At 48.6% G+C, this 121,896-nt stretch overlaps 7 protein-coding genes across 14 annotated transcripts; 2 read left to right on the top strand and 5 right to left on the bottom strand.

Annotated features, from left to right (window-relative positions):
- Positions 1–699: 699 nt before the first annotated feature.
- Positions 700–20,838, bottom strand: LOC117008627. Its single transcript, XM_033082604.1, has 9 exons — positions 20,425–20,838; positions 15,980–16,101; positions 11,075–11,179; positions 9,840–9,994; positions 8,067–8,168; positions 5,820–7,536; positions 5,400–5,534; positions 4,505–4,685; positions 700–2,991 (listed from the first exon to the last, which is right to left on the bottom strand). Exons 4-9 carry the CDS (start codon positions 9,971–9,973, stop codon positions 2,741–2,743), a joined length of 2,520 nt encoding a protein of 839 aa, XP_032938495.1. The 5' UTR covers positions 9,974–9,994; positions 11,075–11,179; positions 15,980–16,101; positions 20,425–20,838; the 3' UTR covers positions 700–2,740.
- A 6,577-nt stretch (positions 20,839–27,415) lies between these two features.
- IBA57 (iron-sulfur cluster assembly factor IBA57) lies at positions 27,416–31,094 on the bottom strand. The gene is made up of 3 exons (XM_033081903.1): positions 30,829–31,094; positions 29,735–30,078; positions 27,416–27,931 (listed from the first exon to the last, which is right to left on the bottom strand). The coding sequence occupies exons 1-3, from the start codon at positions 31,077–31,079 to the stop codon at positions 27,540–27,542; spliced, it is 987 nt and encodes a 328-aa protein (XP_032937794.1). The 5' UTR covers positions 31,080–31,094; the 3' UTR covers positions 27,416–27,539.
- Positions 31,095–38,912: 7,818 nt separating this feature from the next.
- Positions 38,913–73,299, bottom strand: GJC2 (gap junction protein gamma 2). Of its 3 annotated transcripts, XM_033068556.2 has the most exons (4): positions 73,190–73,299; positions 71,270–71,353; positions 68,909–69,014; positions 38,913–40,738 (listed from the first exon to the last, which is right to left on the bottom strand). In XM_033068556.2, exon 4 carries the CDS (start codon positions 40,716–40,718, stop codon positions 39,477–39,479), a length of 1,242 nt encoding a protein of 413 aa, XP_032924447.1. In that variant the 5' UTR covers positions 40,719–40,738; positions 68,909–69,014; positions 71,270–71,353; positions 73,190–73,299; the 3' UTR covers positions 38,913–39,476. The 3 variants fall into 3 exon arrangements, with proteins under 3 accessions (XP_032924447.1, XP_032924463.1, XP_032924455.1); XM_033068572.2 differs by lacking the exons at positions 68,909–69,014; positions 71,270–71,353; positions 73,190–73,299 and adding an exon at positions 67,048–67,111; XM_033068564.2 differs by lacking the exons at positions 68,909–69,014; positions 71,270–71,353; positions 73,190–73,299 and adding an exon at positions 44,219–44,303.
- Positions 73,300–74,620: 1,321 nt separating this feature from the next.
- On the bottom strand, positions 74,621–84,864 carry GUK1 (guanylate kinase 1). 2 transcript variants are annotated; one of them, XM_033079521.2, is made up of 8 exons: positions 84,772–84,864; positions 78,917–79,030; positions 78,160–78,201; positions 77,337–77,433; positions 76,408–76,546; positions 75,567–75,651; positions 75,195–75,280; positions 74,621–74,794 (listed from the first exon to the last, which is right to left on the bottom strand). In XM_033079521.2, exons 1-8 carry the CDS (start codon positions 84,812–84,814, stop codon positions 74,759–74,761), a joined length of 642 nt encoding a protein of 213 aa, XP_032935412.1. In that variant the 5' UTR covers positions 84,815–84,864; the 3' UTR covers positions 74,621–74,758. The 2 variants fall into 2 exon arrangements, with proteins under 2 accessions (XP_032935412.1, XP_032935420.1); XM_033079529.2 differs by lacking the exon at positions 84,772–84,864 and adding an exon at positions 81,951–82,375.
- Positions 84,865–84,887: 23 nt separating this feature from the next.
- MRPL55 (mitochondrial ribosomal protein L55) lies at positions 84,888–86,841 on the top strand. 3 transcript variants are annotated; one of them, XM_033079498.1, is made up of 4 exons: positions 84,888–84,917; positions 85,478–85,548; positions 85,657–85,840; positions 86,647–86,841. In XM_033079498.1, the coding sequence occupies exons 2-4, from the start codon at positions 85,526–85,528 to the stop codon at positions 86,788–86,790; spliced, it is 351 nt and encodes a 116-aa protein (XP_032935389.1). In that variant the 5' UTR covers positions 84,888–84,917; positions 85,478–85,525; the 3' UTR covers positions 86,791–86,841. The 3 variants fall into 3 exon arrangements, with proteins under 3 accessions (XP_032935389.1, XP_032935398.1, XP_032935379.1); XM_033079507.1 differs by lacking the exon at positions 84,888–84,917 and adding an exon at positions 84,924–84,968; XM_033079488.2 differs by lacking the exon at positions 84,888–84,917 and having other exon boundaries at positions 85,229–85,548.
- A 74-nt stretch (positions 86,842–86,915) lies between these two features.
- On the top strand, positions 86,916–92,443 carry C1H1orf35 (chromosome 1 C1orf35 homolog). Of its 3 annotated transcripts, none has more exons than XM_033083188.1 (9): positions 86,916–86,963; positions 87,878–88,008; positions 88,102–88,255; positions 88,337–88,382; positions 88,463–88,545; positions 88,638–88,710; positions 89,030–89,109; positions 89,364–89,522; positions 90,574–92,443. In XM_033083188.1, exons 2-9 carry the CDS (start codon positions 87,915–87,917, stop codon positions 90,818–90,820), a joined length of 936 nt encoding a protein of 311 aa, XP_032939079.1. In that variant the 5' UTR covers positions 86,916–86,963; positions 87,878–87,914; the 3' UTR covers positions 90,821–92,443. The 3 variants fall into 3 exon arrangements, with proteins under 3 accessions (XP_032939079.1, XP_032939070.1, XP_032939087.1); XM_033083179.1 differs by lacking the exon at positions 86,916–86,963 and adding an exon at positions 86,983–87,212; XM_033083196.1 differs by lacking the exon at positions 86,916–86,963 and adding an exon at positions 86,983–87,212 and having other exon boundaries at positions 87,815–88,008.
- Positions 92,444–92,670: 227 nt separating this feature from the next.
- On the bottom strand, positions 92,671–105,525 carry ARF1 (ADP ribosylation factor 1). The gene is made up of 5 exons (XM_033061801.2): positions 105,436–105,525; positions 96,494–96,673; positions 95,811–95,921; positions 95,185–95,309; positions 92,671–94,270 (listed from the first exon to the last, which is right to left on the bottom strand). Exons 2-5 carry the CDS (start codon positions 96,639–96,641, stop codon positions 94,109–94,111), a joined length of 546 nt encoding a protein of 181 aa, XP_032917692.1. The 5' UTR covers positions 96,642–96,673; positions 105,436–105,525; the 3' UTR covers positions 92,671–94,108.
- Positions 105,526–121,896: the final 16,371 nt, after the last annotated feature.

Raw genomic sequence — 121,896 nt, 5'->3', positions numbered from 1 at the left:
CAAGAAGTTTGTACCTTGCAGAATTTGTACCTTGTTGCCAGATTAAACACGAGGCAGCAAACAAAAAATTATGTTCTGAATGACAGAGCTGCTGGAATTCCAGGTGGCATTAAAAAAAAAAAATAAAAAAGTGGTTTTTTCCCTTCAAATGCAAAATTATCTGCCATAAAACAACAGAAGGGGAGCATTCTGAAATTAAGAACTGAAGACAAAACTCATTCTAGGTCTGATGCTGTCCATAACCAACCCAATTCAAAGAAAGGTGCGCTAAAAATAAAATTATTTTTGTTTGAAGACCTGGAGTTTTTGTGAAGAAAGCATTCCAGAGACACAGAGCTCCTTCAAGAGCCCAAACCTGCAGGATGCTGGCTGTGCAATTAGCACAATTAACAGCATGTGCTGATTGCAGTCACCTGCAGCCACGTGTAACCCTTGGAAAATGCATTTTTCAAACTGAAATTGGAGCCAGAAGTGAGCACACAGCTTTTTAACACTCTGAAAATGAGACTGTTCAAGGCACGTTAACTAGGAGCTAATTAAACTCGTTAATTAACACATCAGCAGTACAATAACCAATTATGCCCTAAACATTCACCACTGCAAAACAAACCTGGTTCTATAAACAGAAAAAAAAAAAAAACCAAAAACCAAAACAAACAAAAAAAAAACCACAAAAAACAAAAAAAAACCCAAAAAACCAAAATCCAGACCCTCAAATTCTGATTTCCTGTCAGCACAGCAATGGTAAATTAATTTTAATTTGGGTAATTAAACCCCCAAATCACCCATGAACTGAAATACTGCAAACTCCACTTTTTAAGATGTGGAGCACAAGCAGTTTGACAAATGCAGGTTGAACCTTCTTAAATTAGTTTGTGCAAATAAATTGAATGTACACACAGAGAAAACACTCACACTAAAATAATTCTGGTTCCTGTTTTTTAGGCTAAGGCTAAAAATAATCTTTTCAGTGGAATTCACTTTCTTTAGGGTAAAAAGTGTAATTTTGCTATACTAAAATCTGATTTCTATCTATTTTTGCTGTTAAAGTTGACTCAGTGCATTACAACGAGGTCTGGGTAAATTTTAACTACAATTTCCACTCAATAGAGTTAAGGATGGCACTACTGAGACAAAATCTGCTCTAGAAACATCCACGAATCCAGAAGTACACAGCTGAGTTTGGAACAGTTGTGCAAGTACAAATATATATGGGAACAGTTCTATAATTACCCACAAAAATGTCAAATTCCACACTGAACACCACATGACATAAAAATCTTCATTTCTGTCCTTCAATTTTTGTTTGCATCCCCAACTTAATTCACTTTTAACCCAAGAACTGCTCTCCAAAGCTGTTCATTAATACCCTGAACACTCAAAAATCTTAATTATTAGTACATGTAGCTGTTCATTAATATCCTGATACTCAAGAACTTTAATTATTAATACATTTTAGGAGATTGTGTAACAGTAAGACAGTTGTTAAAGCATTAAAATATTTCTAAATGCCCTAAGGTCACACCTTGAATTAATTATTCTTTACTAGTTTTCACCCTGAACAACCACACTGATTGTCTAAGCCACACAACGGAGACTAATTAACAGCAATTAAATATATTCAACCTTCCACACCAAAAAAACAAAAAAATAATCAGTGGAACAGCTTTGGTAACCTAGTACATAGTTTGCTTTGTGTAAATATTTTTGCAAACATCCTTTTCCCAAAAAATGCCTATACACCACGTGTATATTTATATAATAATATACAGAGTTCCTGAGTAAATCATTAAATCAGATTATTGGGAAGATTTGGCAAAATATTAAACTTTGTATTACTAAAATAGATTTTTAAATAAACATTCAATGAAGACATTAAAATAAATATGGAATGTGCCTGAAAAAAATTATAGTACCATGAACATATATTAATAACAAATAGATTTTTTTAATTAAGTGCATTCTATGTTATATTGTTACTGCTTTTAAACCCACTGAGGAATCAATAAATCTCATTTCTAATCCTGAGCAAGTTTTCCATCACCTGCTAATGCTCACTTCCATGCAGCTCACACTGCAAAGCTGCAAAATCCACTTTTTTAGCGGAGGAACCAAACAATTCTATGGAAAAGCTCAGTTCACACCAGTTTTGCTGGAAGCTGAAGTGGCAGCACAACTGCTGAAGGCTCTCACACAACCAGCACTGAGCACTGATTATTCCTGTCAAACACAGAGAAAACCTGTCACAAAAACACCACTAGCAGCTGCTGGCACGGTGATGGGGTGCAAAACACCCAGTGATCACTTTGGCTCTGAAAACAACTGTGCAAAAAATAAAAATAAAACAAACCCTGAACCGTTACTGAGTACATTGAAATATGGTAAATTGTCTCATTAACCAAAAAAAAAAAGGAGAATTAAATTCTCCCACACTCTGTTTGCTCAGGCTGGACTCAGAGCTGTGGGTAAGCACAGGAGGAAATGCTCAGCTCTTGTTCAGCTCCTCTGAACACGGAAATTCAGCAGCAATATTAAAACTGCGCTGCCACCACCGCCAGCTGTGCTGTCCACACCACAACCACAGCACCACAATTCCATCACCAACCAGGCACCTTAATTAACCCTTTTTGCACGCTGGCATCCTCTGGAATCCATCTCACAGTGCTGGGCAGGACTTGAGCCCTTCCCTCCCCATCCTCAGCTCTCCTTTCCTTATCCGCGATTATCCCAAAATCCGCGATTATTCCAAAATCCGCGTCGCTTCCTCAGCTTTTCCACTTCCTCTGCTCTCGTGCTCCACACTGCTTTTTTCCTGGGTGCTCCTGCTTGAAGAACCAAGCTCCTGCAGTGGGCCTTGAAGGAGTTGGTGATTTTGGGGCACAGCTGGAGGGGGTTTTGGCAGCGTCAGCTGCAGCGCGCACCAGAGCGCGGTGCGAGCCCTGCGCGTGGCACCAGCCAGGGTTCCCAGGGCAGCTGCCAGGGCCAGCACATCTGCAACAGGAAAAACACATCACTGCACGAGCCTGGAAACCTTATTCCATTATTATTTTTCAAATTGCATAAATTTGTTTAACTCACAGCCTCGAGCAAACCGTGCTCAAGGAGCAGCTGGGCTGCACCGGTAACGACAGCTACAACATCTGACGTGAATTGTCTGTGCAAAAAGGGTCCAAAATGCTGCCCAAAAAGGGTCCTGCATGCTGCCCAAAAATGGGTCCAAACCACTGCAGGAAACTGGGCAAACTGGTCTGCTGAGGCTGCAGGCAGTATTTTGATTTTGCAAGAAGGAAACACTGATTTTTGGGTAGGTGAGTAAAAGAGTGAAGATCTGACCAAACCAGAGGTGAAATCTTGGGGATTTGTTTGCAACTGAGAATCCTGCAAGGTCAGGGATTGCAGACCTGCACATTTCCAGCCAAAGCTGCTGATATTGCAACCCTTCAGACACAGATTGCTGATGAAATCTGGGATAAGTGGCCCAAGTTGCTCCTGCTCTTCTCAGTCAAGAAGGGAGGGGATCTCACCAAAACCTGAGAGTCAACAGGAGGGAGCAGGGCCTGATGCCACAACTCACTGTGACACGTGACAGAGCTGTTATTTACAGTATGAGCAGTATTTAATGCTGTATTGCATTAAATCTAATCATAACCATCCACTTAACCACTGTGACCTACAAGAACCTTCCTCCTACCACTCCTGACTCACACCTGGAGTTAAAAATCACATAAAAGTTTTAGGAGTAATTTTAAAAGTCAGTTTACATATAGGACTATTGCTCTAAGGACATGATATTTTATGTTCATTTTGTATTTTAATTTTTGACCCCTGAATTGCAAAACAAAACATTTTGATTCCCTCAAAGGAAGAGCTATTCCACAGCCAAAGGAACCTCACTGCCCACTTCACTTCAGCAGTAAGGAGTGAATTCCTCTTTGTTTCTGAGACACAAGAATTTGCAGAAGAAAAAAATAATATGATCTTTAACCCAAATCCAAAAATTGCCACATTTACTGATTCCACAGGTTATTTTGGCTTTAATTCAACACAATTTGGGAAATGTGGAATGTCATTCTGGTGGGTTTGTGATTTAGGTAAGATAGACAGACAACTGATTTGCACAACACCGGCAATTTTTTAAATTATTATTTTATAAGCTGAAGAGAAAAGAAAGTTTAGCCATACCAGGAAATTCTGCTTGCTTAAAAATGAGCACATTTTTGCTTTCAGGACAACCACTTATGGTTATATAAAATTATCACTGATGAGTTTTTACAGTTATCTTCTAGATAAGAGGAAAAAATGTCAGTTTTAAAACTAGTAACAGGAAAACAAAAAACCCAATAGAACTCAAAGTAATTTAAAGTCTTTAAAAGCAGCAAGAGTGTATTTGCAAGCTTTCTGTTGCTGAAGTGGCGAGAATAGCAAATTTACATTTTTAAGTGGAACATGTTCACAATTAAATCCCTGGGAAAGCTTTGGGGGCTGCAGGGGTGGGCAGCATTACCTTTCTCGTTGGTGTAACGTGGCACCCCGTGACTCTGGGGGTTTGCAGCATTCCCAATCTCCTCCTTCCGACGTGCCTGGGTCGCCTGGATGGCTTCCAGGTGGAGCTGCAAGCTCCTGGAGATGTTCCTGTGCACGGGAGCACCACCAAGCCTCTCCATCCCTGCCACCAGCGCCAGCACCTGGCAGCAAACACCAAAACCTCTGATGAACAAACAAGTGCAGGAAGAGGTGCAGGATTGCAGGGACAGAGACTCTGTAGATGGTGGGCTGGATGCTTGGGACAGATGGAGAGATCTCTAAAGCCAGGTCTGGAACTTTGGGTTTATTGCAAAGGGCGTGGGTGGAAAGGCCCTGCCTGGAGCTGCAGCCACAGGGCAGTGAGGAAGTAAAAAGTAATAGAGCAAGGGGTGAGAGGGTGGTAAGAGAAAAGGTAAGATTAAGAGTAAGAGCAAGAACTAAGAGAGCTAAAAGTAAGAGCTAAGACAGCGAGGTTCCCGTTACAACACAATAAATCTTCTGTGCTGAATATTCTAATTTCAATCTAATGCAAGATACAAATCCTACAGCATTTACACACAGCCTGTAAGAATCATTGCATTCCCATACCGTGTTACACTTTAAACCCTAAAAACAACTCTTTGGACCTCTTCTGCCAAGCTAGCAGGGTCTTCTCTGACCCTTGGATTGTCTGCAAGCAGAGGGAATTGTACAATCCAGAGGGGATCACTTTTAGCTTTTATTACTTTTATTCCATTGTTTTCTAGTTATTCAGTAGCTAAGGTTTGGTATCTCAAAGATGGCTTTCATTGCAATCTCGCTTATATTTCCACATTCTCAGCATCTTTTTCCAGGCAATCATACTGATGAGGTTTCCCTGGTTGCTCTCTCCCTACCCTGGCTCGCAGCCGGCGCTGCTCCGCGATCAGGCGATCCACGCGCGACGGGCTGGGAGGGAGCCGGGGCACGGCGCTGGGGCTGCAGCTGCACACCTGCTGCCCTGGGAACTGCCTGCAGAGCTCAGCCTCAGCCTGCAAGGGAAAGATCTGTCAGTGGGGCTGCTTGGGATGAGAGCAAGGTCATCAATCGGGTGGTGGTGGTGCATGGGATTTTCAGGTGGGTTAGGAGTGAGCGCATGGACAGAAAAATGTTCCCAAGTATCACAAAATTCCCAAATGGGCTGGGTTGGAAAAAAAAAAAAAAAAACAAAACCAAAAAAAAACCAACCCCAACAAGCCAAAGAAGAAACACCACAAAACTTTCTCTCTCCCAACCACTCAAGTGTTTTCGGGGAATCACCCCCAGCTGTATTTTACCTCCTTCCTCTCCTTCTCCAGGGCTCTCCCCTGCTCGTAGCACTCCTCCAGGCGCACGTGCAGCTCGCTCCTGGCAGCTCTGCATTTGTGGAATGGGGCTGGGAAGGCAAAGCAGGGGCCAGGGATTTCCCCAGGGAACAGGTCACTGATGAAGGGACTCGAAGGGTTGAAGTCATCACAGTGCAAAAATTCAGCAAGGTCCGGGAATGGAAACGGTGGCGGAGGGAAATTCAAATTATTCACTGATGGAAACAGCTGGTGATTAAATGGAGGGAAGGTGGGATTTGGTTTCAAATCAGCCATGAATGGGAAGGGAGGAAGCAGAGAAGGATTGATGAAGTCTGACAAGGTCCCACCGTTCTGCTCATGCTTTTTGGGAAACGCGCTGACGGGCGGGCGCTTCGGGGCTGCGCACCCCAAATGAGGCATCCAACTCCTTCCACCTCTTCTGTCATCCTTACTGCCACCCTCCTGGCTCTGCCTTTTTGGGAACCTGTGGTATTTCCCAGCAGGGTTTCCACCTGCAGCTCTCTGCTGGACAGCCCAGTGGGGCGGAGAACGAGCGGGGAATTTGCGGCGCCGTGCGTCCCTGCTCATCTCCTGGCACCTTCCAGCAGCTCTCACCTGCCTGTGGCTCTCTGAGACAAAATGAGGAAACCCCAAAGGACTGGAAACTCCATGAGAGGTGTGCAACCTCCCATCCTTCCTGGCAGGGAGGAGCTGGGAGGAGGAGGAGGGCAGTGGGGAAGGCTGGTGGGTGGGAGAGCCCCCAGACATTGTGGAAACCCCAGATGAGGACTGGGGGCTCGCTGCCATTTGTTTCCCATATGGGATTTCAGCTGCCAGGCTCTTCCCATCCAGCCAGGCACAGCCCTGGTATGAGGAATAATTCCCATTTTGCACAGCATTTTTCACAGATAAATCATATCCAGCTACTTGAGGAGAGCTTTCCTTAGGGCCCATATTCACTTTACACTCATTATTGTTATTATTATTATTAAAAGCATCCCCCAGAGCAAAGCCACGATGGCCATTTTGCACATGGCATTCCTGGGGTTTTCTGCCTGCTCCTCCAGAAAAAAAATTTTCCTTAGGGGGTTGATTGAAAAAATGAAGTGATGGATGTGCAGATGACTCCAGTTTGTGAGCAGCTGTGAAGTTCTCATATCTTTTACAACACAGGTGGCTGTCCTGGGGTATTTTATCCCAAGAGATATCACCAGGTTGGCTGGAAAGATCAGGAGAATACTTAGTTTGTCCTTGAGCATAATTTTTCAGAGCTCTTCCTCTTGCTCTTTCACTTTTCCAGAGCTCCTTCTGCACTCTGGGGTTTTCTTTCACCCTGTTCCGAGGAGTAAAAGGGTTAAAACCAGAGCCACACTTTTCACTTAACCTCCCATGGTCGTAAGTGCACAAATTCTGGTTCCAGCTCCCATTTGGGAAGGAAAACCCTCCCTGGGGAGCCGTGGTGCTGCTCTGCAGAGAGGAATTTTCAGGGTGAGCGTTGCTTGGAGCATTGCTGGGACAGAGCCAGGACTCGAGCAGCTGAAGGTCTCCCAAACCTCTGTGCAGCATCTCCACATCAGGAGGCTCCTGCAGGGGGTCCTGGTGGCAGCTGGTGCCCAGAAAATTGGGGAAATCTTTGTTCTGCACACAGGGCTGAGCTGGGAGCTCCCCAGGTGCCCACACAGGGGGAAACAACCTCGACAGAGAATTCCTGCAGCGGAGTTAAACAAAGCTCCCGTCAGCACTGAAAACATTTCTTGCATCAAAATAATTCCCACACTGTGGTTATCCCCCAGTGCTGCATTATTGACCAACCATGCACAGCTCTCCTCAAAAACAGGAGGAAAATCCCCAGTGCAGCTGAGCAAATGCTCTGTGAAATCTCATCACCCACACTGTTTATTCTGCACCTTCAGGAACACAGAGTTTATTTGGATTTATTGAATATCTCAGATTCCAGTGTCTTCACTCAGCTCCCTACTGGTTAGAAGTAATTTTCTTTATTTTCCCCTCAAATGCTGTAAAGCTGAGGGAATAATTGAAAAAAAAATTGCATTTTTAACAGTTCAATTTGTTGTTTTATGGTTTTTTTTACTGACAAATGAAGTAAAGATACTTCCTCGTTTTAAGGGGATTTTTTCATGACTCACTCTGAAATAATTAAAAATGTGTATCATGCCTGTGTGACAATGGGTACTAAAACCAGCACACAAATGATAAGAACTCCCAGAACAAACTCACCAATCTGTAGCTGGTTCTGGCTTGTTTGGCTCCTCTAAAATGCTCGACACCAACCCAAACACATCAGGGCCATTGCCAGAGTAAGAAAGATTTATTGGTGGCCTGAAAAAAAAATTAAAAAGTCAAAGTTTAAAGTATTTTTCTCCTACAAAACAGGCAAAAAGAAGAGGATCAAACTTTTTTTTTTTGCAGCATTTTCTAGTTGTTCTGAATTTGATGTATCCTCAGCATCCCTCTACAGAAATCTCTTCCTGCATTTGTGAATTCTATACCCCAAGTGAAGTAGAATTATTTTCCTTTTTGTTTCACCAAAGACTTTCCAAGCAGCAAAAATTTTCCTCTCTTTCCAAAAAACAAAAGGTGCTTCATATGGACATCCCTTCAAACCTTAAGCAAGATCAATATTCTCAAAGTCTGGAGCATTCTAATTTATCCACTGCCAATTAATTCAAAGCCTATTATGTTAATCTCAAAAAATAATTTATGTGCATATACTTAATTTGAACCACTTTTTAATCCCTTTTAGACAGGTGAAAATTACAGTAAATATTTCTGGTGATTTTTTAAACAAAGCCAACTTTTACTTCAGGTGCAAGATTAAATTTGTACAGAGCTGTTTGCAATGACTCCTGACTCCTCCTCACAAGTTCATTAAGCTATTAAAGAGCTCCTTTATCCTCATTGTTTTGCTCCAATAAATTTAAATTCCCTCCCCACCTTGTTCTGGTTCCTTTCAGTGTCCCTGAGGATCTCTGAGTTTTCCCTGGTGCCACAGAATTGCTTTGCTGATTAACAGAGACCATAAAATGTGGGACAAACTCTTACAAAAATCACTTTTTCAGTCTCTTGCCACTGTGAAAATTGCACCTTGCTGGTTTTTAAAGCCTCAGCACAGTTTCACTTCTACCTCAGTCCCTGATTGACTCCTTGACTGCTCCTTTTCCCCTCTAAGGGATCTGGATTGAATTTAGGATGCACAGAAGTGCAAAGATTCTTGAAAAGGTTTTGTGAATGCAGAACTGATATTTGATAATCAGATCTTTCTGTGTCCTGGTCAAATAGCAAAGTTTTGGTTTTTTCTTATTTTTTTTTAAGGAGATTTCAAGGAATTCTGAATTTCTGCAGGCTCAGAATGAGTGTAGACATGGATTAACTCTAATTCCGTAATTTTTTTTGTTTTTAAAGCTACGTTGCAATAATCTAAAGGCTGCTTTAAGAAAATGCTGGATATTTTAATTAGCAAATTGCCACTCCCTGCTTCAAATTAACTCTTACAGCTGAAACCCAAGCTGTGTGATCTTTTATTCAAAAATAAACATTGCTCTGACACTTCCCATAAAATCAGAAAAAAAGTTGGTTTTTTTTGCAATCCCTCTATCTTCCTTAACTGTTACCTTTGAGCCAGTGGAATCCAATTTCTCCCCACTTAAGATTTTGTCTTTATGAAGCAAATGATAAAAAAAAAATGCAGTGAGGTATTAGAAATGCTCATTAAAAGAGCATTTTCTCATTGATTTGTTGTCACCCAATTCCCTCCAAAAAAGGCAATAAATATTCTGTCACATCTCTTGGCTTGAAGATACAAAAAAGAAACTCCCCCTCCAAACCCTTTTTCACAACCTCAGTAACAATCATTACAGAGCAAAGAAAATCTGAATTTCCAGAGATGCCAGAAGCTCTCCTCCCCCAAAAAAATCCAGAATCCCCTTTTGTTCTTCAACACAAGAATTCCAGTGACCAGAAGCCCTGAGGCCACAGCAGGAATGCTGATACCTTTTTTTTGGGCACTCCTGGAAGGCAGTTTGGGATCCAAACTCCTCAGCACATCCTGGCCAGTCACAGGGCTCTGGAGCCGAGGGGGGACTGGGGACTGCTCCCAGTAATGGGGAGAAAAACTGAGTGTCCATGGTTTGCTTCCTGCTATTTACCTGCATGGAACAGAGAAAAGAAATAATATGAGGTGTTCATCTAGTGAGCAGTAAAGGCAGCAAAGCGTTGCTTTTATTTCCTGAACTACAGTAATTTCACAATTATAAGCCGCAGCATTTTGATGAAAATTTTGGTCCGAACCCAAAGTGCAGCTTATAATCAGGTGTGGCTTATATATGGACAAAGAATGAAAAGTTGCTGTTTTAGTTTGGAGGACAGGTGTCTGCTGAGAAAGGCAGGAGCTTCTCTTTGAAATGGAGAATGTAAACCCCCTCCCTCCAAATTATTATCATTTTGAAATCAAGGGGCTCTCAGGCAAAGATATGGGAATTAGGAATAACAGTTCTTTACTAGGGAAATTAAAATAGAAATACAGCACTACAAAGAAACAAACCCCAAACCCTGACACAGTCAGAGTACAGCCTGACACCCGTCAGGCAGGGTGTTGGCAGCAGTCCCATTCCATGGTGGCTGCATCCTCCTGCAGTGACAGATGTGGCTCAGTTGGAGCAGTGCTCCTGTACAAGGTGCAGTTTCCCTCCGGAGCTCCAGTGGTGATGTGGAGAAATCCGGTTTTCCTCTGGAGTCCAGTGGAGAAAGGGGCTCCCTTAGTGTCCCAACACCTCTGTTTTTATCTTGGTAAGAAACGTTGGGCTCTTCCCCCTGGCTGGAGCAACTCCCAATGGGATGCAGTAATTTTATCAGTGCCACAGTGGGACTCAATGGCCATGAGCAGAAAATGACTGGCTGGAGGAAGGATGGGCTGTGAAAAGATAAAGAACAATGCCCTGCCTGGTTTCAATGGATGGCCCATTAGCAGAATATCTCCCACGGAGATCAGGATCACTGCCCCACCCTCAACAGATGGTGACAGAACAGATACCTTTGATCACACTCTGTACGTGCGGCTTATAATTGTGAAATTACTGTAAATGAATTTTTCATTCATTTCATTTTCACAGCAATGTGTAATGTAGCCATGACAAAAGGATAAAGTCTAAATCATGTTCCCTCCCTCACCTTAAATTAACCCAAATCTGTCTTCCAAAAATAAAACTGCAAACACAGAACTGACTTACTGCACAGCAGGAGGAACTCTCCACAGGTGTCTCATTTTAGGTGTTGGCTCGTTCACAGCTCAGAGCCTCCTGCTCTGAGACCTGTCCCAGGCAAACATATCCCCTCTGGAAAACAAGAGCCATCATCCCTGTTACAGCCAAAAAACCAAAATATTCCAGTGCAGAGCCCATGGGAACAAGGGAGGAACAGCTGGGGCAAAATGTGGATAAGAAAAGTAACCCAAGCACTGCTGCAGAAAGGAACATCAATTATTGATTCATTATTTATATTATTTATTTTTTATTTATGCCAAGAAAGACTGGAGCAGATATTGGAGGCCTCCTCCAACCTGGATTTCAGTGAATTTAATTTATCTTCCTTATTATTAACCCTTGGCCTAGTGAAAGCTGTCACAGACTCAGATCTCCCTTCCTGGGTATTTTCTGAAAGGTGGGACAGAAATATTCTCTGAAGGAGGACAGAACAACCCTGCAGTGAATGTTTCTAAATTTAAAAGAAATAAGTTTACACTGAGACTTTATCACTTGCTATAAACTGATTTGGCACATCCAAACCAAGCCCTATTAAATAATAGAATTAGAGGTACTAGGACCTCATGGAGGCCACACAAATATCCTGTAAAATTCCATAGTCAGTATCTATGCCATTAAATCAGGCACAAGAAGAGCTCACACAGGTCCATCCTGACCCTGGTGCTCCAAATGACTCCTGAACAAACCCAGGCATCCCTCAGCATCCCTTAGCCAGGCCAGAATTCCACAAGAATTCAGCAGCAATGCCCTGCTCCTCTTTGGGCAGACACAGGAATTCTGCTCCTTGGCCTGAGTGTAAAATACTTGTGCACAGATTAAAAATAGGATCTGTAACAAATGGATTGATGTTTTATTTTCAGAGCCATTAATCACTGCTGATGGGAGCTGTGCTGGACAATGTGTCTGAAGCCCAGGAGAAAAGGGACTTCATGTACCCTAGATAAGGCTCAGTGCTTCCAAAACACTGGAGCCTGTCCTTCCACCCAGCCAAACACAAATTCTCCTCTGGGGTTTACACAGCAACCACTAACAAGTTGCAGAAAAAAAAAAAAAAGATGGAATCAATCAGAATCTCAAAGCTCAAAATCAATTAATTAAATGCTGCCTTTTCTTTTTTTTTTTTTTAAATAAAGAGAGAGAAAAAAACCAAATTATAACTCCTACAATAACAATAGAGCCTGTCCTTCCACCCAGCCAAACACAAATTCTCCTCTAGGGTTTACACAGCAACCACTAACAAGTTGCAGGAAGGAAAAAACAAAAAGGGATGGAATCACTCAGAATCTCAACATTCAAAATCAATTAATTAAATGCTACCCTTTAAAAAAAATTGAGAAAAAAAATCAAATTATAACTTTTACAATAACACTGGAGCCTGTCCTTCCACCCAGCCAAACACAAATTCTCTTCTGGGTTTACACAGTAACCACTAACAAGTTGCAGGAAGGAAAAAACAAAAAGGGATGGAATCACTCAGAATCTCAAAGCTCAAAATCAATTAATTAAATGCTGCCTTTTCTTTTTTTTTTTTAAAAAAAGAGAGAGAAAAAACACCAAATTATAACTCCTACAATAACACTGGAGCCTGTCCTTCCACCCAGTCAAACACAAATTCTCCTCTGGGTTTACACAGCAACCACTAACAAGTTGCAGAAAAAAAAAAAAAAAAAGGATGGAATCAATCAGAATCTCAAAGTTCAAAATCAATTAATTAAATGCTGCCTTTAAAAAAAAAAAAAAATCAAATTGTAACTCCTACAGTCTTCATTAGGGCTTTTACTTACCTGCAAATCCTGGGAAAGCCACTGGTGTTAATAAATTACCTTCAAAAACAACAATAAAAAACTGCATCTAAAGCCCAGATTACTTCTGCACTATTTTTTTTCCTTCAAACAGTGAAGGAGCAGGCAAAAATAAGTATTTCCCAAAACCATTCACTATTTCCAAAGCCTCAAGCAGTTCTTTGCACTCAGATTCTCTTCCAAAGCTGCTTTTGAGGAGAAACCCATGAGCACAACTTCACCAGTAAAATGTTAATACTTCATGTATAAATATATATTAAATTAAAAAGCATCAAAGCTATTAGACACTGATATTGCTGTGACATGAAAGAAGAAGAGATTTAGCTCAGGCATGAAGAGAAATTCTTCCCTGGCACAGATTCCCAGAGAAGTGTCCAAGGCAAGGCTGGAACAACCTGGATAGTGGAAGGTGTCCCTGCCCATGGCAGGGGGTAGAAAAGATGATTTTTAAGGTCCCTTCCAACCCAAAACATTCTGTGATTTTGTGATCTGTAAGATCAGTGAAAGATGAGAGACATTTTCCACTCAGTGACCTGCACCTTGTGCAAATCCCTTCCCTGCCAGGATTCCCCAGTCCTGGGCCAGGTTATTCCTCATTACTGCAAGTGTTTTAATCCCAGATTTTTATTCCTAGCACTGGGACACAGCAGGATACTCACAGGTTATCCCTCATTACTGCAAGTGTTTTAATCCCAGTGTTGTTTAATTCCCAGTTGTTTATTCCCAGCACTGGGATACAACAGGACACTCTCACCTTATTCCTCATTATTGCAAGTGTTTTAATCCCAGTGCTGTTTTATTCCCAGTGTTGTCTTAGTCCCAGCACTGGGATACAGCAGGACACTCCCAGGTTATTCCTCATTACTAGAAATGTTTTAATCCCAGATTTTTATTCCCAGCACTGGGATACAGCAGGACACTCCCACCCTATTCCTCATTATTGCAAGTATTTTAATCCCAGTTTTTTATTCCCAGTTATTTATTCCCAGCACTGGGACCCAGCAGGACACTCCCAGGTTATTCCTCATTACTAGAAGTGTTTTAATCCCAGATTTTTGTTCCTAGCACTGGAATGCAGCAGGACACTCCCACCCTATTCCTCATTACTGGAAGTGTTTTATTCCCATTTATTTATTCCCAGCTCTGGGACACAGCAGGACACTCCCAGGTTATTCCTCATTACTGGAAGTGTTTTACTCTCAGTGCTGTTTTATTCCCAGTTGTTTATTCCCAGCATTGGGATACAACAGGACACTCCCACCTTATTCCTCATTATTGCAAGTGTTTTTTAATCCCAGATTTTTATTCCCAGCACTGGGACACAGCAGGACACTCCCACCCTATTCCTCATTACTGCAAGTGTTTTAATCCCAGTTTTTTTGTTCCCAGCACTAGGACACAACAGGACACTCCCAGGTTATTCCTCATCACTGCAAGTGTTTTGTTCCCAGTGCTGTCCAATAAAGCACTGGAAGCAGTTCAAGACTTGGGGTTGTTATTCCAGGAGCTGCTGGCAGAGCACTCCAGGCAGCCTGGAGGGAGTTTCAGGAATTTTCATGGAGAATCCTAAATTATGCCAGGGTTGTGAACATCTGGGGGACTGAAACAGAATAATTTGGGTTGGGAAAGGACCTGCAACATCCAGCCTGGCCTTGGACACTGCCAGGGATCCAGGGGCAGCCTCAGCTGCTCTGGGAATCTGTGCCAGGGCATCCCCATCCTTTAGGAAGGATTTCTTCATTTTAAGAGCTGAGAAGAGCTTCTGGCTCATATCAGATTAAAAATTCTCTGAAAAGATCTTTTATAAACTGAAAAAATAACAATCACAGCTAAATATTGTTTCACTGCACAATCAGAACAAACTGCTTTCACTGACACAAAATCTCACCTGGCAGAGCTGTTGATTTTCAAAAAAAAATTAAAATTCACTAAAAGCCTTTTTGCAGCCAGTTATCCTGAAGCTGCAGGGTGTCCCTGCTCCAGAGCACTGCAAGAACATCCCTGATAACAACAGCAAACAGCAGCACTGCAGCATTATCACACCCACACCGAGGGGATCCCACTCTGCCTTCCCAGCAGGACAAACATTTCCTGTTTATTTCTTGGGGTTTGTTTCTTGGCAGGATAAAGCAAACACAAAAAAAGCGTTATTTTGGGGTTTTTAAAAGATTTTTAGTAACTCCCAGCTATGGATTTCTTAATCTGGAGCACACTGGGACTGCCTGACTCACTGCCAGGGATTCTCTGAAGCCAGTAGGTGAAAAATAAAATTAAAAAAAACCCAGAAATCTTTAAATTGCTTTTTTGGGTTTTCCAGGAAATGAAGCAGTAGAAGTAAACAGGCAACAAGGAGATGTAAAAAAACAAATTCAGGGTAGAAAAATCAGTCAGTTATTCAGACTTCTTAATATCAGGGATAAAACCAAAAATAGCAGGTTACTGAAGACTTCCCTCTAAATCCTGAACTCACATCATCAAAAAGATTTGTTGCAGCAGCAAAAGGAAAAGTTCCTTTTCAGCAGCCAAAGAAACAAAAAACTCTTTTTTTCCCTGAGGAAAAGGTCCCAAGCCTGCCAGACCCCTCTTGGTTGGGTCAGAAGCACTTTTAAAAAAACACTTTTTAAGGTGGGTTGTGTGTGGGAATAAATAAAGTAATAATAAATAAATTTTTTAAATTAATAAATTATGAGGTGTTTGTTCAATATATGGATTCTGTTGCCCAATTACAATTAAGAATATTCAGGCTCATGGGCCATTTTTTTATTTTGCTTTAGCACAAGCATCTAAATATTCATTTCACACTAACAAAGATTTTTTTGGGGTTTTTTTTGGGGTCCATGGTAACTTCCAGCAGTTCTTCAGGACTTTGGGGTGAGTCTCAGACAAGAAGAGCATGGGAGGATCTGCTGGATTTCCCTGACCCAAACAGGGAAAGCTGTTCCACCTGGGATGCAAAATTCTCTCCAGGGGCTGAGGATTTTATGTAACATGGTTCTTCACTATAAAACAAACTCCTCACACAAGTTTTTATTTCTTCTTTTTCCCTGCAGAAATTCAGTTTTGGACTCACCTGTGGCTGGCAATGCCCAGGGTGACACTGGGACCGTGTCCTTGTTGTCAGCACCCAGCTTCTCTCCCCTGGGGTGTGCAGCATTGCAAATCAGCAATCAGACTCCTAAGCACCAACTTCTCCTGTTTCAAAGCAATTTAAAAAATAAAAAAAAAGCGGTTACCAGATCTGCCAAAGCTGTATTTATAAATAAAACTCATTTCTAGCTCCCCCCACTCACACCCCCAGGGCTCCTCCAGTCCAGCCATCCCCATCCCAAGGCAAGGTGGGGAAATCCATCAGCCAGGGAAGGGAACAGAGCTGGGAAGGGGCTGGAGAATCCCTGAGGGGGCTGGGAAGGGGCTGGAGAATTCCTGAGGGAGCTGGGAAGGGGCTGGAGAAGGAGAAAAGAGTGATCAGGGGGATCTCCTGGCTCTGCACAACTCCCCACCAGGAGGGGACAGCTAGGGGGAATTTGGGATCTGCTCCAGGGACAGGAGGAGAGGGAACAGCTCAGGCAGGGCAGGGGAGGCTCAGGGTGGAAATTATGGAAAATTTCCCCCCTGAAAGGGTGCAGGATGGCAGGGGAGTGGTGAATCCATCACCACTGGAGGAATCACCAGTGCTCAAAAGGTGTCTGAATGTGGCACTTGGGGACAGGATGAGCTCAGTGATCTGAGAGGTCTTTCCCAACCTGAACAATTCCATGTTCCCAAGAGCTCTCCAGGCAGGATGTTCTGATTCCAAAATCCCTCCCTGTGCTCTCTGCACACCCACTCTGACCTGTCACCCCTGCCAGGACACAGCAGGACATCACTGAGAGAATAAATGCCCTGCACAAACCTCAGGCTCCATCTTCACTGCCACAAAGCTCCGAGTCAAGTTCAGACCTTCATGAAAAAAATCTGAACTTTTTATGAGTAAGCTAAACTAATCATAATGATTAAGATAAATTAGGATATGTTATGGTTAAGATAAATTAGGATATTTAATGATCAAGATAAGATTAATTCTGCAGCAGTCACATTATGGTAAACTCTGAAAACCTGACAAGCAGCTGCTCCTGTCCTAAAGGAGATGTCAGGCCATACCCAAATCCCACTGTGGCTCATCTCCCCCAGCCTGCAGCAATAAGGATTTGGCTGATCTGATGTCCCACCTGGATTTCTGTTACCAGAAATGGGATCCTACCACAGCAACCTTTATCAGCTGTTTTTCTGTCAGTACACATTCACACACATTCTTGACGTGGCTGATCATTACCTCTGTGACAAAATCTATTTGCACTTCAGAAGAGGATTTCACAGAGCACTCCTGGATATCCTGAAGCCCAAACACCAATCCAATGATGTCTCTAAACACCTGAAATCATGGGAAACTCCCAAATTATTGCAGGTGCTGTGTTTGGGCTTCACAACCCACACAGGAATCCAAGGGAAGCTTAAAATTTACTCAGTGCTCCAAACAGGTCTGAGTGCTGTCCCTGTGCTCCAGGCTCCTCCAGAAAAATGGATTTTGTGTGCTCACTTTGGTTCCCTTTAGGGGTTGCTACAAACAGATGTTTCTTGCACCTCTGGTAAATAAAAAGGGGATTTAGGACATTACTTCAATATTTCAGGGAGATCTTCTCCTACATTCCAAGTTCCAGAACCAGCTGTCAAGTTTGGAGCTCACATTTCTCAGTAACAAATCTTATTTTGGATTTATTTTATATTTAGGCCTGTCTGCTTCACAAAGCCACATGGCAGAAAGTTTTGGAGGATGAGAGATTCCAACCTGTTCCTCAATTCCATCCTTGAAACAAGGCAGTGATTTTTGTCAGGTATCTCTTCCTGAGCCAAAAATCCCCACCCAAACACACAGAGCATTCTGCAACATTTATATTAAAGCTTCTAATTCAAAACCTCTCCACTGACTGAAATTATTGCTTTATTAAAAACAATTTATTAGAAACAAAGCCCTGTTCTGCCATTCATTTAAACCATCTCAAAAAGTTACTAATACTGTTTTTAATGATAAATTTTATAGCTCTACACACTCCTAACTGTTGTCCAAAGCCACAAATACTCTGAACATTCCAGTCCCACTATTCCTGAGTATTTTGTGTGCAAAAATGACTGAAACTCTTACTCTGAAGTTTCATATTTTATATTTTTTTTGGTGCCAGCTCCATGAAAACATAAGGGAATGTAATTCACCTTCACTTACAATTCCTGTCACGTGTCACACTCCATTATCTCCTGGTAGTCCCAGGAAACACAAGGGAAAATCAAACAAACAGATAACGAGTTTTTACTGGACTTCCACTCACTTTAAAGTCAAATAATCCAAAGGCACCCCAAGGGCCTGATTTGTAGATAATGCCCTGCTGTAAAGCAGGATTATTGCCATTAACATAAATCTTTTTGTTCAAGAATATAAAATTCCAGTTGCAGTTACATAATATTTCTCCCAATTCATTCTGACCTATCCAGTGCAGTTTAAATTCCACTAAAACTCTGTCCAAATAGATCTTAAAACACACAAAAATGCTGAAATCACCCATTGCTGAATGGGAAGACCCACACTTATTGAAGTCACAAAAACATGTGGACAAGTAGAGATTTTTTAATCAGCTGCAAAAGGATCAGGACACACTAAATATTAGATAAAATTTGTGCCTTAATTTCATTAGACTCCTCAAATTAGATATAAAGCCACTTTTCCCACTTGACTTCCTGCTTGTTTTGTGAAATTTAAATGCTAATTAAGTGTCCTTAGAATTACAGATTTTAACAAAACTCTTTCACAACAACCTTTCAAACACCTAAACTGTCTCTAAAGAGAAACAGATGAGTTTTTAATATTTTAATTACCTGGTTGTCAAGCTACTACACTTCTCAGGAGATGACAGCAAGCATTCCCAAGTTTCCTGCTCACTTTGAGAAAGACTGTTAAAGTCTCCTGCTGGGACACTCCGGTGCTCAGCACCACGAGACACTTGTTTGGAGAGAGATGGGATTTGTCAGGCACTTACATCAAAGAACCACTGAGAAATCACTGATCACTGAGGAAAGTAACTCACCACACTTTACTTCAAACTACAACAACCTCAGCAAACATTATAGTGCAGAAATCGCTGTCCTGGGGGTTTTCCAGCTGTTCAAACCACCAGCATTCCCTCCAGATACCCCAAGTTATCCTTGGGGCAGCCTGAGCATCCCCATGGACATCCCTGAGTTATCCTTGGGGCAGCCTGAGCATCTCTGAGTTATCCTTGGGGCAGCCTGAGCAACCCTCCTGACACCCCAGATTATCCTTTGAGCATCCTGAGCATCCCTCCTGACACCCCTGATTTATGCTTGGGACAGCCTGAGCATCCCTTTGGGCACCCCAAATGATCCTTGGGACACCCTGGAGTTACCCTTGGGGCATCCTGAGCATCCCTCCTGACATCCCTGAGTTATCCTTTGAGCATCTTGAGTTATCCCTGGGACACCCCCAAGTTATCTTTGGGACATTCCCCCAGTCACCCCTGAATTATCCCTCCAGGCACCCCTGAGTTATCCTTGGGCATCCTGAGCATCCCTTCAGACACTTCCAAATTATCCTTTGGGCATCCTGAGCATCCCTCTGGGCACCCCGAGTTATCCTTGGGACATTTCCACAGGCATCCCCGAGTTATTCCTCTGGGCACCCTGAACTATCCTTTGGCATCCCCAGCATCCCTCTGAACACCCCCCAGCTATCCTTTGGGCATCCTGAACACCCCTTCAGACACTTCCAAATTATCCTTTGGGCACCCTGAACATCCCTTCAGACACTTCCAAACTATCCTTTGGGCACCCTGAACATCCCTTCAGACACTTCCAAATTATCCTTTGGGCACCCTGAGCATCCCTCTGGGCACCCCGAATCATCCTTGGGACGCCTCCCCGAGTTATCCTTGGGACATTCCCCAGGAATCCCCAAGTTATCCCTCTCGACACCCCTGAGTTATCCTTGGAGCATCCCGAGCATCCCTCTGAACACCCCTGAGTTATCCATGGGGTAGCCTGAGCATCCCCCAGGGCACCCCCGAGTTATCCTTGGGGCATCCTGAGCATCCCTTCAGACACTTCCAAATTATCCTTGGGGCATCCCGAGAATCCCTCCGGGCACCCCCGAGTTATCCTTTGAGCATCCCGAGCATCCCTCAGGGCACCCCCGAGTTATCCCTCCAGACATCCCCGAGTTATCCCTGGGGCATCCCGAGCATCCCTTCAGACTTTCAAATTATCCTTTGGGCATCCCGAGCATTCCCCAGGACACCCCCGAGTTATCCATCTGGACACCTCCGAGTTGTCCTTTGGGCATCCCCGAGTTATCCATGCGGACACCCCGAGCATCCCTCCGGACGCCCCAAATCATCCTCCGGGCGCCCCGAGTACCATTCCTGGAGGCGCACAGACCTCACCCCGCATCCCGAGCATCTTCCCCAGACCCACCTGCAGAGCCGAGCGTTCCCTCCAGCCATTCCCGCAGCTTTCCCAGCCCCGCAGAGCCGGGAGGGGAAGGAGCGGCCGGAGCCGAGCGCGGGATCCCCGCTCAGCCTCGGTTACCACACGCACTGTGTTGCCAGGCTGTGGAAAAGCGTCTCTGCTCCCCCTGGAGCGGCGGGACGGAGGAAAAAGCAGCGGGAAAGCGGCGGGATGGGGGAGCGGCCGCGCCGGGCGGAGTCCCCAGCTGGCCGCTGTCCTGTCCCCGAGCTGTCACCTCCCCGAGCTGTCACCTCCCGGCTGTGCTGGCCGCACGCCCCTCCGGAGCTCGGGGGTGTCCCTTTGGCAGGGATGGGGCGCACAGGGGACAGAGCCCGGCTCACGTTTGGCCGCTGCCGCTGCCCAGCCAGTCCCGGCCATGGGGCGCTGATGTCACCGCACGGCCAGGATGCGCGGGGACGCTGGGAATTGCAGTTCGGCCTTCGGGATCGCTTGTCCTGCCCTGGTCCTGCCTTTGGGATCGATTGTCCTGCCTTTGGGATCGCTTCTGCTGCCCTGGTCCTGCCTTTGGGATCGCTGCTCCTGCCCTGGTCCTGCCTTTGGGATCGCTTCTGATCCCAGGCGTTGGGATCGCTGGTCCTGCATTTCCCAGGGTTTGGGATCCCTTCTCCTCTCTCCGTTCCCAGGGTTTGGGATCCCTTCTCCTCTCTCCGTTCCCAGGGTTTGGGATCCCTTCTTCTCCCTCGGTTCCCAAGGTTTGGGATCCCTTCTCCTCCCTCTGTTCCTAGGGTTTGGGATCCCTTCTGCTGCCCTGGTCCTGGCTTTAGGATCTCTTGTCATCCCTGATCCTGGTTTTGGGATCCTTTCTCCTCCTGCAGTTCCCAAGGTTTTGGATCCCTTCTCCTCCCGTAATTCCCAGGGTTTGGGATCCCTTCTCCTCCCTCTGCTCCAGGGTTCGGGATCCCTTCTCCTCCCGCAGTTCCCAGGGTTTGGGATCCCTTCTCCTCCTGTAGTTCCCAGGGTTTGGGATCCCTTCTCCTCCCTCTGCTCCAGGGTTTGGGATCCCTTCTCCTCCCGCAGTTCCCAGGGTTTGGGATCCCTTCTCTTCCCTCTGTTCCCAGAGTTTGGGATCCCTTCTCTTCCCGCAATTCCCAGGGTTTGGGATCCCTTCTCCTCCCGCAGTTCCCAGGGTTTGGGATCCCTTCTCCTCCTGCTCCAGGGTTTGGGATCCCTTCTCCTCCCTCTGTTCCCAGGGTTTGGGATCCCTTCTCCTCTCTCTGCTCCAGGGTTTGGGATCCCTTCTCCTCCCTCTGTTCCCAGGGTTTGGGATCCCTTCTCCCCTCTCTGTTCCCAGGGTTTGGGATCCCTTCTGCTGCCCTGGTCCTGGCTTTAGGATCTCTTGTCATCCCTGATCCTGGTTTTGGGATCCCTTCTCCTCCTGCAGTTCCCAAGGTTTGGGATCCCTTCTCCTCCCGTAATTCCCAGAGTTTGGGATCCCGTCTCCTCCCTCTGCTCCAGGGTTTGGGATCCCTTCTCCTCCCGTTCCAGGATTTGAGATTCCCTTCCCGGAGTTTTTCTGGGCAGTGCCCCAAGGCTCAGCTGGGCTGGGCATTTATTCAGGAATTGCTGCCCAGGTGGGAGAGCAGAGCCCGGGAGATTGGGAAATTCTCCTCCCAATTAGCAGAAGTGATTTTCCACTAATTATACTCAGGTGATCATAATTTCACTATTCTATATTTGTATAGAAATGTTTGTATATATATTAAAAAGTGTATATATATAATGCTCTGTATATATATTTGTATGCATGTGAAAGTACATATAAAAGTATATAAGTGTAAATATGTATGTATAAAAAGATGTGTGTATATGTATAAATTTATATTTAAAGTATATATAGGTGTAAAAGTATATATATATAATTATATAACTGCAAAAGTAGATTTATCAAAGTATATGTGTATAAATATGTATGGATATTTAAACTATTTACATTTTTGTATATATAAAGTAAAATTATAGATAAGTATGGATATATTTTTATGTGTGTGTGAAAGTACATATATAAAGGTATGTAAGTATAAATAGATATATAATAAAAGTTTATATACATAAATAAATATTTAAAGTATATATATGTGTAAAAGTACATATATAAAATTATATAACTGTAAAAGTAGATTTATCAAAGTGTGTGTATATATATTTAAACTATATAAATGCATATATATTTATATGCATGTGAGAAATCACATATATAAAAGAATAGAGGTATAAATACATATGTATAAAAGTATGTCTGTATATATGTATATATTTAAAATATACATATGTGTGTACAAGTACATATATAGAATTATATAACTGTAAAAGTATATACATCAAAGTATGCGTGTATATATATGTATGTATATTTAAACTATATGTGTGAGTGTGTATATACATATAAAAACAATATCACTATAAAAGTATTTATATAAAGTATAGAAATTAAAGCATATCTGTATAAGTGGATATATTAATTTTTATATAGTATATTTATATTTTTATATAAGTATATATGTATTACTATTTGTATTAGTATATATTTGTGTATATATACACTATATTTATATATGTACATATATATATTAAATAATATAAAATAAAAGTCTATCTATATTAGTCTATATATTCGTGTATCTATACTACACTCACACAGTAATAAACTATATATTTTAATATTTCCAAACAATTTAAACTGTAATCAGGAAGCACAACCCAGTAAGGAAGTTTTGTTTAATATACATATAAATATACAATAAATCGTGTTTCACACCTCTTGTATCCCTGGGGCTTTGGCATCTCAGATAATTCACTGGAATTATAAATCTTGATCATCCCACCACATCACTCTATTTTTAGTCCTACCAAAAAAAAAAAAAAATAAAAAGAGCAAATGTAATTTCAGCAAATAAATGTATCCAGAGACAATGGAGATGGCAAAAGGATCCATCCTCATCTTTCTGAAGAAAATGACACAAAACCCAGTTAAAATGCAATTTAGTTGGGTTGCTGGGAAGTGGAGTCCATCATCACTCAGGAATTATCTTATTTTATCTTGAGACTGGAAAAAAGAGGAAGTGCTGAATTCCCACTAAATCTAAAAAGAAAAAACACCAAAAAAAATCAAAAAAATTACCAAAGCTACCTTCAACACACATTTATTTATATTAAACTCCAAAATATGAATAAAACAGAATGTGAGTGGCACACAGCACACAACCTTCCCCAAATATTAAATTTATTCCCTGCAGCTTTTCTGACACAGCAATAAGTAGGAAATGAGGTCAGCTCTTCCTAAAATCCCAACCTTTGTTATATTTATATTTATATTATATATATTTTTATATTTATATATATTTATATACATATTTATATTATCTATTATATGTATAATATATAAAATGAAACAATAAACTTTTATATTCATTTCCACTTTTTTTTTTCTCCTCTCAAAACCTGGAAAGATCAAAAATCTCAAGCAGGGTTGAAGGAAAACAGGGAAAGCCCAAACATTTCCAGAGTTGGTTTGTGGCAGCAGAGCACTGGAGCACAAACTCTGATTTTAGTGGTAGGGGGAGACAGAAGAATTCAACATTAATTTGGCCTGGATGGACAGAGGGAAAGAGAGGAAATCCAGACACAAACCCACAAAAATAGGAATTGTTTCTGCTGGCTCAAGAAATGTAGGTTACAGGAAAATATTAAAAAAAAAAAAAATACCACACAGGGAAAGGGTTGAAAAAAAATGGTTTAAAGCCAAAATGTTGCATTGTTCCTTGTTTCTATCCAGCAGAAATTGCGCTCCCAAAAGTATTAAATAATTAGAAGTAGTAGGAGCTGCACCCTGCCCTCAAAATAAGATTTAAAATGCCCCAATGCCCAGGCAGAGAGTGGTTTCAGCAGGAATTGTTGGGAAAAGGGGATAAAAGCTGCCATATATATATATTATATATATATCATATATATATTCATATAATACATATTTCTATTTGTATTTATATTTATATAAAATAGAGTAGACTGAAATATAAGCAGTCATTTTTCGGGACTCCTCACCACAGCAAGACTTTTTTTTTTTTGGCATTTTACTGTGAGAGGGAAGGTAAAAAATTAAACAATAAAGGCAGGCACTGCTCCTAGAAAACTTAGAAAAAATAAAATAAAAAGCAGGAAAAAAAAGAGGGAAAATTCTTTTTCCCAAAGCAACCACTTCAATTCCCCTCTGCAATCTCTGCCAGTGACTCCTGTTTTATCCCATTGGGATTTCAGGTTATTCCAGGTGTTTACTCCACTCTTTTCCCTTGGAAAGCATCACTGAGGTAGAGGAAGGGGGAACACAGAGGAAGGGGGATCAGGAAGGAGATCAAATGATTGGATTGAGGCTGGAATCTGAGCAGGGCACCTGAGAGCCCCCCTTGGGGATCCTGCTGGGGCTCAGGAAAAATTTCCTCCCTGGAAAGGTCAAGCCCTGCCAAGGGAAATGGTGGAGTCGCTGTCTGGGGTTACAACACAGGATGTGATAAAAGGTATCTGTTCTATCACCATCTGTTGAGGGTGGGGCAGTGATCCTGATCTCCCTGGGAGATATTCTGCTAATGGGCCATCCATTGAAACCAGGCAGGGCATTGTTCTTTATCTTTTCACAACCCATCCTTCCTCCAGCCAGTCATTTTCTGCTCATGGCCATTGAGTCCCACTGTGGGACTGATAAAATTACTGCATCCCTGACTTTGTCAGAGTTTGGAGTTTGTTCTTTGTAGTGCTGTATTTCTATTTTAATTTCCCTAGTAAAGAACTGTTATTCCTAATTCCCATCTCTTTGCCTGAGAGCCCCTTGATTTCAAAATTATCATAATTTAGAAGGAGGGGGGTTACATTCTCCCTTTCAAAGAGAAGCTCCTGCCTTTCTCAGCAGACACCTGTCCTGCAAATTAGGACAGTCACCATCCCTGGAAGTGCCCAAAAATGGGTGGATGTGGCAATTGGGGACATGCATGAGTGGTGAATTTGGAAGTGCTGTTAATGAGTGGAGTTGATGGTCCAAGATCCTAAATCCAGCCTTAATAATTCCATGACCTTAATTTTCCAGCCTTAATAATTCCATGGCTCTCAGAGACAAAATCCCTGCACAATCAACTCTTGCACCCTCCAGCCCCAAATTCACCTGGCTAAAATCATTAATGGTGGAGCAGGCTGTGAGGGGGATTAAAAAAATTAAGGATAACATGGATTTGAGCTGCTCCCCTCCATTTCTACCTGATATTTTTTTCCAGAAGCCATCAAACACCTCTCCATCCCAGCAGCACCTTCTCCTGTCTAACCCTGTGCCACCTGCAGCTGCTGGCAGCAACAAAAGCTTTTCAAACACTGTGAAAACAAAAGAAATGTGTGTCCAAGGCAGAAAGGCATCAGGGCTTCCCCAAACAGAGGAGTTTATTTAGTGTTTGTTCAGGCTCTGCTCACTCCAGGACAATAAAACCATTCTGAGCAGCCTTTGCACAACGGGTGGCAGAGAGGAAAAGCTGCTTCAGGCCGAGCTGGGCAGCACAGCCTCGCCTTTGTGGCCTCTGGGGGATCCAGTTCCATTTATTTTCCCAGCAGAAAGACTCTGTTACCAATCCCACACCTGACCAACACTATGGTTTTGTCAGCAAGCAACCTGAAAATTCGTTTATTCTTCACACCAAGCCAAAAAATGCATTTTCTCTTTCAGATGAGTCACATTTAAGTGAGAGACAACAATTAACGAGGCATTCCACAGAATCATTTTACAGCAACCATAGAGCTTTAATCAATATAAGCATTTTTTTTACTGGCAAATTCCTTTCACAGTAACACTGAAACAGAGGCAGAATGTGATTTTGGACGGGTTTTGTTACAAATATTCATGCAAAGCCTTTTTTGTTTTGGTTTGGTTTTTTTTGGGCAAAATGGGAATCTCACCTGGGCAGTTCTCTCATTGTGTAATGGATTTGTTGCAATACAAAAATAAAAAGGGTTCCTATAAACCACTGCAGGTCAGGAGGCACACAACTGGTTGGCTTTGGAAGAAGAGAGGAACATGTTGCAGCAAGAAAAAACTGGGGAAGCAGAGGAATGTTGGCAACCAGAAAAAAATGAAGCAAAGAAATGCCAAGGCTGCTTTGAAAACCTTCAGGGTGGTGGATGGAGAAAACCTCAGCAGCAGAGACAGGGTGTGAGGGGTACAGAGCCAGAACATGGTGAAAATCCTCCCTCAGGAAGGCCAGGCTAAGCTGGGATGAGTTAAAATCAAAGTCTGACATGTGAAGCACAAGGTGTTTCTCTTCCTGAACACAACTCCAGAGCTGGGAAGAAATGCCAGCCCCATCAGCAAGTTTAAGAAGCTCAATGCAAAGAACAATTTGCAGCAAAAAAATTTCAGCCTGAGAACACATCTTAATAAGAGCAGCATGATCTCCACTCAAAAAAATAATAAAAGAATAAAATTATAATACTACAGAATGATTATTCTGAACTGAAAATAAAATCAGTGTATGGAACAGGGAAACTCCTGATACACACACAGAGAATAGTCTGAGGGAGTGAGTGTCAGCATAGAGATCCATCCAGAGCACAACCCCACAACACAGGGCACCCCTAAATACACAGGGACTGACCCAAGTACACAGGGCATCCCTAAATACATAGAGAGTGATCCAAGTACACAGAGCATCCCTAAATACATAGGGACTGACCCAAGTACTCAGGGCACCCCTAAACACATAGGGACTGACCCAAGTACTCAGGGCACCCCTAAATACACAGGGACTGACCCCACAACACAGGGCACCCCCTAAATACATAGGGACTGATCCAAATACTCAGAGCACCCCTAAATACATAGGGACTGACCCAAGCACTCAAGGCACCCCTAAAATAGTGGGGAAAGGTGCAATTCCCTGGATGCCCTCCATGGCACTCAGTGGAAGATCCCACCCAGCTTTGGGTTCTCGCTGTTCAGTCCCACGTGAGGAATCCTGCCAGACCCCAAACCAACAGCAGCATTCCCAAATCCCCACACAACCCAGCCTCTCCTCAGGGCAAACACTGCTCCCTCATCATTTAGCAGCAGTTTTGGGCCACCACTGGGGCGTGCTGGCTCGGAGCCTCACCGTGTCCCCCGCCAGGCGCATGCAGAGCGGCTCCTTGGCGTGAGCCAGCCTCAGCAGGGCTATGCCGAGCTCTCCTTGGCCAGCACGGAATTTGCCAGCCCTTTTCCCTGCCTCGGTGAGGATCTCGGTGCCCTCGGGGATGCCGGAGCTGGGGAGGGGCTCGGGGAAGGTGACGGGCAGCAGGCGCTTGCGGATCACGCCCATGTGGTGGGTCCTGGCTGTCAGCTCCTGGCCGATGTAGCAGCCCTTGGTGAAGCTGATGCCGTTCATGAAGGCCAGGTTGGATTCCAGAGGGAGGGCAGCTCCAGGGGGCAGATCTTTCACCCCTTCGGGAATGCCTGTGTGAAAAACACGTTTCACTGTCCTGGTAAGATTTAAAAGGTTTAATAAAAAGACAATAGGATACACACATAAAGCAAGCTGCCAGGAGCAGCTTCAGGAATGTCCCTTTAAATTCACTTCACAATACATCAACCTGCTGCATATTCACAGTCCTTCTTGCATAGTAAAATATTTCTGGGAACTGTTTAGCATGGCCACTCTTTGGGTTTGCCTTTTTAGAGCATGTGTGTTTCGTGGCTTATGGTTTTAATTTTCTTTTTATCACCTTTTACTTTGGGTGATGGTCCTGGCCTTTTGCAGCTGCAGGGCCCCATCACACGTTCATGGGCTGTTATCTCAACTAGGCAGGTAGTTTCAACAGACTATCTCTAAAAAACTTGTGTCTAACTTTTGCTATTAGAAGAAAAGAACCTATATTCATACAGAAAAGCTATTTTAACATTATACATATAGCATTTATCCCAATAGCTGCAAAAAGCCAATAATATGTCAAGCACTTATAACACCCAGGGGTGAGAACAAAGGCAGGTAAATGTTCCTCCAGGTCAGACTTGTGCTCTGACTCACCCTTGGTTTGATTTTCCAACCCAAACATGTAAGAGCCAAATCAAGGGATGTGGGGCTCCAGGTGGCTCTTTAAAATGCTGTTTATTGTATCCAGATGATGCAGCAATTCATGGGTGACAAGAGCCCAGCCCACAGCAGTCACCATTAGCTGTAGGCTCGTCTAGTTCAGGTTCCAATGCATTATTTACTTTTCATTGCAGAGCATCTTAATATGTCTACATATCATCTACATGACAACCAATCAATACTTTTACCTATAGCCTATTATAGCTATTAACACTGCCATATATTCATGTTACTATTTTCCAGTCACAAAAAGGCACCATGTTACAGTTTAGGCTAGGAGTTGTCTCTCACTTTAAGCTACAAGTTGTCTCTATCAGTTTAAGCTACAAGTTGTCTCTCAGTTTTCTCGCAGTGGAAAATTTTGAGATCTTTCTTTCTACTTGCAACATGGCATTTTTGTTTGCCTGTGAAAATCTTTTTGCTTGGTAGAAACGTATTTTGTTTGAGGTGGATTTATCCTTTGCTCTGAGTCATAAAAACCCCTTCCAACTCATTTTACTCTTTGGTTTCTTAGTTATCCAGCAAGACTGGCTCAGCAATTCTTCTATATCAAAACTTGCTTTCATTTCTATCCCTTCCTCAGATTCTACATTCAAAGATCTTTCTGTTACACACACATATCTGTGAGACCTTCCTGTCAAATTTCCATCTCCCAACACAAACAGATCCCAGTTTCAGCACAGCACCACCACCTTTCCCTCATTTAATGCTCTATCAGCATGGGCACACTGCAATCAAAGGCACTGGGGTTCCCAGGACTCAGATCCTTGTCCAGTTAATTTGGCAAACCCAGCCACAACATTTTTAGGAAACCAAGTCTGGGTGTTTCCTTTTCCTTTCTCAGCAACAAGCCAAGCACCTGGGCTTGAGTAATCAAAATTACTCAAACCACAGAAGCTTCTCTCTAAGAAAATGAATAATCCTGGCTTCCTTTTGGCATTCCTGACCAATTCCCCTAATCTGAGTAATAGAAAATTATACCCAAATATTGCCACCAGATAGAATTATAACCACCACTTTAATACTAAAAGTAGCAATTAATACATGCATTAATTAACAAATTAAATGCATCAAAGCATAAGAATGAAGGGTTTATAACTTATTCCTGCCTTACATCAGCATGGGGACTCCCAAAACCCACAGTGCAAAACAGGGCTTGGCTTTACCTTGTTTATACCTGTGCCTGTGGTAATCCTGAACGTCTCCAACTTGGCTCCCAGGGATGATCTCTGACAGATTTGCTCCTTTCTTTGCAATCAGTCTCCAGCCCATGACTTCTGCCCTGGGGTCAGGAGTTAAGAGCAGAGCCTGGTCTGCAGATTTTGGGAGGGAGTTGGCATCCCCAGGCTGCTCCCCAGGGATGACAGCCCACAAGGAGAGGTCAGGGCAGGGGGTGATGGAGACTTTCCTGCGGATCTTGTAGAGTTTCAGGTGTTTCTGGATGGACTCCAGCACGCTGCTGTCACACTCCAGCAGGATGTCAGGCTCCTCTGCTGTGCTCCCCTGCAGCCTAAAGACAGTCACACCCCCAAGCTCAGGAAAACAAACACCCACAGGGTTTTCATTTGGATGCTGGTGCAAGTCCAGAAATCTGGGGAGTTTCTGTGGCACACAGTGAAATACCTGAACTGTCTCAGCCACCTGCTGAACTCTTTCCTAGCAAACACTGCCCTCACTTCTCCTCGGCAGAAACATGTGTGGCCATGTGGAATTATCAATCCTTACCTACAGTGAATGGAATTTCAGCTGTGCCTTCCACTGTCACAGAATCCCAGAATGGATTTGGGTTGGATGGGACCTTAAAGCTCTTTTTATTCCACCCCTGCCATGTGCAGGGACACATTCCACTATTCCAGGTTGATCCAAGCTCCATCAAACCCTGGCTTTGGATGCTTCCAGGGATCCAGGGACACCCTGTGCCAGGACCTCAGCACCTCAGCACCCTCACAGGGAAGAATTTCTTCCCAATATCCCACCTGGGACATTAAGCTCTGAGCTCTCCCTGGAGCTTTCCCTTGTCCAGGTGAGCACCCCCAGCTCTCCCAAAGCAGAGCAGCAGAGCCCACACGTGGGGACATTGCGGCCATCACACTTCTCTGCTGCGCTGACCCACAGAGCTTTTTGGGAAGCGCTTTTTTGGCACATTAATGTAGAAATTTAAGCCGGAAATGTCGCACAGTGGTGACAGAAGCCCCCCCCGCCATCCCACAATGATCTCTCCCAGCTCCCCCCCCCCCTCGGCCGCGCCGCTTGGTCTCACCTGTACAGGATGACGTCATACAGGCAGCGGCCCTGCACGTTCAGCGCGTGCGCGTAGAGCGCGGGGGGGGCGTCGCCCGCCGCCACCAGCTGCGTGACGTCATTGGTGAGCAGCCCCTGCAGGAACACGGCGGCCTCGGCGCCCCGCACGCCCAGCAGCGCCCGGTTCAGCGGGAAACAGGCGGCGGCCGCGCCCCGCCGGCCCCGGCACCAGCGGCGCAGCCCGGGCGCCGTTATTGCCCTCACCAACATGGCGGCGCCGTCAGAAACTCCCCCCGCCGCCGCCGCCCTCCGCCGCCGCCGCCATCTTGTGTGTGTCCGTCGGGAGGGCGACACCTGCTGGCGGGGCCGGGGCGGTGCGGCACCGCCCCCTTCCGGCAGGCCACGCCCTGTGCCGTGACCACGCCCCTTCATGCAGGCCACGCCCCTTCCCCTCACGGCAGTGCCGCGGGTGCGGAGCGGGGCCGGGAGCTCCCAAAGGAGGAATTTGGGAACCACCCCCGGGCTTTCCTTCCTCGGGAACCCCTCTCCGGCCTTCCCCGGGTTCCTCGGCCGTGGAGCGAGCGAGGAGAACAGCCCACAGCGCTCCCACGTCCCGCCGTTTGGTTGTGTGCCCAGCCCAGTCCTCCCCGTCCCGGCTGTACCTCATTTAATTAGAGAATCAGGCTGGAAGGGACCTCCGAGGTCCTAAACTACGTGCCACGTCCACTCATTCCTTAATCACCTCCAACCCTGCCCCTGCCGGGCCCAAAATCCACAAGATGTGCAAACAGAGGGGTCAGAGCCATTCTCCCCCTCCAGGTACACATGTCAGGGTGGAAAAGACGCTCCAAAGGTTCCTGATTTCCACTGTTTTTGTTTCCACAGGACTCACCAGCTGCCCTCCGTCCTCTTTGAACACCCTTGGAGAAGCCCAGCAGCGCTGGATCGGCATAAATTAAAATATTTGGCAGTGGGAATTTCTGCTAAGCACTGCATGGGAATAAAACCATGGAATGGCTTTAAAGGTCATTCAGTTCTGTACCCTGCAGGGACGTGTTCAATCCACCAGGCTGCTCAGAGCCTGAGCCCGAACTGATGTTGAACATTTCAGGGATGGGGAATCCCTGTGTTAACCTCTCCCCAGTTAAAATCCTGAAGGGGCTGGAGCTCTGTTCGGTGACTCTGGGCTCTGAAATGCCTGGCTGGCCCCAGGGCTGGCTGTGCCTCGTTCTGCAGTAATTCATCAAGGACCAGCTGAGAGCCACCCCTGTCATCTGTGATTCCCCTTCCCCAGTGGTTTGAGGCAGTCCCTGGCCCTGAATGACCCCTCTCAAACCTCCAGGACAGGCAGCACCAGCACAAACCCACCGACCCTAAACCCCGGAGCGAAGGGAGACTGGTTTTGCAGGAGCTGTGAGTTGATCCAGCTGGCCCTGGGCAGGGCTGGGCTCTCCCCTTGTGTCCTGTCACTGATAGCCTTATCACACATCCCCGTGTCCCAGCAGTGCTGGGAGATTTGGGGTGTTCACCCTGGAATTCTGCAGGTGGAGAAATAAAAATGTGGGCAGAGGTGACTCGAGGTGACCTTGGCACGTGTCAAAAATGGGGCTGGGGAGCCTGCCTGGCTCTGAGGCAGCTGGAGGAGCAGAGAGGTGATGCCCAGGGTGGTTCTTTTATCTGCCTGGAAGTGAGAATGTGCCAGAGCAGGAGCTGGGTTTGCTCTTTTAAGGAGAAGAGGGAAAGGCACAGCTGGAACTCCAGAGTCCAACAGGCACTACAGATCCACATCTGGATCCAACTTTGTGGGGTTTTTGCTTGTTCCACATCCCTCCTTCACCCACAGTCCCACAAGCAGCCCTTTGCCATCCCCCTGCATTCCCAATCACCACAGGTGTTGTACCAAACCCCACAGAGATGTTTGAAAGGGCAGCAAGGGAAATAAAAGTGAAAATGGAAAACAATCAGGCAGTCAGTTTGAGCCTTTATTTGTTTTACCACTTCCTACCACTTCTATTCCCTTCCCTCTGGGTTTGCTTTTTTTTCCCTTAAGTTTTGAAGCCAGTAAAATCATATTGCAACCTTTCAGGGTCAGAAACTATTACTAATTTCTGGTGGAAAGTGTGGAATTCTGGTGGAAGGTCTCCCTGCCTGTGGCAGAGGGTTGGAACAAGGTGATGTTTAAGGTCTCTTCCAACCCAGACTATTCTGGCATTCAGATATTCCCCCCCATGGATCATTCCCCAGCAGCTTTGTAATTTCTAGGGGTGGTTTTGGAAGCAGAGCTGGTGGCACAAGGTGACAAGACACAAATTGCCTCCTCCATGGAACACCTCTCATCCAAGGAGACGTGTCAGGGTGGCTCAGGATCCCTTCCCACAGCTCAGGAAATGGTGACAAAGGACAGAGATTCCCTGGGTGGTTGCACAAGCTGCCAGCAGCCTCCTGCTCCATCAGCTCCACTCTCTGCTCTCCCACTGCCCAAAACCCTGGGCAGCCCAAGGCTCATCCTTGGCATTTATTTGTCCATAACTCATCCTCACCAGGGATAAGCTCTGCAGCCAGCCCTGCAGGTTAATGCTGGCATAAACTCATTTTCTCCAGCTTTTTCTTGGGGTTTTAAGCACAAATCCTCATCCACAAACTCACATGAGCTGCAGTTATTCCTCCCAAACCCTGTGCATTAAATTTGCCCTGAGCTCAGCCACAGGCAGCTGGGACATGGGGCTGTGGTAAACCATAGCAGCACTTCTGGAACAATATCCCACAATCTTGGAGAGGAAAACACAGATTGTGGCAGGCCTGGGCAATGCAAAATCAGTGATGACAGAGGGAAATTGCAAGTACAACAGGCAGGATGCAGGAATAGAGCAGGGTGGGAGCTGAGCTTGGAGGGAGTGAATTTGTGCATCAAAAAGGCTGTTCTGAAAGGAAGATGGGTGTCAGTCTTCTCTCCCAGGGAACAAGTGACAAAGAAAATGGCCTGAAGTTGCACTGGATGAGGTCTAGATTGCATATTAGGGAAAATTTCTTCACTGGTGACGGGATCACCATCCCTGGAAATGTTTTAAAAACTTGTGGATGTGGCACCTGGGGTGCTTGTGGTGCTGGGTTGATGGTTGGACTCGATGAACTTAGAGGGTTTTTCCCACCTTGAGGGCTCTGGGATTCCTGCTGGCTGAGGGGAAGGGACAGGGAAATTGGGATAAAAAGAAGGCTGCATCCTCCAAAAATTGGAGACACCCCATGGGAATGCCCCATGGCCTCTCCCTTTATTTGAATAAAGCAAAATTACTCCTCTATCTCCTTTTTGCACATAAACCTCTGGTGTTGGTGGATTAATTTTCCTGACACTGACAATTTGGCTTTCCAAAGAAATGGGAAGGGTTGCAATTACTCTGCCTGTTCCCAAAATACTGCAGGATGGGGGCTGCTTTTGCCATTCTTCCTTCTGTGTGTTGAGATCCACACCAGGCTGTCCAAGCCCATCCAACCTGGCCTTGGCTCTTCCCTGACTCTTGGTGGGACTTACTCTTACCAAAGAAGTTCTCAACTTAGCTCAACTTCCAGAGAAACAGAGAAAAATGCATGTTTGAGTCCAGATTTTTTTTCCTGAGGAGGTGTGGAGAGGGGTTGTGTGTGAAATCACAGGAGGAGCGGAGAGGCTCTCTCACAAAGTGCTTTCCCACAGCCTGAATCATCAGTTTCTCCCAGATTCCCCGAAGTTTTGTTGCTTTTGAAAGCCCAGGCTTCCCTCAGCAGTTTGAGCTGTGTGCCTGAGGGATCTGCAGTGATTCATCAGGGAGACAACGAGTCCCAAACAACGCCAAGGTCAAACGCTCCTTAAGGCAAAACTATTTTGTGATGATTTGTAGCCATATCAGGGAAAACAGAGCTCCTCCGTGGCTAAAACAGGCAAATCACAGATGGGGAAGGATTTCTTCTCATCATCAGAGCCCTTCTCAAGCAAGCACCACACGCTTTTACTGTAACAAAATGTAAGTTTTATTCCATGTTATTAGTAATGGATGTGGAATAGCCACAGTAGAGTTGGACTGATGTCCCTTTCCCTTTTGACCAGTGTTTAATTCTCTAACTACAGCCCAGATGTAACATTTACACTGAAAAATACTTACAGATTCAACCTCATACTCCAAAAACTTCTAGTACAAGTACAGTTAGTACATTTAAAAAAAAAAACAAAACAAAAAAAAAAGAAAAACCCACAAAAAACCCCAATCCCAGACACTTTGTAACAGCACAGACTGGTTATGGCCGTGAGTTAAGTTCAAGTATTTCCCAGTGGAATGCAATGCAAGCAAGAAGGTAATCTGGCTTTTGTGGGACATTCCTGGCCCTGAATGGTAAGAAGAGAAATATAAGTGTGGGCACTTCATCTGACCAAGTTTAGCAAGAGAGTCAATGTTTATAATTAGTTCAGCCACAAAGCTAAACCTGTCTTGTGTGTGGACAAAACTGCTACCTGGAGAAAAGACAAAAAGAAAAGCAAAGCATTAATTATTGGCATTTCTTCTGTGGCTGGTGCTCCGCTCTCCAAAGGAATTTCCTCGAGCTGCTGGTTGAGTTAGGGACAATTGTGGTGGGGATTTTGAGAATATTTTGTTGCTCTAACCTTTTCCTGCTCCAGCTGAGAGGATAAAAGAAGGGATTGTTGCTCCTGCCCCAAAGGAGTCATTCCTGCAGAGTCATCGTTGCATTTGGTCACCTTTGTGCAGTGACTCAGGGGAGAAACCCGACATCCTAAAGGGTTTGTAGGTCACAGAGTGGAGGAGGAAGGGGGGAAGTGAGCAGATCAGTCTATATAACAATAAAAATAATAATGATAATAATAGTGTTTTCTGTTCCTAGGGCTGTCTGACCCGTGCTGGCTCCTGTGTGTGGCCCAGATGGATCTGGGAGAACTGGGATCCCTCCTCCCCAGGCTCAGAGGATCACCAGTATCCTCACAGGCAGCTTCCATCCCTCCTCCTGACACCAGAATATTCCTGCTGAGAACACACCCCTGTGCTTGAATCCCTGTCAAAACACTTGGAAAACATGGGAGAGCAGGATCAGCTCCCATTGGGAAGGGATGCTGTGCAGGGAAGTGCTCCAGGCCTGAGGGAGGAGCAGGGCTGGGAGTGGTTACCCCATGTCCCTGCCTGACCAGGGGGTTATTGATCCCCCAAGAGTCTGCCCTGGGTCATCAATACTGCAGTTATTGACTCTGCCTGAGGAAAACAGCCTGTGCATATGAGATGGGAAGAGGATCCAAACCCTCTGCAGCACCCACAGGTCACTCAGAGCCCCCTTGGCTCGCTGTGTGACAATGAAAAGGGGCTTTGAAGGAGGGCAGGGAGATTCTGACTGCACAGCCACACCTCTGGAGAGGGGAGCAGTGCCCAGGCCTGCAGGAGATGAGGTTTGGGGAGGACCAGGGTGCAGGGAGAGGAGAAGGGAGGGAAGGTGGCACAAGTACCAGCACTGCCACACTGCTGGGAAGACACGAGGTGGCTGGTGTTGGTCTAAAGACAGTGAAAAACCACACTAGAAAAGCAGCCCTTGGAGAAAGGTTGAGACTGAAGTGTTCAGCTTAAAGCAGGTTTGAGGGTGAAAACAGTCTCCAAACAGCCAAAACATGCAGAGGTTAAAGGCATGAGACTTCTCCATGGGGTTGCAGACACCCTTCAGGGAGTCATTTGATGGTGGAAAGTTGGCAATAGGATCTGTGGTCCTTTCCCACCCTCCTGCTCTGAACCTGGAACCTCCTCCCATGGGCACTGCTGGGGCAGCAGGTGCAGCCTTGCTGTATAGACTGGCTTTAATGAGTTCAGCAGGTCTGGGTGGTTTTGGTTTAAAATCTGCCCCTCAATTTACCCACAAGGTGTTTGCCAAGATTTTTCCTGGAGCAGTTGCAAGGGAGTCACATTCCTGTCCCTGCTGTGGTGACTCCTGGGGGGATCTGCAGGTCAGCAGGAGCTGGGGGGCAGATCTGAGTCACCAGAAAGTGCTCAGGCCATGAGTGGTGCTGAGGGAGGTGTTGCTGCTAGGGGCAGGAGAAATCCAGAATCCCAAATCCTGCTCTGGGCGGTGCCTTCCAGCATCCTGTGGGAAACACAAGTTTATCTGGGGCTGGGGTGGTGTTGCTCATGGAAAAGGAATCAGAAGAAGCCAGGCAGCATCCAGCCATGGTTACCCTCAGAGTTTCCATCCTTCCCTAGGGATCATGACTTTAAATACACAGTTTCCCATGGGACACAGGGCTGGGAACAAAAGAGAAGTCCCACTGATGTAAAGGACAGCTGCAGTGACCAGGGAATAAATTTCCACCCAGGATCACCTCTCTCTTCTCCCCAGCAGCCTGGGCTGTGGCCCTGCTGGCATTTTTGCAGGTGACAGCAGCCCCTGTGAGCACCCAGCCTCTCCTGCTCTGCCCAGCACACCCCCAGAGCAGAGAGCACCTTCCCAACGTGGGACAAGGACAAACAGAGAAGTTGGATATGGTTGGATATGGTGTGACCTTTCTGAGCCTTTCCTACAAAACTCCCAGCAGAAGGGGATGGATGGATGATGGATGGATGGATGGATGATGGATGGATGGATGATGGATGGATGATGGATGGATGGATGGGTGGATGATGGATGGATGGATGGGTGGATGATGGATGGATGGATGGATGGATGGATGGATGATGGATGGGTGGATGATGGATGGGTGGATGATGGATGGATGGATGGATGATGGATGGATGGATGGATGTCACTGCTGTTTTCTGCTGTGCTGATCCTCCTCCTGGATCCTGTCACCCATTTGTGAGGGGAAAATCCCAAGCTGCAAGAGCAAAGAGCATTCCAGGCATTTTACCAATGCCTGCAGCAGGACCAGGAACCAGCCAGGAAGCGTTCCCCAGACAGCTACACAAAGCTGAATATTTGCTGCTGGATACCTTGTAGGATATTTCTCTGCTTCCCTTTTAATTCTGCTTTTTGTTTTTTTTCAGGGCTGTTCTCTAACACATCACACAGCTCAGCCCAAGTTCCCAGGAGATGAAGAGCGTATCCAAAATCTCTGTTCCCAAGAATGGCCAAAGGGCTGGACACGGGGAACAGGCATCCTCAGGGCCTTTAGGGACTGATCTCAAGGACATGAGAGTGATGTCCAGTGAGAAGCCATGAATATCCCATGGATAAGAAATCTGGCACAGGGACAGTGCAGTGGTCAGGGAGAATTTACTTTTTTTGCAACAGGTTTGATCTTGAAGGCTCTGCCTACCTGGGTTCCCTGTGGTGGGGATGAAACCACGCTCTGGCAAAGAGCTGTAGGAGCCTTGGAGCTCAGCAGCACCCAAAGTACTGTAAGTGCATGAAAACCACCCCTAAAGTCAAGCCCAGCTGAAAAAAAAAATCCTCATAAACTCAGGAAAAACTTCCTGCTCTTGTCCTGGTGCTGTCCCCATTGAAGCCAGATCTTCTGCAAATCCTCCTAGCAAGTTGGGAACCCTCCCAGTTCCCCAGGATGAGACCAGCCCCAGCCCTGGAGCAGCTGGGTTTTCTCAGGGGAGGTGGAAGGCTGTGGAAGGAGCAGAGGGTTGATATTACATTTACACCTACCTCTCTATGTCTACGTTCACACCCATGTTCATACGTGTCTGTATCTACACATGGACACACACACACACACCAGAGACACACTATGCATAGATCTGCCACCTGCCACTATTTATAAGGGTTGGATTAATCAGAAAAACAAATTTGCCAACAGTGCTTTTCCTCGATCAATCAGAAAAACAAATTTCCCGATGCCGATCGTCTAAAATTCAGCAAGTAAAGGAGCCTGAACCCTTTACACTTTTGTTTTCCTGGTTGCATAAAGGCACTTTCAGATGATGTGAAGCAGCAGTTTGTTAAAAACTCTGTAACTGCAACAATTCCCATCACATCTGTAGCAAGTGCTACACAGGCACCAGTAGGATGCAATGTCACTGCTCGCTCCTGCTCCGGAGGGTTTGGAGCAGATTTGCTTTTTGCTTCGACGCAGAGGAAGAGAAGATGAAACTTTCAGCCCTGAGCTGGTTTTAGGTCTCCCTGTGCGAGGCAGCCGCTGTGTTCCTGCCCCAGACCTGCCGTGGGTGCCAGCTCTGGCTCACAGCATCCAAGGCTTTCCTTGGCATCTGCCAGCCCAGGCAGATCAGCTATGAGCCTGCCACGAAGGTCCCTGCAATATGTCAGTGGTTTTCTTACCAAAGGACGGGAAATTAATTTGATTAAGGGTATTTAGTAATTAAACACTGCCTGGCCTGCAGCACTGGAGCCTTGCCATGCTGATCCCTGTCAGCCTCACTTCCCTGCTGAGCCACCAGCAGCTCCTCTTCCCACCACAGCACATTGTCCAGTCTCTGCTGGGGGCTCCGGGGCTGACCAGGGGCTGGGAGGTGTTGGGGTTTGCTGTTACTGGAGACTCCCAGCTGGAGAACACGTTGGAAACAGGGAAGAAATGTCTTTTGTTAACACACTGGAAGACAGCACTGAATCAGTCCGAAACTCCTCTCACTCTCTTGACTCCCCCACAAAAACCGTGCCCTGCGAAACAAACGCGAGATAACGCCGAAAACCAGAAACAACCCGAAATAAAAACCCCGCTCACGCCGCCCTCTCTCCTTCCCGGCAGAGTTATATCCACACAGACGTCTTCCCATCTTTGCTGCTGGAGCTGCCTTTCTCCAGCGAGGCCTTGGGTTTAGCACCTTGTTTCTCCTGGGCGGTGTTGGCCCTGTTCTGCTCCACCACGGTGCCCGCCGAGGCGGGGCTGCTGGTCCGAGAGGGCTGCGTGTTGGCCTGGGTGCTGCTGTAGCTCTGGAAGGCAATGTCCAGCTGCTCCTGGGCCACCCGCAGGTGCTTGTGCAGCGTGGACAGATCCGCCGGCAGGTTCTCGTCCGGGCTGGTGCACTGCTGCTCCTGAGCCACGTTGGCCAAGTTCTGCTCGTGGGCCATCAGGCTGTTGGGGATCTTGGTGGATTTCTCGGATTTGACGACCAGGTTGTACTCGGGAGGGCAGGAGATGTTCTTGGGGTAGGCGTAGTTGTAGGGGGGCTGCCGGAAGCTGTTGATCTTGCGGTTGCGGATGGCGTCGCGGATGGTCCCGAATCCCAGGTGGAACATCTCGCACATGTTGAGCAGCAGGCACAGGCAGCTCACCACGTACATCACCAGCAGGAAGATGGTCTTCTCCGTGGGCCGCGACACGAAGCAATCCACGGTGTGGGGACAAGGGACCCTGTTGCACACGTAATACGCTTCCACCTCGAACCCGTAGAGCAAATACTGCCCTATCAAAAAGCACACCTCGAAGGAAGCCCGGGTGAGCAGCTGGAAGACGTAGATTTTCATCAGTCCCTCCTGCTGGATGCGCCTCCTCCCGTCATGCTTCTGCTGCTCCTTGGGCTTGGCCTTGGCCTTGTCGTGCTCGGCCGCGTCGTCCGAGATCATGGGCTCCTCCTCGTCGGCCTCCATGGCGTCCTCCATGTTGCGCACGGCCTGCCAGTTCAGGGCGAACTGCTTCTTCTTCTTGAAGCCCTTGAACTTCTTCTCCTCCTCGGCCGAGCGGGCGATCCTGTGGATGGCGTAGCCCAGGTACATGACGGAGGGCGTGGAGATCATGATGATCTGGAAGACCCAGAAGCGGACGTGCGAGAGCGGCGCGAAGGCGTCGTAGCAGACGTTGTCGCAGCCCGGCTGCTTGGTGTTGCAGGTGAACTTGCTCTGCTCATCGGAGTAGATGGACTCGCCCCCCACCGCCGTCAGGACGATGCGGAACACGATGAGCACGGTGAGCCAGACCTTCCCCACGAAGGTGGAGTGATTGTGAATCTCTTCTAGCAGGCGGGTGAGGAAGCTCCAGCTCATGTTGGTCATAAGGGCTGCTCAGTTATAACCTGCAGGGAGAGGGGGGAATGAAAACCAGGGCTGTGAGGTCACGTCTTGTGCCAGCAGGAGCAGCAGAGCAGTGAGTGTCCCTCGTGCTGGGCATGGGTGAGGCCACATCTCCAATCCTGGGGTCACTTTTGGGATCCTTGTGACAAGAAAGACTGGAGAGTGTCCAGGGAAGGGAACAGGGCTGGGGATGGGACTGGAGAATTCCTGGGAAAGGGGCTCAGCCTGGAGAAAAGGAGGCTCAGAAGGCTCTTGTGCACATCTCCCAGGAGGGGACACCAGGGGGAGTTTGGGATCTGCTCCAGGAACACGGACAGAAGCAGAGAGAACAGCCTCAATTACCACCAGAGAAAGTTTAGACTGGATATTAGGAAAAATTTCTCCCCTTAAAGGGTGCTAAGGGCTGGAGCAGTGGAGTGCCCTGCTGAAACATCTTTCATTAGCAAACCCAGAAAAATGCAAAGAATCAGTGAAAGAATGGGAATATTTATGTTTACAGGCTGGTGTCCCTTTTAAGTTCCTCTTGAAACAAAGCAAAACAAAACAAAACTTTAATCAAATACAGACTGTTTCAAAAATAAACCTTGAGAAGCTTTCAAGAGAAAACCATGCATTTATTAGACCTGGACAGCTGGGGAGGAAGAGCTCATAAAAAACATTTTGTGTTTAGCTTAACTTGCAGTGGAGCCTCAGCCCGAGTTCCTTGGGTGACCTCAGGCAGCACTGAAGGCAGGAGGCAATTTCACTGCTTGACTGGCACAGATATTGAGAGATGAGAGCAGAAGGGAAAGCACCTGCACCCTAAGAACAGTGGAGAGGAGAAGAGAGGAGAAAAGAGAGGAGAAAAGAGAGGAGAAAAGAGAGGAGAAAAGAGAGGAGAAAAGAGAGGAGAAAAGAGAGGAGAAAAGAGAGGAGAAAAGAGAGGAGAAAAGAGAGGAGAAAAGAGAGGAGAAAAGAGAGGAGAAAAGAGAGGAGAAAAGAGAGGAGAAAAGAGAGGAGAAAAGAGAGGAGAAAAGAGAGGAGAAAAGAGAGGAGAAAAGAGAGGAGAAAAGAGGAGAGAAAAGAGGAGAGAAAAGAGAAGAGAGAAGAGAAGAGAGAAGAATCCATGCTGGGGGCAAAAATCCAGGGAGTAAAAGCATCATAAAATCCCAGAATCCTATAATTTTGGGGGATGTAAGGGACCTTAAAAATCATCTTGTTCCATAGGAAGGGACACTTTCCACTAGAGCAGGTTGCTCCAAGCCCCATCCAGCCTGCCTGGATGATGCTGAGAGCCACGAGCCTGGCCCTGGCAGCACTGCAGACACAAAACTGCTGCAGGATTTCCATGGTGAGAGCAGGAAGGGAAACGTGTCCCGCTCTGTTCTCCACATCCCCCTGTTCTGGAATGCGATTCTGCTCCCACTGCTTCCCAGCACAGGAACCAAGCAGAGCTGGTTTGCTCAGCGCTGGTTTGCTCAGCGCTGCCCCTGTCGAGGGCTCTCGAGAGCAGGCAGATGGAATTTTCTAACCCTGCTATTTCCAGATCAAACAAATCCCCTGTGAACACAAGCCCCCAAGCCTTCACACGCCGGGCTGAGCCTGTGGGAGCGCTCTGCAGATGGTGCTGGGCTTGTGCTGGGGAAACTGAGGCAGGGAGGGCACAAACAGCTGGGTCAGGAGCCAGGAGAGGTGGGGAAATTCTCCTCTCTCCCCCTGTCCTGCCCCAAAAGTGGTGCCTTGATCAGTGCAACTGTGCAGGTGGGACAATTCAGCCACTGCAGGACATGGAAAGTGATGCCCACTGAGATGTTCTTTATTTATTGAGGAAATTTGGTTTATTCAAGGGTGAGATGGGGAAGTTCCCTCTTTGAGTACTGCATTTGTGTTTTTTTTCTTCCTTACAGCGGGTACACCCTAAGGGGTCTTTAACTCTTCCTCTGTTGTGTTCACATTCAGATCAGGGCAAACTGGGGTGTGAAATGATTTGCAGAATTCACCCAGGCACTCAGCCAAGCTCCAGCTGACAGGGGCTGGGAAGGGAAGACCCTGCTGGGTGTGGGGCATGGTGCATCTGTCTGTGGAGCATCCGGGTGTGCAGCCCCACCTCACTGGCCCCATGCAGGTGTCCAGCCCCCATCTACACCCCAAATTAGCTGCAAGCCCCAAATTGTTCTTAAAAATGCACTTTGAATGTCCTGTAGAGCAGTTCATCCAAAATTCAGTGCTGCCCTGGAGGGTTTCTGGGATAATTCACCATTTTGCAAATGTTACCCATGGACACAATGCACCTCCCAGGAGCCCTTTGTGGGGGTCTGACCAAGGTTGTGACAGCTTTTGGAGTCAATATTCAAGTTTTGAACTGGTATTTGTCAGGGTTGTGAGCAAAGCACCCCCTGTCTCATTGTAGAGGGGAGATCCCAATTAACTGCTCCCAAATCTCCTGAGCCAAGGGAAAGGAAAGAAACTGTAAAATAACAAGGGATGGGTTGTTGATTTGAGAAAATCATCCCTGGCTACCACCCTGAGCTGTGGGTGCTGCCCCTGCAGCTCAGCCCTCTGTGCACATCTGGATCTGCAGGAACATCTGCAGGAAGCAGCAACGAGCTGTTCCTGCACCCCAGGACCCCTCTGTGTGGGGTCACACCTTGGGATTGTCCCTCCTGGAACTGTGAGAGCAGGAGTTGAAGGAAACGAGCTAAAAATGAGCTAAAACTCCCTCCCTACAAATCAGTTTGGTTCAGCTTCCAGTGGGGTTTGGGACTCCCTGGCAACAAAGATTAAACTGTGGGATTTCAATGCTTTTAATTGCCTGGGTGGGGGTTTAGTGCACCATGATGGTTTGGAATCAATTCTAAATAAAACAGGCTTCCAAGGAAAGGCTTGAATAGATTGGCACTAGGAAAAGGCTGTGTCTCCTCTCCCCACAATCCCAACCATTAAAGCACAGAACATGGATTTTTGCTTCTCCCCACCTGCTACAGACCCAGCTCCTCTGTGCAGTGTGAAAGTTAAAAAAACCCCCAAACATCTGGGTGGATCCACAGATGGATTAGATGAGGTGGTTCATGCAGCTCAATTATCCCTGAGAAAGGATTCCCCATCCCTGTGGCTGTGACATCCATCCATTCATCCATCCACCATCACAATCCACCTCCAGAGGTGACACACAGAGTAGGAATCACACACAGGCTGCAAGCTTCACTCTGAAACAGCTACAAAGGAGGGGCTGCACTGCTCAAACCAACTCCCAAAGTATCCAAAACTGTGTCACCAGCACAGGAATGAGCTCCCAAAACCCACTGAGCCTTCCACAGCTGGGGGAACTGGGAAAACTTTAAAAACTGAGTCTAAAATATGCCAAAGAATAATAATAATAATTTATATATATATATATATATATGAATCAGTGCTAGCTGGATGCCCTTCCATTCTGCACTCTTCTCGCTCCGCTGCCTGAATTGCAGGGAAAATTAAAAAAAAAAAAAAAAAAATCTACTTACAGAGACATGATGCTTCTCGCGGTGGTTTTCCCTCCTCCACCGACATCCCCGTGCCTCCGATCCCCCCTCCTCGCCCTGGATAAAGCCCCGCAGGCTCGCTCCAGCCGTGCTCCAGCGCTTGGGATGTATTTAAGGCGCTGCCAGACCCCGCCTTTGCTGCCTGTGCCCACCCTCCTGCCCCTCGCCAAGCCTCGGGACAAGCTGGGAAGGTGCTCTACAGACACACCAGGCGAGAGAAAAGCACGGGATTTAAATCCAAACAAGCCGCCGGGGCTGGTTTTAGGAGCGCTGCCTGGAATTTGGGATTTTGTGTCGGTCGGGAGTGAATTAATAGCATCAATGGCACTGGGAACAGATTTGTGAGAGCATGACTAACAGGGAACATGTGGAAAACACATTCTGGCAGAAATTCCTTGCCTGTTGGGGGTGAAAAAATATTTAAAAAAAATAAAATTAAAAGAAGGGAAAGCTCACTGGTGGGAAAAAAGTGCTGCTTTGCTGTACTGCCAGGAGAAGCTGTCCCTGAAGGAGGTGGTTCCCCTTTCTCCAAGCTGGTGGAAGGATTTTGAGCACCCACAGAAGCTTTCTGCCCTCCTTGCAGCTGCAGGAAGGAGCAGCAAGGATGGGGATGCACAGGAAGAAAAGCTCCTGAGAACCCTGCAGGTGCAAGGATCGCCTGCTCCATCCCTGAGGAGCTGAGATGGAAAGGGAGAATCAGGACAGAAAATCCACCCAAGGGCATGGAAGGGATCAGATCTCTGAGGGTAGAAAGATCTGGGGGTGAGGGGGTGTTGGAAACCATGTGGTTTATCAGAAACTTTTATCCCTGGTGCTGACAAAGCAGGAATTCAAATCTCTGCTTTCCCAAAAAGCCTGGAGGGACCTGGAAAGGCAATTCCTGCTCCTTGGGACTTGCTGCCTGGATGTTCTTGCAAGGAGCAGAATCTGCACTGCGTTTTATTGCAGTGACATTCCTCGAGGTTTTCTGTTACTAATTACTCACTCTGTAACTAATTACTCACTCAGCATTACTGATGAGTTAATTCCCCGTTTGGAATTAGTCACCTAAGAAAGGAAAAGCCCTCTCAGCTGAGCAGGGATGAGCACACCTTTGTGGGAACATGCCACACCAGGAAAAACAGGGTTTGGGAGGCATTTTTGGGGAACAAACCTCCAAAAAAGTGAAATTACCACAACCCTGGCTTCATGTCTCACCTTCAGCACGTGGCAGCTTTCTCCCCCAAAGGACACAGGGAGGTTCCAGGGCTGGAAATCTCCAAAGCACTGGAGATCTGCCACTGTGAGATGGAGAACATGCAGCAGCTGAGGCCAAATTATCCCTGTCCCACCTGAAATCCACACCCTGTGACATCCCCCAGAGCTCAGGGATGGCCACCAGAGCTCAGGGATGGCCACCAAGAGTTCAGGGATGGCCACCAGGACTCAGGGATGGCCACCAAGAGCTCAGGGATGGCCACCAGAGCTCAGGGATGGCCACCAGAGCTCAGGGATGGCCACCAGGACTCAGGGATGGCCACCAAGAGCTCACGGATGGCCACCAGAGCTCAGGGATGGCCACCAAGAGCTCAGGGATTGCCACCAGAGCTCAGGGATGGCCACCAAGAGCTCAGGAATGGCCACCAAGAGCTCAGGAATGGCCACCAAGAGCTCAGGGATGGCCACCAGAGCTCAGGGATTGCCACCAGAGCTCAGGGATGGCCACCAGAGCTCAGGGATTGCCACCAGAGCTCAGGAATGACCACCAGAGCTCAGGGATGACCACCAGAACTCAGGGATGGGCACCAAGAGCTCAGGGATGGCCACCAGAGTTCAGGAATGGCCACCAAGAGCTCAGGGATTGCTACCAAGAGCTCAGGGATTGCCACCAAGAGCTCAGGGATGGCCACCAGAGCTCAGGGATTGCTACCAAGAGCTCAGGGATTGCCACCAAGAGTTCAGGAATGGCCACCAAGAGCTCAGGGATTGCTACCAAGAGCTCAGGGATGGCCACCAGAGTTCAGGAATGGCCACCAAGAGCTCAGGGATTGCTACCAAGAGCTCAGGGATTGCCACCAAGAACTCAGGGACGGCCACCACGAGCTCATTCCCACCAAGAACCTGTGGTGAAAGCCCCACCTGCTGCTGCTGGTGTGGGACAGAGCTGCAGGGAAGTGTTCCTGGCTATTTAAAAATAACCAGCTGAGAGCAGCTCCCAGGCTCTGCAGGAGTGCAGAGATAAAAGGCAGCTCAGCGTGGTCCCAGTCCCGTGGGGCAGGCAGATTTTCCAGGCTCTTTGCTTTCTAAGCATGAGGGTTATTTATACACACAGCACTCGAGTCTGGGTGAAGTTTTTTTGGGGCATCTGTGCTTCAGGCAGGCCAGGAAACATCTGCCATCACCAAAGCATCAGGGCTTCCATCACCAAACATCAGCCAGGGAAGGAGGAAGGAGCAGAGCCGTCAGTGAGTGTGCAGGAAAAACCCACCCCTGTCCTCAGTGCTATGAGAAATGGGAATAAAGGAGAGGAGACAGAGGGGAAAGGGTGTGATGGAGTTTTGTATAATTCTGCCTGCTGCTGGGAGTCACCTCTCCAAGCCACCTCTCCCCCAGGCACCATTTGTGTTTCAGAGCAGGGATCTATACATATTTATTTAAATGTTCTGTTGAAATAAATAAGTGCTGTCACCAATGATAATGAGACCTGGTGGAACATCTCCCCACTCTGAGCACAAACCTGCAAAGCTCTGTGCTGTCAGGTCATTTTCTTCTCTCATTTTCCTCTTTTGGATGTTCATTTATTCAGTTTTTAACTAAATGCAATGAAGGTATGCATCCTGGTGCAAATATTTTAAAACCAGGCCCACTGTGTTGAGACAAATGTGATCAAATTGGAATAAATTAAAAACACCAACATTTTACCTTATTGATTGTTTTGCATTTGGGCTTTTGAGATGATGGAATTTCCCTTCTGAGAAGGAAAAATGTCTGGACACCACAAGCAAGAGCAAAACAGTTTTAGTTCTTTTTCCTCTGGGATTAACTCACTAAACCTTTTTCCCTGAATTTTGGATGTGGGATGCAGGACTCATCCTCACCTTGGTAGCTGTGGGTGCCATCCACTTTGAAAGGGATTTGTGATGGAAATCGTGGCAAAGGCACTGCTAAAAAGGAATATTAGGATTTGGAAAATATTCTTTCCCCTTTTGCATAGCATAAAACCCCACAGAACTGTGTCATTATTTTTCTGTGCCAGTAATTTGGTGGCAGTTAGGGGGGAAAGGGAGTGACAGAGTCACAGGGGGAGCACACTGAGGTTTTATCCCTTCAGGATGGGCTGCAGGGATTGACACCCCCTCCTCAGTGTGTCCTCCTCTCCTCCACCCCTAATTCTGCTGTCAGAGCTGAGCACACAGCTGTGGGGGATCCATGGGTTTGGAAGAGGATTTGGGCTCCTTTTCAGCCAGTTTGGTTCAAGTGTGACATTTCTGGTGGCACATGGCTGGCAGGGTGAGGTGAGTGGAGCCCTGTGGGGAATCCCAGAATTGTTTATTTGGGTGGGAAGGGACCTTAAAGATCCTCCAGTTCCACCCATGGGTGGGGACACCTTCACTGGACCAGGTTCCTTTGTCCCACTGGGACATCTCCATTTCCATTTCCTGGTGGGAAAGAGTCACCAACTCCCATTTCTTCATTCTTGGAGCCTTCAGCAACCCCAGCTGTGTCCCCAAGGACCCAACAGTGTCACTGTGTCCCCATCTCCTGTGTGCTTTGGGACACCCAGCACCTCCCAGCAGGGCTGGAAGCACCAAACTGGGACAGAACTCGAGTTAATGGGTGTGGGGGTCACACCTGGGGACAGAAAGAGCCCAAAACAGAAATCAAACCAACAGTTCCAGGGGGGTGGAGCTCCAGGACCAGCGTGGCTGTCCCAGGGAGCTGCTCAGGATCTGGTGGGAGCAGGTGGGAATGGCCCCAGTGCTGCTGGACTCAGCTGTGATTTAACACCCTGATTTAACACCAAACCCATCCCAGCTGTGCTTCCCTCCTTCACACAGAGCTTTGGGTGCTCCCCAGGACTCACATCCTAAGAACTCAGCCAGAAACTTAACTCTCTTTCAAAAAAAAAAAAATTTACAAGCAGCAGAAAAAGCTGTGCCAGGCTCTGTTGCTAAAATCTGCTTCATCACAAACTTCTGTGTGGACTTTTCAGGGCAGTGGTGACAACAATCCCAATGCAAACGTGTCACTTGAAGGACAGAGAGACAAAATCTCTATTTTTTTCATCATCAGGTTGATTTTTATCCTGCATCCAGCTCTGCTTGTTGGATGAACCCAAGAAGGTTTTGATCTGGGGAAGAATTATGTAGTTGGTCTCTGGCTCTTTGCAAGGATGAAACAGAGAAAATCTGGTTTTACACATTTTTCCAAAGCCTGTGGGGATTTTGGCTGAATAATGCAGGAGTGTTTGAAAGCGAGGTGAGGGATGTTTTCCTTCATGCACTCTGAAAATGTAAACTCTGGCTCTGAGCTGCCATGACATTTGGACCACACTTACGCCTCAGTTAGCACAAAGATAGGTCAGGAAATGGAATTTCTGTGAAGTTTGCATTGCTTTGTGCCTGGAGCCTGTTAGCAGAATAAATAACATTTCTGCTGGAAAATGGGACAGTTTCCTTCAGATATCGCTGATGGCTGCAGAAAGGTAAAAGCACATCACTTTGAAAACGACCTAAAAACTTAAATAACAATAAGAATTCAATTCTGGAGAACAAAAGCCCAGAGGAAATGTTTAAACCCAGGCTGGAGAGCAGAAGCAATTTATTCCAGCCCTTCCCAGCTGAAAATTTCACTGCAGTGGACACATTCTTGAGAAAAACACACATTAATTTTTTTCTGGGGGGAGCCTTTCTGCTGAAGTGGTGGTGAGATGACACCAGGGCAAGAAGGGACTCAGGTGGAGGCTCAGCAAAACCCTTTCCAACATTTTTCATTTATTCCTGCTCCAAAGAAAACATCTGCCTCGATAGCCAGAGGTCAAATCGAGCCATTATTCCCTCCTCTATTTGCTTCCCTTTCCTGAAGTGGCTGGAGGAGCAGTGGGGATGAAAGGGCATCTCCAGCCCCGCCTGTCAGGGTCATCCTGGAGCTGGAGCTGCCCCTGCTCCTCCTGAAATCCCAAAGTGGCTCCCTGAGCTCTCATAACAGGAAACAATAAAATTTCCACTCGGTGTTGCCAGCCCTGTGAAGCCAAGCCAGGCTTGACTCGCTCTAGACCTCCCTGAACTTGTACAAAAAGAGTGAAAAAAAATAAAATAAAATAATAAAAAAATTGAAACAATTCAATGAGAAGCAGAGGAAATCCATCCCCAGGCTGTGCAAAAGTTCAATGCTCATCTCCTGCTGTCCATGTGGACATTGCAGTGCAGTGCCTTAGTGCAGGTGGGGTCAGGCTGTGTGGGAAAGGTTGGGGAATGCTGGAAAAAAAAAAAAAAAAAAGGGAAATGGACACATTTTTGGCTGCTCCAGAAAGGTGTGGGTTTGGTGGGTTTTTTTCCCTCACACCTGTGGATGGGCAGAGATGGGAGGGAGCTTGGAAGAGCCCCAGGAAAAGGGGTCAGGAGAGGTTGGGAGCCCATCCACAACTTCTGAGCTGCACTCAAGAGCTGCTGGGTGAGGCCCTGACTGGTGCCAAGAGGATGAAAGAAACATTTTCCCCTATTTTTCAGTTTCACAAAAACCACATTCCCACTGTCAGTGCGGGAGGAGGGAAGGGGATGGGAGCAGCAACACCTCAAGGACAGCTTGAGAATCAGACAGCACCTCCAAAGTGGAGGTGGAGCAGTTCTGTCCCTGGGACCCACACAAGAAAAGCACAAGAAGGACCTGGAGATGTTGGAGAGATCCAGAGGAAACCCCAGAGCTGCTGCAGGGCTGGAGCCAGGCTGGGAGAGCTGGGAATGTTCATCTGGAGAGCTCAGAGCTCCTGAAGGGATCCAGGAGAGCTGGAGAGGGACGGGGGACAAGGGATGGAGGGACAGGACACAGGGAATGGCTTTAGGCTGGAAAAGGATGGATTTAGGTTGGATATTGGGATGGAATTCCTGCCTGGGAGGGTGAGAAGAGACTGGAATAGAATTCCCAGGGTGTGGAACTGGATGAGCTTTAAGGTCCCTTCCAACACAAACCATTCCATGATTGAAGGCAGGACATGCTCAACACCTCCTCCAGCTTTCCCCACCAATCTCCTCCTGCACACACCTGCAGCACTCCCAGGTTTGGGCTGCTTTGGTGTGTGGAAAATGCTTTGCAATGTCACAGTCAGGCTGCTGACCCTGAGAGTTGGACTCTTTTTTTCTTTCCCCAGAAGTTCCAGTGGAAAAAGTGATGGTGGCATTTCTGTCATCACACACCTCATCTGTGTCAGACACTGCTCACACCCAGCCAGGACAGCCATGAGAAATGGCCCAGAGTTATTTAATGTTTTCATCTTCTCTCAGAAAACAAGAATAAACGGCCTCAGGTTGCACCAGGGGAGGTTTAGATTGGATATTAGGGGAAAATCCTTCACAGAGAGAATTGTTTTTACAATTTTACACTGGAACAGACTGCCCAGGGCAGTGGTGGAGTCACCATCACTGGAAGTGTTTAAAACTCTGGGGCTGGGTTTAGGGGTGATGATCTCAAACAATTCTATGATTCTAATTTTTTGCAAACACTAAAGTATCTGTAATTTGCCAACCAAAGCTGATATTCTAGAAACCTCTCAATTCTAGCAGGGCCCTGAGCTTGCAGTGAGCAAATTCTCCATAAATTTGTCCAGGATCAAAACCCACAGCCAAAAGCCCTGCCCAGCCTGGCCTTGGGCACTGCCAGGGATGCAGGGACAAACCTGTGCAGGGCTCACCACCCTCACAGGGAAGAATTTATTCCTGATATCCCATCTAAAGCTACTCTCCACCAATTTAAAGCCATTCCCCCTTGTCCTGTCCCTCCACCCCTCATCCAAAATCCCCCTCCAGCTCTCTTGGAGCCCCTTTAGCCACAAGAAAGGGCTCCAAGGTCAGCTTGAAGCCTTCTCCAGGCTGCACAATCCCAATTCTCTCAGCCTTTCCCACAGGAGATGTTCTCCATCCCTCCTCTGCTCTCTCAAACCCATCACCAGCACAAGGGTTCTGCTTGCAGGAGCTGGGGTGAAGCTCAGGCAGCAGGACTTGTGAGATAAGACAAAATTTTACCCAAACCATAATATGTGAAATAGCAAACCCTTCTGCAGATTCCAACACTCCTTGCTGGGATATCTGTTTTATCTATTTCCCAAACTTTTGGCTTTGGAGAAGCCTCTGTCTTGGCAGGTCAGACAGAGCCATGACAGTGAGGCTGCCCTGTGATCCAGGTTTTGTGTAAATGGGGACAAGGGCTGGGAACAGCTGGCAAACCCTTCTCTCCACCATATACACCCTGTGCCCTCCCCTAATAAATCACCAAAATGTCCTCCTGAGCCCAGCCCCCTGCACACCAGATTTTCTATAGGATAATTAAATCTTTATGGTAAAGAAATCTAACATCAACTTTAAAATCATATTGAAAAGAAGAATAAGTTTCCCAGAGAGGCTGTGCCCTCCCCATCCATCCCTGGAGCTGTTCCAGACCTGGATGGGGCTTGGAGCAACCTGGGATAGAGGAAGGTGTCCCTGGCAGGGGTTGGAATGAGATGATCTTTAAGGTGTCTTCCAACCCAAACCATTCTGGGATTCTATGAAGACAAGAAGGAAAATGCCAAAGCAATAGTCCAAGACTCTTAGATGGGACTTGGGGCCAATTTCCCCATTACTAATTAGACCTAAACACAGTTAAAAGGGAAGACAGAGACTCGAGCATGAAAAATAAGGCAGCAAATTGTTGGATGTGCTCTTGCCAGCTGTTCTTAGATAACAGACAAAACAGAAAATAAGGAAAAAAAGGAAACATTATTTCCACAAGTGCTTTCCTCCCCTTCTGGCCAGGTTCCCACTCTGCTCACTGAGACATTTCATTACACCCATATCACCAGCAAGCATTTAACAAGCCTTTAGGTAATTACTCACAGAGCTAATTGCGCAGCCAGGTTTGCATGCAGAGAGGAAGGGGATGAGAGAGAAATGGCCAGAGCAGAGCCCAGGGCTGGGTGAGCAGCACAGTACCTTCCCAGAGCTCCAGGATGGAGCATCAGCGAGGGCTGCAGCTCCTGAAGCAGTGAGGGTCTGGTGTGAGGGCGAGCAGGGGCTGGAGCAGGGACAGGAACCTTCCTGCTCGTGTTTATTGGCAGGGGTGGCCCCCGCCCGCTGACAGGGCAGGGCAGCGGCTCCTGCCTCGTCTGGGCTGCTCCAGCTCCCCGTGCCAGCAAGGGACAGCACTGTCTGTCCTTCCCCTGGGTTGTCTGTCCTTCCCCTGGGTTGTCTGTCCATCCCCATGGCTGTCTGTCCATCCCTAGGGCTGTCTGTCCATCCCCATATCTGTATATCCATGCCCAGAGCTGTCCGCCCATCCCCAGGGCTGTCTGTCCATCCCCATATCTGTCTGTCCATCCCCAGGGCTGTCTGTCTGTCCCCATATCTGTCTGTCCATCCCCAGGGCTGTCTGTCCATCCCCATGGCTGTCTGTCCATCCCCATATCTGTCCATCCATCCCCATATCTGTCTGTCCATCCCCATGGCTGTCTGTCCATCCCCATGGCTGTCTGTCCATCCCCAGAGCTATCTGTCCATCCCCTGGGCTGTCTGTCCATGCCCAGAGCTGTCTGTCCATCCCCATGGCTGTCTGTCCATCCCCATATTTGTCTGTCCATCCCCATATCTGTCTGTCCTTCCCCAGGGCTGTCTGTCCATCCCCATGGCTGTCTGTCCATCCCCAGGGCTGTCTGTCCATCCCCATATCTGTCTGTCCATCCCCATATCTGTCTGTCCATCCCCTGTGCTGTCTGTCCATCCCCAGAGCCATCTGTCCATCCCCAGAGCTGTCCATCCATCCCCAGGGCTCATGGGGCTAGAGGGGGGTGGATCAGGGTCCCTCTCTCCCCTCAGCAGTGGGACAGTGACATGGGGAAGGTGTCCCCAGGCTGGCACCCAGGTGGGAGTGGAGCCAGTGCCAGCCAGCCCTGGGCCACTCTGCTGCTCAAAGCAGAGCTGACCCTGAGATCTGCAGGGCTGTGGGATCCAGCAGGGCTCCAGCAGCGCCTCTGCACCCCCTCCAGCACACTGGGAACAAGCACACAGCTGCTGCTGGCCAAACCCTGCAGCAGCACCAAACCTACACTGACACCAAACCCTGCAGCAGCACCACAAAAATCTACACCACAGCACCAAACCTACACTGGCACCACTAAACCTGCATCAGCACCACCAACCCAACATTAGCAGCACAAAATTCCACCCTACACCAAACCCACACCACCAAATCTATAGCAACATTTCCAAACCCTACACCAACACCCCAAACTCTACACCAGCACCCACAAACCTACACCAGCACCCACAAACCTACATCACACCACCAAACCTATACCAGCACCACAAAAATCAACCCTACACCACCAAACCCACACCACCAACCCTACACCAGCACCAGGAAAAACCACTCAACACCCCCAAACCCTACACCACCCCACCAATCCACACCCCACCTTCACCAAACCCTAGAGCACTCCCCAAACTCACGCTGTGCCCAGGCTGGGGCTGTGATCCTGAGGTTTTCCTGATCCCATTTTGCTCCAGCCAAGGCAGATGTTCCCAGCCCTACCAAAGGATGGACCAGGCTGGTTCCTGCTGCCCAGCTGCCTTCACCCCACACCATGCCAGGATAAAAGGAGCCAGGAGATCTGGGCTGCAGCCAGGGGACCATTATGGCACCTTCCTCCCCACTGCACACAATCTCTTCCAGCTCAGCTCTTAATGATTAAACACCATGGGGCTGTGCAGGTCATGGATTCACAGAATCCCAGGATTGTTGTGGTTGGAAGATCTCTGGAGATCACCCAGTCCAACCCCCCTGGCAAGGCAGGGTCACCTGGAGCAGGTGGCACAGGAGCTCATCCAGTTTGGGTTTGGAAACTCCACTCCCTCCCTGCCACCCGCCATGGCAAGAAGTTTTTCCTCACATTGAGTGGAACTCGTTGTGTTTTTGTTGATGGTCACATTGTTGGTGACCCCTAGGGATGTCACCAGTCCTGTCACCAGGCTGTGCTCCACATCAGCACACACTGATCCCAACAGGTTGTTCTGGGGAATGAGCAGCAGTAAAAAGCTGGAGAGAAGAAAGGGTAATATGGAGAAGAAAAGATAATATGGAAAAGAAAGGATAATATGGAGAAGAAAGGATTATATGGAGAAGGAAGGATAATATGGAGAAGAAAGGATAATACAGAAAGGATAATATAGAAAAGAAAGGATAATATGGAGAAGAAAAGACAATATGGAGAAGAAAGGATAATATGGAGAAGGAAGGATAATATGGAGAATAAAGGATTATATGGAGAAGAAAGGATAATATGGAGAAGAAAGGATTATATGGAGAAGAAAGGATAATATAGAAAAGAAAGGATTATATGGAGAAGAAAGGATAATATAGAAAAGGAAGGAAAATATGGAGAAGGAAGGATAATATGGAGAAGTAAGGATAATATGGAGAAGTAAGGATTATATGGAGAAGAAAGGATAATATAGAAAAGAAAGGATAATATGGAGAAGAAAGGATAATATAGAAAAGAAAGGATAATATGGAGAAGAAAAGATAATATAGAAAAGAAAGGATAATATGGAGAAGTAAGGATTATATGGAGAAGAAAGGATAATATAGAAAAGAAAGGATAATATGGAGAAGAAAGGATAATCTAGAAAAGAAAGGATAATATGGAGAAGAAAGGATAATATGGAGAAGAAAGGATAATATGGAAAAGATAATATAGAAAAGAAAGGATTATATGGAAAAGAAAAGATAATATAGAAAAGAAAGGATAATATGAAAAAGAAATGATAATATGGAAAAGAAAGGATAATATAGAAAAGTAAGGATTATATGAAAAAGAAAGGATTATATGGAGAAGAAAGGATAATATGAAAAAGAAATGATAATATAGAAAAGAAAGGATAATATAGAAAAGAAAGGATAATATGGAGAAGAAAGAATAATATGGAGAAGAAAGGATTATATAGAGAAGAAAGGATAATATGAAAAAGAAAGAATAATATAGAAAAGAAAGGATGATATGGAAAAGAAAGGATTATATGGAGAAGAAAGGATAACATGGAACCCAGCTGTGAAAACAAAGATTAAACCCCTCTGAGCCTACGACCTCCCTTGGCCGGCGCGCGGGAAAAATCGCGCCAACATCAATTCCTGTCGCCACGTCCTTCCAGCTGGGAATTTTTCATGAATGAGCACGCTGAGGCGGAAGGGGAAGGCAGGAAGATGGAGGAGGAGGAGGAGGAGGAGGATGCAGAGATGTCCCCAAGGCCCGTGGGGGCAGGTTTTGCTGGAGGAATGAACAGCTCAGGTGAGCCCTGCCCTGCTCACACCAAACCCTCCATCACCCCTGGCAAGGGGCAGCTCCTGCTGCCAGGACAGGCAGCCCTGGTGAATCTGTCTGGAGCTCCACTCTGAGCCTGGGGATGGGACACAGAGGATGTTGCAGTCATGGTTTAATTCACAATAATACTAAAATCCCTCCATGACGTGCAGGGAGCCCCTTCCCAGGCTCCCAGGCTGGTGCTCACGTTTCTTCCACACTTTCTGCCAGCCCAGGGCTGGTTCAGCCCCCTCTGCTAAGTTTAAAGAGGCAAACAGCACAGAAAATGTTTTGCAAAAAGGGTACTTAACAAAAAAAACCCTGATTCTCCTTCACTTAGTGATAAAAAGACCTTAAAAATGCCAAGCCAGAGTCTCTGACCTCCAGGAAGTTTTTGGGACGTGCCTCAGTTTGTTGCTGCTCAGCTGAGGAGTGGTGGGCACTGACTGGGCACCCAGACCACCACATTTCAATATTCCAGGAAATATTTCAACATTCCAGAAAACCCCCTTTGTGTTTTCTGGAGTGAAAAGCTGCAGTCACTGACCCTGGCCATTAGCAGAAGCTGAGGAAAGAGGATGTAGTGGTGGGAGGCTCTTCTTGAAAATTCACTCTTTCCATCTCTGGTTCTTTCCCTCCCTTCAGCCTCCAGACAGAAATAATTAAGAAACCACACCACCATCTGTGTTTCTGAGAAACTTGAAGGAACAACTCAACATGAACCAAACCCCCAAACCATGTCCTGCTGTGGGGCTGGAGCCAGAGCAGCAGTGCCACACCTGTGAGCTGTGACAAACCAGAGCCCCTGAGCTTCCTTGTGGCATTTAAAAGCAGATCTGCATCCACTGTCTTTTTTTTTTCCTGGATGTTTTTCATCCCTACTGATCTCAAAGCCTTGGAGTCTCCACTTGAATGCTCTGCAGCTCGTGTCAGTGCTGCTTGGCCGGCTCTAGGGTGGCTCCAGGCAGAAATGAGCAGCAGATCCCTATTTCATACCCTTTATTCCCTGTTCCACCCTGAGTCACACAGGGGATTGGCTCAGCTTGTGGAGTAAAGGGATTGGTGCCTGCATTCTCCTTTTGGGAACCAGATGGTTTTTAACATCCCTTCCAACCCACGCCACAGGACTCTGTGATTCCCCTCCTCTCCCAAAGGGAACAAGGGAAATATTGGTTTTGTCTTCTCTGGAGCTGTGAGAGTCCTGCAAAGCGGGATTGTCAGCACCAGGCCCAGCCCTGGGATGGAGGGTGGCTGAGACAATGTCCAAACCAAGCCCAGGATGCCCCACAGAAGGTTTCTCCTTGGCATTGTCCCCCTGTCCCATGTGGGACCTGCTCCCAACCAGCTGCAAAATGTCTTAGGTTACCATACAGGGTGTGATAAAAGGTATCTGTTCTATCACCATCTGTTGAGGGTGGGGGCAGTGATCCTGATCTCCATGGGAGATATTCTGCTAATGGGCAATCCATGGAAACCAGGCAGGGCATTGTTCTTTATCTTTTCACAACCCATCCTTCCTCCAGCCAGTCATTTTCTGCTCATGGCCATTGAGTCCCAATGTGGCACTGATAAAATTACTGCATCCCATTGGGAGTTGCTCCAGCCAGGGGGAAGAGCCCAACATTTCTTACCAAGATAAAAACAGAGGGTTTGGGACACTAAGGGAGCCCTTTCTCCACTGGACTCCAGAGGAAAACCGGATTTCTCCACATCCCCACTGGAGCTCCGGAGGGAAACTGCACCTTGTACAGGAGCACTGCTCCAACTGAGCCACATCTGTCACTGCAGGAGGATGCAGCCACCATGGGATGGGACTGCTGCCAACACCCTGCCTGACGGGTGTCAGGTTGTACTCTGACTGTGTCAGGGTTTGGGGTTTGTTCTTTGTAGTGCTGTATTTCTATTTTAATTTCCCTAGAAAAGAACTGTTATTCCTAATTCCCATATCTTTGCCTGAGAGCCCCTTGATTTCAAAATTACAATAATTTGGAGGGAGGGGGTTTACATTCTGCATTTCACAGAGAAGCTCCTGCCTTTCTCAGCAGACACCTGTCCTCCAAACTAAGACAATCATCACCTCCTGCAAGGCTGTGCCTCTTCCGCCATGACAAAATTCCACATCACCATGGAAGGACCCCAGACCCCTCTTTGTGTCCATCCCCACTGCTTTCACTTGTGCTACTGGCCCCAAAAGTGAGCAGAGCAGATCTCCTGACACCCCATCCCAGCAACCTCAGCAGAGCAGATCCAGCCCTTGTCCTGCTGCTGCCCATTCACAGCTCCTCACTCCACCCTTCCCAAAAATCCCGCTGACCAAGTGGGATTTCTCCTTTGGCCAAAGCCCTTCTTTGCTGCTCTCCGTTGAATTGCCAAGAATTTCCAAAAACCTGGCGGAAAATTAGAGAACCAGCAAAACCTGCCCTGCCTTGGAGCTCGTTTCCTGCCAGCCATCCTCTGTCAGGCACTGGGAGCAAAATATTTCGGGTCTTTCCAGGCACTAAATCACCCTGCTGGACTCACAACGGGGGCAGCTGAACTACACCTAGTTCCAGCTATTGAAATGACGGCAGCAGCCTCCATCCCACAGGAACTGACCCCTCTGCTGCTGCTGGAAGTGCCCCTGACATCCATTTCCAGAGGTGTTTGTGGAGCCTGGAGCCAGTGCACAGCCAGGGGTGGAGGGCTGCAAGGGGCTGCAGATGGGATGGGGGGTGTTCAACCCAAAGGAGAAGCCAAAAGCTTCGTGGAGGGGTGGCCTTGCTGAATTAGCCCTACCAGAATAATCACTGAGGGTCATTAAGGTTGGAAATGAGCTTTAAGATCTTCAAGTCCTGCCATGAAGCCAGCACTGCTGTGTTCACCTCAATCCATGTCCCCAGGTGTCACATCAAGTGTTTGAACACTTCCAGGGGTGGTGGCTCCACCTGGGCAGCCCCTTCCAATGCCCAACCACCCTTTCAGGGGAGAAATGTTCCCTAATATCCAATCTACACCTCCCCTGGCACAGCTTGAGGCTGCTCCCGGTCCTCCTGTTCCCTGGAAGCAGAGCCCAATCCCCCTGGTGTCCCCTCCTGTCAGGGAGTTGTGCAGAGCCACAAGTTCCCCCTGATCCCCCATTTCTCCAGGCTGAGCCCCTTCCCAGCTCCCTCAGCCCCTCCTGGTGCTCCAGACCTCGATGTCCTTGTCATGAGGAGCCCAAACACGGACACACAGTTCAAGGTGTCCCAGCAGTGCCAGCACAGGGGGACAATCCCTGCTCTGGATCAGGCCAGGTGTCAGGAATCAGAATCTGCACACAAGTCCACACACCCACCCAGCCCTCCTGCCCAGCCCCAAGAAGTCATTGCTGCCCCACCAGCTCTCCCTGCCCAGATTTCTGTCCAGCTCCCACTTCTGCAATTTTGGGTGCTTTCACTTGCAGTTTGGGAGATCACCAATTTCACCCTGCCTGTCCATACAATGTCCCTGTTAAGCTAGGAACAAGAAAGGGATTTGGGAACATTCAGCCTCCCTGTTAAGAAAGGGACAAGAAGGGAATTTGGGAAATTCAGCCTCTCTGTTAAGTTAGGTACAAGAAAGGGATTTGGGAACATTCAGCCTCCCTGTTAAGCTAGGGACAAGAAAGGGATTTAGGAACATTCATCCTCTCTGTTAAGAAAGGGACAATAAAGGGATTTAGGAACATTCAGGCTCTTTGTTAAGCTAGAGACAAGAAGGGGATTTGGGAACATTGAGCCTCTCTGTTAAGATAGGGACAAGAAAGTGATTTAGGAACATTCAGCCTCTCTGTTAACATGGGGACAAGAAAGGGATTTGGGAACATTCAGCCTCCCTGTTAAGAAAGGGACAAGAAGGAAATTTGGGAAATTCAGCCTTCCTGTTAAGCTAGGGACAAGAAAGGGATTTGGGAACATTCATCCCCTGTTGAGATAGGGACAAGAAAGGGATTTAGGAACATCCAGCCTCTTTGTTAAGATAGGGACAAGAAAGGGATTTGGGAACATTGAGCCTCTCTGTTAAGATAGGGACTAGAAAGGGATTTAGGAACGTTCAGCCTCCCTGTTAAGAAAGGGACAAGAAGGGAATTTGGGAAATTCAGCCTCTCTGTTAATCTAGGGACAAGAAAGGGATTTAGGAACATTCAGCCTCCCTGTTAAGAAAGGGACAAGAAAGGGATTTAGGAACATTCAGCCTCCCTGTTAAGATAGGGATAAGAAAGGGATTTAGGAACATTCAGCCTCCCTGTTAAGAAAGGGACAAGAAGGAAATTTGGGAAATTCATCCTTCCTGTTAAGCTAGGGACAAGAAAGGGATTTGGGAACATTCATCCCCTGTTGAGATAGGGACAAGAAAGGGATTTAGGAACATTCAGCCTCCCTGTTAAGACAGGTACAAGAAGGGAATTTGGGAAATTCAGCCTCCCTGTTAAGATGGGGACAAGAAAGGGATTTGGGAACATTGAACCTCTATGTTAAGATAGGGACAAGAAGGGAATTTAGGAACATTGAGCCTCCCTGTGAAGATGGAGATGGGAAAGGGATTTGGGAGCATTCATCCTCTGTTAATCTAGGGACAAGAAGGGAATTTGGGAAATTCAGCCTCTCTGTTAAGATGGGGACAAGAAGGGGATTTAGGAACATTCAGCCTCCCTTTTAAGATAAGGACAAGAAGGGATTTGGGAACATTGAGCCTCTGTGCCGTGCAATGGAAGGGGCTGGGTGAACTCTGCTTCCCTGGGCAGGTCTGTTTTTGAAAAGCAATTACTGGCAGGGAAGAGCAAATCCTGCATTCCTCACGAAGGAATCTGGATGATGTCACCTCCTGCCCGGTGGCAGGAGCATTCCTGCCCCAGTCCCTCCCTCCAGGCAGCCCCTGCCTTTCCTCCAAATATTTGTTTTGGCTGGTTTTTGGGAAGCTTCCCATGACAAGGAATAACAGCAGGATGGACTCTCCTACTGTAAGGTTTGTCCCTGAGCAGCACGTTCACAGGGCCATGGGTTAATAGAGGCTCACACGTGTCAGCCAAGGTTTTACTGCCAGTAGCAGAAGTGGGGGATTTGTTGGTTTTGTGTCTTTTTTTTTTTTCTTTTATAATCTGTGTGGTTCAGTGCAGGCTGAGAGATATCAGAAATGTCTTAAAACAGAAGGTTTTTGCTTCACTAAAACACTTTGAACTAAATTCCTTAAATTTTCTTGTATGTGTGACTCGACCAGAGGCACGTAGATGTGTTTGTAATGCTGTGCCTTTCTTTCCCTCCCTGCTTATTAGGACCCATCCAGCAGAACACAACCACTGAAGTGCCTAATGCCAGCCAGGACCTTTCCCAAACAACTGGCCTGGAATAAAGTGCCCTTTTGCCTGGCAGGGGAGTGCCAGTAGATGTCTCTGGGAAAAAGGTTGCAGGGGTATGGAGCAATTGTGGGGTGATGTGGAGGCAGCAGCGTGTGCCATGCTCTCCTCAAAAGGACAAAAGCTCTGGGGCATCACCAAGACTGGTTTTAAGGCACTTGGGTGGGATTTCATTGCCTAAACTTGGGTAGGCAACCCTCCCTGGAGCTGAGCATGGGCTGCTCCATCCCTGGAAGTGTCCAAGGCCAGGCTGGACAGGGCTGGGAGCAGCCTGGGATGGTGGGAGGTGTCCCAGGGGGCTGGAACAACAAGGGCCCTTCCAACCCAAACCATTCTGGCACTCTGAGAGCTCCCTGACATCCAAGGACTGGTCTGGGACTCCTCTCAGTTTCCAGCTCCTCTCTCCACTCCTCCAGACTTCACCCCCTGCTCTCAGGAGCCAGGAGACATGAAGCACACCCTGCCCAAGCTGTGGCATCCCCCTGCAACTCTTTCCTCCCATTTTACATTTTAAATTGCCCTAAGAGATCCCCATCCCACACCAGGCTGCTGCTCACGCCCCATGGATCACCCACATCTCCTTAGCACCTGTGATGCTGGAGATGGGAACACGACTGGAGGGATCAGGAGCTGATTTTAAAGCAGTTGTTTATGGCAGATGGATAAATTCCTTCCCCATTATCCAAGCTGACCCATTGCTGGCACCTGAAAAAGTTTCCTACTCTCAGATTAATTCTGCAGGTCTAATGGGAGAGGGGTAATCCAGTGGAAAATGAAGAGCAGGAGGTTGTTTCTTTGGTGAGGTTCAATCACTCCAAATCCCACAGGTGATGATGGGGTCCCACCAAGACACTGATTTCACTAAAATGAGCTGGGACACTGAGATCCTACAAAGACATGGGGAGAGCAGTGATGGGATGGAAATGAGCTGCACAAGGTGTTGCCCCACACCTGAGTGTGGTCTGGGTTGTACTAAAAAAAAAAAACCACCACATTTAAGCAGCTGCTCTTTTTCCCAAGCTGCATCTGCTGCCCATCTTGTTCTGAGCAGGGACAGGAGCCCCAGGCACCACGATCTGTCCCTCTCACTGCCAGCTGTGACCTTCATGGGCAAAATGGCTCAACCTGGATGGATCCCACCCTGCTGATGGATGCATTCATCTCCTTTTCCCCAAGCAGGAGGCAGGAATTTTGCAGCCCCAGCCCTAAATCAACCCCTCTCCAATGAGGGCTTTTCATGGGCGCTCTGTTTTTCAGCTCTGGTGATAAAAAGCTGCAGTGAACATTTCCAACCGTACACAAACTCCAGCCTGCCAACATAAACACCATAAAAACACTCCCTGTAAATCAGAGCTCTCTAGAACTATTCAAATTCTATGGGATGGCTAAAAAAAAAAGTGCCTTGGGCTGCCAGGAGGCTCTGCAGCCACGAGATGCAGGAGGCAGGGAGAGGAGAGGGTGAGACAGCAGCTGCCCAGAGCTGAGCTGAGCTGAGCTGAGCTTCCTCCTCATCCTCCCACCCTGGGATCTCCAGAATTCTGCTCATAGAGCAATAAATAAAGGAATAATAAATAAATAAGTAAATAAATAAATAAATAATTAAATAAATAAATGCATAAATAAATACATAAATACATAAATAAATACATAAATAAATAAATAAAGGAGCTCCACGCCCACACGTGTCCTGGCCAGCACACAAAACCTCTCATGTGTTTGCCTTCAGACAGAATTTCAGCTGAACCTCGGAGCTGGCCACATCCCTCTCCTGTTTTCCAGGGTGTCCCTGTGTGCTGTGACAGCCAGGAGTGAGGTTATCCCACACAGCAGCTTCAGGAGCCCCCACAGCTCATGCTGGCTTTGAGGATGGGCACAGGAGGTCAAACCCTGCATTTCCCTGATCTCCAGCAGAAACAGCCTTGGCCAAACCCCACAGCAGCCCCCAGCAGGGCCAGGCAGGCAGGGACCAGCCCCAGCTCTGCTCATCTGTCCCACCCACAGCAAGCCCAGCCCCAGCTCATCCCCAGGCTGGAGGAGAGGGCACAGAATTCCTCCCCTCTCCCAAATTCCCGGCGATCCATCTCCCATCCCGGCAGAGCTGCTCACCTCTGCATCAGCCCGGGGTGGATGCTCCATGGCCGGGGCAGGGATGTTTCATGCTCCAGCACTCCCCAGCACAGAGCTCTGCGTGCTCTGCCAGCTCTGCCTCCATCCAGGCAGGCGCTGATCTCACCCTGCTTTGTGCGGGGATTCTGCAATCCCGAGAGCGACCACCTCCCACCCATCCATCCATCCATCCAGCCAAACCAAGCCAAGCATGCAACAAAGCCCGCGGAGAGGATCCTGCCCCTGGAGCATCCCCAGAAGGGATGGGCTGAGCTGGCAGAGGGGATAACCCCAAACACCTGCCCAAAGCTCCCGTGGGCTCCTGGCCCTGCTGGTTGTGCACACAGCAGGGATTGCTTTGCAACCCTTGTGGCATCATTTTTTTCCTCTGCCCCGTTTTTCAGCATCAGCCGGGCTGGCTCCATCTCCCAGCGAGCTGCACAGATCGCCCGGGGCTCCTGGCAGGGCTCAGAGGCCACCGGGTCACAGAGGCACCGAGCGCTGAGAGCATCCCAGCAGAGGAAACGGGGACATCTCTGGTTAACTATTTCTGTCTGGCAGCGCAAAGGAAAAGGGATGGGCAGAGCCTTGAGCAAATCCATTGTCACAGGCAGGAAAGAAAAAAAATAAAATAATAATAATAAAAAAAAAAAGATGATGAAAACGTGCTGGAGGTGGGAGGGAGCAGCGTTTGGGGTGCTGGGGTGGATTAACCTGCCGTGGTCCAGACATAGAAGGGATGGGAGCACGCAGAGATGCTCAGGGATGGGCTGGAAGTGATGCCTCGCCCCAGTGGGGACAAGCCCCATCAAGCCCCATTTCTGGGCTGTTTTTCCCTGATTTTGCCCATTTCCATCCCCGCCCTGTGTTTGAAAGGCTGCACAGCTCCGAGTTAACAGGGTGCTAAAAAGGGTCAGAAATAACAAAGCAGGCACCGAGCTCCCTCCATCCTCGCTCTGCCCAAACGGAGCTGATGATCCCTGGGGAAATGGGAAGGGTCTAACCCCCTCAGAAAACAGGATTTTGTGACTTCAGCACTGTCACCACAGCCAGGTCCCAGCTGGAGGTGGCATCTCCCAGGGATGAGGAGTGACATTAGTGATCAGGGTGATGGCACCAGACATCCCAAAAACACACCAGGGAAGGACAAGATGCAGCCAGAAGAATTCTTCAGCTGGGTAGGAAATAAAAATCTCCCTGGCATGGGGAGCTGGTGGCAGCTGCAGGTTCTGAGGGACCCCTGGGATTGCACAGCCCCACCTTGCTCAGCATTCCCCACACCAGCAGGCAGAAGTTGGCATCCCCCAAGGATGGAGAAGGAGCAAAAAGTCAAACTGCAGAACAAGAGAGAGTGCAGCTCTTAGAGGAGCAATTCTGACCTGCTCAAGGGTCCTTCTAAAGTCACTTCAGTCCTTGGGGACAGCACGGGATCCTCAGCACCAAAAACTGGAGAGGCAGGGAGATAAATTGCTCCAGCAAAGTTTCTTCTCATGTGCCTTAATTAATTTATAGGATGGGGCTCCTCCTTTTCTGTCCCTTTTCCCTGAATTCTGCTGCTACAGCCCCAGGTTGCAACAATGAGATGCAGAAATCCACAAAAACTCCTTTATTTTCCCTTCCCTGGCATCGAGGAGCAGAAAGCACGAGGATTTTCACGGCTGCTCACCACACTCTCCAGGGGACAGAGTGGGTCAGAGGGAGCTGTGCAGCCCCAGACCTGACTCTTGGGATGAACACTGGCTGGAAGAACTCCAAGCAGGCCATGAATTACAGGAGAAGAGAGCTCTGCCCAGCGCTGGGATCACTCAGGAGTGTGGTGCACAGTCCCACATTGCTGGGGAAGGAGGGGTTTCCTTATGACACACACACACAAAAAAACCCCTCCTGGTGTTTTGGTCTTGGCCAAGACCCAAGGACTGGCTCGGAAATGGCTCTCCCAGCTTGCAGGAGGAGCAGATTCCCCATCTGCCTCATGGCCCTCTTCCCATTCCCATTGTCTGCAGCTGGGTTTTGTTGGGATTTGCTGCCTCTGACTTTGTAAAGAAGTTCTGGCCACAGGGCAGGTTGCCTTCCTGTGGCATTCCAAGGGAATTTGGGTGAAAGGAGAAGGTGCCTGTGGCCTCCCAGGATTTAAGGGACTCATTTTCCCTTTGGGGTATGGGAATATTTGCTCACCTTCCCACCAGGAGAGGACACAGCTCTCTGCCATCAAGCAGAGCTTAAATAAATTCATTAATGCAAGCTGCTGTGCTTGGGATAGATGGGAAGGGATTTTTGGGATGGGAGGAGATGGAGAAAGGAATCCCCTCCCAGCCCACCTCATGAACCAGGGGGGTCAGGAGCTCCTTCCAGCCCCCACTGTCCAGGAAATCTTTTGGTTGTAACTGAATCTGCAGAGGTTTGGAGGTAGAAGGGACACAACTCAGGGTCATCCATCAACCACAAGGGAGATCTTTAGGATTTTAAATGTGGGGAAATCAAAAGCTGTGGAAATGCAGCAGCATCTCCACATGAGGTCCCTGTCAGCACCATGTCAGCAACTCATCCAGCAGCCACAGGGGAGATCTTTAGGATTTTAAAGGGTGAGGAAATCAAAAGCTGTGGAAATGCAACAGGTCCATGAGGTCCCTGTCAGCACCTTGAGGGATCCAGGCTGGAGATCCCACCCCAGAGCAGCATCCTGGGTGTCTGGGAGCCAAAGGAGAGTTTTCTCTCCAGGAAGGTTGGCCAAGAAGATGATGAGGCCACCAAGGAGCAGGTCCAGCTCCCAGTGGTGATGCTGAGCCACAGACTCCCTGTGCCTCAGTTTCCCCAGCTGCCCAGGAGGGAGCACAGCCTCTGCAAGGTGTTTGGGATGGGAGGGTGAAAAGTGTGCTCACAGCTTTGGATCTTATTTTAAAAACAAGCCAAAAGCACCTTAGAGAGAAGATAAACTCCTGGATTAGAGACACCAGCTGCAAATCCTCATCTCTGCTGGGATGAGCCCCCATGGGTGCTGCTCTCCAGCTGTGCCTGGCCCCAAAACCCAGCTCATGGTGCAGGAGCAGGGGGATCTAAGCTGGTCACCCCAAAGCCAGGAGGATGCAGATCCCAAAATCTGCAGAAACCTTGGGAATGTAACACAGGATCAGCAGGAAAATCAGGATCTGGTGTTCCTCCCTCAGTTTGGGGGGTCTGAGAGGAGAGGAGGTTTGGGATAGGGATAAGGGATAGGGACTGGCCAGGAGGTCCCAGAGCTCAGAGGGGTTTCACAGAATCCCAGAATGGATTGGGTTGGAAAAAACCTTAAGGATCATCTCATCCCACCCCTGCCATGGCAGGGACACCTTCCACCATCCCAGGCTGCTCCAAGCTCTGTCCAACCTGGCTTTGGACACTGCCAGGGATCCAGGAACAACCACAGCTTCTCTGGGCACCCTGTGCCAGGCATCACCACCCTCACAGAGAATTCCTTCCTTTTTTCCATGAGGAAAAAGCTGAAGCACTGCAGGTTTAATCCCAAACTCCCCGGGCAGAGCTTTGCAGTGCCCTGAGTGCTGGGGATGATTCATGGCAGCAAAGTGTGCACAGACCGACGCCAAATAGGGATGTTGTGCCTCCAACCCCGGCAGGAAAGGCACCACACCGACACTCAACCCCAGCAAAGGCATTTCCCACCCAAATCACCGGGAAAGGGCAGAAAACGAAGAGCAGGGAAGAGCAGGGTGGGGGTTTGCAGCACAGGGAGGGGATCTGCAAAGTGCTGGGAGCCAGCCAGGCTGAAAACCACCGGCAAAAACATCAACAGGAGGAGGAGGGAGAACAGAAAACAGAACAAACACAAAAGTCACCTACGGAGAAGAGCTGGGCTCAGTCCTTGCCCAAACTGTGCCATGGCTGTGGATCCCTGGATCCCTGGATCCCTGAGTCCTGTCCCGCGCCGCTCCCAGCCCTGCTCTGCTCCCTCCCCAAAGCCTCTGACGTGGACAGGGAAAACTCCTCTGAATCTTCAACCCCAGCGCTCCCTGGGACTGCAAGGATTCCTTTGGCTTCCCTTGATTTGTTTTATTTTTTTTTTTGGTGATTTTTCCTTCTCAGCGCGCATAAAAAAAGAGAGCGAGATGAATAACTGCAGAGCCAAGAGTGGTGCTTATGGAAAAAAAAAATCAAATAATTCAAATAGTCAAAGGGTTCAGGGCTAAAAATAGCAGAAAGAGCTCCTTGGAGCAGGAGAGGGGGGCAGGAAGCGGAGGTGCTGCAGCAGGATAAGAAATGTTTCCTTCTTGTTTGGGATTTCTTTTCCTTTCTGCTCCAAACCTGGTGGAAAGTTGGCTACAAACTCTCCCTGTCCTTACAGCTCCAGTGAGACACTGCAGACCACCAAAAATCTCCTTTGCCCACTCCAGTTTTTATGCCCAAAGCAGTGCCTGTTGATGAAATTTTGCATTTTAATGTTTTATGTTATCCCAGCCCCTCTTCATCCCTGTTCTCCTGTTTTCAGGGCAGGGGGAACAGCTGGAAGGGAAAACAGCTGGAAGGGGACAGAGGGACAATTTCCTCCTATCCCAGCCCCTCTGGAACAGGGATTTGGGGGGGATGTTACCCCTGACTCAAACCCACAAATAATTTGGATTAAATAATTGCCCCATCCAGAGGCCACAACCTTTGGTCATCTGTTCCTTCCCATCGCCAACCCGCCTGATTTTATGGCTGACCTGACAAAAATTGATGTTTTCCTTAAAGGCCCCGTGTTGTGAGGGGAGATTTGGCTTCCAGGAGGCCAAACCAGTGAGGTTTTACTCACTGCAATTGAAGAAAACCCCCAAACTGAATAAATTTGGCATGAGGAAAGCCTTAAACCTTTAAAATCTGGTGGCTCTTCATCTCTTAAATACACATCACCCTCAGCAGCTCCCACCATGTGAAACTCCTCAAAACAATTTGTTTTTTTCCTGGTTTGAAGGAAATTTTAAGAGATGTCCTTGCTCCTCAGAGCAGGGATGGGGCAGGCAAGTTTTCATCCTCTAATTTAATTTCTCAAATGTGTTTGTGCTCTGCAGCTGCTCCAGGGGAGGAACAAGCTGGGAAGAGCCTGGCTGGCTGTGCAGGGGTTGTGTGCTCCCAGAAGGAGTTTTCCAGAGGGAAGCAGCTCAAGGGATGCTCCAGGGATGGAGGAGGGAGAAGAGAGGCATCACCACAGCCCTTGCTCCTGCAGCTGCTGCTGCCCTTGACACAGTCATGAACCCAAAGCTCAGCCCAAATCCAAGGGTTTCAAGGAATTTTGGGCATCCTCACCTGGAAATGTGCAGGGAAATCCTTTTCATAATCACACAAAACAACTTTAAATATGCTCCTAAAAATATCTCAGCCCTGCTCTGTATCAGACTCAGAGCAAACTCTCATTCAGCCTTTTATAAAACAGTTCTGAGCAAAATCCTGGATCCAGATTTTAGGGGATTGTCCAGACCCCAAGAGGAGTTGGATTTCTCCAATTCCATCTATGTTATGCAAAACATTTTGCAGGGTTAGAAAGGAATTACCATTTTCATGGCTCTCAATGCTGCCTTTATACATGCAGTATATAAAATATAATAAACACAGAATATATCACAAAGATCAATGAAACAATGCCACAGCCAACTGGGGTGAGGAGCAAATTTTCACTCCCAAATCCACAAAGAGCCCCATCCATTAATGGGTGAGGATAAAGCCTTACCTTTCACAGCCAGGAAAAATAAACAGGAGCCCGTGGAGCTGCGGATCCTCAGCGCATAACCGGAGCCCTGGGTGGGGAGAAGCCCTGCAGCAGCACCAGCACAGCCCTGCAACAAAGGCGAGGAGGAGGAGGAGGTGATTAGCCCCGGGCATCTCTCTGCCAGGCACAATACGGCAGCGTGGCACTGTCCCCTTCAATGGCACCATTGTCCCCTCCCCAGCCACGGCTCCTGCGGGTGGTGGCACAGGGAGAAGCTTCTGCTCCTCGCTGAGCTCCTAAAAGGTTTTGTCCCACCACGGGTTTTGTTTTGGGGGGAGGAAATGGGATTTTGGGTGAAATAAATCGGGGGTTGGGTTGAGAAGGGGAGTTCACAGGTCATTGATAAAACAGAGGGATCTCCCAGTGGGATTTTGTTTGGATCCTTGCAGGATTTTGCATCTGGATGTTGCTTCCAGGGGAAGAGCACACTGAGGAGCTGGAGAAATCTTAGAATCCCAGAATGGTTTGGAAATGACCCTAAAGTTAACCCAGTTTCACCTGCTGCCATGGCAGGGACACCTTGCACTCTGCCAGGGTGTTCCAAGCCTTGGGCACTGCCAGGGATCCAGGGGCAGCTCCTCTGGGAGCATGGGGTGCTCAGCAGGGAGATTTCACCGATAAATACAACTCTTAAATGGGAAAATGGTGAGAAAACAGAGCCAAAATATTCTCAGAGGCACCCAAGGCCCAGAGAGGCAGCACATCTGTGGTGAGAATGCACAAGGGAAGATCCTGGCTGCCTTTGGAACACCAAGAGAACATCAGAGAAATGTCTTCCCTGTAGGAAAAAGGGGATCAGGATGGAGTTCAGACAAAAAAAAATCCAGTAAAGATCCAGAGATGCCACCAGAATGGAAATACCCCAAGCAGCAGCAGCAGCATCTGTGCTTGGGAAGGCAGATGGGGTGAATAAAACATTATTTATTTTAAAAGAAAAACTATGAAAAGGCATATTAAACATAGAAATGCTGCTCCTGGGGGTGCTGGCAGGGGCAGGGAGTGCAGCAGCCCCCGCAGGAGGGAGCAGGGGGATGTTCCCAGGTGGGTTTGGGCTGGCTGGGCTGCAGCAGCAGGAGCAGGCAGAGCCCAGGTGGATGGAAGGTGTGAGATCCCCTCCCTGCTCAGGGGACAGACACCACAGACAGCACCTCTGCCCTGGGCTGTGGCACCAGTTTCTCCTCTCCACCCAAACTGGGGCTGTTTGTGCTGTTTTCTCCCTCCAGCCCACACCTCCCCATATCCAGGGGACATCACAAGATTCCAACCATGTTCAAAGCAAGGGATGCAGCTCCTGTATCCTGCACTTCCAGCTAGGAAAAATAATAAATCTCCTCTATTTTCCAGGTCAGCACATTGGGGCATTGCTCTTGCTTTTTGAGTTTTTCCATCACCTCCATGCTGACTCCCCGTTAGGGAGCCAGGCCATCCCTAAAGTTCAATGCCCACCACACAGACACTTTGTTTTCCAGCAAGACTTGATACAAACAGGGGCAGCAACCCCTGATCCTTCAGGGAATATCTGCAAATTAATGCTGGGATGATGACTTGGGCAGGGTTCTTATTCCCACTTGCCTTCAAGAAAATAAACCCCTCGATGTGGAAATTGAGGAATATATATTTGCCCAGCTCCACATTGCCTTTTCTTCTTCCCTTCTTTTTATCCCCTCTTTGCATCTCTGGAGCTGGGGAAAGTAAAATCCAGAAAAACATCCTGTTCTCCCTCCTTTTTGTGCCTGGACAGAGAGGAATCAGGCACCAGGGGGGGATGCATGATCCCACAAGCATCCGGTCGTTCCGGTGGCCGTACCAGTTGCCACGGCACAATGGGAATTGCAGATGGCTTCTGGTTATTTACAGGGCTGGAGTCACGGCCAGGACAAGCAGAGTCACTGCTGGGAAAAGTGGATTGCTGGGCTGGAGGCTGGAGCAGGGAGGAGCAGGGTGAGGATGCTGGGCTGTGCGTGCCAGCCCGGCCGGAGCCGGCCGCGCGTATGGATCGGCGTCCCGCGCTCTCCAGGGATGACACAGATGCACACCCAGTCGATGTGGCTGACCCAAATACAGCACCCAGCAAGGCAGGCACAGCCTGGCCCCTGAGCCAGCTGCCAGGGCCACTCTCAGCAACTCCTACTCAGGAGCACCCAGGGATGCTCAGCAAAAAATTCCATCCTGCCATTTTCAGCAGCACAGGCAGAGAGAAGCCCTGGCCAAGAGATGCTTTGGCCAAGAGATGCTTTGGCCAAGAGATGCTGGCACAGATCCATTTGAGTCCCACATGGATCAGTTATCCCAGGGAGGATGGTGTGGGATGATGTGACCTACCTGTGGTCAGTGTTGGTGGTGCTGGTCAGTCTCAGCGTGAGGTGGCAGCAGCTGGAGCGTCGTGGTGGTTGTCACCTCCCTGTCCTGGGGGAGAGCACAGGGGACATCAGGATATCCCACAGCATGGATCACAGCACCCAGCCCAGCTGAAAAAAAAAAACCCCAGGATCCACATGGCTGGGGAAATCCGCCCCAATCAATCTCTCTCTGCTCCCACCGGTTCTTTATCCACTTTGGAGCAGCTGGGAGCTGCCAGAGGTTTTTGCACCCTGGCAGATTGGGGATTTAGTGGCCTCCCCCGTTGAACAGCCTCTCCAGGAGACCCCAGGAGTTTCTCCTCACAGGACACCCGTGACACACCCTCCCCTCACCCCTGACACTTCCCTACCTGGGATGCTCAATCCCAGCGCTGCCGCGGGAAACGCGCACGGAGCGAGCCGGGCACTGATGGACAAGCAGCAAAATCAGGATTATTCCTGCTCCTTCTTCCCCTCACTGCTCATTTTCTACGCCTGCTGCCCAATTATTTCCCAGGCCGGCTCTGCCCCGCGGTGCCTTTCTGCAGTGGCATGGAAGGAAGCCTGAGAATCAGAGCTGCCTCCAACAGTGCTGAATTCCAAGGAAAAGCACGGCAAGGAGGAGGGCTCATCAGGATGGGCTTTGGGCTAATGTTGGCTGCTTCAAGCTGGCCTGGAGTGGGGCTCCAGCTTTTCTTGGATCTTTTCTTTGGGATCTCCCTGTCCTCTGCACAACATCCTTCCCAGGCAGGATCTGGGTGCTGCTGGGTCATGATCTCCGAGTCCAAACCCCTCATTCACTCCTTGAAGGAGAATTTTTATTGTTAAAGAGCTTGGGTAGGCAGGAAAATCGAAAAATGGGGGGGAAATAATCAGCTCCTGCCCCAAAAGCAGCATGTCAGCCTGGATTCAGCACAAAACAATGCGATGGCTGCAAAGCAAAAGTGCTACAGGGGGTTGTTATTTTCTTGGCATCGGCTCCAAAATATCCTCAGCCTCAGACAGGAGAGCTCCCAGGGCAGGTTTTATCCCAGCTTTTACCATCCCCTGCACTCCTCCTCCTCCTCCCCCAGCATCCTCCTCCTGCAGGGATGTAGGTGCTGCCACGTTTCCCCAAAGCATCTCAGCTGAAAAAAGCTGAAGTCTGTCCAAATTTATCTCAGTCTGACGGAACAGTGAATATATAGTTATATAAAATCCTTATTTCTGACATTTCTGGAAGCAACCCAGGAGCAGGCCTGATCCTTTACTTTACTCAGGGTGTACCCTGAGATGGGAACAGTACCTTCCTGCCTGGAAGATCTAGGTGGGGAAATGGTCCTCCAGGAGGATCTTTAATAACAGACAAGCTCTGGGATGGAAGGCTCCTGTAGCCTCAGTTTTCCAGCCCCACATGGAGCACTGGGAGCAGATGTTTGCAGCTGTGGAGAACCCAGAATCTGACACCTGCCATGCTCAGCATGGTCCTTGCCTGTCCCAGGGATGTGGGAGTGGAACACCCCAGTGAGCCAGGAGCAAACCCACGGATCCAGAAAGGCTGCAAACTCAATTATCAAAACAGACATCCCATTTTTGAGGGTGCAGGGATTAAACTCGCTTCAACAAGTGCCAGCTTTGGGATTTGATGCATGGGGCACTGCTGGCAGCACCCAAAATGACTCCCTGGTGATGTCCCACCTGCCTGGGGACCAGCCTGGCTCCAGCACCCACTCCCCTCCCTCTGGAATCCCCATGGCCATCCCATCACCTTGGCGTTCCAGGCATTCTCTCTGTCACAGCAGCTACAGCAGGGGCAGGACACTCCAGACTCCCTCTCCCTCCCCTTCAGCAGTGAAGGAAGGACACACAACCCACCCGAAGGATTTGTTTCCCCGTTTCCCAGGAGCAGGAGCACCGCGCTCACCTGTCCCGCAGGGCTGAGCCGAGGCCGGGCTGGCAGGAGGGATGGGCAGGGAGCAGCTGGGCACTTCCATCTGGTGACAGCCCCGCAGGTGCCACGCGGTGGCCGCAGAGCCCCGGACTGAGGCGGGAGCTGTCCTGCACCTCCTGCTCTGCCGCCTTCCCGTTGTCGTTCCTGCCATCTAGAGGGGACCTTTCCCCATTGCAAACGCGGCCCTCGGATTGGAACAAAATCCCACGGTTCGGGAGGAAAAATCATCAGAGCCCAGCACTTGATGGCGCAGGACACAGTGGTTCACACCACAAATCCACACAGGAGTTTTCTGCCTGTTCAGCCCACTCCAGAACCAAGCAGTGAGAAACCCACAACAGAACTTACATTTTCTAGATGTAGGGAAGATGTATCAAACCAGTGCAAGAAAGGTAAATGATTAAAATAATCATCAAATCGTGGCTGTGAATGAAGGTACTAATGTGGTTCAAGGGGAGTTTCTGCTTGTTGTCTCCACAAAGTGAGGATGGAGAGTTGGAAACCAAGAGGGACTGCAGAGCTGCTGGATAAACTGGAGGGATGGGATGTGAAGGGGATGAAACCCAAAAATGGAGTGTTTAGGTACAAACCTGCTCTGGTAAGGTGTTGTTTGGGTGAGAAATCATCCCAGCCTGGCACTGCAGGGCCCAGCTGCTCATGGGCTGTGTGGTTTGGGGGGAAAGCAGCTGCGACACACTGGGCATTCCATAGAGTGGAATCACAGAAGGGTTTGGGAAGCTTAAATCCCATCCCATTCCCACCCCTGCCATGGCAGGGACACCTCCCACTGTCCCAGCTGCTCCCAGCCCTGTCCAGCCTGGCCTGGGACACTGCCAGGGATCCAGGAGCAGCCACAGCAAATCTGGGAATTCTATTCCAGTCCCTTCTCACCCTCTCAGCCAGGAATTCCATCCCAATATCCAACCTAAGTCCATCCTTTTCCAGCCTAAAGCCATTCCCTGTGTCCTGTCCCTCCATCCCTTGTCCCCAGTCCCTCTCCAGCTCTCCTGGATCCCTTCAGGGGCTCTGAGCTCTCCCTGGAGTTTCTCCTCTCCAGGAGAACATTCCCAGATCTCCCAGCCCGGCCCCACAGTTTTCACAGTGTGAGAAACCAGCCCAAGGACTGCTGGAGGGACCAAAGGGCTTGGAAGTTTTATGAAAACATCAATGTTAAGGCTAAACAGAACTTGGGAAATGAAGTGCAAAGCTCTCTAGGTCTCAGAACAGAGACTTGTACAGGCAACAGTTACTGGATGTAGGGGATTCCCCCTAGGAAAAGGGATTTATTGCTGCCTTCAGGCACATCAGCCCAACAGCTCCTCCACAGCCTTCCAGAAGGGCTCAGCTCCCAAAGAACCTGGAGGAGCACATGCTGAGCATGCAGTGAACAGAAGCACAAGCATGACCTTTTCTTGCCTTTTAATACAAACATCCTAGGGTAAGTCGGGGGTAGGAGCAGCCTAAAGGGAATGTCTTTCGGAATAAAACGGTGTGACGCTTCGGGAATGATGTGCAAAATCAAAGCTCCCAAGCAGGGGCAGCTCAGGACTTCCTGGATTCTTCAGTCTTCTTGATTTCCTGCAAAGAGATCAGGAGAGAGACTGAGAATCAGCCACTCTTTGGGAAACAACTCTTGGTGTGGCAGCTGAGGACACCAGGAGTGACCAACAGCTCAGAGCAGTTCCACAACATGACAGGACCAAGCCCTGGGTTCACCTTGAGGGACAAGGCAGGGTTTATTTGGAAGCTCCAGAAATAGGAATCCCCTGATGAATGTTTGTTTTGCCCCAGCTCAGGATTGTGTTGGATTCATTTCCCACTCTTAGGGCACTGATCCATCATCACCTGTACTCAGCCTGTCCCTTAGCAGCTGAAGCAGACCAAGAGTGGGGTGAGGTGACATTTCTGGGGCTGCCTGAGGACAGACCCTCACCTGCTTGGCCCAGGAATGAGGCAGAAAAAATCCCCAAGGACTCACCTCCAGGAGCACCTCCTTCAGTTCAGAATAGGCTTTTTCTAAATCATCATTGATGATGACCAGGTCAAACAGGCCAGGCTCTTTACCTGGGGAAGGAGATGAGCACAGAGTTAGAGGAGAATTTTTTCTTCCCTGTGTCAGCTCTTGGCATTTTAATGATTTTTTTTAGCATTATTATCATTATTTCAGCTGCTGCTAATGAACTGCTCTGCCAACCACCCCCAAGGAACTGCAGTGGAAATGCAGCAGTGATCCAGCTCAGCTCATGGCAAGCCCTGCCAGCACTGCTGGAGAGCAGAGATCAGATGTTCCCACAAAAACCAGCTCCCAAATCAGCCAGGCATCCCCTGTCCCTGCACTCCAAGGACTCACTGAGCTCCAGGTCCACACGGGCTGCAGTCAGGCGCTTCTGTAAACTCTCCTCTGTCTCAGTCTTTCGGTCCCGTAGTCGTTTCTCCTAAACCCCAGGACATGACAGCAATGAGTGCTCTGAAAGCTGCAGGCAGAAACCACCCCCATCCTCAGGCCTCTGCTGTCTGTGAGAACACCCTGCAAAGGGTGAGGGGCCTCAGTTACAGCCCAGTGCCAACCAGTGGCCAAACTGGGCTTGAGATCTCCTACCCAGAGTTCAGGGTCCCAGGTTTCTTTTACCTCCCTCTTATTTATTTATTTTTCCAGGTACTGCTGGAAATGAGATCTCTCTCTGCTGGGCTCTGGCATCTGGTGCTGCTGGCTTCCTCCTCCACAAACTCAACGAGAAACAGAGCCTGCCTGATGTACTGAGAGCAAGAGGGGAGAGTCAGGGATTGTCCTCATGTGTCCTCACCCCTTTCTGAACCATGACAGTGGCTCCACTTCTGCAATCACTGACATAGGGTAAGACCAGAGGGGCACAGAATTTATGGTGCTGCACAGAACCAGCCTCCCTGGATTTAGTTTTAACTGTAGAGGCAAATCTCAGCACAGCACAAAGCACAGTGAATGCATTTAAAGACTGGCCATGCTACAATGGACTCAAAAAACAAAACACAGGAAGATTTATCCCTGAGAGCCAGAGGAGGGGGAGTTGGGTTGGGCAGAGATCTGCTTGGCAATGTCCTCCCTAGCTAGTGCAGGGCCCTGAGGATCACAGAGGTGGCAGAGGAAGGGGAGCCCCGTGGCTGTAGAGCTGATTACCTCTAACTGCTAACGGCAAAGCAAGGCGGGCGCTCACCAGGATCTCAATGGAGGGCGGCTGCACTGAGATGTAGATGGGGTTCAGCTCCGTCTTCTTGATGTTCTTCACGCCCTGGATGTCGATGTCCAGGACACAGATCTGGTTCTGGGCCTGCACAGCCTGCACAGCTCCTTTACTGGGGACACAGCACACAGGGAGGGGTCAGAGAGCCCTTCTGGGGGTTGGGTGTTCCCATCCAGCAGTGGGGGAACCTCACAGGGCTCTGCTGTGCCCAACTGTGGCAGGAGGGGACAGAGCTGCTCTGCTCTTGGGAAGGAGTTTCTCCAAGTGTCACTGGGACTGCTGTCTGCTGCTGGAGAGGCTGGCAAAGCCATGCTGGAAGGTGTGGGAATGGATCATGTTGGGTGGGTGGGATGTCTGTAAACTCCTGCCTTGGCAGAGCTTCACCTTTAGAGGGGAGCCCCCTGCTCACAGCAGGAGGTTGGAATTTGATGATCTCAAAGGTCCCTTCCAACCCAAACCATCCTGGGATTCTGTGACAAACATGGAAAATTCAAAGAGCAAAAGCTCTGAGAGCTCCCCTTCTCCAGAGACCCACTGACTCCACAGGCTCTCCTGAAGGATGCTACATCTGGGTCACAAGGTGCATTTAATTCTCCACTTAATTTTTCAGTGGTGGCTTTTCTATGCTGTAAAGACTTCTCCAACATGGGGAATTGCCTCAAGCTTTTTAATCATTGATTATTATTCCCTGATGAGACTTAGGGAGCAGAAAGGACCGGTGAGAACTTCAACTCTTCTGCTAAGCATGAGGGACTCTTCATTTTATCCCACATTTGAGCAGGAACATCCTCAGGGGCTTGGAGAGATTCTGTATTTATTTTCTAGAATCCCAGAGTAGTTTAAGGATTTTCAAGATCACCAAAGTGCAGCCCCTGTGGCCCAGGCAGGGACACCTGACCCACCTTGTCCCGTACATGTTCCCGGAGAACTCCGCGTGCTCGATAAATTCACCGGCATCAATTTCTTTCTGCATTTCCTCTCTGGTCACAAAGTGATAATCTGGAGAAGGGAAAATAAAAATGCACAGAAATGAGCATTTTCTCATGGTGAAAATTACAGCCATGGGTTTTTGGGGGGAGAAGACACTTAAAATCTCCTTCAGACAATGCTGGCAGACTGCAGAGATTCATTTCCTGCCTCCTAACACCTGCTCAAAACATTCTGGAGTTTTCTGTATGGCCAAAAATGCTGCTCTACCCCATTTTTCAAATCCTTTCCCATTCCTGGTGCAGGGGGAACTTCTCCCCCCTTGCCTACAGGTGTGGGACACATTACAGCAGGAATGGCAAGGCCTTTCATTTGAAAGGATTTCTAATTAAAGACCAGAATGGGATGAGAGAGAGGGAGATAAAAGGGACCATCAAAACCAAACGAACTAAAAAGGAGTATTTCTCTATCTTCTGTTGAAATTCCTTCCTTTCACTTCAGAAGGAAAACTGCCATTGGAAATGAAGAACAAAGCTCATTTGATTGTTCCTTAAATATGCAAATGCATGAGAAAACAGCTGGGCACAAATTAATACAGCTAAAACCATCTCATTAAGCAGCTGCACTTCCCACAGCAGTGGCCATGGAAATTCCTCCCCAGAACTACCTGGAACTTTGGAAAAATCAAATCACCCAATACCCAAGCACAGAGCACAGTACCTAAAATGAGAGCCCAGCTTTGAAAACCTGAATTATTTGGAGAGTCCAATGAGACAGACCCAACTGCTACAGGCTCACCTTTGCCATTCACTTCTCCAGGTCTTGGCTGCCTTGTGGTATCTGAAGGGAAAAAAAAACAAAAAAAAAAAAGAAAAAAGAGCTTTGTAAATTCTGTACATCATCCACATGTGTTGCAGGATGAAGGAAATGCCAAGGTCTAAGTGGTACATGGATCTCTAGGAAAAAAAATCTCTACCAAGAGGTAATTTGGGAAAAATAAGTGAGATAAGAGAGTCAGTTGTATCAGGAGTATAATAGATACACACAAAATAGATAATTTAATCTTTTTTCTCCTCCCATAGCATTAAATTTTTAAACATCCAGTATTTGTTCTTTCATGGTGGAGTGAATGCAGATCTCAAAGCACAGATTTTACAGTATGGAAAGTGTTGGGACAGTAAAATACATTTTGGTATTGGACCTAAAAACACCTTACAAAGCTCCATGGAAAAGTCAAATGGCTTTTGAAGCAGAAATGTGGGGGGATTTTGTTACTTTCAGAGCCAAGAATCACTCAGAAGATTCCTGTTTCCTCTCTGAGTTGTGTTTAGACATGAGGGGAATCGCCAGACCTGGAAAGTCCAGACAAAGCTCAGACTGAGCACTCAATACCAGGAGTAAAAGGTGCCCTGAATTATTTAAAATAAATCCCCAGCAGCTCACAGACAGCATGGGACACAGCCAAACCATGAAAAAAACCATGATTTGGGGTATAAATAGAGGCAGGCTCTGAGCTGGCTCTCCTGAACTGCACAGCCCATCCCTGGGTACTCACGGGAGACGCTGAAGCCGAAGATGTTCTCATAATCTTTGAGCAATTTCTTTAACAAAGTGCTTTTCCCTGCACCTGATGGGCCACTCAGAACCACTGGCCTTGGTCCCTGCATGACTGGGGAGAGACAGAAAAATGGGTCTGGTTAGAAACACCCATGGAAACACAGCTGGGGATTCCCCAGCCCCTCAAAACAACACCAGTCCTTTACCTTTGGGTACAAAATCCTGCAGGAAAATCTGAAGTGATGCAAAATCACAAGGCTAGAGCTGATAAAAAGCACTGGGAGTGCAGAAACGCTTCTCAAGAGACTGAGGTTAAACTCATAGGATGTAACCCAAAGGAGGAGGAAACTGGGATTTGGCTGACATTAAACTGGGATGATTCAAGGCAGATGTTTTCCATCACTGCTGGGTCTCACTGGGACCAAATCACAAAGGAAAACTCTTTAAAAGGAACAAAATCCTGTTTGTGCCTGGTGGCATTTGGAATCCTTCTCTCTCAGAGGGAGAAAGGAGCTTCAAGGAGAGTTTGCAGATAAGACTTTGCACCCCCAACCCTTCCAGCAGCATCTGAACTCAGTTCAATCACTGCCATGAACACGCTCTGGGGTTTATTCCCACATTTCCTGAAGCACCAACTCCATCTGCAGGTGTTTCATGGACAGAAAGAGATCCCAGAGATCAGGTCCTGGTACAGGTGGAAAAAAAAAAAATAAAAAAAAGGCAGCCTGGGGACACACAGAACTTGCTGCAGTTATTTCTTCAGCCAGAAAGAAAGAAAAATGTGTTTTCATATTCCTGTGTCTCCGGAGAGGAAGAAAGGTCAATTATCCACATGGGAAAAAGAAGAAATGCAGTGTAAAGGTGCAGGAGACCCTCACCCATCAGCAGCTTCCAGAAGTGATGGTGAGAGTGGGACAAATCAAGCAAACCAGTTACTTTCAGCAAGCAGTAAAATCCCTGGAAACGGATTTGTTTTTTTAGCCTCCCAGGCTGGGGAGCCACCAGCCAAGAAGCAGATAATGCCTTTTCATTTTAAATTAGCTCACAGCAATGTCACCCTGACCTTACACATCACTTTTCAAACAGCCTTAAGCCAAATGCTGTCTCACCAGAGCGGCCGCGGGCTAATCCTGCCGGGCTCCCTCCCCGACCTGAACCCTAAATCCTCCTCCCCCAGGCAGAGTTACAGTCACTTCAGGATTATAAACTGCACCTCTGGGTGGGTAAATGTCTGGGGTTACAATATAGTGTGATAAAAAGTATCTGTTCTATCACCATCTGTTGAGGGGGCAGTGATCCTGATCTCTGTGGGAGATATTCTGCTAATGGGCCATCCATTGAAACCAGGCAGGGCATTGTTCTTTATCTTTTCACAGCCCATCCTTCCTCCAGCCAGTCATTTTCTGCTCATGGCCATTGAGTCCCACTGTGGCACTGATAAAATTACTGCATCCCATTGGGAGTTGCTCCAGCCAGGGGGAAGAGCCCAACATTTCTTACCAAGATAAAAACAGAGGTTTTGGGACACTAAGGGAGCCCCTTTCTCCACTGGACTCCAGAGGAAAACCGGATTTCTCCACATCCCCACTGGAGCTCCGGAGGGAAACTGCACCTTGTACAGGAGCACTGCTCCAGCTGAGCCACATCTGTCACTGCAGGAGGATGCAGCCACCATGGAATGGGACTGCTGCCAACACCCTGCCTGACGGGTGTCAGGCTGTACTCTGACTGTGTCAGGGTTTGGGGTTTGTTCTTTGTAGTGCTGTATTTCTATTTTAATTTCCCTAGTAAAGAACTGTTATTCCTAATTCCCACATCTTTGCCTGAGAGCCCCTTGATTTCAAAATGATAATAATTTGGAGGGAGGGGGTTTGCATTCTCCATTTCAAAGAGAAGCTCCTGCCTTTCTCAGCAGACACCTGTCCTCCAAACTAAAACAGCAACTTTTCGTTCTTTGTCCATATATAAGCCACACCTGATTATAAGCCGTACTTCCGGGTTTGGACCAAAATTTTAGCAAAAATGGTGCAGCTTATAATGGTGAAATTACTGTAATCAAACTTTTCCTTCTGCTCCCTGAGGATACCTATCCTGCCCACAGTTCATCCCAGCTGTGCAGGGACAGGATATTCATTCACAAAGGCTGAGGAGGTGAAAGCGCCCGCGGTCAATAACTATCCATAAGGAAATTCCTTTATTCCTTCTTTGCTGTTGTTTTTTTGCTTAGCGCCCTCTGAGGGCTGCAGCCTCAGAGATCCAACAGATAAAATCTTGGGAGGACCAATCTCATCACCACATGGGTTCCATCATTCCCAAAAACAGGAGGCTGAACAAACTCTAGGAAATCCTTTGGGGATATTTCTACCATTCCCTAATCACTCACTCCTTAAATTTCTGTAATTTCAAAAAAAAAAGGTTTTCACTAAATGTTCAGTCCCAGAAGAAAGCACCAGGGAAATGCTACTCAGTGCTTGCAGCAAGGGAGAAGAGGAGTTACCCAAAGCACTTCCCTCTCTGCTGTCCCTCCCAGCTCTCTCATGTAATTCCATCAAGAATCTGGAAAACTCACCCCACAAATTTATCCCCTTCAGACATCCCCATGTGCTTCACATCTTCCCCCAAACAGCGCTCCTTCATCACACACCAGCACCCTAAAAACCCCACAAGTGACACTGGGATGCCAGCATGGATTCCCAGGTGTTCCAGACCCCAGACCCCCCACAAGTGACACTGGGATGGATTCCCAGATGTTCCAGACCCCCCCCAAGTGACACTGGGATGCCAGCACGGATTTCCAGGTGTTCCAGACTCCCTCCTAGGATCCAGCTGTGCTGGATGCACAAATCCCAGATCCCAGCCAGAATGAAAAGAGTTTTCCCCTCTTCTCCCTTAAAATTCCCTCTGCCCCTCAGCATGCACCAGTAGAAATGCAAAGCTGCCCAAATCACTTCCAATCATTTCATTCAACCCCAGACAAACTGGGAAGGGGGAGCAGAGGAATGGGCTGGGAGCAGGCTCCAACACATCCTTACCTTTTCCTTGTGCTCCCTTGCAGCCAAGGAAAGCAGAGCAGCCCCTGGCAGCAGCACAGGCTCTGGGGACAGAGCTGGGCTATTTGTGAGCTCCTAAAGCCTTAATTAACGAGCTGCAATGAGAAGATGGCCAATGAGAACGATCCTGCTGAGCTTTAATCTTCCCTGAGGTTCCTCCTCCACTTCCTGCTCTCCTGGCTGGAAAAGCTGCATCCAACACCTCAAAAGGCTGCGAGGTGCCAGCCCTTGCTGCTCTGGGATTATGGAAAACAGCAAAGCTGTCACTGAAGGCACAGGGATTTTGTTGTGTAGAATCCTGGAGTGGTTTGTGTTGGAAGGAACCTCCCAGACCATCTAATTCCAAATCCCTGCATGGGGGGTTCCACTAGACCTGGCTGCTCCAACCTGGAACACTTCCAGGCACTTTCCTCCTGCAGGAACATTCCTTCTCCTTTGGACCAAATCCACACAGCTTCACCTCAGCACCACAGCCACAAAGGCAACAGCAAAACTCCTTCTCCCGCTCACAGATCCAAAGCACTGCTACAGTGGAACCCTCTCCTTCATTTCACTCCCTTTTCTTTCTCCACAACACTCATAGCTGAGAGAAAAGACACCTGGGTTGTGATCACGTCTCACTTGTCTCAAAACAGCTAAAAATAAACCTGAAGGCCTGCAGGTGTTTCCTCCTGCCTCCCTTGTGAATCCCTTCTCTTGCTGGAGATCTGCAGAGGAAAACTGAGGGAACAAAATCCATTTTCACTCCCAGGTCATGGAGCTGGACCCTCACAGGAGGAAAGGTAGCAAACTGAGAATTGCACAGAATTCCAGAAAGTTTGGTTGGAAGTGAACTTTAAGCTCATCTTGTCCCACCCCTGCCTTGGCAGGGACACCTCCCACTATCCCAGGCTGCTCAGATAATTCCAGGGATGGAGCATCCACAACTTCCCAGGGCAATCCCTGCCAAACAGCCACCCCACAGGGAAAGCAACAAAAACCCCCAAACCCCAGGTCTGGTGGATATGGGGCTTTGTTCTCTCTCCTGTTTGGCTCCAGGAATGCATTGGTGTGTTCACATTTCCCAGCTGGCTGCAGCAGGAATGTCACAATGATGTATTTATTTTAGGCACAAGCTCATTTTTTAACCCCCATCTTTTATCAGATTTTGGCATTTTCAGAGCAGCCAACCTGCAAAAATCCAGCACAGAGAGTTTCCTAAAAATGGGTTGGGACACAGCCTGATCTACCAAACCCACTGCAGAGCTGATCAGTAGGAGAGCAGCCCAACTAATTACAACATTAATTGTCTACCACACCTGGACTGAGGACAAACAGCCACATAAACCCCTCTGGGCTGCCAAAAGATGAGGTGGTCACAGGGGGATGTCCCCAAGGCAAGGAATGGTTCCTGCTCTGCTTGTGCTGCTAAATTCACCCTGGATTTTACCTCATAGGTGGCAACATAACCAGGGGAGCAAAGGACAGACATCACAAGAGTTAAACAAATTAAAACTGATTAGCAGAGAGGCTTTTCAGGGAAGGCAAAGCCCCTTTAGGAAGGAGAAAAGAAGATTAGAGCACAGTTTCCCTGGAGCCTTGAGAAAGGTCTCCTGAATTAGGATTATAATCCCACCCCCTATTTTTAGCAGGTTTGTTATGAAGGTGCCAGCCCCACTTTTCTAAGGTTTGGGACAGGTTCCAAAAAGGGAGGGAGCTCCTGCTGTGACAGACAGGGAATTATCTGCAGCACAGCAGCAGGGAGGCTCCAATCTTCCAGTTTTAACCATCCTGTGATTCTGTAAGGAACAGAGCATCCCACAGTGGTACAGAGCTGGAACTCAGCCAGCTTTTTCCTGGAAATAATTACCTAAAAAGCACTAATTAACCTCTCCACTGGCTGCACTCTTGCCTTGCAGGGAGCAGTGATGCTGCAGACAGAACACAAACCGCTTGCTCAAGGTCACTGCAGAAATCAGGGAGATCCAAACCAGTTATTCCCAGACCAGTTTAACCCACCTGTAAAAGCCTCTGCAGAGGTGAAGCTCACAGGTGTGGTTTTTCCACCCACTTCCCCACAGGTGCTTTTAGGACACCTGAGGAATGCTTATCCCTAAACCCCTCTTACCTCACCACACCCCACGGTGCCCACAAACCCCACCTGATTCCACCAGCACATCCCTGTCTGGCTTTTCTAACCAGGCACATCTTGAGCTGCCCTGGAGCAGCTCAGTGATGGGGACTTGGTGTCAGCCCCCTCATCCTGTGGGGGATCAGCACCTCAGTGAACCAGGACCCCACTGAGGACCCCCTGAGGGACTCAGCCTGGGACCCCTCAGCTCAGGGCTCCCGTGAGGGGCTGAGGACTCCCATGAGGGACTCAGCAGCCTGGGACCCCTCAGCTCAGGGCTGCCATGAGGGGCTGAGGGCCCTCAGTCCAGGACCCTGTGACCAGCTGAGCATCCTGGGGCCTACTGGACCCGCTCTGCCCAATGCCTTCGTGAGGAGCTCAGCAGTCCAAGGCCCCCAAGAGGGGTTGAGCACCCCGGGACCCCTCAGCAGAGGAACCCCGTGAGGAGCTGGGCTCCTTCAGCCAAGATCCCTCCTGACGGGCTGAGAACCCCGGAGCCGGCCAGGACCCCGTGAGGGGCTGAACGCCCCGAGGCCACTCAGCCGAGGACCCCCGTGAGTGACCGAGCTCCTCGGGCTGGTTAGACCCCCTCTGTCCACGGCCCTTGCGAGGGTCTCGGCACCCCGTGGCCGGCTGTGCCCCTCAGCCGGCGGTCCCCGTGCGGGTGTGAGCCCGGTCCCCATCCCCGCTCACCCGCCCGGGCGATCCCCGCCCCGCGCATCCGCCCGAGGATCATGAGGGGATGGGGGGGGCGCTCCCGGCAGCCCCCGCGCGCGCCCGCCGCCACCGCCGCGCGCTGACGTCGCCGCGGGGGCGGGGCCTTGGGGGCGTGCGGTCACGTGAGTGCGGGGCGGCGGGACGGACCACGCGCCGCGCCGGGCGGGGGGGGGGTGAGCGCGGCTGGGGGTGAACCATGATGGTGGCGGGGGGCGGCACTGGCAGGGCCGTGACTGTGTGAGGGGAGGTGGGGGAAAACAGAGGGGGCAACGTGGGGTGAACCATGGTGGGGCGGAGAGGGCGGCGTTGGGCCGAACCACGGTGCGGTGGCGGGAGCCATAGTGGGGTTGGAGTGAAGTGGGAGGGCTGAACCAAGGTGGGTGTGGGGGGGAGGCATTATGGGACTGAAACGTGGTGGGCTGAACCATGACGGGACACGGGGGGGGGGGCTATCATGGAACTGACCCACGGCTGGGCAGGGGAGACGCGGTTGGGCTGAACCATTGCGGGAAAGGGAGAACCACAGTGGGGCTAAACCTTGGCGAGGGCGGGGGGAGCCATGATGGAGCCCAACCGTGGCAGGAGCTGCCATGGGGCTGTAGAGGAGCTGTGGGAGCCTCACAGTGATGGGGACACGGGGTTGTCACCCCACAGCCACCCCAAAACCTCTCCTTATCCTCAGGGTGTCCCCAGGCCATCCGCTCTGCCTGCTGGAGACAGCTGGGTTGAGATGGCGGCGAGCTGGGTGCTGAGGTGAGCGCGGCGTGCCCGTGACCCGGGCTCACAGCCGTGACCCTCCGGGAGCGCAGCTCCCGTCACCCTCACGGTGACACTGCCCCTCTGCCACCCTTGTCCCCACAGCGCCCTGCACATCCCGCCCGTGTCCTGGCTGCCCCTCGCGGCCTGCGTCCGCAGCAACTCCAACCGCGCCGCCATCGGCCACCTGCACCGGCAGCTCTACGGCCGCCGCTACCCCGTGCTGCTGGTCAGCAGCGACGGCTCCACCGTGCGCCTGCGCTACAGCGAGCCCAAGAGGATCCTCATGGTACGGGCACGGCGAGGCCAAGGCCTGGGCTGTGTGCCAGGGGGTCATGGCATGGTCATGGTGTGCGCCAGGGGGTCATGGCGTGGCCATGGTGTGTGCCAATGGGTTCATGCTGTGTGCCAGGGTGTCATGGCACGGCCAGGGCGTTTGCCAGGGGGTCATGCTGTGTGCCACGGGTCTCACACCATGTCCCTGGGGTCTCACCCCGTGTCCTGGAAGCTCACCCTGTGTGCTGGGGGTCTCGCACCATGTCCCAGGGATTTCACACCATGTCCCAGGCGTCTCACACTGTATCTCTGGGGTCTCACCCTGTGTGCTGGGAGCTCCCCTTGTGTGTTAGGAGCTCACACCATGTCCCAGGGGTCTCACACCATGTTCCTGGGGTCTCACACCATGTCCCTGGGGTCTCATCCTGTGTGCTGGGGGTCTCACACCGTGTCCCTGGGATCTCACTCTGTGTGCTGGGAGCTCACACCATGTCCATGGGGTCTCACACCATGTCCCAGGGGTCTCACACCATTTCCCTGGGGTCTCACTCTGTGTGCCAGGGGGTCTCACACCATGTCCCAGGGGTCTCACACCATTTCCCTGGGGTCTCACTCTGTGTGCTGGGGGTCTCACACCATATCCCTGGGGTCTCACCCTGTGTCCTGGGGTCTCACCCTGTGTTCTGGAAGCTCACCCTGTGTGCTGGGGGTCTCACACCATGTCTCAGGGATTTCACACCGTGTCCCAGGGGTCTCATGCCGTGTCCTAGGGGTGTCACTCTGTGTCCCCGCGGTCTCACATGTGCTCCGTGTCCCCAGCTGCCCCTGGACAGCAGCACGCTGCCCGAAGCCGAACGCAAGGCTCGTCTGCGCCGGCAGTTCCGCAGCAAGCCTAAGGCCAAGGAGGAGGAAACCTTCGAGGGCATCGACCTGGAGACTTACAAGAAGTTCTGGAAGAAGTGAAGCGCTGACAGCAGAAATGTATAAATGGATAAATAAATACATACAAACAAATCCGTGTGTCGGCCCTGCAGGGTTCCCCCCGCGCTGGCGGCGCGGTGGTACCGCCCTTTCCCCCCCCCCCGGCGGTGCGCGCGGTGGTAGCGGCGGGGCGCGCGCGCGCTCGGCGGCCGGAGGTGCGTGAGGGGAGCGGGGGCGGGTTTGGGGTTTGGGATTTTTTGGGATTTGGGGTTTGGAATTTGGGATCGGGCCCGTCTGGTCCTTGCACTCCCCGAGCCGGAGGGGCCCGGGCTGCAGGGAAGCGCTCCGAGCTGCTTTCGCACACCTCGGGGACGGGCAAACTTCCACCTCAGGCCCTGCAGCGTGCAGGTGCTGCAGCTTCCCCCGGCCCTGAAGCCCTTCCCAGCCCTGACACTCTGTCCCAGGTAATGTCACCCCGGGCCGTGCCGCCTCTTCTCGGGCTGTACAACCTCCCCTTCAGGCCGTGGCCCCCTCTCCCAGCTCTCATCCCATCCATGCTGTGAGCCCCTCCTACACCCTGAACCCTCCCAGGCCATGGCCCCCTCTCCCAGCTCTCATCCCATCCAGGCTGTGAGCCCCTCCTACACCCTGAACCCCCCCAGGCCATGGCCCTCTCTCCCAGCTCTCATCCCATCCAGCCTGTGAGCTTCTCCTACACCCTGAACCCCCCCAGGCCATGAACTCTGCCCTTGAAGCCCAGAACCCCCATGCTGCCATTAAACCCCTCCATCAACCCTGCAGCCTCCTCCCAGACCCGGAACCTTCCCACTTTTAGTCCTGAACTCTCCCTCACAGGCTGCAAATCCCCCTCACTCCTCAGCCCCTTTCCAGACCCGTACCTGCCCCACTGCTGGCCCTAAACCCTGTTTGAGGCTTTGAACCCCCCCTAGCTGCCCTAACCCCCCTCCTCACCCAGTATCCTTCCCCCAAGCTGGGACCCTCCCCAAGCCGTGCACCCCCTCCCATTTCGGGTTATAACCCCCCACAAAGGGCTTTGGTTACTCAGGAGCACCCCCAGAGCTGCATGAAGGATCTGAAGTGGGTGAACCCAGATCTGATCTCTCTGCAGCTCACCAGAATCCCCCCAGATCTGCGGGTGCTGCGCCATGTTCGGCTCCTCCCGGGGCGGGGTCCGGGGGGGCCAGGACCAGTTCAGCTGGGAGGATGTCAAGACGGACAAACAGCGTGAGAATTACCTGGGTAAGGGCTGATCCTGCTCAAATCCCACCCTCCCCTGTCCCCTCTGCCCCGGTTTTGGGGTGTGCTGATGAGGGAGATCATGGTTCCACACAGGGAACTCGCTGATGGCGCCGGTGGGACGGTGGCAGAAGGGCAAGGACCTGACCTGGTATGCCAAGGGCAAGAAGGACACGGCCCCACAGTTATCCCGGGAGGAAGAGCTGGCTGCTGTCCGCCTGGCTGAGCAGGAGGCCATGATGGCAGCACTGTGAGTGCACACCCCACCAAAACCCCAAAAATCAGGAGGTGTGTGTCCCCACACATGCATCACCCCTTCTTGCTTTTCTAGGGGCTACAAGAACTTGAAGAGGCAGCCCACGGGCCTCAGCAAAGAGGTAACAAACAGGGGCATCCCAGTGTCCCCTGGGCTGTGATTTTGGGGACACACAGAGGACACTGTCCCCCCTCCCCACAGGACCTGGCTGAGGTGTGCAAGAGGGAGGGCGCCGAGCGGGACGACAAGGACGTGGATCGGGTGGTGGGTTTGGGCAGCTCCAGGTAAGGAGAGGGAAGGGTCCCAGACCAATTTCAGAACAGTTTGTTTGATTTTAGTGTTTTTATGCTTTTTTTTTTGTGTGGTCTCTGTGCAGTGGCAGCGCTGGCCGGGTGATGCTCTCCAAGGAGGACAGAGAGGCAGCCAAGATGGGGCTCTCAGTCTTCACGGTATTGTCCCTTGGAAGGTTCAAAAACAGATGGAAAAAGGCAAAAAGCAGTGCCCCACACTTGGAATACTTCATAAAAACCCATCTGGGTCTTGTAGCCCAGAGATCTGCAGAGTTTGCTCTGTTCTTGCTGGCATGGAGTTCATTTGTGGGGCTTTAATTTGGAAACAGCTCTTAAGGGTATTCTAAATTTTTCCCAAATGTAATTTAAAGGTTTTTTTCTAAGTTTAATTTTTAAAGGGAGAAAAACCCTTTGTCTTGTAATTACAGTCTGTGGGGTCTTGGATTCACTTTGTATTTTTCCCCCTCTCCAACCCTAGCACCAGAGAGTCTCCAGCAGCCCAGAGACATCTGGCTCCAAGAAGAAGCAGGAAAAGGAGGAGAAGGTGGAGGAGAAACGGTGAGGATTTTTCCCAGTTTGGTGGGAAACCACCAGAAATGCCCTGGATTTTGTAGGAAATATTTTACAACATGTTTCCATGGCTCTGTTTGGCAGTGGGCTTGTTTTGCATCTCTCTGAATCATCCCCAAAAGCCTCTGTGGGTTTCTCTTTGGCAAAGGAGGGATGTGGTGGGATGTGCCTGGAAAAAGGGATGAGGAGCCAGAGGGGGTGCACAGTGCAGGTATTCTCACTGCTTGATCTCCTCCCTGCAGACCTGAGAGCAGCAAAAAATCCAAAAAGGAGAAAAAGAAGGAGAAAAAGAACAAGAAAAAGAAGAAACATAAGAAGGAAAAGAAGAAGGACAAGGACAAGCATTCCAAGAAGGATACTACCCCCTCATCCTCCGATTCTTCCCATGCTCGGGATCAGAGGTACAGTAATTTCACGATTTTAAGCCGCACCATTTTGACTAAAATTTTGGTCCAAACCCAAAGTGCGGCTTATAGTCTGGTGTGGCTGAAATATGGACAAAGAATGAAAAGTTGTTGTTTTAGTTTGGAGGACAGGTGTCTGCTGAGAAAGGCAGGAGCTTCTCTTTGAAATGGAGAATGTAAACCCCCTCCCTCCAAATTATTAGAATTTTGAAATCAAGGGGCTCTCAGGCAAAGATATGGGAATTAGGAATAACAGTTCTTTACTAGGGAAATTAAAATAGAAATACAGCACTACAAAGAACAAACCCCAAACCCTGACACAGTCAGAGTACAGCCTGACACCCGTCAGGCAGGGTGTTGGCAGCAGTCCCATTCCATGGTGGCTGCATCCTCCTGCAGTGACAGATGTGGCTCAGTTGGAGCAGTGCTCCTGTACAAGGTGCAGTTTCCCTCCGGAGCTCCAGTGGGGATGTGGAGAAATCCGGTTTTCCTCTGGAGTCCAGTGGAGAAAGGGGCTCCCTTAGTGTCCCAAAACCTCTGTTTTTATCTTGGTAAGAAATGTTGGGCTCTTCCCCCTGGCTGGAGCAACTCCCAATGGGATGCAGTAATTTTATCAGTGCCACAGTGGGACTCAATGGCCATGAGCAGAAAATGACTGGCTGGAGGAAGGATGGGTTGTGAAAAGATAAAGAACAATGCCCTGCCTGGTTTCAATGGATGGCCCATTAGCAGAATATCTCCCGTGGAGATCAGGATCACTGCCCCACCCTCAACAGATGGTGATAGAACAGATACCTTTTATCACATTCTGTATTGTAACGTGCGGCTTATGTATGGACAAAGAATGAAAAGTTGCTGCACCCGGAAGTGCAGCTTACACTCAGTGCGGCTTATAACCATGAAATTACTGTAACTGGGTTGGGACGGGGCATCACCAGTGGAGAACAGGAGGAAGGATTCAGGAGAACCACATGCACATGGCCTCTATCAGAACACCCTGCCTTTCCAAAATCCCTTTTCAACCCCCAGAACCACCTTATCCCCGCAGGCACCAGCGCAGGAAAGCACAGCAGCACTCGGAGGCGTCGCGGCACGGGGGCCGGCGGCGGCGGGACACGGAATCCTCAGCGAGCAGCGGCAGCAGCGGCCGCAGCCCCGCCCGGCGGCGCAGCCGGAGCAGGGACGGCCGCGCCCGCCACCCGTCCCCGCGGAGAAAGGGCAGGAAGAGGAGCAGGTCCCGCTCTCCCACGGCCCGCGGGGTCCGGCAGCGCCACGACACCGACTCGGAGGACTGAGAGGGATCTGGGGGTTGTTTCAGGGAGATTTTGCAGAGATTTCTATTTTTTAAGGTGATGAAATTAAAAAGGCCGCAGCCCCGCGGGTGCCGGGGCAGAGTGTGGCAAAGGGCATTGAGGTGGTGCCAGCTGTGAGGGGCAGCAGGGGCTGGGCACCCTTCTCCTCACTCCCTAAAATCCATCCAGGCAGGATTGAGCATGGAGGATGCTGTGGGTGGCAGCAGGGGCTGGGCACCCTTCTCCTCACTCCCTAAAATCCATCCAGGCAGGATTTAACACAGAGGATGCTGGTGCTGGGGTGGTTCTGGCTGTGGTGCTGAAAATGCTGTGGATACCTCGTTTATGTACAGAGACTTTGGAAGAGATTATTATAATTATTATTATTATTCTTGTTATTATTATGGGGTTTTGTCTTCTTTCTCTGCTAGCCAGTGCAGTGCCTGATGAGTTTCTTGTGGGATTTAAACCTCAGCCCAGGATTGTTTCTGTTCCTGGCACACTGAAAGAGGGGGATTTTACCCCAATAAATAGAAATATTGACCCCAATGGAAGGGGGGTGTCCCAGCACTCCGCAGCAGCGCCGGGGCCGTGCCAAGCACGGGGTAATTTGTGTAATTAACGATGCAGCTGAAGACAGGGAGGGTTTGTGTGTCTGGGTGGACAAAAGCCCAGTGGGACCGTGCTCAGGAGCTCACAAAGCCCTTCTGTCCCAACGTGCTCGGCCCAAGCAGCAGGAGATGCTCACAGCCTTTGGTGATCCCCACCCCAGCAGGATTTTTGGCACAAGGACTCAGAGCAGCTGCAGCTCCAGATCCATCCCAGGGATCCCCAGCACTCCCTGGCCAAGGGCTCTGCCCCTCCATGGGATTTTGGGATCCAAAATGAACACCCCAGAGCAGGACTGTGCCTAATGGGAATTGGTGAAGAGGGAGATAAGGGGGAGCACCACAACTCCCTCCATGGCTCCCACTGCCCATCTTCAGCTCCCCAGCTTTGGGATGGATGCTGTGGCAGGGCTGGGCAAATGGAGAGGGTGTTCCAGGGCTGCTCACCCCAAAACCTCCCTGTCCAGCTGCTGAAAAACTCCTGGGGGCCTGGGCAGGATTCTCTGCCCTGGGCTGGAGCCACCAGAGCACAGCCCTGATCCCATCACCCCATTCCCTGTTTTCCACAGCAAATCCTGGATGCAGAGGAGCAGCTTCCCAACCAGCTCACCCCTCAAATTCAATTCCCTCCAGAACAGAATAAAGAGCTCTCCTGACCCATTAGGGATGCAAATATCCAGATTCAGAGCTTGAAATTCCAAGGTGGATTTCTGATTTGATCCCAGTTTGCCCAGTGCCCCTGTTACCCACCCAGACTCCCAGGTTTCCCCACAGGAATTTGCTCTCCAAGCTGCAGGACAGACCTTTCCTCCTGCAGCTTTTCCAGCCCGTGCAATGGGGACTCTGCAGCAGCTCCAGGCAGGAAAACAGGCGGGAGCTGGCGGGCAGCCCGAGCTGCAGCTGGCAGGGAAAGCAGAGAGCACCCAGAGGAGGAGCTCTGTCCTGGAGCCACAGGGGACTGCAGAAAGGAAAAATGCAAAACAAAGCACTCAGGAAGGCAGAATTCCTATTTTATCCCCGCAGAACTGCTAATTCCCAGATCCTGCTGTTAACTGGGAGCTGCTGGGGGAACAAAGTGACAGCAGCAGAACCCAACCAGCATCACCCAGCATTGCACCTGCAGGGTTCCAACCAGGAGTGATTAATTTCTTGGAAAATAAAGGAGATCTCCTCAAAATTTTGTGCAAATTGTGATGTGGATTTGGATGCCCTGAACAAAGATGATACAAAGCAACACCATACCAGTGCAAGTTTCATGAAACTTTTTATTCAACAAGTATTTAATTATGATTCTGCCAAGATGATCGAATGAACAGCAAGGCATAAAAAACATGAAATAGTTAAGAGATTTTATTCTAATAGCTTTAATTACAGTGCTTGTTTGTCGAAATGAAAACTGAAAACAAGTATACAAAACAGTTGATTACTAGTTGTGTATTGAAAGCAATAACAACACTAAATAAACCAGTTCTGATAGTTCCTCGAGTTAAAGTTTAACAGCTCCAGCTTCTTCAGTGTTTATCAAAATACAAAAGAAAAGTAAAGAGGTCTTTTTTTTATTTTTCTGATGGCAAATCTGAACCTTGCAGTATGAGGGATGCCAAGGGTTTTCACACATATACAGATATGGGATTGTTCCAAAATGGGATTGAATACTTGTAGAGTGGAATGACTCTCCAAACTCTCATGCTTTTTTGTTTGTTTGTTTTTTTTTCCCTAGACACTATAGATAGATGTTTGGTGTTTTTCATGGCAATTCTTAGTTAAGTACAGTACTTTCTGCCTATAGAGCTTAGGACTGGGACAGGCTGTGCTTCCTGTGGAAAGGTTTTGCCTTCTGGAGTGGTTTACGCACAAGAAAAGTACAAAACACTTGCTGACAAATATGACAGGCTAAAAATGTCCACTTCTGGAAATGATTCAAGTTCAATGGAAACGAGAAATCTCACCTGAACCAAAAGTCAGATGTTCAGCATGAGTCTGCAGAGCTCATCTAAACCAGGCCCAGCAAATCTTTTAACGGTTGTGAACGAAGATGAGCACAGACTACAAGCTACAGAAAGAGCCAGAGATCTACTACTTATGATCTGTTCATTAAGCAGATGAAGCTAATTGGGTGTCAGTCATTGCTTCACCCTTTCAAAAGAATCAAGAGTCACCACGTTAGAGCTGGAGCAGCAGAAGCGATGTCAAACGTTTTGTGTGTTTTAAGTGTTTTTACTTTTCCTTGTCTGTTTAAAAAAATACAGAATTCAGGTTAAAAACCAACCACCAAAATGGATCTCACAGATCTCACAACCCAACCAAGATCAAATCCAGCTCTACTGCACAAGGACCACTGGCAACCCTTATGTTATTAACCCACTTAATTCCCTTCCAGGTACTAAACAGTGACTTGATTCTTTACAATAAAAAAGCTGAGTAATATTGCATAGGAGTACCAGAAACTGCCTCATTGGAAACAAAAACTATTTACATTAAATAAGAAACCTAACTGTTTTCAGGCTTGTATTTGCCACATTTACAGCATGATGCAATATATACTGTGACAAAAAGAAATGAAAACAGCTTCCGGCACTCAATACCACAAAGTAGCACAGTTTGCCACATTAGAGTAAAGCAAGGGCCAAGAGGAGAAATAAGAGGGAGGGGTGGAAGAAAGGGAAGAGGAAGGTTTATGGTTTCATTTCTGGTTTCGGAGCTGATTGGACAACCAGTCCAGTCCTTCATAGAGACCATCTCCACTAGTGGCACAGGTGGCCTGGATGTACCAGTTCCTGTGGCGAAGGGAATGCAGTCCCAGTTTGTCTGTGATTTCTGCTGCATTCATGGCGTTCGGCAGGTCCTGAGGGGAGCAACAACAGTCAGTCCCTCTGCTCATCCAGCTTTAGGGCATCACAACACTCAGGAGCTCTCAAACCTCTCAGAAAACCCCAGGGGATTGCTTTGATACTCAAGCTGCATCCCCAACACTGACAAAAGCCTCAAAGGTTTAACAGCCCAATCTCAATCATGGAATATTTCCTAGGGAAGTGAGACAGCTGATGCTGGATCCAGGCATTCCCCCACTCTGCACACAATTCCAAGTCTGTTTCCATCCTTTCTGTGACTGCAGTTATGATTTCAGACCAACTTTTACCACCCAGTACCACTGTGCTGAGCACAGCTTTGTCAGAGCCCGCCTTTCCTGCCCCTGGACATCAGCTCTGGCACCCTCCTCCCTCCCAGCTGAGGCTGTGCCATCAGTGGAGCAGGATGTTATTCCCTCTTTACATTTCCTGCTCACATTTCAGGCCCTTGACATTTGGGGTTAAGCTGCCAAGACCTCTACAAGCAATAAAAGGCAGAACTCTCAGCTAACTCTGAGGGCTGGGAGAGCCCAGCTAAAGCACATTAGAACTGCAGTGCTGCCACCACCAGCAGTGCCCTCAAACACCCCAAATGAGGAATCCAGCAAGGTTCTGGCATTCCAGCATTCCTCTCTGGAGGAAGCTGTTGTAATTGGGCCATGTCAACCTTAAAAACCAAACTGGTTTTCATTAAAACTGAAAATCTTTTAGCCAAGATTGTTTTAGAATGATGCTCCTTTCAGATGAGAATTTAAACCATGGTTTTCTCCCTTCAACATACCTGAATGGCATTTACTCTGAGTTTATTTATCATCACACAAATATGAAAATCAAAGTCAAGATCTGGCACTCCCAAGGAGGTTGGAAGTTTTCAAGGGTTCTGACAGCCAGACACCTTTCTTGGGCATACCTGTTTGTTAGCAAACACTAATAACACAGCATCTCTGAGCTCATCTTCTGCCAACATTCTCATCAGCTCTTCTCTGGCCTCGTTCACACGTTCTCTGTCATTGCTGTCAACCACAAAAATCAGCCCTAGAAATAAGCAAACAAGAATAAACATAAACCTGAAGCCTCATGTCTGAGAGAAAGTCTGTTCTTGCTGAAAGTTGGTGAAAACTGGTGTTGGTTTGCATTTGTTTTTGCAGCTTGGGTACTGTTTCTACACGAGCCCTGGGAGCAGCAGCTCCTGGAATGCTGTGACAGACTCAAAGACACACATGAAAAAGGCCCAGCAGTGACAGAAGTGACAAACTCTCAGTTCCTGGGGCTGCAGAGCTTTCAGTGAAGACTCTGCTTTGAAGTGAGGGCAGAGCTGTGATGCTGACAGAAGAAAAACAAACTCCTGAACTGGCTCTGAGTCAGGACAAGGAAGACTGGTTCTTTGAACCTCCAACCAGAGCAGCACACAAACACACCCTTTTACAATAATAAATATTTCCACTCCCCTCCATGAAACTTGCAAAATGAACTTAGTGAAGAGTGAAAAAGCTCTGGTAGATGGTGGGAAGCTGGGGGTCAGGTGAGTGCACTCACCTTGTGTGTTCTGGAAGTAGTGGCGCCAGAGGGGTCTGATCTTGTCCTGACCACCCACATCCCACACTGTGAAGCTGATGTTCTTGTATTCTACTGTTTCCACATTGAAACCTAAAAAATAACAAAGAGATTGTGGCACAGATGTCACTTGTTTTATTTAGCAAGTCACACTCATGGACTGTCACCATTAGAAGTTTACTTGTAACTGGAATTACTTTAAAGCAGCAGAATCCTGTGCTGAAGCTCCTGCAGACAAACACAGCTTGTCCTGCTCCCACCATCACCCCAATGAACAAATCTGATTGCTACCTGAGCAGCTGTGTTGCCTAAAAAAAAACCCCAAACAAACAAAAACCCTTAAAACCTCCCCTGGGTTTTAAGAACTGCAAATGTCAACACCCTCCAATAAAAGAGAGAAAAGAAGTGAACCCTCTGCTGCTCAGTCTGACTGACATGCTGCCATAACAGCCTGCAGACAAATTGTCTTTTTGTGACCCACAAAGGCTCATTCCACAGGTGACTGATTGAAGAGTGCAGTGAGAAAAGAGGCACCATCTCCTCCCATGGCAGAACATTTGGCTGTGCCACCTTCACACCAAGTGTTTGTTCTGACAGACAAGTCACTTAAATCAGCTGAAACCCAAATCCCAAAGCCATCAGTTAGAGAAACAGAGAACTCTTACCTATAGTAGGAATAGTAGTTACTATTTCACCAAGTTTAAGTTTGTACAAAATAGTTGTCTTTCCTGCAGCATCCAGGCCAACCATTAGAATCCGCATTTCTTTTTTGCCAAAAAGGCCTTTGAAGAGGTTAGCAAAAATATTTCCCATGGTTGAGATATGTTCTCACTGGCCAGTGAAGTCTAAAGGAAAAAAAAGATCAGAGTATCACTCCTGAGTAACCAACAGTTGTGTTCTGACCATGACATAAAAACCCCAAAAGCCAAAGTAAGAGATGATGTGAATCATTTATAGATACCCCAGCACCACTGAACGTTTTCCCCCCACACAGATGAACAGATGTGCTCATGAAATGACTCAGCCTAAAGTGCTTGAAATGCTTCAAATACTCTTTCAGAGATTTTAGCATTAATTGCAGTTCTCACACTTTTGCTTGCAAAATTCATGCAGCTGACCACTTCAGGTACTTTGGTCCCCACTGTCACGGGATCATTTATCTGCAGAACAGTGTCACCATTAAACAAACAAACTTTTCCCATCGACCTGCAGATAAATTTCTGCTTAGCACAGCAATAGTTGGTCCTTCTTTGGGGAAGGAAACTCTGCATACAGCCTGGATTTTCTCCTACTCAGAAATTTCCTTCCCCTCTATCCCTGAGGAAATGGTCTGTGAACAGCACATAAACACAGAGCAGTTACTTTCATTAACAGCTGAGGGAAACCTTCTGGAGGAAGCAAATCCACATTTAATCAAACTTAACTAGGGAGAATGAACAGCCACATGAAAAGAGCAGGTTCAGAGATGAGCACTTCCTTCACAGCCAACACTCCTGCCTGGGTGATTAAAGTGATTAACGTCAGCAGGAGCTTCCTGTTTAGGAACTGCAGGAGCTGCCTCAGACACCTCCCTGTGCCCTTGGCACCTGACCCATCCCAGCACAAATTCCCCCCTTCCCAAACTCACTCCTGCACAGTTCACAGCAGGATTGAAGCTCCCATGAGAGCCACTGCTGTGCTCACACAAGCAGCCTGCACACCAGACACACTGCAGGGTGACAGGGACAATTCTCACCCTCCCTGATGCTGCCTCTAGAAGCTCTCAGGTGTCAGATTAAGAACAGACAGAGCCCAACCGAGAATTCAAGTTTCAGACAAGATGCACAAGCAGCCAATACATGCAAAGCATGAGTTTCCTGTAAACCAAATCAAATTTCAAGCACAACTTGAAGCTTGAATCATCTCTGGAAATATTCTGTATTTCATGATGAAGCTGTACATGAAACAAAACTGTCTCTAGAAAGAGATTTTACAGAAGATCTATTTAAGAGCATTAAAGCAAGGTTTGGATTGAAGAGCACACCACAACACAAAAGCTTTTTCCCTCTCTGTTTAGTGATGTCATGACTGAAGCCTGGCCTCTCCACCCTGCCCTGGGAAAAAGCAGACCAGTTCTGTCCTCTTCAGGAAGCTTTGCTGGATACAATTTTTAACCCAAAAGTTAAACTCTAACAGGAACCAAATCACGTGTCAAGCACCCACAGCTCCACAGGGAAGTTCAGAGTCCACTCCAGAGTTCCTAAAGACGTCAATCCCCACATACCAACTTGCTGAAGCAACTCCAGCCAAAGCTTCATTTATTTTATATGACTGAACTCCTCTACAAACCAGACTGGGGATTAAAACCAAAGGGGGAGGTTTAAAACTCCTATTATTCCACCATTTCCTCTTGTATTTCTGCAGCATGACCATGGATACTCCACTCCCACTGGAATACACCAAGGCTATATAAACAGGAAGGTTAATTAGGCAGCAGAGAAAACAGTTTTGCTGCAGTCCCCATTCCTCCACAGCAGGAAATCTCCCATCCCAGCCCACAGCACAGCTCTCACCAGGCTGGAGGGCAGGGAGGCTGGAAAGCTTCCCTTTGTCTGGCTGCTCATGCCACCTCTATCTCCTGCTCCATCTGGAAAGCAGCAGTGGGGGCTGAACTGTGACCTTTTAGCAGAGCTCACAGAAAGGCACTGCAAGAACTTTTGCAGCAGGGGAACCTTAGAAGGCTGCACAAAGAATGCCTTTCTTTGCTTTGCACACATTTAAAAGCACAATAGGTTATCAACTGCTTGGACTATCACAGTAATTAGGTAAAAGAGGAAAATCCTATCATTTACATCCACAACGTCTTTCCACACACTGGAGCTGCTGAACAAGTTGCTTGTACTTGGCACTAAGAGCAGAGAATCCCGTTAGATCCTTGTTTTCCTGGCAGCTATTTCCAGGTCAAGCCTGCCCTTCACCACTGAAGCTGCTTTTATACCACCCATGCTCCTATTTTTACTTTTTGTGAAGAATAAGAAGTTAAGATCCATTGAAGCACTCTGCTTCCATTTCCCTCTTGTTCTCTTCCAAACCCATTCTGTAACTTTATTTGGTACTTCAGGGTAGGTGGCATTACAAAAAGTCACATTTATTTTTACAGGCAGCACAGTATAGTTTGCAGCCCACTCCTGCAAGAAAAGTGTTTACAAGTTGACTAAAAAGTAGCTGAATCCTTGCTGTTTAAAAGAAAACTAGGAGAAATTCATCTGCAGAGCTGCCACAAACAGTTTTGGTTCCATCAGGGTTTTGCTGGATGGGGCTGGGGTAGGGTCCCATGGGTGGGAAGGAGTTACTCACCTTCATCTCTCCCCACAGGGAAGGAACTCGCACTCCATGGTTTGTACTCTGCACTGCCACAGAAGTGCCTGGATGGGCCTGAGCTGCTCCCCAGCCTCTGTTAATACAGCTCAGCTGAGGGGTCACGGGACTGCTCCCTCTGCACTCCAGCACAGCTTTCATTCCCACCCCAGCCCTTTACTTGCACCATGAGTTTGAAAACTCTTCAATTTCCTCGTGTTTCAAGTTAAGCTAAACCTTCTGTTGTTCCTCAGGCATCATCAGCCCTCACAATGCACACCCTGACTCACCAATATCTGATCTGTGCCCCTTACTGAAGTTTAACTTCCCCCTTCCCTCCACCCAAATGTTAGAATTGTTTTAGGAGCACAAGCTGGATAAAATTCCTGAAAACATAAAAGCCTGCAGCTTGTGAGCTGCCTGTAGTGCTTGAGCACATCTTCAGAAGAGGGATGCAGCAGGCTAAGTGGGAAGATTTGAGTATGAAAGGAACAGTTGGAATAAACAGCACAGACTATTTTCACAGAGCTCGGTGTGTATTTTCCATCAACACAACTCCAGCTTCTGGAAACGGCAGCTCAGCACCCCAGAGCAGACCCAGCTCACCCCAGCACTGTCTGTCTGTCTGTCCCTGCCCATGGAAGCCCTACAGCACCTGAACACACTGCACTACAAACCCGTCAGGCAGGCTGGGCTGAGATAATGTGCCATAGGTAAACAGCAGCGCTGTTCCAGGGGGAAGTTACAGTTTCGTTTCATGAAACAAAAGCATTTTCAGCTGTCGGTTTTCTAGTAAATGATACATTCAGATAAGGCAGGAGGAGAACAGGCAGCCTTTTGCAGAGAGGCTGGAGTGAGGAGTTAAAAATGAATGAGTGTCTGCAACAGCAGCAGCCCGGTGCTTGTTAAAGTGATACAGCCCAGGAGGAAGGAGCAGAATCTGCTTTTATTAATTGTGGTGGTTAGAGTAAGAGCTCTGAGGAATATCTCAATGCCAGAGAGCACTAAACACTTCATCATCCTGCAGCATTTTATATTTACACGTCCATTAATGCATTTGAATGTCATTTCATTCAGGCTGCTCATTGTGAGAAGCTCAACCTGCTGCTTGACCCCCACACCCCTGGGGTGGGCTTGGCTCACAACCCCACGGATGTGTGGCCAGAAGGGTGTGCAGGCCATCCAAGAGAGCAGAAATCACCTTGAAATTCCCACTGCACCTCAGTTTTACACCTCTGGAAAAGCTCTCCTTGACCACAGAGAGATCAAACTCCCCTGAGACAGGAGTTGTGTTTCATTCAGGTTTACAGCACTTCTCTAAACATACCAGAGACAAAAAGGGAGGCAGAGGATGCCAAATCCATTATTTACTCAAACTGTACTGCAGTACAAAAATACATTTATTTCACTTCTGTGGACCAGCACTCACCACACGAGGTGAATAAATAATGCTCCAAACTCTGCAAGTTTGCTGGGCCCATCATTTTGGCAATCTGAAAATCCCAGCAGCCACGGATACAGCAGGAGCTTTGAGGTCCCTTCCAACCCAAACCATTCCAGGATTTTATGGTTCTGTGATAAGATCAGTCAAGGAAAGCTCAAGTTCTGTCCCTCCCCTGCACAGCAGGCTGGGATAGGGGTACAGAGGGCATTTGCTGTTCCTCTCCTGTTTTAAAGGAGAGATAAACACGGTGCCACCAGTGACACACTGAGCTACAATCACACAAAACATTAAAGCACAGGTAAAACCCACAACAGCTGCAGTGTCACCAAAAAACTCCTCCCTTGCTCCATTTGCTTGGGCACCTTGGCAAGCAAAACTGGTAAAACTGCCAAAATTCCATCTCCATTTGAAGGAAAATCTACTTGACATTGACCTAAGCTTTAATTCCATGTCTAAAACAATTAGAAAACCCCCAAATCCATAATTCCTACCTTGCTATTAACAGACTGGTTCTACCAGTCACAGGGGAACACAAATGGATCAATTTGTTATTTACCACAAATATTGATCTGAAATTCAGCCAGTTGTCACTAGTTAGCCTAGACCATTCTTCCTCATTTATAGCATTCTTGAATGTTTTAAATTAAATTATCAAGAGAAGCAAAATATTCACACAAGAGATCACCAAACCAATGTGCAAATTAGAGGTGAGAAAGCATTTTTTAAAAAAACCCATGCAACTCCAACAGCTGTTACTGTGCTACATGCAAGAACAACTGGCAAATAATTCCAAGTGCAAATCTAACCCTACAGCTTGTTCTTAACAATACAAAGTGTGATTTAAAGGAGAATGTGAGAAGAGATCCAACAAGAATAGAACACTGCTAAAATTCAGGATTAATCTCCAGCCCCAGTGTTTCACACCCCCACTCAGCAGGGAACAGCACTGATGTGTTCTCTTGAACTTGAAATGATTTCTTTACAGATTAAAGTGCTTTGGTACAGCAAGTTTTGGAAACACCTCCTTATATATAACCAGGTTGGCCCAATACTCTATCCTAGCACAGTTACATTCCACTATTTTTAGAAATTGTTTACTGGCCTTCCACTGGCTAAGCTGAGAGATGATCATTTATCAACCCAAATCCTTTAACTTTGGGGTTTTACCACTGAAGTTCAGCTCAGCTAATTTTGATTTGAGTTTTTTTTGACCATACCAAGATCAGCAGGCATGGATTACGTGTGAGGTGTAAGAGCAGCCAACAGGCAGGCTGAGCCCTTTGTTCACCAGGTGATTCATTATCCTGCACAAACAGCACTGGAATAAAGGCCATGGCAACATCATCTTCCCTGAGCTCTTCATTAATAATAATAAGTCCTGACTCCTTTATGATTTTAGCCATTAGAAGCAGGACTCTTCACTGTGTGGAGATCAACACTGAGCACTGCAACCACTTGGGATGGAAAAGGGGTCCTGAAGGATCATGACCTGGATATGTGAGGGGAAAGGCAGCAGCACTGAAATCAAAGTTAAAGATCCATAAATGTGGGGGCATCTAAAGAGGAGCTGTTGGATTTGGGCATCCAAAAAGGGGTCCAAGGCATGTGGAGAGGGCCAAGCACAGGTGAGACAGCAGGTGAAAGGAAATCTCCTTGTCCAGCACCTTTGTTTAACCCAAGGAGGTTGAACACCCCACACCTTACCCAGAATGCTGGAACATTCTCTTGAGAGCACTGGGCTTGGAATAGCAGAAAACAGAAAATAGTTTCACTTAAAAGATCAAAACCCTTTGGGGTCATGCCTAGCTCACTCCTAAAATAAAGGCCAGAATAAAAAGAGTCAGGATCAAGGTTGCTTCACTTGATACTCAAAACTCAAATCAGAATTATTCCCTTATTCTCACCTTCAAGCAGGGAAAGCAAACTGCTGCTGATCCACAGCAAAACCTCCAACTATTTTTAGGATTTATACAATACCATAACTCAAGAGCACACAAACAAACCCAGAGGAGAAACAGATCTGAAAAAATATCTGATTTAAAGGATAGGTTGAAAGGTGAAAAGCACAGAGGGAGCTGCATCCATGCCCCTCCCTGCTCAGGAAATATTGTGGATAGAGTCACAAGAATGGCCTGTGACTTTCTGCTCACCAGTTCAGCACTGGTGTGAGAACTGGTGGGTACAAAGAATTTCTTTTCAGATAAGAGGTGCACAGTTGGGGTGGTTTTTTGTTTTTTTGAGGCTGAATTGTTCCTGAGCTCAAAATCTTCAATTTTAAGCCAAATATCCTGTTATTCATTCCTGGGAACTGGGCACTAAGTCAACATTTACACTCCTAGCAGAAATGGCAAGAACTCACACGAGAGCTCCATCCAACAATGAAATTGGCTTTAGCTTTGGGGAAATGTCAAGGCAGAGCCTCTGAGCTGGGGTGAACAAGAGACATGAGAGTTTTATCAGAACTGAAACATCAGCAGAAGCTCCACCACAGCCCCTCCGACGTTTGCTTGTGTTAAAAATAAGGAATAAAATCGGATACTCGCAAGCAGAAAGGAAAAAAATGCTGAATTACACAGAAAAAGCAGCTGCTGTAGTAGGAAGCTGATTCTGAAGTTCTTTACTCATCAGTTAAAGAAAGGGAATGGCTGAGGATGGCGCCAGCTCTAACACAAGCTCTGTAGCATTCCAGGAGCAGAACTTCCAAGAGATTTCTAAAAAAAGAATCACAACTATTCCTTTTCAGATAAAGTTAGCTCGTGTTCACCAAACTTATCCACTGCAAAGCAAGCTGCTGAAATCTGTAAGAATCCTTGTTTGAAAGCCCATCTTTAAAAATAAGAGGTTGTTTTGGAAATAAAAGCCTCTGGGATGTGTAAATGTTCTTTAAATCTCACCACTGCCATTTCAGCTGGGATCCTGGGCTCTGAGCTTTTCCTCCTTCCATCAGCTCATGTCATCAATGGCTTAGCTGATAATTATCTGTATAAACGCTGCTGCTCAAAGCAGCTGGAGCACAGCAGAGTTTGGTGAATTCCCAGGAGCAGAATCCAGCCCCTACTCCCACACACGCTCGGTTTGCCTTGAAAAGCTGTGCCGGGTCCTCCCCCCACTCGGTCAGCATGACTAACACTCACAGGGAAGTGAGCACGAGCACAGCTCCTGCCGGGCCCTTCCACATTCCAACTATTTCACAACCTGGGAGACGTTCGGAGAAACCAATCTGAGATCTCGGGACCATTCACACCGAGGGGTTTGACTTGTACCAGGATTTACATCACAAACACAAAGCTGTTCTGAGGGGAGGGCGCCTCTGCTCGAGCCATTTCCATTCCTGATGCTCCACCGCAGGAAGCACCAACAAAATTGGCAAAGCTGCGGAGTTTGGAGTGGTGGAGGTTCAATCGAGGTGAGATTCCTCGCCCTTTCACCCAATGTAATTATTCCAGCAGGGAAAGCAGCCCAACAGGGCTCTCCAGCACTGCAGACACGTTTGTAGCAGAGAAAATCAGTGGCACCAAACCAACCCCAAAATTTTTCCTTTCAGAGAATCCATTTATCCATAAAGCTGTACCCCTATTTTATTCCATTACAAACCCCATGAACAAAAGCAAAATAGCAATCCTCCACTTCAGCCACACTTCCTTTTTTTCCAACCCACAGAAGCGCTCCAAATCTGCAGCAAAAATAGCAATAAAGATATTGCTGAATGACCTTGGAAAAATCCACTTTGCCTCGGTTTCTCCGCCTGGAAAATAAGGTTAATGGAATACCCCGCAAAGAGGTGCTGCGAGCCTCGCAAGGCAAAGCTCGAACTGTTAAATAAACACCTGGAATTTCAGTTATTGACAAAGCTACAATTTCAACAGCAGACCTCTGGTCACGACTGCAATCAACCTGTGGAATTTGCTTTGGCAGGAACAGAGCGGCAGAGCCACAAGGTCAATGTCAAACGCGACAACATTTGGGGCAGTTTTATGGCCCCGGCAGAGTTTGGGACAGAGCCGGGCTATCACCTCATTGTCAGCCCCCAATATCACGTTCGCCTCTCGCACAGGCACGATGGAGTATTTTCAGACAGAATATAATATCCTCCCACCGGGAGCTGCCCCGCCAAGGAAAGCTGATCTCCCACACCACCAAAGCCCAGCCGATGCATGGCAAACAAGAGTTGTTTGCTCCAGGATAAAGCTCAACTCCTCAGCCCAGCAAAAAAAAAAAAAAAACACCAGCTCAGCAGCCAAGGGCTTAGGCAGGAACGAGCTCCGTCCCAGCAGCTCCATGCGAGCCTCGTTCCCCCAGCACAGGAGGGTTTCGGGGGGAGAGGAGAAGGAGGAAATGCCTGTCCTTCCTCAGAGCCGAGCACGGGCGGGGCAGAGGCCGGAATGAGCGAGTTTGGGGAAGGCAGGACAAGCCCATCCCGTGCAATGCCATCGCTAGAGGGAGCGGAGCGGGGCCTTGTGCAGCTGCTGCGGAGCTGGAGCGATTCCGATTCCCCTTCCCCAGCCCGGCCTGGCCCGGCCACAAGCGGGGATCCAAAGGCCCGGATCCCCCCCAACACCGCCCCAAAACCGCCACAGGGGCACGGATGGGCCAGCGCCGCTCACGGAGACCTCTGGTTCTGTGGGGGAAAAGGAATGAGTAGGGATAAGGTGGAGAGAGAAGGAATTAAAAGGAATGAGAAGGAAAGAACAGCCCGGCCCCTCTTCCTCAGCGCCCGCCACCGCCTCCCCTCAGCGCCAAGGCCGCGGGATGCGGGTGAGGGCGCGACGCGACGGGCGGGCAAAAAAGGCTGGAAAGGAGCGAAGAAGAAGGTGTCGGCAAACCCACCGGCGTCGTCGGGAGGCGCGGGCCGTGGGTCTGGCAGCGCTCGGAGGGTCCCGCTCGGAGCCCGCTCGCCCCGGCCGCGATCCGCCCTGGAGCACAAGATGGCGGCGCGATGCGGCCACGTCAGTGCCCGCCCCGCGCGCGGCACCACGGGCAAGCGAGGAGGGCGCGGGGGGCGTGGCCTGCGCGGAGGGGGCGTGGCCAAGGCGGGCTGCGGCACGGCCGGGGTGCGCGGGGGCGGGGCGTAGAGACGCAGTGGGCGTGGTCACAGCGGGAGTGACAGCTCTGTGGGGTTGGGGGCGTGGTCTAGACCTTGTGGGCGTGGCCATGGCGGGAGTGACAGCGCTGTAAGATGGGGCGTGGTCTGATGTGTATGGGCGTGGTCAATGCGCAGGCCACGCCCCCTGGCGGACGCGGAGCGCGGGATCCCCCGGGATTGCGGGAATGGGATGGAACGGGATAGAATGGGATAGAACGGGATAGAATGGAACGGGATGGGGCTCGTGGGGACCGTGCCTGCTCTTCCGGCACGGCTCCTTCCCTTCCGTGCATCCCGCCCTCCCCTCGGCTGCGCTGTGTCCTCCCCTTTCCCTGCGCTCTTCTCACTTCGCTGCATCGCTCCCACGTTCCCTGCACCATTCCCTGTTCCCTGCCCCGTTCTCCTTTCCCTGTATCACTTCTCTTTCACTGCACCATTCTTTCCTTCTCCTTGCACCATTCCTCCCCCTTTCCCTGCACCGTTTTCCTTTTCCTGCGCTCTTCTCACTTTTCCTGCCTCATTTCCCATTCCCAGAAATATCGGAAACATTCCCCCTTCCCTGCAGCGTTCTTTCACCTGCTCTGCACCATCCTTCCCTCCTTCCTGCACTGTTCTCCCTTCCCCTTCACCGTTCCCTCTTTCCCTGCACCATTCCCATTTCCCTGCACCATTCCCCTTTCCTTGCACCATTTCCCATTTCCCTGCACCATTCCCATTTTCCCTGCACCATTCCCATTTCCCTGCACCATTCCCCATTCCCAAAGCTGGCAGCAATCCCCTCTGAGCTCTCACACCCTGGTGCCTCAGTTTCTCCATACAGGGAAAATTCCTTTTATTATTATTTTTTTTAACCAAAGCAATTGATTTTCATTATTTAAATTAATATTAATTCATTTTACCATACACAGGACAGAGGGAACACGTCAGCACAGCAGTATCTTAGCTCCACATGGAAGGAATCATTCACACGGTTCCAAAGCTCAAGAGGTCGGTGTAGAAACGACTGTGCACAATAAATTTAGGCTTATCTCCTTTCTGTTTTGGGTTAGCTTTGAGATAAATCGAGGTCATGTGCTGTCCTAGGCTAAACACTGAATACTTCCTTTGTTAAAGACAGGACGAGAAGTTTTGAAACACAGCAGGAAGCCACCAAAACTGCTTATTTCCAGATTTCCCCCTGATGCTCATAGGAAATAAATACTTCTAAAACCTCCATCCCCTGTCAAACGGGGCTGAAATCACCCAGCATTACACAGAGAACACAGACAGGCAGATGGGAGTGAGCCCAAAAGCTTCTTTTCCTAAAAAAAAAATTGGGTCACACGCAAGAGAGATGGTAGCAACAGGGCTGGGAAGTGCCAGGAGGGAGCCTGGGCAGGAGGCAGGATCATCCCTGTGCTCCTTCCAGGGAGGCACCACCCCCATGCAGAGCAGGTATCGATTAGTATTATTACTTTTGCTTTAGAAAGCACCTAAATTGCATTAAATCTCCCCAGAGAGTCACTCAGCAGCAGCACTGATGGGCTAATGAAGTGATGGCAAAGCCACGCTGAGAAATGAAATTAATCCTGTTTTCCTGCACTGTGGAAGCTGAGCTGGCTGGGATGGGGGGTTTCAGGAGGAGGAAAACTGTTCAGGGGACAGATTGTTGCCCACCTCGATGGCCAGGCATGGACAGCTACCACTGGGATCACAGATGTCCCTGTCCCTTCAGTGCAGCCCTGGCTCTGTCACCTGTTTGGGACACAGCAGCCTCCAGGACCTGGTGTAAGAGAGGCTGAGTTCAACCAAAAATATACCAAGTGAGATTTAAGGAGAATAAAGAGACTTTGCACTTGCTCAGGGCTCCTGGGGACAATCTGCCTCTGTCCTTGCTGGGTATTTTGGGTGAGCTGAGCTGGGAGGCTCTGTGTGTCCAAGTGAACAGCAAAACCTTGTAAACGAATTTCTCCCCATCCCCAAATCCCTCCTGGCCACAGCTGAGCTGAGCAGCCCTTGTTTCACAGCCCTGCCTCCATGGCCCGGTGGTGAACCAGATCAGGGCTGCTGAGTTAAAAATAACCCTTCTCTCCTTTTTTTTTTTTTTTAAATTTTATTTTTAACCCAGAGCAGCTCCTCATTTTAGCTCACTCAGGGGAGAAGATGCCCAACCCCACCACCCCAAGGGGTGAAAATCCAGCTGGTGGAGGTGCAGAGCAATCAGAGGTGCTTTCACTGCCACCACCCCTGACACATCAGCAGGGAGATGTGATTTCATTATTGCCACGCTGTGCACACCCGGGGGGACTGAGTTGGGGCCCTGTGTCCGTGTGATTCATCCCAGGCTGCTGTGATGCAACGGGAGCCCTTTGCCCTGTGACTCACAGGATTCGTGGAAAGAACAGAGAGGCCTCAGTTTCTTTTCCAGCTGAGGCAGCAGAAGCGCCCCTTGCTTTCTCCATCCTAAGAAAAATTCATGTGAGAGAAGGGCAAAGCAAGAAGGGCAGCTCAGCTCCTTTTCTGGGTGCTCCCAGAATTCCAGAAAACCCTGTGGATATTCCTGGATGGCCCCTTTGGAGCTTTGGAGAGTTTTCCTCCCTGCTGGGAGCCTCTGATGACAAATCTACTGCTGAACTACACCCTGTTCTCACTGCCCTTTTTGGAAAAAATAAAAAGAAAAAAAAGAAAAAGTGTTTGTGGAAGGCGATTTCTGAGGTTATAAAAATATTACCCAGAGTCACCAAGAACTTCCCAAGCCATACTTTTCCTTCTGCATCTACCCTGAGAGAAAAATACCACAGGCTGGATTTTCTCTTGCTCCAGGGTCCCCCAAAATAATCTTTTCTCCCAAGTGTGGGCAAGCTGTCTTTATTGAGAAAGTTTGGTGCAATGGGGTGGAGGAGACCCCTGAGCAGGTGGCAGCGATGTCCAACCATTAAATCCCTCCTGGTGGTGATGGAAAATTTCACGATTATAAGCTGCACCATTTTGACTAAAATTTTGGTCCAAACCTGAAGTGCGGCTTATAATCAGGTGTGGCTTATATATGGACAAAGAATGAAAAGTTGCTGTTTTAGTTTGGAGGACAGGTGTCTGCTGAGAAAGGCAGGAGCTTCTCTTTGAAATGGAGAATTTAAACCCCCTCCCTCCAAATTATTATAATTTTGAAATCAAGGGGCTCTCAGGCAAAGATATGGGAATTAGGAATAACAGTTCTTTACTAGGGAAATTAAAATAGAAATACAGCACTACAAAGAACAAACCCCAAACCCTGACACAGTCAGAGTACAGCCTGACACCCGTCAGGCAGGGTGTTGGCAGCAGTCCCATTCCATGGTGGCTGCATCCTCCTGCAGTGACAGATGTGGCTCAGTTGGAGCAGTGCTCCTGTACAAGGTGCAGTTTCCCTCCGGAGCTCCAGTGGGGATGTGGAGAAATCCGGTTTTCCTCTGGAGTCCAGTGGAGAAAGGAACTCCCTTAGTGTCCCAAAACCTCTGTTTTTATCTTGGTAAGAAATGTTGGGCTCTTCCCCCTGGCTGGAGCAACTCCCAATGGGATGCAGTAATTTTATCAGTCCCACAGTGGGACTCAATGGCCATGAGCAGAAAATGACTGGCTGGAGGAAGGATGGGCTGTGAAAAGATAAAGAACACTGCCCTGCCTGGTTTCAATGGATGGCCCATTAGCAGAATATCTCCCATGGAGATCAGGATCACTGCCCCACCCTCAACAGATGGTGATAGAACAGATACCTTTTATCACACCCTGTGTTGTAACATGTGGCTTATAATCAGGTGCAGCTTATATATGGACAAAGAACAAAAAATTGCTGAAACCCAGAAGTGCAGCTTATACTCAGTGCGGCTTATAACCGTGAAATTACTGTAATATTGGGGTGGAAGGGGCTGAAGGACACCGGTACTCATCACTGCTCCGTTTTCTGCTGCCCTGGAGCTCCTGGCTGCTGTCAGGTTGAGGATTTCTCACCTCTGAGTCTCTCACCTTGAGGTGAGAATTGCAATTACTCACAGGAGCTGAGAAATTGCACCACCCTCCACCCCTCCAGTGATTCGCTGTGTTGCCTACCAAAAATAGCGATGATTCCTGGAATTTGTGGTCCTGGGGTCACCTCTAGATGGGCTTGGACTGTTGAAAAGATGACAGATCTAATGTTGCTGCTCATGTTTCACCATCCTGGAAGGAACAGGAAGGTGGGAAGAGGGGAAAAGTAATAAAAAAAAACTCTACACGGCTGCCTGGAGAGGCAGAAAAATCAGAATATTTGCATTCAGAGCTTTTATTTTGCTGTGCTTTCTCCTCTCAGAGCTGATTTAGGTGGCAGAAGGACGCACTCATCTGGAGCACCTTTGAGAGCCTCAGCTGTGGCATGGGAGAGCAAAGGGAGCAGATCAGCTCTGTGCTCCCTACACAGAGAAAATGTTGGGAAAATTGCCTCAGCTCTCTCTGCTTCATTTTTTGTTCCTTGGAAGCAGCTGCAGCTCATGACTCAGGGCGTGCAGGGTGAGCTGGCAGTGAGGAGATGTTGAACACCAGGCTGACACCTCAGGAGGAAGCTGCAGCAGCAGGGGGGTGATGCCCAGTTTGGGCAGCCTTGGTGATGCCTTTTGGTACCCAGGGAAGGTGGCTTGGATAGGAAAAGTTGATTTTTGTGCTGTCACAGGATCACAGAATGGGTTGGAAGGGACTTTAAATATTCCCCATTTCACCCCTTGCTATGGCAGGAACACCTCCCACCACCCCAGCCTGCTCCAACCTGGCCTTGGGCACTCCCAGGGATCCAGGGGCAGCCACAGCTGCTCTGGGAAATCTCTTCCAGAGCCTCCCCACCCTCAGGTATCAATGGAGATAAAGAGGAGCTCCATCCTGCTGCAGACATCACCTCCAGCAGGCTCCATCACCCCAGCTGGTGGGAGGGCAGGCATGGATTTGCCGCGTCTCCCACGTCATTTTGACCCCAAAAATTTAATTTACTCAGTATTTAGGTTGGAAAATGCACTCTGGCTGGATGTCTTGCCTGAAAAACACCCTGTGACCTGCTCAGCCTGCCCTGACACTCAAACATCTGTGATCAAGGAGCACTCTCTGGCTGCATCTCCTCCCCAGAGCACCTCAGATGCACAAGGGGTCACCCTGAGCCAGAGCCACAGCTGGCAGCACCTGGGGCAGCTGTAGAAACACAGCCCTGAGCACTCCTGTTCTTTTTGGACAGCCCAAGGGGATGATGAGCTGAATTCAGCAGGGTGGGGAGATGCTGAGGCCAATTGCAGCACATCCCAAGCTTGTGTTTTAGGAGTGAGGAATGATGTCAGTGCTTGAGCCCAGGGTGGGAGGGCTGTGCAGCTCAGGGATGATGGTTGGTGCCTCCCTCCACCTTCTCCAGTTTGGGGTTTTTAGGGTTTTAATGTTGGAGGTGAGGTGGCAGAGCAGCTCCTGGTCCCTGGGGCTCAGGTCCAGGAGGGGTGGGGGCATGGACAGCCACCACTGTCCCCAAAGGACACCAGCCACTCCTCAAGGTCTTCATGGCACGGCTGTGGGATTGCCCATCGGAGTTTTTAATGGGATCAGGTCCTTAGGGATATCCTGGCATCCCCAAATCATGCACAAGGATGTTTGCTCCTGTGCCCTGCAATCCCTGAGCTGCTGTGGGAATTAGAAATGCCCTGGATTGGGGATTCACCTGAACATCTCACAGCCTCTGCCATTTGGTGGCTGGGGGATGGAGGCAGCTGATTGCTTGATTTATGATCCTGTAGGGTGTGCTGAGTTTGTCTGGCCTCTGGCACCAGGCTGGGGTGGGCAGTGCAGCAATTCCAGAGTAAATTGCCTGGTCTGGTCCTGCCCCCAGCCCATCAGACTCTGCTGGAGCTGTTTCCTGGAAGGGAGATTCTCTCTGAGTGTAAAGACAAAAGGTGGAGCATTAAAACAAAAGGTGGAGAATTAAAACATCCCATTTGGAGAGCAGTTTCACAGCGATGTCTGACCACCACCAGGGCACCACGCTGCTCTTTAGGATTTCCTGTGGCATGGATCCTCCTGCTTTTAATGACCACTGACAGAAAACCTGGATTTTTAAAGCTCAGCTGAAATATTTGCCCTCCATCAGCAGAGTGCTCTGAAACCCCAGCAAAGCTGCCGCCTCACAAACTCTGAATGCTGCATCCTGTCACTCAGGACACTTTTCCAGCCAGGATTCCTTGTAAAAAAAATAATAAAGGCTCCTCCTTTCCCTATGATGTCACTGGGCTGTGGAGCTCTGGAAGAAAATCACACCAGAGGGAGTGAAGTTATTACCACAGTGTTTGCTGGGTGGGAATGAAATCCTGCCTGCCCTCCATCATCAAAAGCTCATTAAGCTGTGCAGCCACTAATTGAGAAGCCCAAACCTGACAAGGAGCTGCCCTGGGACCTGCCAATCAATGTCAGAGCCGTGCCAGGCCCTGGGTGAACTCTGACCGCCGGCAAGAATTGGTGATTGTTCATGCAGGGGGGGAGAGATGGAGACCAGCCTAATTATAACATCAATGTCAGCTCACAGCCCCCCACTGGACACCTGCCTGATGGAGAGATTGAAAAAAAACAATCCCCAGACGGTGCTGATTGGGGTCCAGCTTCTGTTTCCAGGCTGGAAAAATGTCACCTTGAAGGGCTTTGTTCAGCCAGCATGGTTTTTCTGGAATTCTGAGGATGCACATGGCAGGAGGGAGGAATGCCAACATGGGAGGTGTGCAAGGCAGGAGGGGTTGGGCTCAGGAGGATGCTGGAGAAAGGGTTTGGGGGTAGGAGAAAAGACAGGAGGTCAAAAATGGTGAATGTCTAACTCACAGCAGGACAGGGTCGTTTAATCTCATTTTGTGTCTCTATGAGCAATCCCCTGACAAGTTCATTCTCTATGAATCATAAAAAAATGGAATAGTTTGAGTCAGGAGGGGGCTTTAAAGAACATTTAGTCCAGCCCTACAGTGAGCAGAGGCACCTTCAACCAGATCAGGCTGCTCAGAGCCTGAATGATCCTGAATGTTCCTGAATGATCCTCAATGATTCTGAATGTTTCTGAATGATCCTGAGTGTTCCTGAATGATCCTAAATGTTCCTGAATGATCCTGAGAGTTCCTGAATGTTTCTGAATGTTCTGAATGATCCTGAATGTTTCTGAATGATCCTGAATATTCCTGAATGATTCTCAATGATCTGAATGTTTCTGAATGTTTCTGAATGTTCCTGAATGATCCTGAATGTTTCTGAATGATTCTGAATGTTCCTGAATGATCCAGAATGTTCCTGAATGATCCTCAATGATCCTGAATGTTTCTGAATGTTTCTGAATGATCCTGAGTGTTCCTGAATTATCCTGAATGTTTCTGAATTATGCTGAATGATTCTGAATGATCCTGAACGATCCTGAATTATCCTGGATGTTCCTGAATGTTCCTGAACGATCCTGAATGTTCCTCAATAATCCTGAATGTTCCTGAATTATCCTGAATGTTCCTGCATGACCCTGGATGTTCCTGAATGTTCCTGAATGACCCTGGATGTTCCTGAATTTTTCTGAATGATCCTGAATGTTTCTGAACAATCCAGAATGTTCCTGAATGATCCTGAATGTTCCTGAATGATCCTGAAAAATCCTGAATGATCCTGAATGTTCCTGAATTATCCTGAATGTTCCTGAATGATCCTGAATGCTCCTGAATGATCCTCAATGATCCTGAATGCTCCTGAATGATCCTCAATGATCCTGAATGTTCCTGAATGTTTCTAAATGCTCCTGAATGTTTGCAGGGCTGGGCCATCTCCATCCTCCTCTCACAGATCTCTGTGCCAGGAGGAGGAAGAGAATGAGCAGAGGGATGAGAGGCCCTGACCCTGAGAGCGGCTGACCCTCTCCTTGCCATTGTACAGAGCTCAGGTGAAATCTGGGGGCTCTCAGAGCTGCCCCAGGAGCACAGATCCCTCTCTCTGTTCTCAGGTTCCTGCACCTTCCCACAAACCTGGAGCTGAGGACATTTTTCCCTTCTTTCCCTGGACTGCCTGGGTGACAGGGGTGTGCTGGCTTCTCTCAGCACCTACTTGCAGCTCAGTAGATTTTGCTCCTGGGCTCCCATGGGATGGACCAGGAGGTTTTTTTGTGACCCAAGGCAAATCTACTGAAGTCAAAGGCAAATTCAGGTGTGAAACAACCAAGGTTCACAGCTTGCATGGTGCAGTAGTGCCTGAGCATCCTCCCATTTACTGCAGGTGAGAGTGGAACCTGCCAGTGCTGAAAGTTCACAGAGATCAGAATTGCCAGCAGGAAAAAGCCCTCAAGCCCTGGGAAAAGTGACAGATCTGCCATGGCCATAACATTTATCAGTAGCTCCATGTGACACCTCCAAACATCATAAATGAGCACCTTGAGAGGTGTCTGTAGCTCAGGACTCACCTGCCAGGACATCTCCTTGCCCCAAACCTCAGGGCAGAGGGGAAGGATTTGATCTGCCAGCAAGGACTGGCCAAGGGACAACCTTATGGTCAAGATCCACCTCAGGGGAACAGGGTAAAACCTAAAATCTGCCATCCCATGGAAAAACACCCATTTTCTTTACATTTTCAGAGCTCATCCTTAGGGAAACAGCTGGGATTTATCCTTGAGAAATAGATTGCAATTAACATTTAAGCTTGTGCCCATGATGCAGCTCCAAAGGCAATATAATGAATCAGGTTTTTAATAATGAGCTCACCCTGGTGGGAGCTGGGCACACAACAGAAAATCACTGATTGCAGAGCTGCCAAAACAGCTCCAACTTGCCCTGATGCACTGGCCAGGCTCTGAGGAGGTCACTAATTGAAGTGGATGTGACAATAAACTTGTCTCTGCAGCCACAACAGAGGTTGGTTCCCTGTTTTGTCCTGCAGGGATGAGTGTGAGCTCACCAGGAGGGTTAGGTGGTGGTGGAGAGGGATGGAGAGGCTGGAGGGGACCAAACACCTCTTCCCATCAGTGTGTGAGAGGCAGGCATGGGAAAATGGGGGGAAAATGGAGATTTGAGGCCCTGAGTTGGAGAGCAGCTCTCCTAACCCACTGGCAGGCATCATCCAGGACCTGAAGCCACGGATTTCTGGAGGTGTGAAACCTGTACAGTAATTTCATGATTATAAGCCACACCTGATTATAAGCCGCACATTACAATACAGAATGTGATCAAAGGTATCTGTTCTATCACCATCTGTTGAGGGTGGGGCAGTGATCCTGATCTCTGTGGGAGATATTCTGCTAATGGGCCATCCATTGAAACCAGGCAGGGCATTGTTCTTTATCTTTTCACAGCCCATCCTTCCTCCAGCCAGTCATTTTCTGCTCATGGCCATTGAGTCCCACTGTGGCACTGATAAAATTACTGCATCCCATTGGGAGTTGCTCCAGCCAGGGGGAAGAGCCCAACATTTCTTACCAAGATAAAAACAGAGGTTTTGGGACACTAAGGGAGCCCCTTTCTCCACTGGACTCCAGAGGAAAACCGGATTTCTCCACATCCCCACTGGAGCTCCGGAGGGAAACTGCACCTTGTACAGGAGCACTGCTCCAACTGAGCCACATCTGTCACTGCAGGAGGATGCAGCCACCATGGAATGGGACTGCTGCCAACACCCTGCCTGACGGAGTGTCAGGTTGTACTGTGACTGTGTCAGGGTTTGGGGTTTGTTCTTTGTAGTGCTGTATTTCTATTTTAATTTCCCTAGTAAAGAACTGTTATTCCTAATTCCCATATCTTTGCCTGAGAGCCCCTTGATTTCAAAATGATAATAATTTGGAGGGAGGGAGTTTACATTCTCCATTTCAAAGAGAAGCTCCTGCCTTTCTCAGCAGACACCTGTCCTCCAAACTAAAACAGCAACTTTTTGTTCTTTGTCCATATATAAGCCACACCTGATTATAAGCTGCACTTTGGGTTTGGACCAAAATTTTAGTCAAAATGGTGCAGCTTGTAATAGTGAAATTACTGTTACAACCAGGTAAGGAAAACACAATTCCAGGTGGGTTCTGGGCATGGTATGAGCCTGGTGGGGCCATGGGTGTGGGATGGGTCATTGGCTGTGCCTGAGGTGAAGCTCAGGGGGGAACAGGTTTTCTCTTGGGAGTGAATTCCTCCTGATTTGGTGCCTCCAGCAGAGGTGAAATGTGGTTTTGGGATGTGCCACCTGGGATTTCTTTAGCTGTAAAATGCTCAGTCCCAACCTCTAGCTCCCTTTCTCCTTGGGTGCAGAATTTGGTGAGGGAATGTCCCTTCTGGCCACCACAGGAGCAGCTGCTGGTCCCTGAATCCCAAATCTGAGTCACCCTGGAAGCTCCTCCACCCCTCTGGCTCCTGCCCCAGCTCACACTGACTGCAGCCCAGCACCTCCAGGAGGAGTCTGGGCCCAAATCCTCATTTTCCAAGGAACAAACTGCAACAGGGACTTTCCTTGGCTTCAAATCCCTCCAGCAGCTGCTCCAAGAGGTCCTGGATTAAGGAGCTTTCCAGAACATCTAAACCAGCAACCATCATTCTGATTTTTCTGCTGGTACCCCCGAAAGATCCCAAATCCAGCTTTGAGCTCCCAATCCTGTTTGCAGGGAACTGAAAGCTGTGCTGGGATGGTTTTGGCTGCTCCCCTCATTTTAAAGAGATCATGACATTTTTTTTAAAGTCCTTGATCCAGCCCTTCTCTGAGAAGCTTTTTGTGATTTCATTTATTTTTTCTAATTTTTTTGGGTTTTTTTTGGTTTTTTTCCTTTCTTTTTCCTTTCCTTTTCCTTTCCTTTTCCTTTCTTTCCTTTCCTTTTCTTTTCCTTTTCCTTTCTTTCCTTTCCTTTTCTTTTCCTTTTCCTTTTCCTTTTCCTTTTCCTTTTCCTTTTCCTTTTCCTTTTCCTTTTCCTTTTCCTTTTCCTTTTCCTTTTCACTGAAACGAAAGCAAAAGCAAAACTCTGGATAAAATTTAAATTTGGGGCCGAATAATAATGACTGGCAGCTCTTTGCAAGACCAGGGGGGCACATTCTGGTCCCAGCTGGCTTCAGATCAAGTAGGAAAACATGGAAAATTAGGGAGAAATAAATGGGGGGGAAAGTAAAACAAATGGGCAGTTAAAAAAAAAAAAAAAAAAACCAAGTTGGAAAGTTTTGTCCGCTCTTCTCCAGGGAGAAACAGCATCAAACGTGGCCTTTTTCTGCTCTTTGTGCTTTCCATGAGTTACAACCTCACAGGGCAGGATTTATCTCATTGGAAAGTCTCTGTATTTCCTCCTGGAGGGGGAGTGGATGATATTTGAATGCATCAAAAAGAAGAAACACTCAGTATTTTGGTTGAAATCAGCTGTGTGGATCCCCGTTTTTATCAGGATGGATCCTCCCCGCAGGGAAACTGAGGCAGGGAAGCTGTGACAGTAGCAAGGCTGGCTCGGGAAGGCTTTTCCAGCCTCATTTTTGGCTCTCAGGGAGGTGTCTTGCAGCAGATGGCAGCAGTGGGTTGGAGAAACCACTGCAGCCAGGTCCTGGCAGCTCCCACAGCCAGCCCTGGGATTGGAGCAGGGATTGCAGGAGAGAAATGTCCCAGCCATGATTCCACCAGGGAATTCAGGAGAGAAATGTCCCAGCCATGATTCCACCAGGGAATTCAGGAGAGAAATGTCCCAGCCATGATTCCATCAGTGAATTCAGGAGGGAAATGTCCCAGCCATGATTCCATCAGTGAATTCAGGAGAGAAATGTCCCAGCCATGATTCCACCAGGGAATTCAGGAGGGAAATGTCCCAGCCGTGATTCCATCAGTGAATTCAGGAGAGAAATGTCCCAGCCCTGGGATTTCACCAGGGATTGCAGGAGAGAAATGTCCCAGCCATGATTCCACCAGGGAATTCAGGAGAGAAATGTCCCAGCCATGATTCCACCAGGGAATTCAGGAGAGAAACGTGCCAGCCATGATTTTACCAGGGAATTCAGGAGAGAAATGTCCCAGCCATGGTCCCACAACCGCTGCATCCCACAGCAAAACATCCAGCCCTGGGATTGCACCAGGAATTGCAGGAGAGAAATCCCTGTTCCATCAGGGATTTCAGGAGAGAAATGTCCCAACCATGATTCTACCAGGGAATTCAGGAGAGAAATGTCCCAACCATGATTCTACCAGGGAATTCAGGACATTCCACCAGGGATTGCAGGAGAGAAATGTCCCATCTGTATTCCAACAACCACTGCATCCCACAGCAAAACATCCAGTCCTGGGATTGCACCAGGGATTTCAGGAGAGAAATTTCCCAGCCATGATTCTACCAGGGAATTCAGGACATTCCACCAGGGATTTCAGGAGAAAAATGATCCAACAACAACTGCATCCCACAGCAAAACATCTAGCCCTGGGATTCCACCTGGGATTTCAGGAGAGAAATTTCCCAGCCATGATTTTACCAGAGAATTCAGGAGAGAAACTTCTCATCTGTGTTCCAACAAGCACTGCATCCCACAGCAGAATCCCCAGCCCCAGCTGCTCGTGTGTGTTACCCCGTGTGGATCCCCCAGTGTCCAACAGAGGGGCTGGGCAGCTCCTCCCATCCCAAAATTCCCGGTGCTGGGGTTGGATGTGGGGGCTGCTGAGCACTAAATTTTCATCCCAATGATCCCAGAAACCTCCATGTGTTCGATATTGAGGCCAAATCTCCTCCTGCAGTGGTTTGGAGCTGGAGAGGACAGAAACACAGACAGCACCTGATCACTTTATCCTTATTTCTCTGCAATGGAGATTCCTCTGGGAATCTCAGCCAGTCTCTTCATAATCTCTGCCTCCTAATGAACATGTTTTTCCCCCTTCTCCTGGTTCTTTTTTTAGATAACTTTCAGGGAGGGGGCTCAGGGATGTGGCTCAGGGATGTGGATCAGGGATGGGGATCAGGAAAGGGATCAGGGATGGGATCAGGGGTGGGGATTCAGGGATGGGATCAGGGATGGGGATGAGGGATGGGATGAGGGATGAGGATCAGAGATGGGGATCAGGGGTGGGGATCAGGGATGGGATCAGGGATGGGGATGAGGGATGGGGATGAGGGATGGGATCAGGGATGGGGTTCAGGGATGGGATCAGGGATGGGGATGAGGGATGGGGATCAGGGATGGGATCAGGAATGGGGATCAGGGATGGGGATCAGGGATGGGATCAGGGATGTGGATCAGGAATGGGATCAGGGATGGAGCTCAGGGATGTGGATCAGGGATGTGGATCAGGGATGTGGATCAGGGATGGGCTCAGGGATGGGGGATCAGGGATGGGGATCAGGAATGGGATCAGGGATGGGGATCAGGGATGGGGATCAGGGATGGGGATCAGGGATGGGCTCAGGGAAAGGATCAGGAATGGGCTCAGGGATGGGGATCAGGGATGGGATCAGGGATGGGGATCAGGGATGGGGCTCAGGGATGTAGATCAGAGATGGGGCTCAGCCTTTTTCCAGGCTCGTTTCTGCCAGAATTAATTTAGATTTCTGGACAGCTGCTATCTGTGGGGTCAGGGAGCTGATGTCTGAGCATGACCCCCTCCAGAAGGGGTACAGAAGGATGGGAGAAGAGGAGACTGTCCACTCCCATTCCGTGCGAACACAAACCAGATAATGGCAGTAAAAAAGGGTTGATTTCCCCCCCTTAACATATATTTCTATGGATTTCTATGCGTAGATTTGCATGGCTGAGCTGGCAAACGCCTCTGCAGCTGAAGCACGAGCACAGCAGTGGGGAAGAGGTGGCAAAGAGGGGGCGGCTGCCTCTGTACACCCCTAAAAAAACAATCCCTCTGTCCCCAGCTTTGCTCACGCACTGGGACCAGCAAAGCCCCGTGGCCAGCGAGCCCGACATCCCTTTCCACACGTGCCTCATCCTTGTGGGATGCTCGGACCTGCATCCCTGCCCCAAGCCGGGGGGGACCAGAGCAGGAGCATCCCTCCCCACGGCCCCAGGTCGGCTCTGCCCTCGCAGCGGGCTCCGGGCTGGCTTTGTCCTGCCGGAGCCTGGGTGGTCCCCCCGGCATCGGCCACTGAAAAGGGCTCTCTGAATCGCTTTATGGCAATAACTGCGGGGAGTTATTCTCCCCAGAATTAAGTCCATGACTGGTGGAAGAGCGTTAAGGTAGCGCTTCGCAGCTCCAATTATCTCGGCCCCCTTGGAACAAAAAAGCAGATTGTGCTGCCAGACAAAAGGCGTTCTCTGTGTAACTTCTTGTCTCGGAGCATTCAGAGTGTGTAATGCCGAGAGAAATACCCGAGGGCTGGGCGATCTCATGTCCTGGGCAAACCTCCCATTCAAAATAACCATTTGCTGGGAAATTGTATTCAGGGGGGGAAGCCAAAAGCGCATTCAGCTCCTCCTGACACGTCCCTGCCTTGAAGGTATGATCTGATTAAACTCCTTGGTGGCACTGGCTGTGACAGGAGGTGTGCGGGGCTGGACGGGGACATGGGGAGCACAGAGGGGCTTGTGCTCCCTGCCAGCTCCTGCTGCTGCACATTTCCTCCTTTTTTCCCCGTTTCTAGAGAGAGAAGTGATGCTACCGAACAGCTGGACCCCAAATCCTGCCCCATTCCTCCTGTGGGTGCCCTGTGGAGCAATTCCTCCACCCACATTCCCTTCCCTGGCATCGGGAATAAAGCAAAGGGCAGAGTGAGTCCTCAAGGCACACCTGGGTGATGTCCTGCCCCTCTTGGTCTGACCCAATCCCACTGGAGACCTCCTGAGGGTCCCTTCCCACCTGAGTTATCCTACAGCCCTCTGGTATGAGAGTCTCTGCTCCTGTCCTGTCTGTCCATGGTTTGGAGGCTCTTCTTGGTCCTGTGATAGCTGCAGGGGTCCATCAAAGCCAAGAGCTGTCACTCTTGGTCTGTCCTGGCAGCTGGGACACCACTGGAGGAGAATCCCAGAATGGTTTGGGTTGGAAAGGACATCAAAGCTCACCCAGTGCCACCCCTGCCATGGCAGGGACACCTCCCACTGTCCCAGGGTGATCCAAACTCTGTCCAGCCTGGCCTTGGACACTGCCAGGGATCCAGGGCAGCCACAGCAAATCTGGGAACCTGTACCAAGACCTTACACCCTCACAGGGAAGGATTTCTTCCCAATATCCCATCATAACCTCACCTCTTTTAATTTAAAACTATTCCCCCCTGACTTGTCGCTACCTCCCTGTTTAAAAAGTCTCTGTCCCTCTTTTTTATTATCCTCCTTTCAGTACTGGAAGGCTCTGTTAATGTCCCAAAGGTCTCATTCTGGCATCAACCCAGATCCATGTGTGGTGCTTCCTAAATAATTAAAATTGTTCTCCCACTCCAGCATTTTTAAAATTTCACTTTGCTGTCACAGACATTTCAGCAAAGCAATTTGGAAGCAACCAGTGGTATTTTCAAGCTAGAAAAAAAAATCAATTTTATTTTGGGAGCATGACTGTTTCAGATAATCATTTGCAGGGGGGGTTGGGGTTTTTATTTCTTTATTTTTTAGAAATGCTTCAATAGCATCATGTTTCTCCAGAGACTTCAAAATGCTGAGTAAGGGGCTCCTTTCCTCCTTTTCCTTTTCCCCTGGGGTTTTTGCAGGGATGGTGACCCAGGGATGGCAGACCCAGCTGAGTCACAAATGGTCATTTTGGGCTTTTTTTGAAAAAGGAGCCAATTTCCTCCAAATCACCCCCAAAACTTCAGAATGTCTTGATCCCAGGCTGGTCTGAGACAGCTGCAAGGTTTGCAGAGAGGTTGCAAATCATCTTTGCTGCTCAAACTGCACAGAGAGAGGCACAGCTGCCTTCCCAAAATGAGAAAGTGTTTGCTCTGAACCCTGCTGATGGTATTTCTTTGTGCCACCAAGAATTCTTCCCCTTTGTGGTGGCAGCCTTTGCCAGAGGGTTTTCCTGATTTCCCCTGAGCTTCATTTGAGGGTTGAGGTGTCACGTTTGAGATCTGGGAATGAACTGACTGCCCACACTTGAGTGTTGGATTTGATCTGATTGTCCAGCTCCTTCCGTGGCATCTTTGGAGATCACCAGCCAAGCTTTTGGGATGTGTAAGAGAAGAGAGACTGATCTCCCTCTGAAACAACAAAAACCCAAAAAACCCAAAAATAATAAAAATAAAATTTTAAATACCAAACAAAAACGCAAAAAAACCCCCCAAAAACAAAAAAACAAACAAACAAAAAATTAAAATAATCACGAAACCA

This window comes from Catharus ustulatus, chromosome 1 (genome assembly GCF_009819885.2).
Source record: "Catharus ustulatus isolate bCatUst1 chromosome 1, bCatUst1.pri.v2, whole genome shotgun sequence".
Classification (NCBI taxonomy): Eukaryota; Metazoa; Chordata; class Aves; order Passeriformes; family Turdidae; genus Catharus; species Catharus ustulatus.
Note: the sequence above shows the minus strand (reverse complement) of the source record. Positions and strands in the feature narration are given on the sequence as shown.

Coding starts and splice junctions, on each gene's coding strand:
- LOC117008627 (XM_033082604.1), bottom strand. CDS start 9,973: ATGGACACTCAGTTTTTCTCCCCATTACTGGGAGCAGTCCCCAGTCCC. Junction 5,535..5,819: donor TGGAGAAGGAGAGGAAGGAG/GTAAAATACAGC, acceptor TTTCCCTTGCAG/GCTGAGGCTGAGCTCTGCAG. Junction 2,992..4,504: donor ACGTTACACCAACGAGAAAG/GTAATGCTGCCC, acceptor TTCCTGTTGCAG/ATGTGCTGGCCCTGGCAGCT.
- IBA57 (XM_033081903.1), bottom strand. CDS start 31,079: ATGTTGGTGAGGGCAATAACGGCGCCCGGGCTGCGCCGCTGGTGCCGG. Junction 30,079..30,828: donor TATGACGTCATCCTGTACAG/GTGAGACCAAGC, acceptor GACTGTCTTTAG/GCTGCAGGGGAGCACAGCAG. Junction 27,932..29,734: donor CAGGCACAGGTATAAACAAG/GTAAAGCCAAGC, acceptor TTTTTCACACAG/GCATTCCCGAAGGGGTGAAA.
- GJC2 (XM_033068556.2), bottom strand. CDS start 40,718: ATGACCAACATGAGCTGGAGCTTCCTCACCCGCCTGCTAGAAGAGATT.
- C1H1orf35 (XM_033083188.1), top strand. CDS start 87,915: ATGTTCGGCTCCTCCCGGGGCGGGGTCCGGGGGGGCCAGGACCAGTTC. Junction 88,009..88,101: donor ACAGCGTGAGAATTACCTGG/GTAAGGGCTGAT, acceptor GGTTCCACACAG/GGAACTCGCTGATGGCGCCG. Junction 88,546..88,637: donor GTGGGTTTGGGCAGCTCCAG/GTAAGGAGAGGG, acceptor GTCTCTGTGCAG/TGGCAGCGCTGGCCGGGTGA.
- ARF1 (XM_033061801.2), bottom strand. CDS start 96,641: ATGGGAAATATTTTTGCTAACCTCTTCAAAGGCCTTTTTGGCAAAAAA. Junction 95,922..96,493: donor AACTACTATTCCTACTATAG/GTAAGAGTTCTC, acceptor GTTATTTTTTAG/GTTTCAATGTGGAAACAGTA. Junction 95,310..95,810: donor CTACTTCCAGAACACACAAG/GTGAGTGCACTC, acceptor GCTTATTTCTAG/GGCTGATTTTTGTGGTTGAC.
- MRPL55 (XM_033079488.2), top strand. CDS start 85,355: ATGATGGAGCCCAACCGTGGCAGGAGCTGCCATGGGGCTGTAGAGGAG. Junction 85,549..85,656: donor GCGGCGAGCTGGGTGCTGAG/GTGAGCGCGGCG, acceptor TTGTCCCCACAG/CGCCCTGCACATCCCGCCCG. Junction 85,841..86,646: donor AGCCCAAGAGGATCCTCATG/GTACGGGCACGG, acceptor CCGTGTCCCCAG/CTGCCCCTGGACAGCAGCAC.
- GUK1 (XM_033079521.2), bottom strand. CDS start 84,814: ATGATCCTCGGGCGGATGCGCGGGGCGGGGATCGCCCGGGCGG. Junction 79,031..84,771: donor GGCGGGGATCGCCCGGGCGG/GTGAGCGGGGAT, acceptor GTCTCTCCCCAG/TCATGCAGGGACCAAGGCCA. Junction 78,202..78,916: donor CTTCGGCTTCAGCGTCTCCC/GTGAGTACCCAG, acceptor TTTTCCCTTCAG/ATACCACAAGGCAGCCAAGA.